We start from the raw sequence: 121939 nt of genomic DNA, 5'->3' as shown, positions 1-121939 counted from the left end.
CTGTGGTGCGGAGCGGGTGTAGTGTAGTCGCGCGAATGCAGCTTCTAAACTGAAGGACTGACAGGCTCCGGTGCGGTGGGATGGTTCTTTCAACGGAGCCTGTCACCCCTCCTGATAGGGACTGTGTGTATGGGGGTACTATGTGACTTTGTGGCGGGGGGGGACGCTTACAGATCCCCTGCTGTGTGGCTCTGTGATCCTGCCTAAGGACCGCCGCTTCAGATCTCTAACTGCCCTCCCGTGCCACAAAGTCACAGAGCAACCCACTTCCCACCACATAACATGAAAAGAACCTCCCAGACTAACCAGGGTAAGTAGTCACTGCATCACTGCACTATGTATGTGCCCTGCTGCTGTGCCTGCCCCCGACTATGTACCCTGCCAAAGGTGACTGTCCTGTCCAATTACCAACCCCCTTTCCCCCCCTCCTCCAAAAGAACATGATGGAAACAGTAGTTAACAGAAACATATTTTTTATTAACAACTACACAGGGGACTGGGAAGTGAAACTTGGACGGGGGCTTGTGTCAGGCGGGAAGGAAAGAACTTGTCAAACTTTGGGGACTGAGAGCCTTCTGCTGCTCGAGCTCTCTGCAGGGGTGCAGTGAGAGTTAGCAGGGACTCTGCCGCCTCTCCTTCTGTGCACTTTGGGTGAAGGGAGTATGGGACTTGGTGGCGGGGGAGGGCGGTTAGAGATGGACTGCAGCGGGGCTCTGTCCTCCTGCCTCCGTTCCTGCAGAACATCCACAAGGCGCCGGAGCGTGTCCGTTTGCTCCCTCAGTAGTCCAAGCAGGGTTTGAGTCGCCTGCTGGTCTTCCTGACGCCACCTCTCCTCCCGATCCATGTTGGCTTGGTGCATTTGGGACAAGTTCTCCCGCCACTGGGTCTGCTGTGCTGCCTGTGCTCTGGAGCAGGCTATAAGCTCGGAGAACATGTCCTCCCGTGTCCTCTTCTTCTTATGCCTAATCCTCCCTAGCCTCTGGGAGTGTGATGACAGGCTAGGTTGTGAGACAGTCGCAGATGGGGCTGTGGGAATGGGAAAAAGGGAGTGAATTCCTCAGAAACATAAATGTAGTTGTGAACAAAGAACATAGTCTTTCTCTGTGAACAGGACCATGCACAGCACCTATCACATGCGCACTCAGCACAAGGTCGAATTCTCGGCCTTCGCATTCACTGTCTGTGGTTTTGCAGAGCACTTTTGAGAACCCTGTCAGGACAACGGAATTTCTGTTGCAGGCAGACATGGTAAGCCGTAGATTCGTGGCAGCTTAAAACTTTAATATTAGCAATGGCCTCATTTCACATTGAAATCAATGTCGGTCCCTGCTGCCAGCAATCCGGCAAGCAGGAAGTTTGCTCCTGTCCCACACCCTCGCGGCTGTCCCCGGGAACGATCCCTTTCGGCTGACCCTTTCCCGCCTCCACCGCGTGGCTGCAAACCAGCCAACACTAATAACATTCCCCTACCTCATTCAAAGCAGGTCTTCATGAGCGACATCACCCTCATGAGGATCTCTGAGAGCGACAGACAGAGAATGCTCCGGGAAAGCCTCCAAAGACCAGGGCCGTATGCCGCCATGCTGTGCCAAGCAATGATTCCGGAGTACTTGCTAGTCTCGTGGCGCGGCAACGTGTCCTACTACGGAGGACCCAATAAGGCCGCTCTCCCCAAGAACCTAATGCAGCGGATTTCAAATTACCTGCAGGAGAGCTTCCTTGAGATGTCCCAGGAGGATTTCTGCTCCATCCCCGGACATATAGACCGCATCTTACTGTAGCTGCAGTAGCAGGGACTACACAGTAGAGCGGCTTGGGCAGGACAATCATGCAAAACCGGACATTGCTAGATTTTTTTGAAATACTTGCACTGCCCATGACTGAACCGTTAAGTTATTCAAAGTAATCATGAGAAACCCATTTTTTACATTGTTAATAATCATGTTCTGTTACAAATAAATGTTTAGATGTTTACAACACTTACTGGATGATCCTTCACCAGATTCTGTGTCCGGGGTAACGGCTGGGGAGGGTTGGTAGGGGATCTCTGTAAGGGTGATGAAGAGATCCTGGCTGTCGGGGAAATCAGCGTTGTGAGCGCTGTCGACTGCCTCGTCCTCCTCATCTCCTTCCTCATCTTCCCCGTCCGCTAACATGTCCGAGGATCCGGCCGTGGACACTATCCCATCCTCAGAGTCCACAGTCAGTGGTGGGGTAGTGGTGGCGGCCGCACCGAGGATGGAATGCAGTGCCTCGTAGAAACGGGATGTCTGGGGATGGGATCCGGAGCGTCCGTTTGCCTCTTTGGTCTTCTGGTAGCCTTGCCTCAGCTCCTTGATTTTCACGCGGCACTGCGTTACATCCCGGCTGTATCCTCTCTCTGCCATGTCTTTAGAGATCTTCTCATAGATCTTTGCATTCCGTCTTTTGGATCGCAGCTCGGAAAGCACGGACTCATCGCCCCACACAGCGATGAGATCCAAGACTTCCCGATCAGTCCATGCTGGGGCCCTCTTTCTATTCTGAGCTTGCACTGCCATCAGTGCTGGAGAGCTCTGCATCGTTGCCAGTGCTGCTGAGCTCGCCACGATGTCCAGACAGGAAATGAGATTCAAACTGGCCAGACAGGAAAAGGAATTCAAATTCAAATTTTCCCGGGGCTTTTCCTGTGTGGCTGGTCAGAGCATCCGAGCTCGTACTGCTGTCCAGAGCGTCAACAGAGTGGTGCACTGTGGGATAGCTCCCGGAGCTATTAACGTCGATTTCCATCCACACCTAGCCTAATTCGACATGGCCATGTCGAATTTAGCGCTACTCCCCTCGTCGGGGAGGAGTACAGAAGTCGAATTAAAGAGACCTCTATGTCGAACTAAATACCTTCGCGGTGTGGACGGGTGCAGGGTTAATTCGATGTAACGGCGCTAACTTCGACATAAACGCCTAGTGTAGACCAGGCCTCAGGAAACGGAGGCGTGACCCTGCTGTAGTTGGCCCACCTGCCACCAGAGGGCGCTACGACTGTGGAGTCTCTCTCATATTTTAGGGAGCAACGCTGCTACGTGGAGACACTAGACGGTCTACTACAGGGGTCAGCAACCTTTCAAAGAAGAACAGCCCTTTTTTGTTTTTGTCTTTGACCAAAATACTTCGAGAGTCACATCACACACAAAGCTACTTATAGAGTCAGAATTTATCAACTAATAATATTTGAACATATTAGAGTTATTACTGCTCAACAATACTTTTAATGCGACTTCTGCTGTTTGAATTTGAATATAAACAGGAAGAGGCTCTGGGCTGGGGATTGGGGTGCAGGAGGGGGTGCGGGGTCTGGGAGGGAGTTTGGGTGCAGGAGGGGGTTCTGACCTGGGGCAGAGGGTTGGGGTTCAGGAGGGGGTAAGAGGTGCAGGCTTGGGCCGGGAGGTGCTTACCACAGGCGGCTCCTGGCCAGCGGCGCAGCAGGGCTCAGGTAGGCTGCTTGCTTGCCTTGGCCCCACACCGCTACCGGAAGTGGCTGGCTGCTGGCATGTCTCTATGCGCCTCTGGTGAGGGGAGGTGGCTCTGTGCACTGCCCCCGCCCCCAGCACCTCCTCACAGCTCCCATTGCCCATGAACCGGCCAATGGGAGCTGTAGGGATGATGCAGGCGCAGGCAGCGCACAGAGACCTGCTGCCCCCCTCCCTCCAAGAGGCACGCAGAGATGTGCCAACAGCCAGCCGCTTCCAGGATCAGCGTGAGGCCAGAGCCCTGCTGAGCCGCTGGCCGGGAGCCTCCTGTGATAAGTGCCTCCCAACCAGAGCCTGCACCTCGCCCCCCCTCAAAAAACCAGGGAACAGCCAAAGAGCCGCAGGTTGCCGACCCCTGGCGTACTAGGTCATACATCTGTCTGTGATGGATATGGGGTAAACAAGCCAGTAAAGCCAACACAAAATAGTAAAGAGTCAAATTCAAGCCCTCACATTGTTAGAAGCACAGAGCAATCAGAAGTCAGAGACAGGAGATTTTTTTTTAAGAAAATGGGACTGTGCACGGAGGAATAGGGTCCTTCTAAAACAGCGGTTCTCAACCCGTGGCCCAATTAGCCCAGCTCAGCTGTGTGCTAAAGGTCGGCCTGCATGCTGGAGTCCACCAGGTTCCTGGGCTGCCTCGCCACCCAGTGCAGTGGAGTCAGGGAGCCAGGGTCACCAGCCTGGCCCCGGGGGGTGGGAGGGGCTGCCATGACAGGCGGTCAGGACAGCTGCAGTGGCCCAGGTAACACATTGTGGGCCGCATACATAGTAAGTTGAGAACCACTGTTCTAAAGGAAGAGAGCCAAGCTGACACTTTGCAATAGAGTGGAGCTGAAAATGCAATCTTCTTTCCTAGTCACAAAAAAGATCCAGAATACTCAACATGCCATGCCATGCCCAGCATTTCCACTTGTCCTCTTCATTCAGCATGAGAAGTTGAACAAGCATCAGTCCTTAGGGATAAAGTGACTTCTGTGAACAATACACAAATCAATAATTTTGACTATAACTGTGAGCCTCATCAATAGAGCATCTGGAAGGCCCATTGTCCCACATGGGGACAGATCCCCCCCCCCCACACACACACACACCCATTTCTACATTACTAATTACCACTTTCTATCTTTGCAAACCATTGTCTGCAGCCAGGACATCAGCCTGCAGCCATTTTTACCAATGCTAAAGAAATTCAATAGCCATTAGCCACTAAATCCAGACTTGCAGGAGCCAATTGCAAGGGGTACAGCAAGAGCTGTTTTCCCAGCAGTGAATAGCACAGGCAACCCAAGGGATTTAAAGAGAGGGTCACTTCAGGTATTCTATAGCATAGACTCGATGGTGTCTTCAGAGACCGTGGATTCGCAGTTTAGGAGGCTCTCAAAGTGCTCCTTCCAGCGTTGTTTAATGGTTAGAGGAATAATTTTGCCAGTCACAGAATGCAGTTCTTTTCTGTTGAATTAATGCTAGGATTTCCTCCTTAATTTTGTCAAATCAGTCTTGGTGCCGATGAGTGGAATATCCCATAGTTTCAGCACTTGCACTGTGAATGGGGGTATTTTTAAGTTGATCCCAGTGCTCTTGAACGTCCATGATGTTATCAGGCAAGTTAGAGAGTTTTCCAGCAATCCCTGTCTGAGACATCTGGCAGCTGGCTGAGAATCATAGAATATCAGGGTTGGAAGGGACCTCAGGAGATCATCTAGTCCAACCCCCTGCTCAAAGCAGGACCAATCCTCAACTAAATCAACCTTGGTCCTGAAGTGCTTTGACATTGTACTGCTTTCGCTTAGTCTTTGGGTGTTTGCGGTGTGGTGGAGCGAGCTGCAGAGACATGACTGATCTTACTAATCGATGGTCTGTCCAACAGTGATCTGTACCTCTCATGGCTCATGTTATACGGACATCGGCGTAATCTCCAACTCTGACTATAACTGTCAAGGAGGTGCCAGTGTTTGGACCGAGGATGTTTCCAGGTTTTACTCTGCCTGAAGATGGTATTTGTGATGAGCAGGTCATGCTCCACACATTTGCTGAAGAGGAGAACATCATTGGGGTTTACCTTTCCCACCCCTTCTTTGCCTATTGTGCAGCTCCAGAGTTGGGAGTCCCGTCCGACTCTGGAATTGAAATCTCCCAGGAGGATCTGTCTGTCTTAGGTGAGGACTGCATCAAAAGCGCTATAGAACTGCTTATTGTCTTCCTCATCATCAAGCGTTGGGGCGTATGCACTGATGACTGTGGCATATTGGTTGTTGCGGAGCTTGAGCCGAAGAGTCACGAGGTGCTCGTTGGTCCCCACAGGAACCTCCAAAAGCTGACTGGCGATCTTATTTTTCATGGCAAAGCCAATCCCATGAATGCGTCTCTCCTCAGGTGGCTTTCCTTTCCAAAAGAAGGTGCAGCCACCTCCCTCCTCTTTTAATTGGCCCTCATCGGCCTGGTGGGTCTCACTAAGAGCTGTGATGTCAATGTTGAGTCTTGCCAGTTCTCTGGCAATTATGGCAGTTCTTCTTTCTGGGCATTCACTGTGCTGAGAGTCCATAGGGTGCGGACATTCCAGATGGCGAAATTCATGGTCTTACAGTTCTTGTTTCGGCCGCGGAGTTGAGCGATCCCACTGGATATGACCATCCAGTAGGAAGAGTGTGAGACAGCCTGTGTTTGGGGCACCTTTTCTAGCCCCCTCCTGATTTGGGGTGAGCAGAGGGGATCCTGAAAAGACCTGCTCAGTCACAGCCGCCGAAATGTACTTCTGTCTCATCCAAGCACAAGACGACCATCCCACGGCTTCCACCTGTGTGCAGAGTTGTAAGTAAAGACTCCGAGAGATCACTGCTCCTGTCTTCCCTGCCACTTGTCTGTCGCCGCAGGGCTTTGCGTGGGTGTGAACCCTTTGGCAGAGGCCTGCATGTGAAAGCTTTTAACGTGGGGAAACCAGTGTGCAGGCGGTGACCACACGAGACTCGGCAGGAGGAAAACCCTGACCCAGTGGCAAGGAGATCCAAGACAACCAGGGGCCTCCCTCCTGCTGCAGCCCTCATCCGCCTTCACAGCTGCCAAGTATTAAAAGGGAATAAATCTGCAATAAGCTATTACAATAAAATACTGTTTACTAAACTGTAAGTGATTGGACACCCATCTAACACTTTGCTAGCAAATCACCTTCTTGGTTTATCGCTTTGCATAAATGTTTAACAAAGCAACGTCGTTTATGTTCAACTTCTAACAGGCTGCAAATATATCCTTCACTCAAGTCAGACTTTAAAAGGGTTCAGGGCAGAATGGGTTAGGGGAGGAAGAATGTGGCGTTTGTTACCCCAAACGGCTGAAGATACCTTATTGGAACATTAGCTCCAATAGTACATTCTGTTACACTGAAACAGACATTATCAAGGTTTACTGTAAAGTATTCTATAGGGATCCCTGATCCTGTGCCACGTGGGAAGTGATTTATAGCTCAGTGAAGAACCTTCCAAGCTAAGTCATTAGGTACTTGGTGAGAGGTTTTGTGGACAGGGCTGGCAGGTTTCTATAATGTACCTTCCTGTATCCATCAGAGCTCCCTTCTCTCAGTAAAGAGCAGCAGCTGTTTGCACCAGGATTCAGAAGAAGTCATCTTTACCTGCTGTGGTTCTTTTTTTTGCATTTAATTCTGTCTTGTTTTAAGAGAGTTTCTCTAGTATTTTTTAGTGATGTGATTATTGTGGGCTTTAATACTAGTCTTATTTGGGTGTAGCTCACACAATCGTTTAGGCTGTACTTACAATCACCCCATTGGATGATTCAAGGGGAGCCACTCACATGGCCTTCCAGCACCAGTGTATCCAGGACCAACATCAATGCAAGGGTCACAACTGAGAAAGCACAGAGGTTTGACCTTTAGTCCATAAATTGACACACCTGGCTCAGACATTGGAGGGTAAGAGCAAGGGGTTCTAGAGACTGAATAGAAGCCTAATGTCTCTAAAATGACTTCGGATTACAGCTGGGCAGCATTTCTCAATATTGGGAAATAAGTAACTTGTTTTCTAACCAGCTCCTACTTTGGACAGTTACACTGTGGGTGGCATAGAGGAGGAAAAGCGAGTTCCTCCTTTTTCCCAAGGACAGCCACAATGCCAAAGACATGCAATCATTTCCAGAACTGATGGGCCAAGAAAAAACAAAATTCTTTGACTATTACATGCTGAAGGTATGGAGTCTATAACCACAAGCAACTTTCCTTCAGAGAAGGGAGCAACCTAGACAAAGGAGCGAGCGTGTCGTCTACCACCTCCGTTTTGGCGACCTGTTTCCATTAATCACAACATTTCCTATTATGCAACACTATTTTGTAGCCAGGAAGATGAACATCTTCCCCACTAAGGATTTTGCCTGTTGGATCTATAAGCCAGGACTGTATCATAAGATAGTTATTCTCTAGAGCCTGAAGCAAAACAGATGGCTTAGAGAACAGAAGTTCTTAACTCACTTTTAAAACATGTGTTTCCTAAATAGTAGAAACGGATTATAAGAACAGCCATACTGGGTCAGACCAAAGGTCCATCTAGCCCGGTATCCTGTCTTCTGACAGTGGCCAATGCCAGGTGCCCCAGAGGGAATGAACAGAACAGGTAATCATCAAGTGATCCATCCCCTGTTGCCTATTCCCAACTTCTGGCAAACAAAGGCTAGGGACACCATCCCTGCCTATCCTGGCTAATAGCCATGGATGGACCATGAACTTATCTAGATCTTTTTTGAACCCGTTATAGTCTTGGCCTTCACAACATCCCCTGGCAAGGAGTTCCACAGGTTGACTGTGCGTTGTGTGGAAAAAATACTTCCTTCTGTTTCTTTTAAACCTGCTGCCTATTAACTTCATTTGGTGACCCCTAGTTCTTGTGTTATGAGAAGGAGTAAATAACACTTCCTTATTTACTTTCAATTATTCTTGATTCTGGCCGCTAAAAGATGAGCATACTGTTAAGGGCATCCACAGAAAGGCCTAGCTAATTTGTTCCCAGCTCCTTACTCAGCTGGCTCTGATGTTGCTCAATGTGATGGTGAAAACTTTTGTTAAAATTTATAATCTTAAAAAAAAAAAACACCAAACAAACAAACAAAAAAAATACTTTACAGACACAGTGAATACTTTTCTTTCCAGTAGCGACTGTGGGGTTTACCTGGTCAGAATGTGTTCAGTGTATGAAAATAAAAATCTCCCCTCTCCTTAATATCATACAATACAAAGTGGTCTAGTAATGCACTGGTTATGACTTGCAATGTAAAAGAGAGATCTGAGGAAAATACTTGAGCATTTCATCCTTGGATGACAGGACATGAAAAACAAGCGTAATGTGGCACCTGTAGCCCTTCATTACTCCACTCCTCCTGGCAACTTTATCGAGTACCTCTACCTTAGCAGTTGATACACTATGTAGAAAAATCCAGGACGTGAAGAGTAAGAATGTTTTTAAAAAATACTATGGTATTTTAGTGAGATGGCAGCATTATCCCATGAGGCATTTACCGCAACACTTAAGTGACCTGCAAAATCAGCTATGTAGGAGCTGGATGGTCTTTAAGAGGTCAAACAAAACTGTTTTGGAAATTTAAGGGGTATTTTTAAAGGAAGTCAGTTAAGAAAGGAATCCTCCCTACTGGAGATGCTCCTTAGTGCTGGCTTCACTGTATTACCTAGCACAAGAGAAACTGCCGAGTCAAACAAATTTTCCCGTTGATTACACTGTAAGGGAAAAAACTGACATGCGACGGCAGGAAAATATGCATTACAAAGTGGCTATCTTGATCCACAACACACACACTTCCCATCGAAAATTAAAGGCACAGTATGATAGAGCCCAAAATCTCTTTAGGAAAATGTGACAAAGCATTTTAAAAGGCCATTTTTATTTTCAAGATTTACTTATTGGCAGCTTTTTTCATGTTAATACAAAAGGCCAGTCAACATCTTCAGCAAATAATACATGATATCGAGCTGATTAATGCTAAGTTACAATGTATCACAGCCACAAAGTTACCAAGAGTTTTAGCCTCATTCAGGTCAATAAAACGGATACCAAACGTTTAAGAATGATTTGCTATGTATGCGTCCAACCTCTTTTCCAATTTTGCTTTAACATCAATGTGTAAAGTCCAATGTATTATTAGAACATGGCACTAGAGGTGTAATATAACAAATACCATAGTGCTTCCACATTAGAGGTTTTATATAAAGAACTTGCCTAGGCAAATAATTATACATACATTGGAATCGGAGACTTAAGAGTACAAAGTAACAAGAAAATTAAATGAATCTATGGTCATGGATCCAAAAGCTACTATAATACAGAGTCGATGCCAAACTGGTACCGTGAATTGCTTCTCCAAGGTACAGTTTCATAAGATGATCACTGGATGAGTAAGACACAAAATGATTAACACCACCACTTGCTGCCATTTTCACTTAAGCTTAAAAAAACCATACAAAATTGTATGCTTGCTTCTCAAGCAAGACCTGTAACTACAAGCTTTCATTACTCAAACACACTGGACTGCCATCTAAACTGTGCTCTGCCTTTGAACCCTTATACATGATCAGTGCACACACAATATTTTGGTCAGATCTGATCTGTTTACAACTCCATCAGTCAGTATTCTCAAAACTAGTTCATTACATTAGGAAATTACTGTTTACGGAGCTTTTTTGACTCAAGAAAAGTCTTTTCACCCCCACAATTGACATCAAAGAAGCACAGTCCTTACCCACTATGTTCAGGCTGAGAAAAAGAGGTAATGATATTTTATGGACAGTACTTATTAGCATACTTTCACTACTTACTCTAAGTTACACATTCAGAGGACAGTCATGTAATAAAACTAGGTTTGGTCTATGAAATATTCAGCTGAAGTACTAGCACCAAACGGAGTGACTAAGCCAGTATCCATATCTTTTTCCAAATTGTTGTTTGTTTGGAAATGTTGATATATATGTTTTTAATTCCAAGTTCATGAAAGTGCCTGCGGATGAAAGATATAACACTAATTCAAAACATACAATTGAGTCCTGCATCAGGATGCTGTGGGCATATACACATCCTAAGCATTCATTTGGCTGGCAGCCTGGAAGAATGCCAGTACTGTATAGTCCAAGACTTAAAGTTCATCTTTTTTTAAAAAGACCAAACGCGTGCTGCAAAAGAGATCCTGCATTCTTCCGTATCATCCAGGGAGGCTGTTCTAATCTCCAACAGAAAGTGACGTAGCAGCCCATGCTCTGGATTTGAATGAGCGCCTTGTGCAAACTATTTTTCCTAACCAACTCCAGAGACTGCAAAAAAGATTAAACCGTATTATATTCTGCTATGTTGACTTGCAGGTGGAGCGGCCAGCCTGCCATGCTTTAAGATCAGGAACCTGACTTAGGTGTGAGTCAGATGGGTCAAAGTGGCAGGAATTGCCTTCACTGAGATAAATCTCAGCAAAAAACCTCTTGGCCCTTTTGGGGTGGATCTTGGGCCTGCCCTTAATTGAAATTGCAGCAAGTCAAATAGCTGATACTTTTCCCCTCTCCTGGTAACGGGGATGCCACATTGTTCACAAGCGTATTCTGTCTTGCCTCACTGATCAGCCGGCAAGCTAAGTCCAGAAAGAGTTTTTCCACGTTATCCGATTCTTTAGCAGAAGTTTCCAGATAGTACATGTTTTGGGCCTCTGAAAATTCTTCAGCTCTTTGTTTGGAGACTTCTCTTTTCTCAGCTAAATCAATCTTATTACCTGCATCAATACAATATTTTAAGAAAGGGAATTAATTTGACTTGTAAGACAAAACCAACAGATATTGATCTGGAAGAAAGGAACCATTTGTCACCATGTGTCTCGTGTTAGATTCTTTATTTTAAACGAACTATTCATCTTTTAAAGCTACAAAAATAAATGCTCACTCTCCTGTCCCCCAAAAAAGTGGATTCTCTGACAGACAACCAAGCCTTTTTAATATTAGCTCGTTTCATGGAACTTTCCCCAGGAACACGCAAGCCGTTTAGCATTAATTTAGTGCTAATGCACCTGTTTAATATCAATTGGCATTAAAGGATTTCCCTTTTAATGTCTATTGAACAATCACTGGTTCTTGCTCCAAGGAGCACTTAAAATGTCAATTATTGCATGTGGGGGCGCCAAATGCAGTATTTTTTTCATATAATTATGAGCTTTAAAAAGAGACCTGCTCTCCAGTTTTAATTACATATTTTTGTTCATTAAATGGTTACTGAACCTGGGGAATGAATGGGTGCTGGAAAGCTGTTAGAACTAGGTGAGGTGAGGAACCCTTTCCCTCAGGGAGATTTCATTTTTAGCTTATGGCGGAACAGATCAACATTCGTGTAGGGAATAAACCAACTAATGATTAATCTGATATTACCTGCAGTTGGTTTGGGAAGAGGTGGGAGTTGAGGAAAGGATCCCTTTCCACTGCCATCATTTCCATCCAACAACCTCTCCTTTACAATGTAATGGTTCATGGACATACTTTATATGAAGTTACATTTATAGAGAGTTAATAAGTGATTACTAGAATATATAAGCATCTTACCAAGTTATAAGCACGGCAGTAGAAGGTGCTACAGATGGTTATAAGCAACCTACTGGATTCTAGCAATTTATTAGCACATTATTGTTTATTAACCTTTTATAAACTATTTATACAATATACTGTACCTTTAATCTACAGTGTGAATGGTTTCTTGTCACGGAACCTCCATGTATTTTAGATTGCATTGTTAGTGTGCATTAGGGCACCTGGAGTCTGGGATAAGGGTCTTTTTAATTATTTTTAAATCCAAATAAAGACTAAATACACAAGATTATTCTGTAGAATTGTACTATTTACTCTTTAAACGTTAAGCTATTTAAAAGAGGAGAGGTCTTGCTGTTGAATAACCAGTCAACCCACCAGCTGACTAACCCTTTCCCCAAATTATTTGTCCATCATTCTTCGACTATGCTGAGACCTAGTCCCTGGACGAAGTCCCTGAAAAGTGGTGTTTTGACTACCGGATTTGGAAAACAAAGTGCAGCATTGCAAAAATGTTAATGGGCCTCATCACTGTGTATACCTTGGTGCACATTTGTGGTAGCAAACTGGTGTCTGATGGCTGGATTTGCTTCATCTCAAGCAAAGGCACGTTATCGTGGCATTTTGTTCATTTATATATTTTTTAATTCTCTGAAAATCCATGTGAAATTCTGATTTAGTACCAGTGAAAGGTGTAGCCTCATGGCCCTGGAGACAGAAGCCTTCTGTTTATTCAGAGGACAAGGATGGTACAGACAGCGGCACATGCTCTTCTCCACTGCCGGCACTGTGCCTCAGTAATGAGGGAGAGGAGGAAGACACTCCAGGCTCCATATGCCCACTGAGTCTTTGACCTCTCTGCTGAGAATGCCAATTGGAATGGTAGTTTTTGTGATGTCGACACCTGTCACTGCAACAGGACTGGGGCCTTCAAAGCATAACAACTTTCAGCCACTACCAACCTGATCTAGATATGAACTGGGAACCTAGAGGTGTAAAGCTCCATTTACTCTTTGTAAACTGCGGCTGCACAGTCAAAGCCATGGGGCTAAATAACCAAACACAGTGCAAGGGAAAGTGAAACAATCGTTAAATGGTTCCTGGTTTGTTTGGGCTTTCGACCTAAATACACCCCTCCCTTCATGCTGAACAACCTTATATGGCTTAAGATGGCCAACACTTGGAGAAGCAGCAGTGGCTATTCTGAGTTATGTTCTTAGTGCATTGGAGGAGTCATTCAGATACAGAAGTTGTCCTGGCAATTTCACTCAGGTGAATGGCTTTCCAGTAAGATGCTATAGAGATATAGGTACAGAACCTACTGGCATCAAGGGGTGTCCAGTCCAGCATATTTGGAGGAGATCCTGGCACTATGAGATAAAATAAATGCAGTATTTTTCACTGCTAATACCTCTATCTGCCAATGACCCCAGTGAAACTCCAGATGGACATGGCTGATTATTCTCTCCTGGCGAAATGAGCACTTAGGAAAGCACAGTCCTCACTTACCCACTAGCACAGTTATGACCTTATTGCTGGCATACTGTTCTATTTCTCTCAGCCATTCGGGAAGGCATCGGAAGGATTCTTCACAGGTTATGTCATAGGTCAATATTAATGCATTAGCGCTGCGATAATAACTCTGCGTAATGGACCGGAATCTCTCCTGCCCCGCCGTGTCCCAGATCTGCAGCTTTTGGCACAACAGGAAGGGGAGAAAGGGGAGGAGAAAGTATATATTTTTTAAAAAACCATTAAACCATCCTTTACTTAGCAACTGGGCAGCACCTAAATGCTTTCAGGGGAAACCCACTGATAGGAAATCAGGTCACTTCCAATCCCTTTGGCTCCCTCTTCCACCCCACCCCCCATTTTTGTTTCTGTTCCTGCATCTAAAGATTTAAATTCAAGGCACTAAGTCAGCTGGCATTCCAGCTGATTTCCCTTGGAAGCAGCAGGTCTGGAAGCTTTCATGTGACTGTGAGCATTTCAGTAAGCAGTGGAAGTAGTAAGCCATGCTGGCTTGGAATTCTAATGCTGGCATTACAGGGAGAAAACAAATGCCCCCTGCATTGAGGACAATGACAACAGCTGAAAAACAAAGACAAAACATCTCCCCCAGCTGCAAACGAAGTTATCCCATTTCAAATGAAGAGTGTGAGGGAGGAGGGGGTGAGGAGAGAAACCATAAGAAAGAATAAACAGCGTGGGCTTGTGTATGAACTTTCAGCCAAGCATCTCAAGGTTTGTGCTCTGCATAGCCTTGCCCAGGTCACCTCACTGCTGTCTGTCCCCAGTCGGGAACTGTAAGGAAGGTATATAACCACTTACCTACATCAAAGGGGTTGTTAAAGCTCTTTGACATCTTGAAAGGCAACACAGAGTAGAAGCACAAACTACTATCATTTACACCATCATCTCAAGGGTAGGGGAGGAGAAAGGGCTTTTAAAATAACATTGGCCCTGATCCTGTAGGGAGCTCTGTGTCTGACCATGGGTCTGCCTACACGGAGATCACTGCAGGATTGGGTCCCTAAAGTCATGTTCGCTGGTCAATGGCATTTCAGATTAGTTGCAAGATAACACGTGACCTCAATCCACACTAAAACAGAGAAGTGCTTAATTGGAACATGACCAAAAAGGACCCACACTGCAGCCCATGTTTACACTGGGAAAACTAACCAACAATTTCAAAATGGTTCTAACGTGGTTCAGCTAATCTGGTTTTAAACTGGAGAAAAGGTATGTAAACATGGCTCAGATGACAGAACCATTTTCAGAGAGGTTTAGTAAATCTGCTGAAACGCCAGTCTAATCAAAATGATACCAATCACTATAGCCTACAGCTGAACCAGTGTTCAAACCAGTCTGAAGTTTGGGTTAAGTTACCTCTCCACTCTATGCAAAGCTTTTAAGATTCTGAATTCTTAAGTGAAGCTCTGTAGCAAGATGCCAAGAGCTCAAAAAAAACAAACAAGTACATGTGGAACGGTAGATGCAGCCAGAACTACAAGGAATTTCCTACGGCTTAGCAGAAATTTAGGAAGGTTTTATTAGCAAAGCTACGTTGTTACTGAAAGAAGAGACGTTGTAGGCCCTGTAGAAATCATGATTATAGTATATTCTACTGAGAAAAGACCTAAAAAACTGGAAGTCCTGTCTGCTCTACACAAACAAGGATGACCTCCTGCCACTTTTCATAAAAGTAATGCCAGAATGCTAATGGCCATATTTCCTTTCTGCCACTGGTGTGCAGGGTGCCGTGCATTGGTTGCTTGCCACCACTAGCACACAGTGGGCTGTTTTCTGCTGCATATATTGAGATTACAAAATATCCTTTGGATGGATTTGGCCATCAACATCTGCCTTTGCAGCACATTTGCCTACGCCTGCAATACATTTCTTGACTAAATTCTAGTAAGTAAATCTAGAGATATCAGTTGACCTTAAAATTTCTCCAAATCATTGGTCTCATGCCTAAACACAACTGCCTCATGAAACAAAAACGTATAATTTTTATCAGTTGTTAAATTGATGAACTTTTGGTGATCTAGAATAAAAGCCAATTTTGATTAAATGTGGTCAATGATTCATAATGAAGGAATGTCTTAAATTTCAATATTTTAACTCAATGGGGCACTTCTCTATTTCAGACTTTGATTTTTGAAGTGCCTATCACCATATCTGAACATCTGAATGGTTGAAATCTGATCAGAAAGACCAACATTTTGGCTACCTTTGGTGGAAAAGTTAAAAGTCAATGGGAATTTTTCCCGTACTCAGCAGACCATGACAGAGTGAACAAAACTTAAAAGATTCTAGCTCAAGGGGAACATGGAAGTTAAATTGTGTCAATCACAGCATTACAGGTAATCTATATTATATTAGCTTCTGAGAGATGAGAGCCCCACTTAGCCCATTATCTGATTCCAGGCCTTAGGGTCTGACTTTGAAAAGCCGCCTTTGATTATATGGAGAGAAAATTAATTGTGGTACCAATTCCCAGCACTCAGGCATCACACTGCCTGGTCTGTTGGCACATGGTGTTTAGATGGCTAAGTATTCAGATCGGCAGTAAAGTGGGATGCAAAATTGTAAGCACAATTCTTTGCGGGTGCAAGTCAGGTGTCAGGTTGGATCTGCTTTAAAAATCAGGGTCTTTGTAATTTGTTTTTGTTTCTGTGGGTTTGATGTTTCGGTTACTTTAATAATGGTTTACTGATGTGGATACACTTTGTATTTCTGCAGGATATTCTAGGATGATCTCTCTGAACTGAAAATGGCTTTTTGATGAGGATGTTCTATCACACAACATGATGAACTTTGAAATTGGAAGAAACTGCTTTGGGGAACAACAGGACAGAAGCTCCTGTGATTGGATTTAGCTGTCATTCAACCCACTTGCTGGATATTTAAGTTAGAAGAAAAGCCCTAGAATTTGTGTTCGGGGATAAAAATCTGCTTTCAGCCAAAATGTGTGTGTCTGTTTTTATCACTGTTCAGCTTATCTCTGCCAAAGTAAGTGAATTTACCATCTATATTTTTCCATTTTATGGTCTTCCTAGGGAAGTCAAAGGATGTTGCCTGACTTACAAATGAGAACACAAAGTTATCTGGATGTTATTTCTTGGGGAAACATCCTACAGGCTCTAGGCACCAACTCTGTGGGTGCTCTGGGGCTGGAGCACCTACAGGAAAAAAAATAGTGGGTGCTCAGCACCCACCAGTAGCCCCGTGGATTAGCTCCTCCCTCCCCCCAAACTCTCCCAACTGCTGGCAGGCCTCACCGATCAGCTCCTCCTCCTCCTCCCTCCCAGCACCTCCTGCCTGCTGCAATCAGCTGTTCAGCAGCAAGCAGGAGGTGCTTGGGGAGGAGCAGTGTTAGGAAAAGGCGGGGGAGGGGACAGAAGGTGCGGGAAGGGGCAGAGGCAGGGCGGGGATGACAGCTTGGGGGAAGGGGTGGAGCAGGAGTCGAGCACCCCCTGGAACTGGGGAAGTCAGTGCCTCTGCTACAGGCCTCAATCTCCAAACACTCACATACACCTCTAACTTCATACACAGGAATAATTCCGTTGAGTTCAATGAGACCACCCCGTGTGTAAAGTTAAGCACATCCTTAAATGACTGCAGGATTGGGGTTATGTCTGATTACCCCTTTAGCTGCTATCCACTTAGCTTGAATTTATTTTTGTAACTTTTTAGGTATTAATCAGAGCTACATAGAGTAGGTGTGGCTTGAGTGTTTTTTTATTTTGATTTTGTCAGAAAAGATCAGGAAGACCAAAAAACTAGCCTTGGATCACACAGAGCGTTTCATACGCTGTATCACATAAAAGAATATGAAGCGATTCAGAACGTCCTTGTCTTGATTTTTACACTGAGGTCTCTCCCTGAGCTTTCTTTGCTATTCTTCAAAACTGAGATGATTTGTAAAGAAGTCTCACATTAGCAAGTCTGTCTGCACAGATTTTGGAATGCAGTCCTAAAAGCTCTAAAGACATTTTCCCAAGCAGTCTTGAATACCAAGAACTGCTCTATAAATAGTGCTGCTCTCTCATCTTAGCTCTTAACAGTGGTGCAGGAGGTGGGTGGAGTCACAACATGGGAGCTTTGCAATGAGCTTATAGTCAGAGAAGTCCCTAGTTTGAGTGACATGTCATGTTTATATCTCTACTTTGAGGGCCTGAGTCACACCTGCTTTTCTTGCTAATATGCAAGTATTTACTCCCGTTAGCACTGTTGAGCAAATACAGCTGTGGGAGAGTAAGGTGGATTCTATTCTGCCTCACACATCAAGAAAAATCAATTAAGTTCTGATTGCAGAATCTCTTACTACCCATGCTGATGCAAGAGGCAGAAAGAACCCAGCTTGACTTTCAGACCCCAAGTAGTGATTGAAAGTTAAATCTGCAGGGCCAGTTTTCCCTTTCACTTACACAAGTTTCACACTGGTTTAGCTCCACTGACTGACTTAAACATAGTTGTTCTTGATTTACACCAGTGTGAGAGAAAAATCTGGCTCAGCATCTTTGGATCAGGACCATATAGGGAATGAACATGAGAATGCTTCACTCCTAAATGTCACCTGTCCATAGCACTGCTAAACATAATACAACCCTATCTAATTGTAGGCTGCTTGAAATAAAGGTTGACTGTGTATGAGAGAGAGAGATCTAGCTGGCTATCTAATCACACACACACACACACACACACACACACACACACACACTAATTCAAATGTTTCAGGTGACCCTATCTGGATAGACTGGGCTCTGTCTGCTTTGCACAGATTCTTGGCCTATAAGTCTTCTCCACTGTACAATGGTGGCATACTACTACTTAGGGCTGGTCTACATTAAGGATTTTTGCACCACTGTGCCAAACTGGTATAAAGCAAGGATTGTGTCAGTGTCACTTAACCCAGGGTGCAAAAATCCCTAATGCAGGCAAGACCTTAGTACATAATGCTTTCTCTCCTGCTGCTCCCTCCCTAGCTTCAAAACACTGTGCACAACATCGAGTTAATCCTGGTGGTAACACAATTGTTATGGCAAGTAAGTATTATCCCCATTTACAGATAGAAAAATGGAGACAAAAAGCGATAGTCATTTGATCAAGGCCACAAAATGGGGGCATCGCCAGAGCCAGCATTAGCACCCTGGTGATTACTTGTTCTCAAGCCTGAGCTCAGATCATATTTTGCTACCATCAGCTGCTTAGTATTTACTAAAGAACCTCCACAAGATACAGGTTTGCACCAGCACCTCACTGACAACCTTCAGGGTGACTTTCCAGTATAAAAAGAATTTGGAAGAGAGAAACAGGAAACTCCCAAATTTGAGAAGAATGGGCCCAAGATTTTCAAAAACTGTTGCCTAAAACTAGGCTCCTACATCAGGGGTGGGCAAACTACGGCCCGCGGGCCGGATCCGGCCCCTTAGGGCTTTGGATCCGGCTCACAGGATTGCCCCCTGGGATGCCGTGGGCTCCGTGCCACTCTCAGAAGCGGCCAGCACCATGTCCCTGCGGCCCCCGGGCGGGGGGGCAGAGGGCTCTGTGCATTGCCCTTGCCTCCAGGCACCATCCCCCGCAGCTCCCATTGGCCGGGAACGGGGAACCGCAGCCAATGGGAGCTTCAGGAGAGGTACCTGGAGGCACGGCAAGGGCAGAACACGCGGAGCCCTCCGCACCCCCCTCCCCCCGGGCCACAGTGCTTCCTGGAGCGGCGCGGGGCTGGGGACAGGGCAGGCATGCAGGGAGCCTGCCCTGGTGCGCGCCGCTGCCACCCTGGAGCCGCTTTAGGAGCCCGAACGCCGGAGCCCAAATCCCTCCTGCACCCTCCTTCCCATATGTTATCTTGCCATAAAGGTTATGTCCCTTCTAATGCAGCCAAGGTCAGTGAGTGCTGGACTTATTGACACAGAAGTACAGGCTACATGAGTAAGAGCTGCCTGGTGCCCCTTCTCCAAGTATATCAATTCATTTTTCTGACCAACACGCCTGTGGATTTTCATTTTTTCCTTCACCTTATATGAGCAAAGAGTCTATCAGCCCCACTCATGACTTCCATCTCCAAGAGGATGAATGTACATTTATACAGCACCCCTATAAAAAACCCAAATCACAAATTATACACATAGACCACCACTGGCCTGCAGCCACCCATAGTTTGAGGGTAGGAATGAACACACCTCTGCATGACAGGCAGGTAGGAGGTATGTGGGAAAATGCCCTTCTTTCTAAAAAGTGCCATGAGAACTGTAATCCCTCTATAGAGCAGAAGGGACATCAAGGCAAAAACTTTTCAAACTAAGGAAGGAAGGATGGTCTGAGATCTGGGCTCAAATCTCAGCTCTGCCACAGACTGACTGTGTGACCTTGGGAAAAGTCATTTAGTCTTTTTGCGATTCCTTTTCCAGTTTATAAAATTGAGATGAAGGGTGAAAGAAAGGAAGTAGTATTTTCTGTAGAGATTGTAAGCTCCTACGGCAGAGACTTGTACAAGCCCTAGTACAATGGAGCTGGGGACTCCAGACACTCCTATAATTAAAAAAAGTCGATTAGGTGCCTAAATCCCTATTTAAGTAAACTATAGCCTGATTTTCTCAGACAAGCTGAGGACTCCATGGGAGCTGCAGGTTCTCAGAATATTGGATAAAAATCAGGCCACTTTTCATCATCTAAATAGACTTAGGTACCTGACTTCAGGCACCTACATTTGAAAACGTTGCCTTGTGTGTTTAATCCAGACAGCCAGTAATTTGCATCACCTTGGCTCTCTCATCTGAGTACCCACTGGAATACCAGAAGGGAGAGAAGAGAAACCAACTATTTTTTCATTTCTGTCTGTGAGCTTGTACAAATGTAGCAGGGAATTGAACTCTAGGAAGACTTCAGGGGTCACCTGAAACCTTCATAACATTGGAGGCATGGATCATCATGCTTCCCACCTACCTTGTCACACTAGTCACCCAGTTTCTCCCAGGCTGGCCAGCTCAACCAAAATTGGAGGCATTTCTAGGGCCCTTCAGTCCTGCAGAACTCCACAAGCCTGCAGGTCCACACCTGTCAACCTCAGGAACTCTGCAGGGGCAGCACTGCAATGACTACAGCTGGCGGGGGACAGCATACCACACTGAATTAACAGGAGTTCAGTAAATGGAGGTTGAACTGAAATAGTTCTTTGCACGTCCATAAACCCTAATACTCAAGCGCTGTGCAAATATGGATTGAATTTGCATCACCCTTCTTCAAAGGTGCACTACTATTATCCTCACAGATGAACAGAGGCACAGCACTGAAATGATATGCCCAAGGTCTCAACAAGTCAGAGCCAGGAATAGGACTCAAGGGTCCAGACTGTTCCAGGGAATAAGGCTACAAACACCCTCTCTCTCCTATATGTCATCACATCTTCAAACACCCGACAATTGCTTCCACCACAGATTACAAAAAGAGAAATGAATACTGCATGGTTCACCTAAATCCAGACAGTAACACAACCAGTGGCGGATTTAGAGTTAGCGGGGCCCTGTGCGCAGCTTCATTTTTGGGGGGCCCCCCCTTCAGGACCCAGCCAAGAAAAAGAACATTCTCTCTTATCTCCCACCCCTTTTTCATTCTTTTTTTCCTTCATCCTCCTTCTATAAGTAATAGGAAGTAAATGAAAATAAAGTGAGGTACTTTGATTGGGGCAGGGGGTTAGGGTGCAGGAAGGGGTGCGGCAGTCAGGCTCTGGGAGGAGGTGAGGAGTGCAGGCTCTGAGCTGGGGCAGGGGGTTGGGGTGTGAGAGGGGGTGGGGGGTGAGGGGTGCGGGCTCTGGGTTGGGGCAGGAGGTCTGGGTGTGGGCTCTGAGCTGGGGCAGGGGGTTGGGGTGTAGGGGGGGTAGAGGGGCCATGCTTACTTCAGGCAGTGCAGTTCCCAAAGCAACCGGCATATGCACCCCTCTGGCAGCAGCTCCTAGGCAGGAGGGCCAGGGGTCTCTGCGCACCACTGCCCACAGGCGCTGCCCTCACAGTTCCCATTGGCTGCAGTTCCTGGACAATGGGTGCTGTGGAGTCGGGGCTCGGGGCGGGAGCAGCATACGGAGATACACATCCCACAGGCCGCGGGGACATGCCGGCCGCTTCCTCTGTGCCGTGCCGCTCCCGCGAGGGAGGGAGAGAGGGCAGGAAGCCACCTTAGCCCTGCTGCTGGCACATCTCTGTGCGCCCCTTAGGGGGACGGGGGCAGCAGGTCTCCGTGCGCTGCTTGGGGTGGGAGCAGCGCGCGGAGCCGCCTCCCCACCACCAGGGGCGCACAGAGATGTGCCAGCAGCCGGATGCTTCTGAGAGCGGTGTGGGGCCACCGTCCATGGCATGCAGGCAGCCTGCCTGCCTGAGCCCTGCTGCGCTGCCGGGGCCGGGACTAGGGGGACAGGTTGTCAGATGATATTTGTCCTGCATTTTGGGGGCCCGCCTGCCTGTCTGTCGTTGGGGGCCCTGTGCCACAGCACGGTTTGTTTCATGGTAAATGCTGAACACAACGAAGCAAGTTGGTAGTTTCCTACCTTCACTTTTTCACCTTTTATCTCCACAGTCTTAATCATAAAGTCAACTCCGATAGTGGCTCCTTGACCTGGTGGGAAAAGCCCCTACAAAGAAAGCAGTTTGGTTAAAGCAGATTCTGCAATAAGATAAGAAAGAAGATGTCACCTGCTGATGAATCCCCACCAGGTTTTTGTCCCATCCTTCTTCCTCTTTAATTCTATTCCCCTCTCCCCCAAACAGTTCTTTTCCATCAGAGAGAAGTATCAATAGATGGGGAAACAACTCAGAGTGATTTGATCACAGTCCATAAGTACCTACATGGGGGATAAATATTTAATAATGGACACTTCAGTCTAGCAGAGAAAGGACTAACACAATCCAACGGCTGGAAGTTGAAGCTAGACAAATTCAAACTGAAAATATTGTGCAACTTTTTAACAATGAGGGTAATTACCACTGGAACAATATAATCAAGGGTTGTTGTGGATTCTCCATCATTGGCAGTTTTTAAATTATGACTGGATGGGTTTTTTTTAAAGATACGCTGAAGGAATTATTTTGGGGAAGCTCTATGGCCCATGCTATACAGGAGGTCAGACAGGCCTGAGAATCTATGATCTAGGAATTCAGAGAGACCTCTGTACCATAGGAGATGCAATCAGTTGTTCTGCCACCCTAGCTAATGGAGGACTGGACTCTCCCCTCCCTCCATACACAAATCTCCAATTGATTGCACTGGGAATCCAATGCATGGAGTGGCAGCAAAATCAACTCTTACGTTACCTGGGACAAAAGAATAACTGATCATGTCTCTTGCTGTACAAAGGTCTCTCCAGTTGTTTTCCATAGAGTAAGGAATGTGACAACTTGACTTGTGAGGCAGGGAGGGGGAGGGCAAAACAGAGGAAAAGGGGAACGAGAAAGAGGAGGAAGAAAAGAAAAAAGAACTATAGATGTTTACACCCTTCTCTGAAGCATCTAGTATTGACTGACGTCAGAGACAGGGCACTGGATTAGATTGGCCGTTTAGCTGATTCACCATGTCAATTTCTCAGTTCCTAGGAATGAGTGGTGGCAAAAGAGAACATTTTGTTATCACAGCTTTCCATTTCCCCAACACTATCTTGCAACTCTGTGAAAGCCACTTTCCAAGCGATACTCTCACATTCTTGTACAAAGGTTTGTGTGAGTGAACGAACAGTCAGCTGCTGTCTTGACAGTAGCAACGTCAAGAGGCTTCAACTTATGTTTCGTGGTACTATTATATAAATAATAAATAAAAGAATAGCAGCTTTTCAATTAATGGTTTCTAGGCCTGTAGATCTACACAAAGCCACATTGATTTCTAGCCATATCTGCCTCTGCTACCACCAGCAGCAAACCAAAGTTTGGAAAGCAGCAGAATTGGCCGCAGATTTTACAGTTTAGCCCCTTGGGTTTAGCTTTAGTGCTGTCAGCTATTTGCTTGCAGCTGGAGAGGGAGGAAGAGAGCGAGTTTAAGATTTCCAGAGACTTCTTTTTAAAACCAATCACAGGGAAAAAGTGCTGAGACTTCAAAGTGAAACTAGCCCAGAAACCATAACTTGTGTTACATACTGTATCATGCAAACTTCCCCTTTACCTCGGTTACAGAAATCCTGCCCCTCCTTTTCCCCAGAAAAGGAAATCAGCCTGAACACTTGTGATTTTTTAAGTTTCTGCAAGGCAAGCAGGGACTTGCACAACCCCCATTTCTATTTTAAGGATTTAGCTGTATGGGTCACAGAAGACAACAAAAGCAGGGGGTTGAGAGGTTTGCTGAGCAACATATGGTCTCATCTCCCCTCCCCCCCTTTTTAAGTCATCATTAAATGGCCTTTACAACGCTTGCAAAGCCTAATTTTTAAAGGGAGTGTGATGGAAGGTGCTGCACTGACAACCCCAGACACTGAATTTCTCTATCCAGACAGCAGTTTCAAGCAGCTCTGAAAGCTTCCCAGCCCTCTGCCAGGTTCAGGGTAGAAGAGCAATGGGATGCAGCACGAGGGTACTTCAGTCTCTGTGACCCATTCGGGCCTGATCCAGAGCCCATCAAAATCATGCCCATCTATAATCTCCTCCTTTTTCTCTCAGCTAGATCTGCCAACCAGGGGGGTAGTTTTGTAGGACGTAACCCCTTGCAGGTACACTTACAGCACTAGGACTTGTGCTGGGGACGTTGGTATCACAACAAAGTGCCTTAGCTGATCTGCGTTGCGGGCGTGCACCTCAGTTCATAGCCACAGATTCCAAGTTATTTTAGAGACAGCTACTCGTTCAAATGGATTTACGCACACAAACCAAAAACTGCCCCAATACGCATAGAAGCATTTTTCCCATTAAGAGAAGAAACATCCTACCTGAGTGAAGCGTCGGACTAAGCAGGTTTTCCCCACGCCAGCGTTGCCAATTAAAACAATTTTGAACAGAAAATCATAATCTTCCATACTCATTTACACAGCTGCAAGGGAAAGAGAAATATAAATAAGCCAAAGGGGAAGCATCAGTTGAGGTTCATCCAGCTGGTAAGAGTGCTAGCTCTGCATTGTCGCTTTACTCTCAGGAGCCGGCATGTGATATTCCTGCAGGGCACCACTAACAAATCAATGCGGTTTTCAGATTCCCTTGCAACAGTAAGCGCCTTTGCAATCAGTTTACTTACTGGTGAACTTTACTCCTCCAAATACTCAGGACAAAGGTCGTTACAGAGTTTGCACCACTGATAAGATAAGGGAATTGCACTTATAACGGGGAGAGGGCTCCTACCTTCCTGACACGGAGGCATTTCCCGTGCCCACAAACCTGACCACAAGCCGGCAGAGCCAATTCAACCTTTGCCATCCTGCCTGGCAAAAAAAAAATCTGTTGTAAAAAGATGACTGAGTGTGGACTTTAACTCCATTCAATGGAGTCCTCAGTGTTCAGGCTGCCAACTGTACTGAATTACTGATGGGTTATGAGCCTGCCTTGCTCAGTTTCCGTAAGGAACCCTGCACGCGCTACTACGTAAGCCTTGGAGAGACAGGTCCTAGGTTTCATTAAACATTTTGCTCCCAATGCATCTGGTTTGGACTAAGCCACTAGTTTTCGCTTTCTAAAGAGAACATGTTAGTGTTCATATTCTGATAACTGGGCCCCATTGTGCTAGGCACTGTGCAGACCAATGGCACAGGAGACATCCCGGCCCCAGGGAGTGCACAGTCTGCATCTGGCAGGATGTAACAAGTGGATGAAATGGAAAAAAATTGGGGGAATGCGGTGGGGGGGGGAGGAGAAGGGGTTAGTAAATAGGAAAATGAGCTAACAATAAAATGAACAGTTTGGCATAAAGCCAAAATCGTAGCTCACCACCTGCCTAAGTAATGCCAGGAGGTAGCAACTCAGTGGCACTATGGCTGAGTAAAGATTTTAAAAGAGGGTTTTAAAAACAGGATAAGGTGGAAGGCTTATTATTTTTGTCAGGGAGTTTCCCCAGGCACAGGGGACAGCATGGGAATCAACAGAGAAGCTGACAATCAAGCCTGCCCTCATTGGCATGGGGAAGGCAAGGCTGACAGCCTAATAAGATAGTAGAGCAGAGACAGCATTGGCTAAATGGGGAAAGGCCTTATAAGCGTCCTTAAACTGTATTTGGTGGGGTAGGAGGAGGAACCAGCGGAGGGATGCAAAGAGGAGGGTGATGTGGTCAGAGTAATGAGACAGGAAGATGATCCTTGCACCTACTTTTTCAGTAGACAATAAGGTTGGCATCAAGGCCAGCAGAGGAGGAGATTACCGCAGTCAAGGCATGAGATGAAGGTTTGAACAAGAATCTTGGGAATCTGGACAGGTGGAACAGCTTGACTGTTAGAAACATTATGCAGGTAGAAATAGCAAAGCTTGGATATGGCCTGGATGGGTGGCCCCAGGGGATGGGCTGAGTCAAAAAACAAATGCAGTATGAGCAACACAAGCCTCTCCCCATCAGCCTGCCACTATGCCTCCACCCCACCGGGAGGGAACAGTCCTGAGATTATCATTTGTGTTGCAGCAGCACCTGGGAGTCCCCCAACCACTGCTCAGGGCCCCACTGTGCAAGATGTTGAACAAACAGAACGAAAAAGACTTCCCAGCCACAAAGACTTTACAACCCAAATAGAAGACAAGAGATAACAGGCAGATACAACAGACAAGGGCAGAACAAGTTAACAATGAGACAGCACTGATCTGCATGATAGGCACTGGTCACAGCACAAGGGCTGCCCAACCACTGTGGAGTTTTTGATAGGCATGATGGCAAAGGAGGTGAGAGGCCGCTCAGCTGCTGCATCTAGTTAATCCTTGGCCTTTCCACCAAGCCTACAAACCAACAGGCGTCAACAGTTAGCGACCAATGGGATGGTGATTTGCGTGACATACACAAGTGGTCAAGATGAACTGGATTGATTCATTTAACAACTCATTTTGCCAGGGCCAAACAGCATCAGTTGCCAATAACTCATTAATAGATCTGCTGTGACTATGCTCAGGTCTGGTGGATGGTCCCTTGAGTCTACCCTGCACAAGGGCCAAGAAGAGTGTAACAAGCTCCATGATGTCCTTCCAGCCCCATCTTCAGAGTGAGAACTTGGAACAGCAGAGAATCTTGTCCCTTTAAGCCTTTTTTTTTTTTTAATGTTAAAGTTTTGTGGAACTATGCAAATGTTACACACCTGGTAACAAACAACAGTGTGGCGGTCTACACTGCCCCCTCGTCACACAAACAGGAGGTAGAGGGCGGAAGCGCACCGCCTATGAGTCCACTCCCAGGCTTTCCAGATGACCGGGTCAGGTTCTAAAGTCCAAAACACAAGTGATGACCCCTAGGATCAGGGCAGTGCATTCTACTGGCCGGAGTTCAATAGAGCCAACCTTGGAATTCAGGGCAGCATGGCCTAGTGGCCAGAGTTCGGGGGGGGGGGGGCATCAAGGGGTGTGGCTGCCCCGGTAGGGGGGGCCAGGCCCACCAGACTCCACCATGCCCTGACCCAGGGCCCTAACAGTGGTGGAGCAATTTGCCACTGACTCAGTGGGGGGGTCCCACCAAAACACACTGAGGTTTCCCGGGTGGAAGGTACCACTCCGTCACCCTCCCTGGGTCACTTCCTACCAGTATCCGCGTTGAGATCTCCCATAAGGCTTCGGATGCTCCGTGGTCTGTTGTGCCGGTCGCCTCCTGTGGCTCCTCCGGTCGCAGGGGTCCAAGCGGGCCCAGGGAGGCTCTGGTTCCCAGAGCAGTCAGGGGCTGTGGCTGGTCCTCGGCAGGAACTTCCCAGACAGGTCCTTCCCCTGCAGCCTCCAGCCCAGAATGAGCTGGGCTCCCTCCCTTTATACTGCTAGAGCATTTGGAGCATGCCCAGTCCCGCCTGGGAGGCAGGACTTCTGCTGTCAATAATATGGGCTGAACCCTGTCTGGGCTAGTGCGGGTAAGCAGACCCTGTGACACACCCTCCTCTTTAAGGAAGAGCCTCCGAGGGTGGTCCGTCTCCTCTTCCTCCCCTCCCTGTCTAGAAAAAAAATCCGGATTAACATGGGTCTTACCCAGATGATGAAACACACAGAAATCGTAGGGTTGGAGTGAGAGGTACCAGCGCATAATCCGGGGGTTCGTGTCCTTCATGCTGTGTATCCACCTGAGGAGGGCATGGTCTGTGATTAATTTAAAGGTGTTCCCCAGCAGGTAACCGTGTAAGGCATCAATAGCCCATTTCACGGCCAGGGCCTTTTTTTCTGTTGTTGAGTAGTGTTGTTCCCGAGGAAATAATTTGCGACTCAGGTACAGTACTGGAGATTCTTACCCCTCCAGCTCTTGGGAGAGTACGGCCCCTAAGCCCACCTCTGAGGTGCCTGTTTGGAGTATGAACTCCAGGACAGGTTCCTGTGTCAGTCGCTCTTTCAGAGTCTTGAAGGCCTCATCGCACTGGTCAGACCATCGCACCTGTCATGACTGAGAGTTCTTTGTCAGGTCCGAAATGGGGGCGGCTATGGTTGCGAAGTCTGGTACGAAACGGCGATAGTACCCGGCCAGTCCCAAAAATTGGCGTACATTTCTTCGTCTTGGGCATGGGTGTATCCATAAGGGCTTGTACATTATTAATTGGGGGGTGCAATTTTCCGCCCTCTACTATGTACCCGAGGTATGTTACCTCTTCCTGCCCGAGATGGCACTTCACCGGGTTGGCCGGCTCTCTAAGAGCCTGGAACACCCCACCAAGGTATTGTAGATTGTTCTCCCAGTTACTACTGTAGACTACACTGATCGTGAGGCAGCAAGATCTTATTCATCAGCCGCTGAAGAGTAGCTGCAGCCCCATGTAGCCTGAATGTGGAAGAGTGGAAGAGGCCGAATGGTGTCAGAAAGGCCGTTTTCCCCCCGAGAGTTTGGTGTTAGGAGGATGTGCCAGTACCCTTTGTTTAAATCTAGGGTAGACAAATACTTCATTCCCCCGAGTTGTTCTATGATTTCTTCTATATGGGGCATTGGGTACGCATCAAACCAGGAGATAGCGTTGACCTTCCGGAAATCGATACAGAATCGAGTGGTCCCATCTGATTTTGTGACCAGAACGATTGGGCTTCGCCATTCACTGACCACCCCCATCTCAAGCACTGTATCCAGTTCCTGTCGTAGTGCAGCCCACATCTTCCAGGGCAGCAGTCTGTGGTCGTCCCTCACTCTCTGACCGGATGTTGTCGCAATGTGATGGCTCATAAGGTTAGTTCATCCCAGGCGGGTTGATAGAACATCAGGGAAGTCCCTTATGAGCGGCTGTATTTGCTCCTGCTGTGCAGGGGCAAGGCCTTCCCTGAGCGTAGCCGGCCTTGGATCCGAGGGTTCCCCCATTAGGAGTCCAAGTTCTGGGCCTGGGGCAATGAACAAGGCCTCCCTGGCCCTCAAAAGATTCACGCAGTATGTACAGGTCTCCCTCTGTCACCCTGGCAGCCAGACTTCATAATCTACTGGTCCAACCCGCTTGGTTCCTCTGTTATAGAGCCATTCTTGTGTCTTTGGGGCCCACATCGGGTTCTCTTGGGTGAAAGCACCTAGGGCCCGGAGCCACTCTCAGAGGCGTAGCACATACTGGGTAGTCCTGAGTACCCATGTCTCTTGTGCCTCCCAGTCTTCTCTCAGGAGGTCAAGGATCTCTCTGGGTTGCCTGCCATACAAGAGTTATAGCGAACAGCAGGGCTGGCAATAGTGCATTCCAATGATTGGGGATCTCCTCCATGAATTTCCGCAATATGGACTTCAGGGTACTGTTAAAGCGCTCTGCTAGACCGTCTGTTTGTAGGTGATAGACTGACATCTGGAGTGTCCATATATTCAAGAGGTGGCACAGCTCTACTATCAATTTAGAGGATACGTTAGTGCCCTGGTCAGTCAGGATCTTCGGGGGTATCCTGACCCTAGCAAAGACCTTCATGAGTTCGGCGGCAAACACAGGCGCCGTGGCTGGTCGAAAGGGGACAGCTTCGGGATAACGTGTCGCATAATCCACGATCACTAGAATAAATTGATTCCCTGTCTTGCTTCTTTCTGGAGGGCCAACCAGGTTCATCTTGATGACCACTGGCAGGGGGCATCGGGGTGCCCGGGGTACACCTGGGCCAGTCCGCTGGCATTCCGGGCAAGATGCGCAATAGTTTTGGACCTCTTGGTGAATGCTGGGCCAAAAAAAAAAAAAAAAAATGGCGGGCCACCCTCTGGAGAGTCTTTTCCCACCCCAGGTGTCCTGCCCAGGGGTTTGCATGGGCTAACTGTAGGAGGCTTCGTCACAACCTCCAGGGGACCAACAGCCAACGGAGCGGCTCAGGTGTTTGCAGTTTCTGTACCACCCGATATAGGCAATCCCGCCAGATCTCAAATCGGGGCCCCGTGGAAGACTCGAAGGTGCGTTCCCCCCGAGCCTGGGGTGGTGGCCTGCTCCCAGGCCCTACTGAGGGTCGGGTCCTCTCTCTGCTACTGTACGAAATCTATATCTCATTCGAGCTCTACCTGTGCATCTTCCACGGATGGGTACATCACAGTGCGGGGGTTGATGGGCGCCTTCTTAGCTGCAGATGTTCCTTCCCCGGGGTCTGCCTCCGTTGCGTGTCCCAGTAGCCCCTTCCCTGGAGACCTAGCCCCGTCTGCTTGCGAGGTGGGCGGTTCATACTTCCAGAGGATCTCCCTAAATTCCAGGCAAGATTGCCCCAGCACAATGGGGTAGGCCAATCTGGGGACCACGCCCACGTGGAGGACTTCCTCCCGTTGGCAAATCTCAATCCTCACCCAGGCTGTGGGATAAGGATGGATATCCCCATGGACACATTGTAAGTGCATCTGTTCACCAGAGAGTTTAAGGTTGGGGACCAGCCCCTCCCATATGAGGATCTGGCTATATCCCAAGTCCACAAGGGCCTTTGTGGGGGTCTCTTCGACCTGTACGGGGACCAAGAACTTTCCCAGGCCTCTTTTCCGAGCTCTTTGGCCGATGACCCAGACTTGCCCATAGTTGAAGTCCATGAACGGACATTCCCGTCGAAAATGCCCCTCTTGGCCACACTCCCAGCAGCGATCTCAGCCTTCTGTGAGCCCAGGGCCTTCTTTTGGCGGGCTCGGTCCCTTTTGTGGGTGCCGATCACTTCGAATCAGAGTTCAGGCGACCCAGTGTCTGGGTTCGGGGCTGGGGGGCTTAGTGAGTGTGGGGCAGGCGATGGACGGGGGTTCCCGAGCCTCGCTCCCCGTGGAAATCCAAAAAGAACAGGAGTACTTGTGGCACCTTAGAGACTAACAAATTTATTTGAGCATAAGCTTTCGTGGGCTTCCCTTGCCTGGCCCATCCCTTCTGCTCACGTTTCCAGATCCCCGGGTTGGTGCCTCAGCCCCCTCGGAAGCCAGATAGTCCTCCATCAGGCTCACGGCTGCTGACAGGGTCACCGGGCAGTGGCGTTGCACCCATGCTCTTCCTCCTGCCAGGAGGATCTGGGTGAATTGATCTAGTGCCACCATCTCTGCCACCTAGGGCCCAGTCAAGCCTTCCAGGTCCAACCATCTCCAACAGTGGTCCCGTACCTGTTGGGCCATGGCCTGTGGTCGAGCCCCACCAAAGTCTCTCTGGATCCTGCTCCTGTGGGTGCGGGGGCTGGGGCTCCCGGCGGGCATAATAGAGTTACAGAGAGTCCTATGGCACCTTTAAGACTAACAGATGTATTGGAGCATACATCTGACGAAGTGGGTATTCACCCATGAAAGCTTATGCTCCAATACATCTGTTAGTCTATAAGGTGCCATAAGACTCTCTGTTGCTTTTTACAGATCCAGTTTAACACGGCTACCCCTCTGATACTTGACATAATAGAGTTGCCACCTGCTGGATCAGGCGTTCTTGTTGTACTTGTTGCTGTGCAGCCAACTCACGAAGGAGTTGCTGCTGTTGTTCCTGATGCTGGGTCATCTGCAGCTGCTGCTGCTGGCCATCTGCTACATCATCTGAGCCTGTTGCTGCCGCTGTTGGGCCGCCTGCTCTTGCTGACTCTCCAGCATCCACTTTAGAAGCTTCTCAGTATCCATCTTGGATGGCAGTAGGGCTCCCATCACCTGGATTCCTTCCCCTGGTCCTTTCAGCAGGTCCTGGTCAATGCCCACATTCTCCACCATGTCTGATGGTCTACGCCCCCCTCCCGTCACACAAACAAAGGGTAGAGAGTGAAAGCGCACCACCTACAAGTCCACTCCCAGGCTTTCCAGATGACCGGGTCAGGGTCTGAAGTCCAAAACACAGGTGATGGGCCTAGGATCGGGGCAGCACGGGCTAGCAGCCGGAGTTCAATAGAACCACCCTTGGGTGCAGGGCAGCATGGCCTAGTGGTCAGAGTTCAATGGGGGAGAGGGGATGCCCACCAAGGGGTGTGGCGGCCCTGGTAGGGGGTTCCGGGCCCACTTGACTCCACAGGGCCCCGACCCAGGGCCCTAACAGTGGCGTAGCAATTTGCCACTGACTAAGCAGGGGGAAAACACACTGAGGTTTCCCGGGTGGAAGGTACCACTCCGTCACCCTCCCTGGGTCACTTTCTACCAGTATCCACGTTGAGATCTCCCACGAGGCTTCGGATGCTCCGTGGTCTGTTGTGCCGGTCGCCTCCTGTGGCTCCTCCGGTTGCAAGGGTCCAAGCGGGCCCAGGGAGGCTCTGGTTCCCAGAGCAGTCAGGGGCTGTGGCTGGTCCTCGGCAGGAATTTCCCAGACAGGTCCTTCCCCTGCAGCATCCAGCCCAGAATGAGCTGGGCTCCCTCCCTTTATACCGCTAGAACATTTGGAGCATGCCCAGTCCCGCCTGGGAAGCGGGACTTCCACTGTCAATAATATGGGCTGAACCCTGTCTGGGCTAGTGCGGGGTGAGCAGACCCCGTCACAAACAGCAACAATACCAAGAAAAACTGACATCCCTCTTAAAATTAAATGAGTGACACCACTGTTAAAATGTTTCACGCTTCATGACTTGCCAAAGCTAGAAAACTTTGGTAAATCAACGCAAGTTCTTTCCGGACAAGTAAAAACTTCCTTAGCACTGGTTCTGGACCAGAGATCCCTATGGTCCTTCAAGACCTGGGATATATTTCACCCGGTCACATCTGACTCCCATTGCCAGTTCCCTGAAGCCATCCAACATTCACACTTATCTTCTCAGGAAACTTAAAGATAAACTTGTTTGTAGCTTTCTCATATTTACATTTATGAATGCTAAACAGCTCAGACATACCCTAGAGTTATGTCTGATCCTCTTTGTTAGACTCCAAGACTAATCGTTTGAGATAATGACCCAAAACTGAAACAAGACAAGCCAGTTGCCAAAGCCATAAACAAACAAAACGAAGAGATTAAATACCAGAACTAAAACTAAACAAAGGATGTGAATAAGCAAGGATGGAACGAGCAAGAAATACAGAAAAAATAACATGGGTTGAGCAAGACATGAGGAGTTAAAAATCTCTGCCTTCTCCCAGTTTTATCAAACCATTTCTCTCTTCATTCATTTCCCACTTATAAAAATCAGAAGGGCACCTCTAGACTTCCCAGTGTGTCCTGATCTCAACGTGGCTAACTTTTAGGCCCTAGGTGGAATTTTCTGAAGTGCCTCAATGAGTTAGGAGCACAAGAAAACAAGTCAACGGGATTTGTACTCCTAACTCACTTAGGTCAGGTCTATACACAGTTTTGTACCATATAAATATGTTGGTACAGGAATGATTTACCAGAATAGTTATACAACCCCTAGCGTGAACACAGTTATACTGAGGTAAAAGACTGGTATAGCTTAATCCCGTTCCCTTACAGGTGTAAGCAATACCAGTCTAAGCACCTTTATAGCAGTATAGCTGCAGCCACGCTAGGGAAGTTGGCCCATTTTAACAATACTGATCTAGTATCAGAGGGGTAGCCGTGTTAGTCTGGATCTGTAAAAAGCAACAGAGAGTCCTGTGGCACCTTATAGACTAACAGACGTATTGGAGCATGAGCTTTCATGGGTGAATACTGATCTAGTTAAAGTCGTACAGCAGCTTTTGTGCCTAGGAAAGGCCTTAAGTAATCCCAACCCCCACAACCTGCAATGAGCTCTGAATGCAGACCTCTGCATGAAATCTCACTGCATTCAGTGGGGTCCCCATGGTGTGGGGTTTCACCTGCACAGAGCTCCTTGCAGGACTGGGGCCTTCGATTATGAACTCTTGGCATTATATCTAAACATAGTGCACAGATCCTAAAACTGTCAGCACTGGACTAATCAAAAAGTTACCTTACTCTTATAAAGTTTTCTTGCTTCTGCAACTTTTAGCCAAGGGACTTTTTCTGAGGACTCAGTTGCATATTAATAAATTTTTCTTTCCTCTTTCTCTCTTAACCGAGCAAGTGTATTTTAACCACCATAATTGTTGTTCTCATTGGCCAGGGACTAGTGGATCTCAAAGGAACTTTGACATGGCACTTAGTATTTTTTAGTTACTGATTCAGAGTAAAACAACTCATTATTCAGTTGTGATCTGCTAAGCATTATTACTTAAAATTAATAAGTAGGAGTTGCATCACACTCACCCATAGTGAAATCCAGAAGAGGCACAAAGGGAAGAAAAACGCTCCACAAATCACTGTCAGAGGGCGAGATTTTATTTCTTCCCAGAAGCATATTATGGACCGTAAGGTTATCTACAGATAGCCAGGGCCATGAAGCCGGGAGCGGAGGTACCACTTGGGCCATGATCCAACCACTTTTGGACCTAGCCAGACATAAGTGGCACTGCGACCCCATGCACCAAGTCACAACGCCACTCACTGAAATTTGGAGAGGGTGTGCGTAGGGGCCCTGTCGCCCTGACATCTCATCTCGGGAGGTATGCTGCCTGCCGGGGGCCCGTATCCGAGACGTTACGGAGGCATTGTCGAGGATTATCCAGCCCTCTGACTACTACCCCATGCTACTCATCCATGTGGGCACAAATGATACTGCGCGGTGTGACACTGAGCGGATCAAGAGTGACTACAGGGCTCTGGGAGTACGGGTGAAGGAGTTTGGAGCGCAGGTGGTATTCTCTTCAATTCTTCCTGTCAAAGGTAGGGGCCCGGGCAGAGACAGATGCATCATGGAGGTGAATGCCTGGCTGCGAAGATGGTGTCGCCAGGAGGGCTTTGGCTTCCTAGACCACGGGATGCTATTCGAGGAAGGACTGCTAGGCAGAGATGGCGTTCACCTTTCGAGGAGAGGAAAGACCCTATTCGGACACAGACTGGCTAACCTAGTGAGGAGGGCTTTAAACTAGGTTCGACGGGGACAGGTGAGCAAAGCCCACAGGTAAGTGGGGAACATGGAGACCGGGGAGATGGGTCGGAAACGAGAGGGAGTGTGGGCTATATTGGCAGAGAGAAAGGAGAGTCAGGACAAAACCGGGAGGAAAGATCAAACCAGTATCTTAGATGCGTATATACAAATGCGAGAAGTATGGGGAATAAGCAGGAAGAACTGGAAGTGCTAATAAATAAATACAACTATGACATTGTTGGCATCACTGAAACTTGGTGGGATAATACACATGATTGGAATGTTGGTGTGGATGGGTACAGCTTGCTCAGGAAGGATAGACAGGGGAAAAAGGGAGGAGGTGTTGCCTTATATATTAAAAATGTACACACTTGGACTGAGGTAGAGATGGACATAGGAGACGGAAGTGTTGAGAGTCTCTGGGTTAGGCTTAAAGGGGCAAAAAACAAGGGAGATGTCCTGCTAGGAGTCTACTACAGGCCACCTAACCAGGTGGAAGAAGTGGATGAGGCTTTTTTCAAGCAACTAACAAAATCATCCAAAGCCCAAGATTTGGTGGTGATGGGGGACTTCAACTATCCGGATATATGTTGGGAGAATAACACAGCGGGGAACAGACTATCCAACAAATTCTTGGACTGCATTGGGGACAACTTTTTATTTCAGAAGGTTGAAAAAGCTACTAGGGGGGAAGCTGTTCTAGACTTGATTTTAACAAATAGGGAGGAACTCGTTGAGAATGTGAAAGTAGAAGGCAGCCTGGGTGAAAGTGATCATGAAATCATAGAGTTTGCAATTCTAAGGAAGGGTAGAAGGGAGAACAGCAAAATAGAAACAATGGATTTCAGGAAGGCAGATTTTGGGAAGCTCAGAGAGCTGATGGGTAAAGTCCCATGGGAATCAAGACTGAGGGGAAAAACAACTGAGGAGAGTTGGCAGTTTTTCAAAGGGACACTATTAAGGGCCCAAAAGCAAGCTATTCCGCTGGTTAGGAAAGATAGAAAATGTGGCAAAAGACCACCTTGGCTTAACCACGAGATCTTGCACGATCTAAAAAATAAAAAGGAGTCATATAAAAAATGGAAACTAGGACAGATTACAAAGGATGAATATAGGCAAACAACACAGGAATGCAGGGGCAAGATTAGAAAGGCAAAGGCACAAAATGAGCTCAAACTAGCTACGGGAATAAAAGGAAACAAGAAGACTTTTTATCAATACATTAGAAGCAAGAGGAAGACCAAAGACAGGGTAGGTCCACTGCTTAGTGAAGAGGGAGAAACAGTAACAGGAAACTTGGAAATGGCAGAGATGCTTAATGACTTCTTTGTTTCGGTCTTCACCGAGAAGTCTGAAGGAATGCCTAACATAGTGAATGCTAATGGGAAGGGGGTAGGTTTAGCGGATAAAATAAAAAAAGAACAAGTTAAAAATCACTTAGAAAAGTTAGATGCCTGCAAGTCACCCGGGCCTGATGAAATGCATCCTAGAATACTCAAGGAGCTAATAGAGGAGGTATCTGAGCCTCTAGCTATTATCTTTGGAAAGTCATGGGAGACGGGAGAGATTCCAGAAGACTGGAAAAGGGCAAATATAGTGCCCATCTATAAAAAGGGAAATAAAAACAACCCAGGTAACTACAGACCAGTTAGTTTAACTTCTGTGCCAGGGAAGATAATGGAGCAAGTAATTAAGGAAATCATCTGCAAACACTTGGAAGGTGGTAAGGTGATAGGGAACAGCCAGCATGGATTTGTGAAGAACAAATCATGTCAAACCAATCTGATAGCTTTCTTTGATAGGATAACAAGCCTTGTGGATAAGGGTGAAGCGGTGGATGTGGTATACCTAGACTTTAGTAAGGCATTTGATACGGTCTCGCATGATATTCTTATCGATAAACTAGGCAAATACAAATTAGATGGGGCTACTATAAGGTGGGTGCATAACTGGCTGGATAACCGTACTCAGAGGTTGTTATTAATGGTTCCCAATCCTGCTGGAAAGGCGTAACGAGTGGGGTTCCGCAGGGGTCTGTTTTGGGACCGGCTCTGTTCAATATCTTCATCAACGACTTAGATATTGGCATAGAAAGTACGCTTATTAAGTTTGCGGATGATACCAAACTGGGAGGGATTGCAACTACTTTGGAGGACAGGGTCATAATTCAAAATGATCTGGACAAATTGGAGAAATGGGCTGAGGTAAACAGGATGAAGTTTAACAAAGACAAATGCAAAGTGCTCCACTTAGGAAGGAAAAATCAATTTCACACATACAGAATGGGAAAAGACTGTCTAGGAAGGAGTACGGCAGAAAGGGATCTAGGGGTTATAGTGGACCACAAGCTAAATATGAGTCAACAGTGTGATGCTGTTGCAAAAAAAAAGCAAACATGATTCTGGGATGCATTAACAGGTGTGTTGTGAGCAAGACACGAGAAGTCATTCTTCCGCTCTACTCTGCTCTGGTTAGGCCTCAGCTGGAGTATTGTGTCCAGTTCTGGGCGCCGCATTTTAAAAAAAGATGTCGAGAAACTGGAAAGGGTCCAAAGAAGAGCAACAAGAATGATTAAAGGTCTTGAGAACATGACCTATGAAGGAAGGCTGAAAGAACTGGGTTTGTTTAGTTTGGAAAAGAGAAGACTGAGAGGGGACATGATAGCAGTTTTCAGATATCTAAAAGGGTGTCATAAGGAGGAGGGAGAGAACTTGTTCACCTTAGCCTCTAAGGATAGAACCAGAAACAATGGGTTTAAACTGCAGCAAGGGAGGTCTAGGTTGGACATTAGGAAAAAGTTCCTAACTGTCAGGGTGGTTAAACACTGGAACAAATTGCCTAGGAAGGTTGTGGAATCTCCGTCTCTGGGGATATTTAAGAGTAGGTTAGATAAATGTCTATCAGGGATGGTCTAGACAGTATTTGGTCCTGCCATGCGGGCAGGGGACTGGACTCGATGACCTCTCGAGGTCCCTTCCAGTCCTATAATCTGTGAATCTATGAATCTATGACCAAGGGGATCAGGCTGCTGGTTGGGGGTAGGGGAACGCCTGAGGGGGAAAAAGAGGGCAGGGGAAATCTATGGGCCTCCTCACTTTAAGTCCCAGTGCATACATCTCTTTCCAACACCTTCTCCAAACCAGATCCTCCACTTCCCAAAGAAATATCTTAAAGGGGGCACCCCAGCACAATGGGGCCACAGGCAGCTCTATCCTCTCTGAAATATATTAGTGGGATAGCATGGTGTGCTTGCCCCCCCCAGACTACTCCCTTCTGACAAAGACCTACTGCCCACCCCACCCAGCTCCTGTGGGAAGTTCTGTGCTTGATCTTGTTGCCAGGACCCTCACAGGGACCTACTCGTGGGAGTAAAGTCAGCAGAATCCTACCTTTTTTTTTTTTTTTTGAGCCTGACTTTTTTCCCCCCAATCGTCTGCATGAGGCACAGCCGAGTTTGTAGATGATTAAGATATTTTTCTGGGTTAGTATTTTGTTCAGCATGTGCCATGGGCAAGGAATTTATCTGCAGTATATAAGTGCCCTGGGATTTATTCCCCAGGGAATTTAATTTCCAGTTTTATTTAGTTTCTTTCCAAGTGAGTTTTATTTTCCCTGCATTTGGCTCACTTCACATATTAGTTCTCCCAAGCCGAGCCTGCTTTCCCGCTCTAGTATTTTTCCATTGTGCTTCCTGCAGGCTGGATAATTTCATTTATCTGCTCTTTGCACTGCTCTTCCATGTGTCTGTTTGGATGGGGACAGAAGATTCCTCCTTATCTTTGACATCCTGACGACTGAACATACAATGCACAGTCACTCAGGGTAACAGAATAAGCAGGCTAAGTTCAGGGTAATAATTCAAAAGCCAGCGGGGAAATGTTAATTGCTTAGAGGCAATTGAGTTCTCATTTTAAAAGGAGTGACGTTGCAAGCCTGACATGCCCTCACACTCATGTATTTGCCCCATGGGTTTTTCACATGATCTTCCTATCCTAGAGTTTTAGGCTAACACCAACCTTCAATCTTGGTAGTACCTGAGCACCTCCCACGCAAAATAGATGGGCAAGTGTAGTGTCCTTAATAAACTTCATGGAGCCTCTGGCTCTTCTCCCTCTCTGAGGTATAGCAACTCTGCTTGGGGCAGGGTTTACATTTGAGGCCAAATTCAGACCTGGTGTAAGCATGTACAATGGCAGCGATTTCCACCCACTACTCTTCCCAAGGAAACCTCAAGTGAATACCGAGGTTCAAAAAGGCCAGGCCTTTCTCAGATCAGCCAGAAGATGAGTTACCCTAAGCTACTCTTTTACACACTCTGGAGATCTTTTCCCCAAGAATCAAGACAAAAAGTGTCCTCAATAACAATGAACTGTGTTCTCAGAGCTTTAAAATAAAACCAATAAAACAGGTCTCTGTCCTAAAGAACTTCAATAGCAAAATTCCCATGGACCTCAATCGAAAAAGTGTAGTATTTCAACTGCTAGAGATTCGGGTCCCAAAAACTAAGCCCTGATCCTGCAGAGGGATCTTCCCACATAGAGAACAATTAAAATTAATAGGATTCAACCTAGACTTAAGAATTAACCGCTATGGATCACGGTGCCATAGACAATAACATAATAACAAGGACAGCAGATCCATCTCCAGGATGGGTAAAGGGATTGCAGGAGAGAGTGCGCAAATTCACTGGAAAACAAAAGGAAGGGAATACTGAGCTTTTGACACGTTATTGATATGAACTGTGACCATATAGATCATTGTTGCAAACAAAGTCCTATAGTTGCATCAAATCTTGTACTAAGGAGATCAAGTGAGGGGTCTATGAAAAGGCTGTAATTTGCTGGTTATGATTATGCTGTCTGTATGTGTGTATCATTTTTGGATGTGAAGTTATAAATATTGGCTATGTACCTGTATCTCAATGTTTTGATTCTAAGTAGCATTAATGAAGCATTTTGAGAAAGGATCTTTCAGCTTCTTGAGAAAGGATTTTTCTGATTAAGTGCCCAATCAAGAAACACTTAACTGACAATGGACCTTGGGAGACTCCAATCCACATCTGAGGAGCCTTCCTGGGAACATTCAAGGTAGCATGTGAGCAATGGCTGCTCTACCTGCAAACTGAGTCATGCATGGACATGTGATTTGCCCATGTGACTCCAAACTCCATCTTGCTCCTGTGACTTTGCCCAGAAAGAACAATGGGGATCTTTCACATGGGAGAAACTATATAAGGCCCCTGGGAGACGTCTCCATTTTGTCTTCAATCCTGCTTCTGACCTCTGGAAGACCTGTGCTTGAAACTGAAGCTCTGAACAAAGGACTGAATGACCCATCCAAGCTGGGATGTTTATACTCCATAGACTTGGTTGGTTTAAAATCAGCAGTAATCCCATCAGCCTGAAACAAGCCTGAACTAAGAACTTTGCAAATGTTGTATGTATTTGATTCCATTTAACCAATTTTAACTCTTATCTATATTTCTTTCTTTTTATGAATAAACCTTTAGATTTTAGATTCTAAAGGATTGGCAACAGCGTGATTTGTGGGTAAGATCTGACTTGTATATTGACCTGGATCTGGGGCTTGGTCCTTTGGGATCAGGAGAACCCTTTTTCTTTTACTGAGGTATTGGTTTTCATAACCATTCATCCCCATAAGGAGTGGTGCTGGTGGTGGTGCTGGGAAACTGGAGCGTCTGAGGGAATTGCTTGTATGACTTCTGACTAGCCAGTGGGGTGAAACCGAAGTCCTCTCTGTTTGGCTGGTTTGGTGTGCCTTGGTAGTGAAAGACCTTAATCTGTGACTGCCCTGCTCTAAGCAATTTGTCCTGAATTGATACTCTCAGCAGTATCCTGCCAAAGGCCGCTTTGTTACAGCTTTGAGGGGGGCTGTTCCTTATGGGCCCAGCCAATCATACTAGCTGTTTTATTTTATTTAGTACCTTTTCGTAACATTGGCTTTTAGATGATTAGGTGCTGGATTAGAGTAGATGGCATGGCTGTAGCACAGAGATAGTGAATTATGCAGGGAGATCTGAAAGAGGGTGGTGTTGGTGCACAGTCCACAAGAGGAGGGAGGCACTGCCAGGCAAAGGGCAGGAAAAAGATAAATATCACTCTTCAGGGGAGTCCGTTAAATAGTATGAAGATGTCCTATTGACAGAAGTGTCATGGGTAAGTAATTTTGTTTATTAAACATCCCCCACTACTGACAAAGAGATGAACAATAGAGCACAGATAAATAGACAATATAAACTAAAAGGTTATTGACGCACATTTACATTATATCTGTCCAATATTAGAATAATAGAATCATAGAACCATAGGGTCAAAAGGGACTGCAAGGGTTATAATGGTACACTGTAGACCGGGGTGGGCAAACTTTTTGGCCTGAGGGCCACATCGGGGTTCCAAAACTGTATGGAGGGCCGGGTATGGAAGGCTGTGTCTCCCCAAACAGCCTCTATCCGCCCCCTGACTGCCCCCCTCAGAAGCCCTGACCCATCCACCCCCCACCCCCGCTTCTTGTCCCCTCCCAGGACCCCCATCCCTAACCCCCGGGACCCCACCCCCATCCAACCACCCCTCCTTCCTGTCCCCTGACCCCTATCCACACCCCGCCCCTTGACAGGCCCCCCGGGACTCCAACGCCTATCCAACCACCCCCTGCTCCCTGGGACCGCCTGCCCCTTATCCAAGCCCCCCCCCTTACCATGCCGCTCAGAGCACTAGAGCAGGCCGGCAGCTCATGCAGCTGTGCTGCCCGGCAGGAGCTCGCAGCCCCGCCGCCCAGAGCGCTGGTGGCATGGTGAGCTGAGACTGCGGGGGAGGGGAGACAGCAGGGGAGGGGCCGGGGGCTAGCCCCCCAAGCCGGGAGCTCAAGGGCTGGGCAGGACAGTCCCACGGGTCAGATGTGGCCTGTGGGCTGCAATTTGCCCACCTCTGCTGTAGACTACATGCATTGACTACAGAAAACCTCACTAGTTGGGAGGACAAAATTTGGCCTTGTAGTTGGAACACAATTACAAACTAGTTACAGAATGTTGAAGTATCTATATTTAAAAAAAAACTGTGATTACTCCTACATGGAACCCAGCTTCAACAGGACTACACATGTGAGCAAAGTTAAGTGCGTGCTGAAATGTTTGCCATATCAGCACCCATTTCTCTGCATGTCAATGCACACCCTCCTCTTGATATATACACGCACACACACTTTTCTTCTATTATAGCAGCCAAATGCTGTGTTGGCAGTTCAATTAGAACCCCCACTACATTTAGGAAGATGTAATTCAAACACTAGTTCCAGGCTGCAATTGGTGTCTCAAATCTCAGCTCTGGAGCACAGCTGTTTTGCTTTACAACATATTAAACCAAACATGTTTAGACATTTTTAAGGAGAACTGCCAATGTTTTCAAAACCCTACATATAAAAAAAAATAATAAAAGCAATAGTCAGGAGTGGAAGGAAAGAATCTAACTTCTACCTGAATATTTTTCCCCATTATAATAACAAATAAAACCTAACATCATGATTAAAAAGATTAGAACAAACATTTTCTTGTTTCCCTGCCCCAGTTTTTTTAAATGTATGTATCTGATAGCACTTGTATATAGTAAGTTTCACTGTCTTCCCTGTAGAGTCAGTCAGGTTTCCCTGCTTGATGACAGACTTCAATGGGATCAAAAAATTATTAACAGGAGGACTTAAGGGGCAGGGATGGTACCTGAAAACTACTTTAAACTCATTTATTAATTATTTAAATTTCAAATGGAAAAGTATCCCTTTAATTTAAGGGAGACAGTACTTTGGGTTATCCTGATCAGATCAATATCACCCTGCAGTGTTCTGAACCCAAGAGGCAAATAGTGACTCTTCACAACATTTAAGAGTCAAAACTCGGTTGAGGGTGTCTAACCTTCTTGCTACTGCAAGACTGTTCCTTGGGTCTTTTTGTCCAGTCTAGAATTTGATAACTCAAGTGACAGAGCTTCTATCATTTCCCAAGGAGATTATAGTATATAATAGAACTAAAGTGTGAAACTGACAGAGAGAAAAAGTAAAACTTGACCAGCCTAAGAGCGAAATAAAAAAAAAAGTAAATGAAGAATAAATTAGACTTTTTAAATTATATATTAGATCAGCTATGGTGCATCTGTTAACTATCCTTGTTATATATAAAGAGCAAATACTATTAGATAATACAGAGGGAATAAAATTCAGCAAAACAAGGCATGTGAAGTTTTTAGCACTTAGGGCTGTCTCAGGTGACTTCATATTGTTCTTTACTGTAGGAGTGGGGAAAAACAAAAAAAGAAAAAACGTTAGATGCTATTTGCATTCTTCTAAATCCAAAACGGGTGTGTTTGTGAAAAAGGTGAATTTTCCAGAATTCTAGTCTGCAACATGGAACACTTCAATAGAGTGCAACATTTGTATCGTAAAGGGATTTTACAAAGAAGAATGTAGAACATGCCCCCTAACTTCACCTTACTCCCCCACCCTACCCCCAAATAAAGAACATCTAAGAATCTTGAGCACAGAATCACCACAGCCTACACTATGACTGCTTCACCACAACAGGTCAGCATTTTTCCTGCAGACATCAATGTCTATTCAGACCAAAATTCTATTAACCAAGGTTAGATTGTAAACTCTTTGAGGCAGAGATAGTCTTTTCATTATGTGCCTACATTTATATTGTGATTTATTTTTATATTTTACAAATATATAAAATAAAATGCATCTATTTATACTTTATATTTATGGGAGACAATGTGGTGTCTGTAGGGGACAGAGTACTGGAGAAGGACTCGGGAGACCTAGCTTCCATTCCTAGCTCTGCCACTGACCTGCTGAGTGACCATGGGTAAGTCACTTCCTCTCTCTATGCCTCAGTTAACCCCATTTTACAGAGGGGGGTGATATTAACCTCCCGCGTAAAGCATTTTGACATCTACTGAGGAAAATCACTATGTCGGAGCTAGGTGGTATTATTACTATTATTGTTACGCACAGTGCCTTGTGCAATGGTCCCCTGATGCATGACAGGAGCCTCTAGGTTCTAGCCTCTATATAACAAGATTCCAGGACTGTCACCTTCTGTGTGTCACTCTGAAGCCTAAAATATCTATTGAGTCAGTGTGAAGCAATCAAAACACTTACCAGCATGGTTCAGAGCTCTTTTTGTTTAGAATATCACCAGGTTCAATCATCACTGGGATTTGCAGTCTGTTACCATCCAATTTTTATGTTCTCAGCCATTTTGACTTTACAAATTACACCTGTGCAACATTACTGGCTTTCAGCTAGAGTACGGCATGTATTTATGCCATGCCAAATGTCCTAGCCCATTGTGATATCAGAGGTCACTTGACCAATTACCACCCTTAGGCCACAGCTAATTCACATGCAACAATGTCATTGGTTATATGGGGGAGACTGCACAGATGGTGGGTTACTTGGCCCCATTGCTACACCTGTCTCACAACATGAGCTTTCAGCTACTCGTAATACAAATAAATTACTATTGTTCAGTGTGGCAGAATACAATGGTTACAGAAGTGGTCAGGAGCCAGCACTTTCAGAAGTCTTGAACCAGCAATAACTCATTTATGTGACCCAAACCTACACAGTGTAACTCTGTCCCCCTCTAGTGGCTAAACCATATAAAAGGTCATGAGTCTGTAAGGCCTTTGAGTTATCAGAGCTGGGTTTTAGCTCAGGGAGAATAGGCTCATGCTTTTGGATCCAGGGTTCAGTCCCCACTACTGATATGATGCCCCTGGGGAGGTTGTCACAAATGTGGGAATTCTAGTGAGATTTTTCAGAATACCCACCACAGGTGAAAAGTCCTGTTTCTATTTTACAGACATGAAACAGGTACAGAGTTAAAATGACTTGCCTAAGGTCACAGTGTATCCATGGTAAAGCTACAAACCCAGACATTCAGTGCACAGTGCTGTCCACCTAATCCACCTTAGCGCCTCTAGAATTCAAAAGGCCTGTTGTGTCAATCTATGCACTAGATCGAGAGGCTACTTCTACCAGCTAGCTCTTTAACTAATAGGCCACAGGGGGACTCAAAAGATTCCCTAAGAAAATGAATTTACATAATTTCTATTGCTATAGGGAGATTTTCCATTACATCTTTTTGTTTTAAATCTGCCATAAATAAAGGAAATTAACCCAAACAAAGTTCAAACAGCAGTAGTTATGTATACAGATAATATTACAGTTAATACAAATTCAAAGCTAAGGCTAAATACTTCAGCCATACAATTATCCCCTGCAGGCCTATGTATTGCAAAGAGCTCAGGTCCAGACATGCAGTTGCATTACATAATATATAAATGGAATATCTTTCATTTGCAAAGGGCTGTGGGATCCAAATGTAAGCCCAGATCATGCCCCCACGTGGATAAACTGCATGGAGTTTCCCCGCAATGTTTTCTTTTGCCAAAGTTCAATTCCCTCATCACCTTCATGGAAAAGTCAAAGGGATTTTTCCCACTAGAGGATATAAAGGAGACCTGGACCCTCCACACTGCTTCTCAGCTGCTGTGTCAGATGGGAGATGTACTAATAAGGGATGAGGGTGAAGAGTTTCCACAACACACAGGAGCTCCATGCTGAAATTTGTAAAATACTTTAGGTTGCACAAATAGAAGCTCCTTTAAGAGCAAAATATCATGTATAGGGAAAAAAAAAATCAGAGCACCATCAAATACAACTCAGGCTTGCACTTGTTCATCTGGGACACCATTTCCTCATATCTGAGGGGGGGGTGTTACAACAGCTTCTATGTTACTGAGAGACTATTAGAGAGAGACCAATTTGCAAGTTGACATGGAGAAGATTAATTTTTCATGTGGGATCAGAAGTAGAGCTGAAGTGAATGTACGTAATGGTGACTAAGCAAATAATGCATATGCAAATGTGTCCTGGGAATTCTTTGGTACGTGCTTCTTCTTGTATGGTTTTTGAAAAATAAAGTATATTTTGATAGAAAGTGGAAAAATAAGAAAGACATGTTTATGCTTAAAAACAACCACCCACTTTTGTTTACCTCCATCTGATAGGGTCTGGGTTCTGACTCCTGAACTTCAAACTAATTGGAATCGTCGAACACAACTTTTGTAGACTTCCAAGGCATGTCTAGACATGGAAACCAACTCATGTACCGTACACAATCAAAACTAGAGTCACAAGGCTGTACTTAGTACAGCAATTCTACAGGAATAGCAAGCAAAGGGTTAAGAAACGTCTGTCAGACGGACAGACCTTAAAATTGTGGAAAAACTGTTGCCAAACGCCAGCCAAAAATGGCTTTTAAGCTACTCAAAAGCTGTTCCCTCCTCCCCAAAGGAAAAAAATATGAGAAGGTTTCAAAAACTACAGCCAAAAACACTAACTGGAATGTGTCTTGTGTGGAAAGCCAGCAGAATTTCATGTGGGCAGCTCTTCAACAAGAAGTAAAACTTCCCTTAAAAAGCTGTAGGTTTCTGAATACGGGCTATCATGCTGCCACAGGTAAATGAGCCAGAGAAACTGCCATTGTTTACTACTGTTATCTCCTCAGTCTCTCAATTCCTTTCCCCTATTGGTGTTTGGGAACTATATCACAGTAGCTACTCAAAGTCCACTGCCTCCAAGATACGCTGGACTGAGACACCCCTTTGTGCTATAGTTCTACTAGGCATGGCACAAAGGGGATGGAAAAAGATACGGGCATGCCCAGAGACTGACACAAATCTCCTTCTGCATGAAGAACAGGAGTACTTGTGGCACTTTAGAGACTAACAAATTTATTAGAGCATAAGCTTTCGTGGACTACAGCCCACTTCTTCGGATGCATATAGGTTCTTGCATCTGGTCTCTTCCAAGTCCTTTTCTGACTACAATTCTCCTTTCAACTCCAATAGCTGCTGGGGTCTTGCTGGCTATTTGAGGCAGCGTTCACACATTTAAAAAACACTGCAGACACTCTTTCAAGTGAAAGTTGTTTGTTCCTGCATCGATGAGGACCATCTTAGCTGACCATAGCAGACTCTCTTTGGGAGGTGTCAATCAGATAATGCACCCAGCTCAGTACAACGGAGTTTTCCGAAGATCAGCAACAGAACCTAGTAACAGGCACTAATCACAAACTTTGGCATAAAGCCAAATTCACCACGCAAAAGCAGGAGCTTATGTCAGTGGAGTTTATGCCCTTGAGAAATTTGGCCTGGAAGGCATTGGTCTTCCAGAGACATAACATCAGATTCCTAAAGTCAGACAGATAGCATGACCACCATCTTGGTCATGACAACAGGCACCGAACCAGGCACTTCCAGAATGAACAGCCTCACCCTCTGCAGCTGGAGCTAAAGGACTATGTTCTGTAGCAGGTATCTGTGGATTGGGCACAGAGCGGGACATATACTGAACAGTGAGTTACACAAACACCAGCCTTGGAGCAGTAGGACGGCCATGATCTTTGCAGTTAGCTTCACTGACTTTTGATAATTCGGGGGAGATTTCACAGCTGGAACTCTGACAGCAGTTAAAATGCGGTACCACTGTGAGCTTTTAGTCACAGACTAAAAATTCAGCGCCAGCAAACGGATGGCCAGGTGGAGACCAGCAATCAATCTGTCCTTTTTATATGGACCGAGAGGTTAAAATCACAGCTGCTATATTAAGCTGAAATCCCATTTGTTCAAAATGAGCAACAGGAGCCGTGGCAGAAAAAAAAAAAAAAACAGGTCCTGGCTGACTGCTCAGCAGTTTGCCCTCAGGCCTGCCAAACCGAAGAGGTTACTTTTCACAGGCTGTAGGGGGGAGCCTGCCTGACAAACATTACTGGCTAGTTTCAGCAATAACAGCAAGGAGGTGAGCGAACAGGCAAGGTGAAAGTAGGCATCCCTGCCTTCAACACCTTTCTGGACATTGTAACTGATTCTTCCAAACATCTTCTTATCTCCTTATTTGATCTCGCTCATAACAAGAGTGTCTGGACAGCTGCACCTCCTGAAGAGTAGCCACAATACCTCTTATTCATTGACACCAAATGCAGCCTGATTTCCTGCATCTTTAGTTCTCCAAAGAGAAATAGACATTTCCTTTAATAGCGTTCCTAGGTTGCCCTATTAGAGGATTACATGCATTTGTGTTAGTTCTCTTCCGGTAACAAAAATCAAAGTCGAAACTGCAAAAGCCAAGATGCTACAGCTGTAAGAACCCTAGGTGCATTGTACAATAAAAAAGCCATTTTATTTTGAAATGTTCAGTCTGATTATGTGATTGGCTTCAATGAGAGCAGAACTGGACCCCTTAATTAGCAGCACTCACGTGTATTTTATAATATAGCCTGAAGTGCAGCAATGACTCCTTCCCAAAACAAGCCCGCTGGGAAATTCTCTCTCTGGATCAGCACAGCGTTCTATTAGCACAGGTGTCAATGCAAGTGCATGACACAGGGAACACGGAGAATCACTGGCTCTTGCATTTGCATGTACAGAGGAAACATCTGGTGGGTACAACAAGAACTGGAAATAAGGACACAAGTCCTGCCACTGACTCACTACATAACCTTGGGCAAGTCCTTTAACTGCTCAGCACTTTGGTTATCCATCTATGAAAGGGGGGGATAACAATGGTTTTACAGCTTGGTCTCTCACAGGGGAATGATAAGGATGTTTGTAGAATTCTCTGAGATTCCAAAAGGGCAGACACTATGGAGATGCAAAGTATTTAATATTTCATCTGCAAGGTGGGATGGTCCCAGGTTACTACAGTGGACAGAGAACAACAGTGACTAGTTCAAGATGTACTTCATTTTTTAAAAATCGGTCATACTTGTTTCTATCTTTTGTTTGCATCTGCTCTTACAATTTGCACAAGAAGGAAAAAGCAAGATTCATGTATGCTATTACCAGTTAAATACTATAATTCATGTGTGCGTACAACATGCCTTGTCGAGGCAGTAACGGTGGGAAAAATCAAAAAATGCTCGTGTGAGGAAACAGAGATACAAGAGCCTCCCTCAATGCAACTACAGGAAATTAGCCAACCATAATTATAGGCCATCTCCTTGCAATTGGGATAGGAGGGATGGCAATTCATAGCACATAATTCATTTATCCTGTAAAAAGGAAGTTCAACCTCTGTTCTCTATTTATGTATTTTTCATAGCTAGGTTCCTCTCTCAGGGATGGGAGCTCTCCTACATCACTCTGGGTTCAGAGAAGAATACAACTGACAATGTTTGTAAAGTGCTTCCAAGATGAGAAAAGCTATTGAAGTTCTAATTCAGCCTCATACCCCCCTGTAAGGGAGGGAGGCATTCAAATGCCTGCATTTAGAAGTTGAAGTAGAGGCAAATGGAGTAACTGAATGATACTTGGTTGAATGATAACTTGCTCACTTTTTAACTTATCCTCTCCTTTCTGCGGCCCTATGTGTGTCTGTATCATTCACCTATTGCGTTTTTTTTAAACCTAGTCTACAAGCTCCTTTGGAGCAAGGACTGTCCTTGTACTGAGTATCTGCATAGTATCTAGCACAACAGGACTCTGATCCTTCATTAGTGCCCAGCCCCCACTTAGTGAAATACAAAGAAAAGAAATGATAGGTACTTGCATCCACAACCCAGATCATCATCAGAGGCAAGGAGATTAACTGAACTGGCCAAGGTCACAGAGCATCGTTGTAACAGAGGGGGTTTGAACTCAAGTTCCAAGAACAGAGTGTTGTGTTCAGACTCACATTCTGTTGACCAGATGCGAGGCTGCATCATGGGCATCCATCAAGCACTGAACTCCTTTTACATAACATATCACTACAGTCCTCTGGAAGCGGAGCAGCATATCCATCCCCTGTCCACCTTTGCAGCACCTGGGCCATGTCTACCCTGGGGGAAAGTGGCATGCTAGCAAACAGGTTAACTAAACATATTTAACTAGTGTGATGTTAAACACAATTTTGCCCTTTGGGTAGATAGGGACAGTTGTGTTTAAAAACATTAGCAGGCCATGGTTAACCTTGATGATTTTAAAGACAAATCATTGTGTTTAAATGTCCCTGCCTACACGAAGAGTAAAATTGTGTTTAACATCACACTAGTTAAATATGTTTAGTTAAGTCTGCTAGCACAATATTTTTCAAGAGATGAGAGGAATTTACAGCTGGGACTTGCAGACCACACTGCGTACTGGAATCTGTTGTCAGTGATGAGGAGGAGAGCAGCCTCGTGCTGTGTCATAGAACGGCCTATTGGCCTCTCTTCAACTATTCTTGACAAACACACTAAATGGTCAGATTAGTTCTCGGAATTTAGAGAGAGAGGGAGAGAGAGAGAGGAAAATAATACATTTAATGAACTGGTTGCTGCACGGGCACCATTCTCCTCTACTGGTTGCAATATGAACTTTTGGGTATCCTCAGCCTTTTACTGCTAATAGCAACGGGCATTCTCCATTAACTCAAGTGGGAAGGGCCTGCGTTTTTAGAGCAGGAGGATCTGAGTTCTGTCTGTGCTGTCACCATGGTGTTCCAACTAGCTATTTTGTGGAGCACAGCAAGAACCATGAAGTCTTCAGTAACCATTAAAATGTCTTTTTTTTCCTTTTCTCTCTCTCTCCCCATATCCATATACACACACACTATAGTTATAGTGAGTCATTATATGGCACTGTTACAGTTTCCAAGATCTTTTTCTTAGTCTTTTAGCACAGTTCAGCCTTTGGGAAAAAAGTATGCATGGTTAGTTTTGTGATTCACTTTTTTGAGGGGTAGAGCTGTTGCAAGCAGCAAGAGTTTGCTCACTGCCTTATTCTCTCTAACTAGTTACTCCTCGGAAACCAGGCACTGGTATTTGGCTGAAATCCTTGAAAGAGGGGGTTACCGGGGTACTGTTTGTGATCACCTCTGTTCAAGGACTGATATAACTCGTATTTACACACCAAGATAAATTAAAAATTAAATTAATGGAGATATCCCATCTCCTAGAACTGGAAGGGACCTTGAAAGGTCATCAAGTCCAGCCCCCTGCCTTCACTAGCAGGACCAAGTACTGATTTTGCCCCAGATCCCTAAGTGGCCCCCTCAAGGATTGAACTCACAACCCTGGGTTTAGCAGGCCAATGCTCAAACCACTGAGCTATCCCTCCAGACTCCTCACTATTGATTTCTCCTTCAACAAGAAGCAAATTTTCAAGGCCCTAAAATCTGCTACTAGCAGAGAGGAGACTGTATTTTATATCTAAAGGTCTTATTTGAAAGGAAATCCTGTATTGGCAATAGGCCAGCATTTCTCACAGAAATTGAGTTGCTAGTGAATATTTGAGTAGCCACTTTTTTCAAAGATGTATCTAAGCACATAGTTAGCCAGAGAATTACAACGGTCAATATCTCTCAAATAAGCACATGCTGTATAGTCCTCCAAAAAAAAAAAATAAATAAAAAATAAAAAATAAAATGAGAAAGAAATGAACCAATAGACTGGATGCAATGCAAACTGAAGAACTAGGAAATTAAACGCTGAAGCAGAGTCTTGATCCATAAATCATACTGTATCCATATTTGTTAATTTTACAAACAATGTAAATTACGGAGGTTGAGAGAAGATTCTGCTCTCAGTTATACCAGTGTAAATCCAGAGTGACTTCACTGTCTTCAATGGAAGTAAATCCAGAGCAGGATTTGAGCCAGAGCCAACCCTGACTTCGAGTTTTCTAATCTACACTACTGTGTCCCAGAATTTTATAGCTAATACTTCTATTATAGTTATTACATATCACAATTACTGTTGGATGAGATATGTAACTGTGCTCATTATAAAAGATGCTAGGGCTCTTTTCACAACAGCAAAAGGACGTTAACCCAACCTCCTCATGTTCTAGTCAAATTTCAGCTCAGGTAATTATATTTGTGTTATTTTAAACCCCCCCCTTACAATTTCACTTTGCTATGGTACTTCTTCACTTTGTCCTAACCCACTGTACAAGTGCAGTTACTCATGTAGTGCTGCTGTGTGCTGTGAAACGCTGTCACATTTCAGCTCAGAGATGGCTGCATTTCAGTGTAAATTATGGGTCAAGGTCTGGTTGCCTTTGTGCACATCAGAAAATCGGAGGGCAAAGAGGAAGCACAGGGTGGAAGCTCTCCACTCTGGGTCCAACCCGCTGCAGAAATCTTACTCTGTAGACTCTCCATAAGAGGAGTAGAGGAAAGATGTTCCAGGGCAGGGCCTGTGGACAGCCATTATTTTTATTATTTAGGACGTGTGCTGCAGTAGCACCACAGGCCCCAATCAGGGATTGAGGCCCCACTGCATGAGGTACTGTATGTGAGCACACACACACACACACACACACACACCCATAAGGATCATCTCTATCCCAGAGACTGTACAATCTAAGTAAGTCACATCTTCATGTTTGTGCATGTATACTCTTAGCTCAGCTATTATGCATTTCCATACACAGAGATTATTTACATTCCTGGTAGGATTAATTTATACATGGAAGGCTACAGATGGGTGTTGCTGGCAGGAACACGGGAACAATAACTCTGCTTTCATGGCACTGAAATTCACCCATGTTGGTGTGGTCCTCGCAATGTGCCAATATTTGGCCTTATGAACTACAACTGAGACTTTCTAAGCCATGGGATTTGGAAGCCCAATTCTCATTAGATAGGAGAGGGAACTGGGTGTCTAAATACCCATTATGCATATTGAGGTTTTAGGGATTTTCCTGGATGAAGAGCATTACATAAATATAACATCACAGCCTCATTTATATAGACTTTTCCCTTTACTAATTCTGCATTCTTAGAGTAGCCTACACGAGATTGGGAAACGTTTGTAAGCATTTATAGAGCTGCCTGACTAAAATTAAATGATTTCATCTTGTTTACTTAAAGTAAATATTACCCAATTAATTTCTCTCCCTGAGCACTGATGTCAGCATGAGTGTGCACAACTCTAGGAACGGTTACAGTTCAGCTACGGTGCTATAGAGGGCGCTCACACACAGCTTTACAGGTGGAAGTTGGGGTGTTAGCACCATACTGGTGACCATTTATTTTTATGCCTTAATAACAAAGCAGAGTTTGATTTTGTTTTTTGTTTTAAGCTTACAGCAATTTTTAAGAGGCAGGATTAATACTGGTGCTATATACAGGCAGACAGTATCAATGCTTCTTCTTGCCTTTCAGCTAAGATTGAAGGTCTGAGCCGTCTCTCACGGAAGTCAATGGGAGCTCTACCACTGATTTCAATGGGAGCAGGCCCTGCCAAGAGTCCTATCTGTTAATTGTCAGATACATCTTCTGTCTTTGCTAGATCCTGCCCTGGCATGGGAATAGGCTCTATGACCCAACAGATCTTTCCATCTCTTGGCCACTATGATTCTATATAAACACCAGCCTCTATAACAGTGATATTCAGACCTCAGTAGTCCAGGAGCCAAATCAACGATTAATATTACCCAAAAGAGCCACAGTAGTGTGAATTCATTGTTCCATTTACTATTTATATATTCTCACAGCAAAATGACTGTGCAAGTACACCGCTACCTCGATATAACGCGACCCGATATAACATGAATTGGGATATAACGTGGTAAAGCAGTGCTCGGGGGGGCGGGGCTACGTGCTCCGGTGGATCAAAGCAAGTTCAATATAACGCGGTTTCACCTATAACACGGTAAGATTTTTTGGCTCCTGAGGACAGCGTTATATCGGGGTAGAGGTGTCTTCTACAACTGGTTAATAATATAGTAAAAGCATCCTGATTGGTTAATAATTAAATGACATGGGGTTTTAATATCTGCTACAAAGAGCTGCAGGAGACTCATTAAAGAGTCACTTGCAGCTCCCGAGTCTGAGTCTGAGTAGCACTGCTGTACAGAGGGAAAAAACCCATGAACTAAAAGACTATTACCTCCACGCTAGAGTCACTATCACTCTGGTTGTTAAACAATATTAATGCGATTCATTGTTATTGCGATCTATTATTTGTATTGGGCCAGAACCCCATTGTGCTAGGCTCTGCACTAAGATTGTTATTTCAGTGTGATAACCATAGAACAAAAAAAAAAGTATTAGCCAAAATCACTTTCTTAAAAGGGATCATGAAAATATTAGCACTACCAAGTTGTCTCTGGCTCCCTACAAAATACTATGTAGGTAAGACAGGGATATAATTCATGAGAGAGGGGTGAAAAAACCACTGAGGTTTCCTAACTCAATTAGCAATATGAATTTTTAAAATAAAAATAAATCATATGAAGGACAAAGCAACCACATGGTTCTGCAGTTTCTTTGGTTGTCATGGTAAATGAAAATCCCTCGCTCTCAAATGTGTATGTTCTGGGGGGAGAGGGAGAGAGAGAGAGAAAAAATACCTCTTTTCATGGACTAGAGAGGAACATTTCCTAACAACGGCTGGTGAAACCACCAGATAGTCTACAAAAAAAACAACCCAAAAAGCTGTCCCTTCCATATGAAAATGTTCGTATTCTCTGATTGACTTAATAAATGACTGTTTGAAAGTCAGGGAATACAGGCTATTCAGCATGAGCAGATATTCAGGCAGTGGTAATGGGAATCATGTGCAACCTCTTGCCTGCCAAAGAAAGATTGTGCTGAATTAATCAGGAGGATCTATGCTACATTAGGGCTATATCACTGGATGACCAAAGGAGCTGATGAGAAGGTACCACCAAGAGAGATCGTGATGTATAAGTGTTAATTCCCATTCCAATACATTGCATGAATCACTAATACACCCACATGAAGGCAATGTATTAATGCAGTGTTCTCCATCTGTTCTTTGCACCTGTCTAGGGCTTCTGTTTTTTGGGGGCGCGGTTATTAATTTCGTTTTTCAGGGTTTATTTTTAGTAATTTGAGTTTTAGGTAGATTTCCAGAAATTGGGGATTTTCGGGGCTCTCTCCTTGTATATACTGTAATGAGTAAATTAGAATACATACAATACACACTCCTGTAATTAGTAATCTCTTTGTAATGTTCCCTAGTGTGCTTTAACATAGTACTGTTTCAAACAGAACTATATTAAAGAGCAATAGGGAACCTTTAGTGTGCACAACAGGGTCTACATGGACCAGTTAATGTGCAACATATTAGCGGGATTTAGAAATCACATTCCCGTAGTCCACATTACTGCTCCGTGTAGACAAGCTCTTAGACACAAGTAATCAATTCCAATGTTTGTTGGATAAACAGAGATTTCTCTTTCCTATTAAAACACCGCCAAATCAGTATTTATTGCTTAAAAACAAAAGTCAGAAGCCCTACGCATGCCCTGCAATGGAAGCTACTCAGTGTCCTACCTCCAGGCACAGTTACTACCTTCTATTTCAGTGGTGGGCAACCTGTGGCCCGCGGGCCACATGCAACCCATCAGGGTAATCCACTGGTGGCCCACGGGACAGTTTGTTTACATTGACCATCTGCAGGCATGGCCATCTGCCGCTCCCAGTGGCCACGGTTCGATGTTCCCGGCCAATGAGAGCTGCGGGAAGCGGCGGCCAGCATGTCCCTGCGGCCCGCGCTGCTTCCTGCAGCTCCCATTGGCCGGGAACAGCGAACCACAGCCACTGGGAGCTGAGGGCGGTCAATGGAAACAAACTGTCTTGCAGCCTGCCAGCGGATTACCCTGACGAGCTGTGTGTGGCCCGCGGGCCGCAGGTTGCCCACCGCTGCTCTATTTTCTCCTCTCCCTCCCTGTTGTTCTTTCTGGTTTTGTCCTATTTGTGAATTTCTACTTTTAACTGCTTTGCTCCCCAGTCTCCTGGTGGCCTCCTCTACTCCCCATACAGGAGAGACTGGTCCATTGATGGTGCCATGGAGCCAGGACCACGTGATGCTTTTGCAATAGAACGTAAAGCCATGAAAGCGGAGATGAGACAAGAGGCTTTGTTCATCGTTATGCTGCTGCTGCCTGAGCCCACAGCCCTGTCCGCGTGAGCCGTTCCCACTGTTGGCTGCCTTTCCCTTTACTTGCAGCTGCAGGAAGACTTTTCCAGTAGAAGGGTGGGGCAGATCTGGGGACATGCAGCTTTCCCCACTGCCATCTGCCCTGCAAACCTGCTTGCACTAGAACGGCAATAGAAAACAGTGTAAGAACAGTAAATATCTGTACATTTTCCCCAGCACAGACCTTCAAGTTACAGATATTTGAGGTAACTGGGCTATAACTTCATCTGCAGGCCTCTAGAGAGTGGATTATTTCCAATGAAACTGTCTTGCCTTTTGTTCCTTGGCTGCAGATTGAATGCCTGGGAAGTTCAGGATATTCATGAAAGACAGATTTATGCCAGTGATTGCACCACAAGGACTTACTCGGTTGTTTTCATTCTCCGCCCTGCCCCCTCCGCGAACCTTCTCTCCACTACTGGGCTTAAATTCAAGACCTTTTGTCTTGGTGGAACAACAAAGCCCTAAGGAATAATGTTTATTATATGATGTAGTCTCCAATGCTCCTCCTCCTCTGGATGGTTATTTTCTCCTTCAGGCAAAATTTCCCCACCCCCTCTTTATTGCACGTGTGAGACCAGTAGAAGTTTCACAACCACACACACGCAATTAGCTGGAAGGAATCAGTGCTTTAATGAGAAACACAAGCTCCTCCACTTAAAGTGCAGTGACAAGCAACTATGTACAAAACAGCACCATCTTACTTAGCAGATCTGCTCTGTGCATGCATTTAGGTTCCTCTCTGTGGACTTAAATATCCAAGGGTAAGCATTTACTGCTATATATTCCTGCTAGCCCTGCAGAGCCCACGTAACTAGAGAAAGCCAGCTGTTTTCTATTCCTTCTTGAGCATTGTCCACAAAATTGTTTACTAAGTTCCAATCAGGTTGATTTGGTGCTGAAGACAATAGGGTTCCACAGCTAGAACTAAACAGCATAACTGGGCCTGGTGACCCTTTATTACTTTTGATGATATACAAAAAAGGAAAGAGCACTGCTGGCCTCTCAGGGCCCAAGCGGTGTTAGCAGGACTGCTTCTTAGAACCATCGTTTCACTTGTAAAGTGAGCACATTAGATCTCGAGTCACTTAGTGATAAATATGAAGCTCTATGACAAAAAAAATTGTACAATCTTTTTTCAGTGTAAAACCTCATTGAATCCTATTCCAGTCCTTGTACATGACTAGGGCCCTACCAAATTCAGGGTCCATCTTGGTCAATTTCACAGTCATAGGATTAGTAAATTTCATTATTTCAGCAATTTCAATATTAAATTTCAGTGTGTTGTAAATGTAGGGGTTCTGACCCAAAAAGGAGGTTGGGGGGGGAGGGTTGCAAGTTATTGTAGGGAGGTTGTGGTACTGCTACCCTTACTTCTGCGCTGCTGCTGGCAGTGGCACCGCCTTCAGAGTTGGACAGCTGGAAAGCAGCGGCTGCTGGCCTGGAGCCCAGCTCTAAAGGCAGAGCTGCCACCAGCAGCAGCGCAGAAGTAAGGATGGCATAGTATGGTATTGCCACCCTTGCTTCTGCACTGCTGCCTGCAGAGCTGGGCCCTCAGTCAGCAGCCTCCGCTCTCTGGCCACCGAGCTCTGAAGGCAGCGCAGAAGTAAGGGTGGCAATACTGCAACCCTCCTAAAATAACCTTGTGACCCCTCCCCACCCGCAACGCACTTTTGGGTAGGACCCCCAAGATGAGAAATGCTGGTCTCCTCCCTGAAATCTGTACAGTATAGGGTAAAAGCACACAGAAGACCAGATTTCACAGGGGGAGAACAGATTTCAAGGTCCGTGAAGCGCTTTTCATGGCCATGAATTTGGTACGGCCCTATACATGACCCCCTTCACATCCACAACCATTACTGACTTGAGGACGATCTCAGAAGAATTTGGAATCCCTAGTCTTCCTGTGACTATAGCTACAAACCGTGGCTAAGTCAAAACTCAGCCCTTCATCCTAACAGAGATAAAATGAGTAGCATGCAGTTTACCATGAGATCATTTTAAAAAACAAACAAACAAAAAAACCCACACACACACACACACCAAAAATGCACAAGGTCCTACCTGCTCTACATGGACATTCAAAATTCTTTGGGAATTTTGGAGGGAGCAAGTAGGCTTTGAACCTTGTTTCCTTGGCCAAAATTGTACCTATTTACTACATTTCAGTGCTATTCTCTGTATATAGTTCACAAATAAATGTTGGGATCCCTTGGAACAAAAGGCTTTATGTACTTGCATGAAATATCCTGAAACTCCACATCAAACTTTATATGCCCATTTTATTATGCTTTTTTCCTACATAAGATTTCTTTTCTTCCTTATAAATACGGCCTTATAGCATCAGTGTTTTTATATCTACTATAAAGAGGGTGTGGGGGAGGAGAGATACAAATGCAGAGTCCTGCCAGATTACTGCAGGGTTCAGAAAACCAGAGGAGCTACAGCATAAATTCAATTCCAAGCCCATTATGAAAATTTAAAAGCAAAACAAAAAAGAGCCCCACCAGCCAAACCTATTACAAAATGACTTGCATAAGTCCCATGAGTCCGAGCATTCTCACAACAAACAGATTAAGTATTAAATCACATTTTATAACACATTCCACACTTTGAAAACATTAATGAATTAATTTTCACAGCACCAGTGAGATCAAGTATTAATATTATCCCCATTGTACAGATAATGAAAGAAAGGCCCAGAGAGCTTTACTGACTTCTCAGATCACATAGTAACTGAGAAATAAATTAGTAATCTTCAAAAGATGAGAATCCAAAAGAAACAAACAAAAAAGTTAAGGAGTTCAATCACTATAGCTTATTGAAGAGAAGGTTAAGAGGAGACTTGATCATGATCTATAAATCCCTAAGCAAGGAAGATTTCTGATAGTTGAAGAATCTCATATAGCAGACAAATGCATAACAATATAAAATGGCTGGAACACGAAGCCAGAAAAATTCAAACTAACCCACCCCCCCCCCCCCTTTTTTTTTTTAGCAAAGGTAATTAACCACTGGAAGAGTGGATTCTCCATCATTTGAAGTCTTTCGAGTCAAGACTGGATGTCTTTTCTAGAAGACAACCTCTATTTCATCCATAAACTATTTGGCTCATAAATTATTGGATCAAAGTTCTATGGATAGTGTTATAGCAGAAGTCATACTGTTTGCTCACAACGGTCCCTTTCTGGTCTTAAAATCTGTGGAACCAAGGGTAAACGAATGCACGGCTCTCTGCCAGAGTCTGCAGCCAGGACATTTCCAGGGACTCTGCTGCTGTTCAGAATTTTTAACAGATCCTTGCCAGTTTTCACTGCTGCTACTCAAAATCCGTCAGTTTCACACAGCTGTCACTTGGGAAAGCAACAGAGGCAGGCTGTGAAGATTCACTAGGGGGAAGGATCTAAACACAGAGGGAAAGGAAGGCAGCAGACAGAGAGCGAGCGAGAGACAGACAGACAGACACTGAGGTGGGGGGTCAGAGAACAGAGGGGAGAAGCAGAGACTCAGAGAATGGATGCTGGAAGGATAGAAGGGGTTTGACTCAGAGGAGGTTGAGGTGGGGGGCTTCAGACACCTGCTAGTCAAAGGCTACAGAAGACTGAGTCCCCAAGGAGGCTCTAGGGACAGAAGTTGATAGGAATCCCCAAACCGTCCCTTATCAACAGGGGAGTGTGGCTTGACTTCTTCCCTAGGTGTGGCCCCAGGAGAGTACACCATCCTCTTCCACACAGGTCTTTGGCTAGTACTTTTAGTCCTCTGGTGGTGTGGTGCCTGGTGCATTTTACAATTCCTACATGAGTAGATGCATGGTTGGGGGTGAGGAACGGTTAGAGATTCTGGGGATGGACAGGGCAGAATGGAGATGGAGAAAGAGAAATGGCAAGGAAGGAGGAAAATACATCGTGATCTCTGATACAGAGAGAAAGAAAAAAAAAATGAAGCCAGCCTAGGAAGGGGACAAAACCAAAAGAGATGAATGTTGTTACCTCATTAGAACACTCCATTGACAATGCTGCTGTACAGAGTAAACATCACACAACTATTCTATTCCTTTAAATTACTGTTCAGGGGATGTGGCAGAGCAACTATTTTTCACCCTGGCTAGTAGACTTAATCCTCAGGCTAATATGGGTCAGTTATACTCAGACAAACGCTGAAATAGCTTTTAACTGCATCAATCACAAAAATAACATATTAACACAAATTGTAAGTACTGCACCAAGCACAGTAAAGTCGTGGTCCATGACCAAGGCTCCTAGACACTCTGATAATACAAATATAATCATCATCAGCTTCTTAAAACATTCACACACACACACACACTTCTGAAAGACTTTCCCACAACTAGCAGTTTTCCCAAAGAAAAACTTTAGAGTGCAACATCCTTATGCCTTGTCTATTTTAGTACCATTATTTTATGTAAATGAATTCAAAGTAGCAGTATTTATCCAAGAAATGTAGAATGCAGTTTTAAACTGCATTCTAGAATACTATGCACAATAATTACAGCAGAATTTTATATCAAAATTTATCACAAGACATCTTCATGTGATAAAACAAAATACTCCTCAATGGTTCTGTTTTATCATTTATCCATTGTAAATTCAACCACAATTCCCATTATACTAAACTCACACAGAGCAACTCCTGGTATTGTGAGGTAGAATGGAAGTTCTAAGTTGTGTGTTGCAATGTACAGATTGGAGTCTACTCGTAACTGGAATGATTATTATAATGAAGACTCCTATGGAAAAAAAATTTACTTCGTTATCAGATGGTTTCACAAAATATAGCAATGGAACATCCACTATTATAATATAAATGGAAGAACCGGGTGTCGTTTATTTTGCACACATTTACCATTGCACCAGGAAGGATGACTTCATGGTCAAGAACAGGACAGGGACTCAGAAGACCTGGATTCTATTCCTGGCTCTGCCACAGACTTCTTGCATAACCTTGGGTAAGTCACTTAACTGACACAGGAGCTTCCTCCTCTGTACAATAGGTATAGTAATATTTACCCACATCATTGTGATGTTTTAAAGCTAAATCCACTGATGTTTGTAAAGCACTTTGAGCATTATTTTAGGACTAAAATTTAAGGACAAACCCAGTGATTCACCACCATCCCTTTTCTTGAGGGTGGAAAGCTTGGAAGACTTGTGCAAATTACAATATTAGGTCACCTCTGAGGGAACATAAATTAATCCAGCCCTAAACAACCCCTTCAAATGATTCTGTTTTTCCACCAACGTATAGGTCATTTTAACATGTGTTGGTTGGTTGTTCTCCTGGGTTGCAGGTATTTTAAGTTTAAAAACCAAAACATCTAAATGTCTCTAATAAAGAGAGCAACCTCAAAATTTAGCCAAGATTGTGTATCGGATTGTGGTGCGAAGGAAATGGATATGTGTAGAGTGGCAAGAAGAAAAAGAGAACTTGCTGCTGAGATGACGAGTCCAGGAGTGCATGATGAGATATAGGTTGTGAATTGGTGAACTGAGGGGTTTTTGGGGTGTTAACATAGTCTTAATTGGTGATTCCTTCATTTTTATTGGATTGTGTTGAAAGGATAAGCACTTTTAGAGCCTTACCTCAAACTTAAAATTTTTCATATAGGAATTTCCTAGATTTTTTAAAAGAACATGTCAGGCAGTGGGGAGCAATAAAGGATGGGAAGACATAGGGGAGCCAGGAAGGACAAAAGGGGAAGGTTTGGGGTGGTGGTGACCACGGAGGGGATGTTGGGGGCAGCAAGTGATGAGCCAAGGAGGGTATAAACTTTGTGGGGTAGCAAGGGACAGAAGGTAACAATGGGAGAGTGAGCAGAGCTGAAGAACAGAATGCAGGGTAGACTAGTGCAAACTATCTTCTATGGCTATACTTGACTTGGCCTATCTTCAAGTTATTGGAAAGCAAGCAAAGAGTATAAAACTTCAAGGGAGCATTTTTAAAAAGTGTTGTTTCCGCACAAAGTTAGTACATATTTTAAAATTCAGTCATCAGCTGAAGAATTATTATGCTAAAGCCAGGAGACAATTCAATCACTAAAGCATGAATCAGAAGGATTTTAGTACAAATCTCAATGCAACCTTGACAAGGGAGTCACTACCAACGCCTCCATAATATATAAAAATATTTTATCTCACACGCATACTGTGAAACAAAACATCCTTTTATCGGATACACACAGCCTTTGGATTCACCATTGAGTTTAGGAAACATCATAAGACAGTCATGGTGAAGAGAGCATGAGTCATGGAAATATACTGTTTAAATGTCGAGTGTCACAGGTATTTTGCATCCCAGTTGACCTTTATATTCCTCATGTTAGATAGAACATTGCTTATGTAGTGATAACAGAGGACAGGTTTAAATACAATATTTGCCATAAGCCTACCTAATGAAGCCCAAATGAACTGTCCACATGAAAAAGGCATTTTTGTAATCCTAGGGATGGAAAACCTTGTCTCTACTGAAGAAAAAGTTCTTGCTATCTGTTCATTAGTCTGCTCCTTTGGTTGACTAGTGCTTCTCTGTGGTAGCCTCACATACCGCCTACGGGTGAAGCTTGCAGCTCCCAGATTCTCATTTAAATTGATTTGCATATCTTTTGTTGGCAAGTAATAACTTCCCTGCAGATTCCTGACTGAAACTGGAGCAACCACGGAAAGAGACTACCGAGGTGGAACACCAGATTTGCAGATTTTGAGGAATATACCAAGGGCTGTGTAAGTACTTACACAGTGCAGGCGTAATCAGTGAAGTTACTGTAAGCTCGTAGAGGCACCATCTGTGTCATCTTATGTATCTTATAGCTAGAGTCAGTACCTGCCACATAGAGCGGTTATAATCCAAATAGGCAAAACAGAGAAAGGACAGGGGAAACAGAGGCACAGAGAAGGGAAGGGACTTGCTGAGGTCACAAAGTTGGATGCTGGCAGAGGTGGAAATAGCAACCCACGTCTCCTGTCCCCTACTTCAGGGCTTTTTCCACTACACCACTTCCTTTTCTTCCTGGCTCTGTTTCACTTTTTTCCTGTCTCATAATGTGCACTTTCATGGGTCCGTCTCCATTTCAGCCCCCTCATATCTATTTCCCTCTGTCCTTGTACTGCGTCCTCTACCTCCTCCTCTGTCTTTGGCCTCTTATTCTCCCACCTCTTCCCCACTGCGAGGAAAGGCAAAGGGGACGGGATTCCTTCTCGAGGGCTCTCCCTGGATCCTGTTCAGGGAATCCAGCTTTTGTATTTTGCTTTGTAAGTGCCAGATAAAATTATAGCTGCTGGAATGGAGAAGGAAAGTTTTCTTCCCCACGCCCCCTTCTGATCCTGTCGCCTCCTACTTCCTGGCATGGGAAGTGAAGTATTCACCATTCTCTAGCACTCCCTCTGTTTTCTGGCTGCCTCAAGAGGTAGGCAGTGCGTGTTATGACACAGACAAACCCAGACAGGCATATTCCGCCTGTGTCAGTCCATCATCTCAGTCTTTCACCAAACGGGGTTGTATGTGATTTCTGAGGAAAGGTAAAGTGTAGATGATTGTCATGGTTATTGTGAGATGTTTGTATAGAAAGTCAGTTCTAGAGTTATGTAACACATAGGATACTATGTTCCAAAGCTGTCCGGAGTCAAACCTATCACCTGAGAGGGGGCAGTCTGAGCGCTGACTCAACCAATGTAAGAATAATGAACGTCTGTGGAGACAGACCCCGCTGACTGACTGAGTGAGATGCAGGCTTCAGCATTTGCAAAGACAAAAGAACCCCAATAAAAGTCTCTGAACAGGGTACCCCAGGTCGGGTGATGTGATAGGCTGAACCTTCCTCTGGGGTCACACTCAGGCAGTTTCAGAGTCTCATTCCCTTTCCCCGCTTGGGAACTTTACTCCAGCCTTTCCAGCTTCTTGGGCATGGGGATCTCCCACTTAAGGGAACGTTCAGTCTGAGACTCCTTATAAAGGTCTGGTTTGGCTACAGTGGTCTGGCATGGCTGACCCCGTGAGAGTTGATTTTGACCCCTGCCCCGCAGTGATCAGCTTGTTCATGGTCTGTTAAGCCCTTGTGGGTGGTGGAGGCTTGTCAGCGGTTTCTCTCTCAGTGGTTCTGTAGCAAGAGTCAGCTACTTCTGAGGCACAGCACCTTTCCTCTTGGTCGCCCCTTCCTGTGACAAGCTCTTTTTTAAGTTTGCTTCCTCCAGCTGAAGCAGGCTCTATAGGTGTGTGTATTTAGTACTGGGTGAGCCCAGAGGAGCTGGTTAGTCTTCTGATCGAGATGGGGCATGCATCATCACAGGGAACAATGGGCAGGAATTATATAAGAGAATTCCTCCCCATTACAGGAGCAGGGACTCCAACAGCGTGAGGCTCTCATGAAAATTGAATCCCAGTTTTTGGACCCATTTTGGAAGGAATGACCTTTGGGTGAGAGGTCTCATTAGATAGGAAAGTGATTTGTGAATAAGTATAGGCTATCGATTGCATGTTATATCTTTCTTTTCTCTGTAACCTTCTGTTTCCAAATCCTTATACGTGCTTTTCATTGAATCTTCATCTCAAGCTCTGATAAATAAACTGAAACAGGTTTATAGTAAAACCAGATTGAAGTGCCGGGTGCTAAGGAGAGTGCTGAACAGAGGTGAAACCAGTCATCTTGGGTGCACTGCTTTCTCAGAGGCAGCGGATCTATATGCATTGTGGGCGTCCAGAGGATTAAGGGACTGGGCACTCAAGTTGAACAAAATGGGGTGTGTAAATTCTTAGCCTGCAGAGGGAAAGAGCAGGGCTTGCGGAGCCTGGAATGGAGCTCCTGTGTTACCAGTAGCCAGTAACTGGAGAGTGTTTCCCCTGGTGAGCACAGACAGGACTTCCCCCTGCTGTGAGCAGGTGATAGAAATTAACCCCAGACACCTAGGGTCACCCCAAAAAAGTGTTACACGTTTCCACAGTTCTACTACTACTTCAGGGGCAGTTTGAATCCTCGTTTGCAGAGAATAGCTATAGTGCCATTTCCTTCTTCACAGAGCACCAAAGCGAGACTGTTCTGATTCTTAGCCCCACTGCTGCCCACAGGAGTCTGAACAGAAACAGATGAAGGGAAAGACGCTAGTCAGTTTTTTCTGTACTATCACTTGGGAAAGTTCTGAACAGCAGAGGCAGCACTGGAGCTGTCTGCAGGCTTTGGAAGGCAGTACTGCGTTGGTTTTCACTCTACCTGGAAGGCTTTCACAGCCATAGCCACTAGATGATTTTTTTTAAAAAGCTTGGTTTCTCAAGAAGCTGATGGCAGCTGCCCAGGAAATCTTCCAACTCACCCCACAGGCCACTATGCTCTTCCCTCTGGCAATTGTGTCCTTCGTCAACTTTCATAACTCTATCCTCTCCTAGCTCTCCTCCAACTTCCAATCATTCTCTCAACATTTCATTTACAGGATCTTCTTCGGGGGGGGGGGGGGGTCCTACACTTAGCCCCTTCCTCTGCTCCCTCTACACACACTCTGTGGGTGATCTCATTCACAGATATGCTGAGGACTCGCAGATTTACCTTTCTACTCCTAACCAGTCCCCTGGGCAAACCAAAATCTCAGTCTGTCATTCTGTAAGAACTGAAGAACTTAAAAATGGCCATGCTAGGTCAGACCAAAGCTCCACCAAGCTCAGTATCTGGTCTTCCAACAGTGGCCAATGCCTGATGCCTCAAAGGGAATGAACAGAACAGGGCAATCATCAAGTGATCCATCCTCTGTCATCCAGTCTCAGCATCTGGCAGTCAGATAAGATTTTGAGAGAGATCTGTTAGAAGTGGTAGCAGAAAAAATAGAAAGTAAAATACTCATAGACTCATAGACTTTAAGGTCAGAAGGGACCATTATGATCATCTGGTCTGACCCCCTGCATGCTGCAGGCCATAAAACCGTCCCTACCCCTTCCCTGGACTCTGCTGTTGAAGTCCCCAATCCTGTTTTAGGTGACTTCAATCGGCAGAAACCCTCCTGCTAGAGATCCCTGCCCCATGCTGCGGAGGAAGGCAAAAAACCTCCAGAGGCTCAGCCAATCTGCCCTGGAGGAAAATTCCTTCCCGACCCCAAATATGGCGATCAGTAAGACCCCGAGCATATAGGCAAGAGTCTCCAGCCTGACCCCTGTCAGCCATTATACAATTTACCTACCATTGCTTGGTTTTCCTTGACTACTATGTTTTACCATTAAACCATTCCCTCCATAAATTTATCTAACTTAATCTTAAAACCAGACAGGTCCGTCGCCCCCACCGTTTCCCTCGGAAGGCCGTTCCAATATTTCACCCCTCTGACGGTCAGAAACCTTCATCTAATTTCAAGCCTGAACTTCCCCACGGCCAGTTTATATCCATTCGTTCTCGTATCCACATTAGTACTAAGCTGGAATAATTCTTCTCCCTCCCTCGTATTAATCCCTCTAATATATTTAAAGATAGCAATCATATCCCCCCTCAGCCTTCGCTTTGTCAGACTAAACAACCCAAGCTCCTCTAGTCTCTTTTCATACGACAGGTTTTCCATTCCTCTGATCATCCTAGTGGCCCTTCTCTGCACCCGTTCCAGTTTGAGTTCATCTTTTTTAAACATGGGAGACCAGAACTGCACACAGTACTCCAAATGAGGTCTCACCAGCGCCTTGTACAACGGAAGCAGGACCTCCTTATCCCTACTAGATATACCTCGCCTAATGCATCCCAAGACAGCATTGGCTTTTTTCACCGCCACATCGCACTGTCGACTCATAGTCATCCTGCGGTCTACGAGGACCCCTAGGTCCTTCTCCTCTTCCGTTACTTCTAACCAATGTGTCCCCATCTTGTAACTAAAATTTTTATTAGTCATCCCCAAATGCATCACCTTACACTTTTTACTATTAAATTTCATCCTATTTCTGATACTCCAATTCACAAGCTCATTCAAGTCTCCCTGCAGGATATCCCTATCCTCCTCCGAATTTACAACGCCTCCTACCTTCGTATCATCCGCAAACTTTATCAGCCCACTCCTGCAATCGGTTCCGAGGTCAGTTATAAATAGATTAAATAAAATGGGTCCCAAAACCGAACCTTGAGGCACTCCACTAGTAACCTCCCTCCAACCTGACAGTTCACCCTTTAATACGACCCGCTGCATTCTCCCCATTAACCAATTCCTTATCCACCTCTGGATTTTCATATCGATCCCCATGTTTTTCAGTTTAACCAATAATTCCTCATGGGGTACAGTATCAAACGCTTTACTGAAATCCAGGTATATTAGGTCCACCGCATTTCCCTTATCTAATAAATCCGTTACTTTCTCAAAGAAGGAGATCAGATTCGTTTGGCACGATCTGCCCTTCGTAAAACCATGTTGTAATTTATCGCAATTGCCACTAACCTCCAGGTCCTCAACTAGTTTCTCTTTCAGAATTTTCTCTAACACCTTGCACACTACAGATGTTAAACTAACAGGCCTGTAGTTACCCGGATCACTTTTTTTCCCTTTCTTGAAAATAGGAACCACATTAGCTATTCTCCAGTCTAACGGGACCACCCCTGAGTTTACAGATTCATTAAATATTATCGCTAATGGGCCTGCTATTTCCCGCGCCAATTCCTTCAATATTCTCGGATGAAGATCGTCCGGTCCTCCCGACTTAGCCCCATTAAGGCATTCAAGTTTTGTTTCTACCTCGGATACGGTAATCCCCCATCCTGAATGCCCCTCTGTAGTGGTGCTAGTATCCCTAATACCTTCATTGGCCTCATTAAACACCGATGCAAAATATTCATTGAGATATTGCGCCATGCCTAGATTGTCTTTAATCTCCTCTCCGGCAATAGTCTTCAGCGGTCCCACTTCTTCTTTCTTTGCTTTCTTCCTATTTATGTGGCTGTAAAACCTCTTACTATTGCTTTTAATTCCCCTCGCTAGGTCCAACTCTACACGGCCTTTGGCCTTTCTCACTCTATCTCTACATTCTCTGACTTCGCTAAGGTAAGTTTCTTTACTAATCCCTCCCCTCTTCCACTCTTTGTACGCTTTCTGTTTTTTCCTAATCGCCCCTTTGAGTCGGTCGCTCATCCAGCTGAATCTTAAAATGCTGAGCATAGACTATGAGAAGATCCGGTACTCAACTTTGGTTACTGTACATTGCAAGTTACTCGTACTCCCCGCAAGGCAGGAATCATACCACTTTGATAACCATAGCCAGCTTCAGAATGCAACATTTTCCAAAACAATGTGCTCTTCATCTTCATCATCATCATATGTGTCACAACATATTAGCATTAGATTAAGATATCCTCCCTTTTGAATGTATACACAAATTACATTTCCCTTCTTCCTGGTACAAGCTATATGCTGACTACTAGAATACATTCTTCTTAATTCCCATCCCAAATAACACAGATTGTTTTGTCCATTTGAAATGGGTCTTTGAACTATGATAGGGAAAGAGCATTTTATTGTTGGTGACATGTCACCTTCCAGTAACCAAAATCCTTTGCATATTGGCACATTATTTTCCTCCACCTCTTCATATTACTGAACGAGTCCAGTAACACCTTACTAGGCAAAGCTTCATTAACATGTAAATTGAAAGTTCACACCGATATTTCATTCACTGCACAAATAACAATTCCTACTTGAAAGGATACACAATTAAAGTCATAAGCACAAATAATAAAAGAATTAGAATGGGACTGGTTGGTTGTACATGTCACAGTAATGTTTGAAAAGCAACTTTTTAAGAAATAAATCATAATCTTTCTGGTAGGAATAGATTACAATAATAAATAAGCAAGAGTCAAATGCTGAAAAATATGTGCTGAAAATTCTGCATTAGTTTAGCCATTGGTTGGCAATGTATTTTTAAATGAGAAAAAGCATCAGTTTTTTTTTTTTTAAATACCTGAATTCTCTGTACCTAGAATACCAAAAATTAGAACGGAGTGAATCTTTTATTCACTCTATTCTAGCAAGCCAAAAACATGTACTTACCCAATAAGCTACAACATGGCCTAAAGCACAGTTGTACAAAATACATATTTTGCAAAAAGACAAATTTTATAACTCACAAAGGAATCACCTCTGACTGCAGAGTTCTCAATCAGCCCAATGGTAACGGAACTCCAGACAGGCACATCTGTTTGCAGAACCAAGCCCACAGAACATCAGTCATGAGGCTAAATGAAGAGCATTATCAAAAGGAATATTAACAGGACAAAAAGAAGAAGTCGTTTACATTTTAAGTTTTAATTTAATTTTTAAAATTTTCAGAACAGAGTCTGACATTTAACATGCTGACCTGTAAAAAGCAACAGAGGGTCCTGTGGCACCTTTAAGACTAACAAAAGTATTGGAGCATAAGCTTTCGTGGGTGAATGCCCACTTCATCAGACGCAAGTAATGGAAATTTCCAGAGGCAGGTATAAATCAATATGGAGATAATGAGGTTAGTTCAATCAGGGAGGGTGAGGTGCTCTGCTAGCAGTTGAGGTGTGAACACCAAGGGAGGAGAAACTGCTTCTGTAGTTGGCTAGCCATTCACAGTCTTTGTTTAATCCTGATCTGATGGTGTCAAATTTGCAAATGAACTGGAGCTCAGCAGTTTCTCTTTGGAGTCTGGTCCTGAAGTTTTTTTGCCGTAAGATGGCTACCTTTACATCTGTTATTGTAGGGCCGGGTAGGTTGAAGTGTTCTCCTACAGGTTTTTGTATATTGCCATTCCTGATATCTGACTTGTGTCCATTTATCTTCTTGCGTAATGACTGTCCAATCTGGCCAATGTACATAGCAGAGGGGCATTGCTGGCACACGATGGCATATATAACATTGGTGGACGTGCAGGTGAATGAGACGGTGATGTTGTAGCTGATCTGGTTAGGTCCTGTGATGATGTTGCTGGTGTAGATATGTGGGCAGAGTTGGCTTATGCTCCAATACTTCTGTTAGTCTTAAAGGTGCCACAGGACCCTCCATTGCTTTTACAGATTCAGACTAACACGCTACCCCTCTGATGCTGACCTGATTACTTAATAGCTACTTTCGGAACTGATGTAATAGACTTACTGATATGATGAGCGACAGTCAAAGTAAACAACTATTAATGCTGGTTTTGTTATTTTGCTTCAGAGACCAATTCAGCAGAAATGCAGACCTTAAAGGAGAGACTGTGTTTAATATTTATTTAGACATCATCCTCATTTATCTTAGCCAAAGTGATTATGGATTTTTGGCTGGATTTTTGTTGTTTGTTTTCTGTTGGTTGGCTGTGTTGTAGGAGTCTGTGTTCAATTTATTTTGGATTTAATCATTCCAATTTTGAAACTTGCAACAAGGAGAATAACTAAAACTACTCAATTTTTGAATAAGGTTTATTTTCTTCCATGCTTAAGGTGACATTCTGTTTTTTTATGAGCCAGCACATTACTTCCACTGTCTCTCTTCATAACCGCATATTAGTTCAGAAAGAAGTAGTTTTTAGTTTAAATACCCATCAAAAACACTCACGTACTTAAAGCTCAGCACGTGCTTAAGTGCTTTGCAGAAGTGGGTCCTCAGTCACAATCTGTTTCCCTGACCTGGGGCAGTGTCATTTCCAATTAGGCACAGTAGGCATGTGCCATGGGGCGCCGGCATTCTAGGGGCGCCTAAAAGTTAAAAGTGAGTTAAAAGTTTCATTTTTTATGGAAAACAAAGTCAGCTGTAGGCAGCGGGGGCACTGAAGATGCTGTGCCTAGAGGCGCATAAGATGTAAATGCGGCCCTGGGCGGTGTGGTTAAGTGTTGCCCCAAACTCAGGCTGTATTGCAAGGAGAAAATCCAGCCCTTTGTAATAAAGTGAGGATCTTTAATGGTCCAGTATGCACATGGCTTGAAAACCCTTTTCACAAGGTCAAGCAGAAAGTTTGTCCAGCCCTGGGGAGCAGGCTGAGAAGAGGAACACTGCAAAAAGAGGACAAGGAGATAAAACCAATTCACATCGGAGGCATGAGAAAGGGGCAGAAGTTTAAGTGTAAGTTATTTCTGATGGTAGCACAGTATTTTTTAGTGCAGTTGCTGCTTCTAATGCTATTCATGGAACAAGTTTGTAAATGGTGCATAAGAGTAGCGGATTCTAGGACAGAACAGAGGAAATTGTGGGCATTTGATCCACGATTCCCTGAGAGGCCAGTGGGTATCCGACATTATACAGCAGCTGCCCCATAATACACAGCGGTGATTTCCCACAAAGTAGTGATTCTGGAAGCAGGGCGGAGGACACTAGATTCCTACCCACAGTGCAACAGTTTTGCTGATACATTTTGAGACCGTGTGGGCACAATCCTCCATGCAACTGGCCAACTGCGTAGGTACTTTGCTGAAAGAGTTTTGTGATGGCACTATGACGACAGAATTTTTTACTGGTACAACTTGTTAGCACAGACAATGCCGACGCTAAGAAGTTTTGTCTTTGGCTTTGAAGGTATGGGGGAGTTTTTCAACACCTGAATATGGATCTAGTTGTTTAAGTCTGTACTTAAGTTATTATACTGAAGCAGAGGTCATGTTGGGAGAAGTGGAGTCCTGGGAGTTTCTCCCCCATTCTAATTTTTAAAATACAATAATTTGGGGGTGATTGATTACCCCCCAGACCCATAATGTACCTCACATTGAGAGAGTCAGGGATTAACATGGGAGCAATTATCCTTTAAGAGATGAGCATGGGGCATAAATGTTTTAAACACAAGTCACATATCGCAGCAAATCACATGTCACAAGAAGCAGCTCTGGTCTCAGAGTTCAGATAAAGCAATTTTCATTTTGTTAGGTTTTCACACTTTTCTTTGCAATACAGTTAACAGAAATTTCTACTCATTCTGTTCATTAGTCTGAAAGTTCAATAGTTAATGCAAATTTGTGTATGTACACACTCACACTCTATTCATGCTGAAAGATATTACCATGGTTTGGAAATATGAAAAAATGCTGTGATGAAGAAAATGAGCACAGTTCCCCTTTAAATAACATACATTACTAATTTTTTTAAACAAAATGTATATGCCAACTCTTGAAATCTCAGGCTTCTTGGATGTGCAGCACAGACAGTCTCAATGCGCTAAAGTAATTTTTTGTGTACAGATCCAAAATCCTCCAGGAAATGCCCTAAACCTACATAACGTTCTCAAGCACCAATATTTTCATTGGGGACTTTTACATACCAGATATATATGTAAAAGTTACAGGCACCCAGTTCTCGCCCTATTAGCTACCATGTGAGGAGGCTATAAAGACAGAATTATTCCACCTAAGGGGAGAAATAACTGATGCTGCTGAAATTTGCTTCACTTAAGCTGTTTTCAGTTAGCAGATAAAAATGACTCCTTTTTTTAAGTGAAAGTACTTCCCCTTCTGAAGTTCCACTATCAGAAACATGGGAGGCATGACTGAAGATCTGGAGTCAAGAATTAGCCCATTGTTGCACTATTGAGAAATACAACTTACAAGGTCTTGTCTTCACTGGGAGGGGACGGGGACGTGTTCTTACGAAGAAGTGGTAATTAACATGAGGTAAAATCCTAGTGAAGACAAGGCAGTTTAACATGAGTTAGATCAAAGTAAACTCTAGATACCCTCAGACCCTTTACCTCAACCTGTCAACTTGTGAAAACTACAAACTGCCTTGTCTTCACTAGGATTTTACCTCATTTTAGTTACTCATGTTAGCCAGCACCTTTTTTTCTATGAAGACACCCATGAGCATGCACTTAAAGGGGAGCTGCAAAAAGAAAAAGAAAAGGGAAATGTTATTTCTCCTACCTTTTCTCATGAGGTACCAAAAGTCTGAAATATTCCCCCCTTCCTTCACATATTAAAAACAAAAACCATGATTGATTTTCACCTTGAAGTATCAGCAATGTCAAAGCAGGAATCAACAGCTTCTGCTGGAAGATCTACTGAAGATCTAAAATGTGTAAGGAAAGCTTTTTCAGCCCGACCATTTATTATTAAATGGCTGTTAGCAAAAAAGAAAAACAAAAAACCCACACAAGATACAATTTTAAACCATCTGAAGAAAAAAGTCATTTCACCTGTTGATTATTCAGATTAAAGAGATTTTAGGACACGTGAGATGTCACAATCCTATTAGTTCTCCTGTCATCTACAGTGTTTCAGGGTAGACAAAGCCTGGATTTCTAGTGTGAAAAAATAAATTGAATTTAAACCTCTCTTCACCCAATAGAAAGCAGCAAAAGACGGTAAACCCAATATTTTATTCTTTGCAGGAGGCCTACAAAGGGATTCCATTAGGTCACTATCCCAGAACTCGGGGGGGAGGGACAGCTCAGTGGTTTGAGCATTGGCTTGCTAAACCCAGGATTTTTAGTTCAATCCTTAAGGGACCCATTTAGGGGATCTGGGGCAAAAATCTGTCTGGTGATTGGTCCTGCTTTGAACAGGGGGTTGGACTGTCACTAGATGACCTCCTGAGGTCCCTTCCAACCCTGATATTCTATAATTCTAAGAAAACTTTTATAATAAGACCCACAGAATTTTTGCCTTACTTCTCCACACACACACCCCTTTAAATTTAAGTAGATATTTTAAGTAAATATCTTCACAACCTAGTTATAACACTGCGTACCAGAACCCAAATGCTGAGTACCACTAGAGAGAGCCCTGAGTCTGACCCTGTCCCAAGTTAGGACTGAAACTGGTTTTGTGCTATAAAATAAATTTTGCTTCACATATACACTTTACCATAAAACAAAATATTAAACTAATGATTTGTTTCATTATTCAAGCTCAGAAATGGATAAATTATATAATGTAATGAAGTGTAAATTTTCTTTATTAATTTTCCAATTTTATAATCCAAGGGGTTATTTAGAACCTAGGTTTTAAGAGAATCTGCTTTTAAATAAAATCATGATTTTTAACCTGACAGGGTCTCTATCACTAACTCTTTGAACATGTGTCGATTTGAAGGCAGGAATTCACCTTTAAATTGTAGTTGCTAGTCTACAATTTAAATTGTAGTTGCTAGTCTAACACCTGAATAAGGATCTCCTCCATATTTCTGTAGAGTCCAACAGAGTTCGACAGCAGGAACAGAGTGCCTGCCAAGACATTATGCCTTAATGTCATTACCAATAGGGCAGGGCATAGGTGCACTGGATCTTTGGTCAGACATTATTTCCTTCTTTCCAGCAACCCACCCTATTCCCTATTGGTGTTACTTCTACCTCCAAACTGATGTCTCCATTTATGCTCATCTATTTCCTAACATTACACAGAATCATTTGCACCCGAGTATCTGAGGCCCCAAAGGAGCTTGCTGCATATCACTATATATATATAAAAAAACCAAGGGCACTATAGTAGAATGGAAACAAGAAAGAATCACGAAGGTAAAATTCCACAACAGGGAGGGAGCAGTTTGATACCTCTCAGCTATTATGGGTGATGCTGTTCCAACACTGACTCCTCAGATGTGGCAGCCTACATGACAGTCTGATTACCCCAGGCAGCTGCCTCACTGCACCCCAGATTTGTGCAGCAATATGGTTCAATAGCAGTATTTCCAGGGGGGTGAGGGATTAAAATGGTATATTTTTGTCACAATCCTCATTCCTAACTCAAACATATTCAACCAGAAGTCCCTCTCCATGACCTCTCTCAGGATTCTGTAACATAGCCCTCAGTACATTTTAAATGTACTGGCTACTTGAATTTTAATATTTAAGAGAAAAATAGGAAAGCGCTTCTTTACTGCAAAGCAAGGTAGAGAAACAGAATGGCAGAGCATGTGTCACATCCCCACCCTGTGGCTGGTCAATAAACACCTTGCTATTGCTACCAGTTAATGGAGTTAACTCCTTTAGCTCAAGTGATAAATGTCTGTTCTATGGCTCTGAAGGTCTGAGTTTCAAGCTTCACTGAATGTTCATACAGGAGGTTGTTACACAGTCATCCCTCTCCCATATCAGGTGGGGGTGATAAACACATAAGGCAAGATTTTCTTCAGTGTTCACAAATAAAGTTAAGTCAAGGCCTATTACTATTCCATAGGGTCTTGGGACTCCTTGGTGCTTCCATGCAGGAGAGATGAATTCACATTGAGAAACTCTGCTCCCTTTTTATATATGCACATTGCACTTTGGATTAGTGACATTTTTGCATAGTACATATTCTGCACTAACAAGGACTTTAAAAAGCAAATTTAGTTTTCCTGAAGGGGACTGTGACTGTTATTAAAACATGTTCATCGGTGGGTCCAACTACTAGGGGCCTGCATCAATACTCCATTCTGCTTTTGTGTCTTTAATTAGGACAGAGTTACTGGAGGACTATTTGACTCTTGTACATGTTTGTGTCTAAGATGCTATTTTTTACCTGCAGTGCTCATTCTGTGGGACACAGTCTCTTGAAAAGCCACATGCAAGATCATTTCTTTCCAAGCCAACATAGCCTTCCCCAATCCCCTCAAATTCCAAAAAAAGGGGTCTCAGTACAAGAAACGTATTGTTGCATTTAATAGGACTAAATACAATAAGCTACAGGAAAATATTTCTGCCACAGGCAAAGTACACGAACTGGATGTATGCTACCCCCATCTTTAACAGGACCAAAGCATGACTGAGTAACATGGTTCACTGTTAATCCCACCAGGTGGTCCCACCTACACAGGCAAGACCAAGTCACGTTACAACACAATCCCCACACACTTAGTTTGCACAGGCCCTTCATGTGGGTATGTCTACACTGGAGCTGGAGGTATAATCTCCAGTTGGAGGCAGGGCCAGCTCCAGGCACCACCGCAGCAAGCTGGTGCTTGGGGCGGCCCAAGGAAGGGAGCGGCAATACGGTGGCATTTCGGCGGTGGGTCGGGAGGGAAGGACCTTCCGTTGAATTATGAAGCGGCGCGGTGGGGCTCCCGCCGAAGTGCCGCCGATCACGGCTTTCCCCCCCCACCCCCTCTCTCCTTAGGGCGGCAAAAACCCTGGAGCCAGCCATGGCTGGAGGTATAATCTCCAGCTCAGGTAGACATATCCGTGCTAGCTCTGATTGAGCTCACATGGAAAAGCAGAAGCATAACCATGGCAAAACAAGCAGCAGGATAGGCTAGTTCAGGGGTTCTGAAACTGGGGGTTGGGACCCCTCAGGGGGTCACAAGGTTATTACATGGGGGGGGGGGTCACGAGCTGTCAGCCTCCACCCCAAACCCTGCTTTGCCTCTAGCGTTCATAATGGGGTTAAATATATAAAAAAAGTGTTTAATTGATAAAGAGGGGTCGCACTCAGAGGCTTGCTGTGTGAAAGGGGTCACCAATACAAAAGTTTGAGAACCACTGGGCTAGCTGTTCCGAGTATGAAACCATAGGCACATACTCAGGGCCACCTGCTCATCCTGCTCCCACGGTTGCACTTCTATTTTTAGTATGCCAGCTCGATCACAGCTAGTGTGGATATGTTTATCCCAGCTGGAAATCACATCTTCAGCTCCAGTGTAGACACGCTGTATAGACCGTTTTTAGTAGCCTACATGAGGCGCAGTGAAGAACCAACTGAAGTAATGATACACTTCAGTTTGCTCTCAGTTACATTTGGGCTTGGCAGAATGTGATTTTTTTTAAATAAAATTTGATGGATAATATCAATGTTTATTTTTAAGCATTCATTTATGTTGATTTTTATCAATATAAATGTTCACAATTATGGGAAATTATGGAGGGGTCAGACAATAGAAGGGGTCAGATAATTATTTCATGACAGTAGACACTGAGATTCAAGACGATAACATTAATAACCATGAAAAAACCCAAATTGTCAACATCACATCACAATATACAAAGAAAACAGCCTTAAAATCAAACTCTAAGTTCGCAAGCACTATTTTTCTTATTTTGCCTATTTGTAAATTTTACTTATCAATGGAAATTTTTTTTCCTGTGTGCGTGTGTGTGAAATCTACATCTACCAACATTTACCAATAAAAATCAAATCCTTCCAAGCCTATTATATTTAAATAGTAACATTGGTTTTAATGGGCCAAACTGATCGCTTGTGTAATTGTAATGAATTAAATGGAGTTATATCAGGGATGTATTTGCCTCGATTTGTTCGATTTCACTTAAACTTAAAGCATGGTCCAATTGAAAGGCATCATAGTCCAGGAAATGTTTACATCACAAACATGACAGAACAATTTTTCATACTATAAAACATGCATTAAAACACCAGCACAATTTCTCTCACCAATTATGTCAATAATTGACTAACTTATTTACTGTAGGATGACATAATAGAAATTGGACACTAAAAAGGACCTTTTAGGTCATCTAGTCCATTCCCACCCAATCAATGCAGAATGGTTCCTATAATATACTTTTCACGCTTTCTCCAACTGAGTTAGTGATTTAGTAATGGAGCTGTCACCACTTATGAGAATGGAATAATCTCAAAAAGTAAGTTTCACTCTCAGAGGTTTTGCCTGATATCCAGCCCCAATTTTCCCTGATTTAGATAAAAAGAAGAACAGGAGGACTTGTGGCACCTTAGAGACTAACAAATTTATTAGAGCATAAGCTTTCGTGGACTACAGCCCACTTCTTCGGATGCATATATGTTTTAACCTATCTTGTACCATCCTATGCAATTCCTGTTGTACTATAATCAATACACTTATATTATGATGCATACTTTCTCTAACTTTCACATTGCCACACACATCCGTGTAATCTGGACACACACATAAAAACAAACCACAGCTGTGTGAGCCAGGTAGGTTCAGACACATTTTCTGACTGCCATTTCTGCAACTATTAGCAGCAACGTTTGCTTTCATATTTTAGGACCCATTACTAAAAAAGCAAATCTTCCACTAAAAACAAAAATGATTGTACCCAAATCTCCACTGTGGAATCAGGCCTATTGTAACTGTTCATTTATTTATTTTTCTCATAAAATAAAAGTAAGTGGTCCCCTGGCACACAAACAATACAGCTGCAGATAAATCTGCATAAGACAGACCATAACTTACAGTTACACCAGATGACTGAAGTTCCCAATGACAGATGCCATCTTGACTAAACACACTTAAGACTGAACTGGGGACTTCCAGAACAAAAAACAAGAGTTGCTACAGCTTCAGTTAAAGAGGCAAGACTCCCTCACTCAAGCTGTACATGACTCATTTCATGTGCACTGTTGGGGGGGAGAGGGGGCTGGGGAATGGGGCATGTAATACACACTCACAAGTAGGGTGACCAGATGTCCCGATATTATAGGGACAATCCCGATTTTGGGGCCTTTTTCTTATATAGGCTCCTATTACCCCCACCCCCGTCCCGATTTTTCACATTTGCTGTCTGGTCACCCTACTCACAAGTGAGTTACATTGGTCAAAAAAAAAAAAAAAAATGGAGGAAAAACCTGTTTCATGCGCGGAACAATAGAAAGAGGCACACCAGGTATGCCAGACTCAGCACCCTCTTCATTTTTCTCATCTTCTTCCAAGTGGCCCCTATATGAATAACCACTTACGTCCCAGTGCACCAAGTTCTCTTCATTCAAATCTTTCCTAAAGGCTCATTTCTCCCACAAGTCCCCCCCACCCCCCACACTAGCCTAAGTGAGTCAAATAACTTCTCTCACACAGCACTGTAGCAGAGGAGAAGACAGAAAGAGCAAAACTTGAAACAAATCTATGTCAGCACTTTGCTCGGGTCTCCAAGTCCGCTTTTTCTTATTTGTCTCTGTATTTAGACCCCAATTCCTCATCAGGGTAGGATTCAGAATGTGTGCATGCTAGTAGATCCCAGTTGCAGTTAAGGACCATCTTACTTTGCCTTGCAGTTAAGCACTTGCAGTTAAGGACCATCTTACTTTGCTTCCAATACAGTGTATACCTCATTGCTGATGCTTAGCAAATAAGGCCTTGATCTTGCAGTCATGTGGACTTGTGCATAATTTTGTTCACACAAATAGTCCCATTAAATCTAGTGGGATTATTTGCATGAGTAAATGCACATGCCTAAGTCTTTGTGGGATCGGGACATAAGTAAGTTTCTACAAACCAGCTATTTAGGAGAAATGACCTGATAGTTCTTGACTTTGCTCATTCATGGTTGTATGCAGTGTAGTTGTAATAGTGTCAGTCCCAGGATATTAGAGAGACAAGGTGAGTGAGGTAATGTCTTTTACTAGATCAAGCTCGAAAGCTTGTCTCTCTCGCCAACAGAAGTTGGTCCAATAAAAGATATTACCTCACCCACCTTGTTTCTCATATATGGTGACAGATGACCTCCTGAATGCCCAACTTTCAAGTCTTTTTACATTTCTGCCACTGCAAGGGAAAAACTGCAACACATCCTAGTGAATATTGCATCTGTCTGCATGCTACTTGGTGTCTGAATTTCTGAAGTGCATTTTAACTCTAATTATTGCTATATTATTGTATAGCACCAGAGTGCTAACACTTTGGACAAACTCATTACTATTTAGAAAAATTCATTAATACAGCAACGTGATTAAACAAGCATACATAAAATAAATATACAGGCACGGTATTTAGATAAGGGACTGTAGTACATACACACACACACCAAAATCCCCTGGTATATAGGTTTCGCATAACTTACATATCATTAATTTACAGAATATACTTTCAAACTATCACTGCAGTTCCAGCGCTTGCTCTTCATAGCCTACAAAATCATTGCTGTAAAGGTTCCTCTCTTATAGCCAACAGGAGAAGCCGTATATTAAATTACGCACTCACTCCCTTGACCGAAAAAAGAGGGGGAGAGGGACGCCATTCCAGGCAATAAAAGTCTAAAAAACAAAGGGCAACTGGACTGCATGCACTGCTGTTCCTCTCCTTTAACTTAGCAACAACAAGGAAGGAAGGAAAAAGAAGAGATAAAAAAATACAAGGAGGAGATTTAGCTGAGGAATGTTTACCCCTCAGGAATTTAGTTGCAAGATAAGATCACATAAAATGCTCTCTGCATTACACACTGACTCCACAACCATTGTGTTAGTGTTTACAAACACTTTAATCAAAAGAAACAGGGAGTTTCATTGTCCACATTGCACTCATGTCACACATCCCTTAGCACTGCAATTCCAAGGAAAGTCTGCCAGAGGACAAAACAGTCTCAGTTACACAAGAGTAACGCAGAAGCAAATATGCAGCAGTGGGGGAAAAAATGAGCTCAGCTGCACACACACTTCCTGTGCCCCAAAGAGATTCAGTCCTTGGAGTAGATAAACTTTGAAGGGACCCAGATGGGAGACGCTGCAAATTCTGCAGTGAAACAAAGCTGTGTGTGTGCTGCTAAGCTCGTATTATATAACAGAAAGTAGATTTCTCTGGAGTATACTTGTAATTGCAGTGATGATATAGTTTTAGAAAAGAATAAATAATATTTTGCAGCTTGTTATGGTAGCACTATTCATGCAAACATCTCAAAGCACTTAACAAAAGCAGGCATTATCCCCATTTTACAGATTAGGAAACTGAAGCAAGTGACTTTCCCCACAGAGCTAAGGAGAGAACTGGGAAAAGGACCCACATCCCTCTGCACTGTCTCCAAAGAAAATGAGGACTGCATTGTGAAGCTGTGTTGGATTCCAGAGTTAATTTTAAAAACACCCACATTTCTTCTGTTTATGACAACAGAAAAACCAAGTGGATCACAAAATGATATCTCAATAGTTAAGATTGGGTATATCTGTCTATAGCATTTAGTCCAGCTGTTGGTTTAAAAGTATATGTTCATTCACACTAATCAAAAATAAATCTGAAATAGTTGAAATAGCTAAGAGCCAGTTACACAATTCAAGTCACTTTTTCCCCTGAAAGAGGCAAGGAATGGATCTAACAAAAACCCACAATACACACAATAGCGCTGGCCCCCCCAAAAATTATTTTTTCCCTTTTCCATCACCAGTCCCAGATCTCTCTCACCAGCCAGAAACACTCCTATCTCATAGCACCTTGGCATCATTAAGCAATAGCAAATTAAGGTCAATCACATTTGCTGTTATTTTCATCATTGAGATGGCAAATTGTACCAGGATTCCCTCCAGTTATTTGTTACTGAACACTGTATCCCAGGGAAGTACAATCAAATTACTACTTATTATTTGTTACTGTGTGCTGAAAGTTGCAATGGAGTTTTTAAAAAAGATCTACAGATGTTCACTTTTTCAGACAACTCAGTGACACTCAGAATTAACCATATTTAAAAAAGAGAATATTCTTAATAAAAACAAATCAGACTTAAACATCCTGTGACTGGCTAAAAAGAATACTGACATAGAAATGTGAAATGTGTGTTGTGCATTTATTTTTATTTTTACACACATATTATAACATGATTGAGCCTACTACGGTGGCTATTTCTAATATGCTATCCTGAAGGTATAGGGAAAGGAAAAGAAAGCATTTCATATATGTAGTAAGTCTGCTATTTAAAATATATCATCCATTTGTTCTTTTAAACACAAGGAAAAAAGGCAATAAAGTATTCCAAAACTAAATTAAGTCACTATCTTATTCCCCTATAAATCAGCTCTTTTGAAATGCATCAAGCATTTTTTTTCAAAAGGCACCAAACTAGAATAAATCCACATCTCAGTTGCTTCTTCCCCTCCACACCAGACACACACCCCCTCCAACATCTGTATATGAAGGGGAATCAACACTGTCTGATAATCGTTCTGCAGTCAAGTCTAGCTCTGTAAGGATTTTTCACACGCAACCGCCCCTCCAGCAAATAATAATCAAGCTTATAGACAACTCAGTGCACAGAAAAAAACTGAAGTGTTTGGTTTTTTTTTTTTGCAATGGTACCCATGCCCCCACAAATAGCCCTGCACAGAACCTCCCCCCATCAATTGCACTTTTCTGACTTAAAAATACATATTACAGACAAGTTGATTGCAAGAAATCACAGAACTCACCTGGATTTGGGATTTTCCCCCTTCCCTTGCGAGACCATAAAACAAGACACAACGTGGGATTCAGTCACCTAGACATGGGGTAGGGCTTACAGCTCCCTTGGGATGTCTATATGGTTCCCCCCCTCCCCTTTGCTTGAGATTTAGTCACTGCCCTAGTGCTTCAGCAGCAGGGGGAGGAGGCTGTAGCGTAGCACAATGAATTGCAGTGCAGAAACCTCCCCTGCCTGTTTTGCAATGACATCATCCCTATGGCCTGGGGGGAGGGAGGAGGAGGGAAGCCTCCCATTGGCCCCTTAAGATCGGCGGAGCGGCATTCTGGAATTTGTAGTTCGCTCCCACGTCTAGCAGCAAGCCCCGGGTGCATAGAGAACTACAACTCCTATAAGGTTCCGCGCCGCGCAGCCGCAGAGAAAACCGGGTGTGGGAGGGGGACGGAGAGGGTGCGCTCGGCGGCCATGTTGGTGGTGTGGGTTCGCCGTTAGCTCGGAGGAGCGGCCGGGAAATCGGATTAAAATGTCGGCAAGGGGAGGGCGGGAGCTGAATACTCAGGGGCGAGTAAGGAAAGGGAGGAAACAGGGGGGTCGCGTATCTTCTCCCGCCAAACGGACGGGTGGGCGCGGCGGCCAATAGACCCCGCGGTGCGTTCGGTTATCGCCCCCTCCCCCAGCGTTGACGGTGCGGCGTGCCAAGTCCTCCCTGCGGAGGGCTCAACCTTGGTGAAGGGGGGGGCGGGGGGTTGCTGAGTAGAACCGTGCGCGGAAAGGCCCCGACGGAGCCCTAGCAGCGACCGGCTCCATCTGCCCCACGGACGGCAGCGGCCCGAGGCCTTTGGCCCACCAGAGCGACGCCCGCGGGTGAGCGAGCGGGGGAGACAGCCCGGCGCCTCGCTCCATGGCTGCCCCCGCTGGGCGGGGCGGGGCGGGGCTGGCCGGGCGGGAGGGTGGCGTACGGGGACACCCAGGAGCCCGCCGCGATAGGGGGCGCGGGGGCTGCGGTGCCCGCGTGGCGCAGTGCCGGGGGGGGGGGGGGCCTCCCCGTCTGCAGGCCGACCCGGGGGGGGGGGCCGTAACGGCGGGTTGCGGGGGGGGGGGGGGGGGCGAGGCGCAGGCGCGAGCTTCGCCGCGGGGCGGGCTCCGGCGCGGGACAGGCCCAGGCTTTCGCTTGCTCGCGTGACCGTGCTGCTGGGGCTCTTCCAGCGGGCGCCCGCTTTGGCCACGGGGGGGCAGAAACCTCGAGCTGACAGGGTTGGGCGGGGAGCGGGGGAGGTGCACGGCAAGCGGTGATTCAAAGCTGCTGTGTTCGCTGCTGCGCCGCGCTTCTTCCGGCTGCGGGGCTTCATTGCCCTATAATGAGTTGCACTAATGGAGCTTGGGTTTCACAGATGCGTGGCTAGGCCTCTGTCCTGTAGGAGATGGTGCAATGTTCCTGCCCTTCATCGATGGAAGTAGGTGTTTTTCCCACCGTACCTGTTCAGGCATTTAGTAGCCCCTAAAGACACCCAGGCAATGGACAACGTCGTCATCGGAGGGCAGAGGGTCCCCATGCCGTGCATGGGATCCGTTCCCTGAAGACTTTTTCCCTCTTCTTTCCAGCATTCTCAGGCTTGACTGGATTCAGCTTTAATCAGATGTTCTTCATCCAGGTGGTGATTGCAGTTGAGCATTTTAGGGAGACTTCTTTATTAGCTTGCTTAGGAAAGGGAAGTTAGATATAGGGTAGTAATTTGTGAGACTTCCTGCTTCAAGCACAGGTTCCTTCTAATATTTGTCCCACTGTTGTATGCTTTAGGGTGAACGGTGTTAGTTCCCCTCATCAAAAGCAGTGTTCATAGCATCTGTTAGTGAGGGGTCCTGAGTGGTGTTTGTTTTTACCATGTAGGAAGGAGGCCCTGCCTGCACTTGGACTCCTGTGATTGTCAAATTCCTGGAAGGGACAATAGTTGCTTTGGGTCCTGCTCTCAGCTTCTTGGTGGCTAAAGAGGGCAGCAGGTGATCTCTCTGCTTTCTCACAGCAAGTGGGGGAGGCCGTTGCAGAGCTCCCCTGTAAATCATTCATAATCCCTTATTGGGTTGGCATGCCAAGCCATGTAAAGTGGTGTCTGTGTTTTTTTTTTAAAAAAAAAAAAAGAAAAAAGGAGGGAGGAAAAAAAACTGTGTATTGTATCTACTTCCAAGGTATCTGTTCAAGATAGGCCTTCCTGATAGCAACTGGCAGTTTTATCCTGTCTGTTTGCCATAGGGTGAGCGCTACAGTGGGAGGGACTGGGTATGGTGAGAAGTCTTTGTACAGAACATGGATTTCTTGGGTAACTTTATCAGGCACTTATTAAATTTGTTCTCTTTTAGGATATACTGATGCTGAGGAAATGGAATGCAACTGTCCCTCCCCTGCCTCTTTTTTTTTTTTTTTAAGCTGCAGGTACCCGTGCTCAGAATTTTGAGCCAACACTCTGCCTTCTCCCTCCTCCTACAAAACTACCAGTTGGGATTGATGTAGGGGGTGCACTTCAGGCCTTAATTTTAGCTGGAGTCAAATAAAAATATTGCCATGTTGGTAACTGAAGAAAAGGTAAATGATGTGGTGTATGTTGGATCAAAATGGCAAAAATGTCTTAAACACCTCATGGTTCCTCTTTCAGAGGAATGCAGATGTTACAAAAAGCAGTTTTACCAAGTGCTGCATTCTTTTCCTAGTTTCTTCACTGCCTGAGTCAGTATCTACTGGAATAATTTGTGCTAAGGAGGAGAAATGAGGGTTTTGTTTTTTGAAATGGTTGGGGATATATAATTGCAGAAGAACAGCTGTCTAAACTCTTCAAATTAAATCTGGCCTAGATCTGTGCAGCTGGAACCTCTTCATATTAAGCAAAAGTGGTAAGTATTTTGATGGAGTACTTAAATAATGTTTGATTTTCCTTCTGTGAAAGACTGTTCTTTATGTTATCTGCTAACATGTTGTCAGAGATGAATCAGCCTGCTTTTTCATCTTTACGACAGACTTCCTGACCAGCAAACAGCGAAGTGTGGTGGGCAGATTCTAGAAACAACTTTCTTCAATGGATGATGTGTGGGAAGCCTGCTTTGTACACCTGCACTGCTGTCCCCTATTTTTAGGAATATACAATTTACTTTGATTCCAATGTTTTCTTTGCCTAAAGAAAATAGGTTTCCTCTTCCCACGAAGACATAGAAGGTTGATGCTCGTTACAGCAGTTGCCAGGGAAGGCCAATTTAAACAAAGCAGGGGGCAATTGCATATCAAGTTGCCTTGTAAGTCTGGTGCATGAAAAGTGATACAACAAAATCTATTCTATATTACATAATTCACATTTTCCCCCCACCAGTGTGGAGCTTTCCAATCTTTGTTACTGTCAGTCTGCAGCCATCTGGTGATGTTCATTAATCACAATTTGCCATGGCCTTCAGAAGTTTCACTTATACATGTCACACTGGATCTGTAAAGTGATTTTCTAGAATTTCTATGTTAAATCATTAAGGGTATAGTTCCAAGTTACACAACATGCTCACACTAGTGCTCTGTAGTGTTGCAGGAGATGGTGCTGCAGTAGTGGAAGTGCTGTTACTTTGGATAACATGGTAAAAGTTTAAGTGGTTCTGTAGTTGAAGACTGAGCTTGACACTTCTCAAAATAAGTAGGTGAATCCTCTGTCTATTCTAATACTGCTTTTGTCAGTAAACTCATTCCAGTTCTGTACAACACCTCAGTCCCCATTATGTTTGCCTATACTTGCACTGTTAGTGTAATCTAACCTTTTATGATGGGAAGACACTTTAGACTGTCACAATTGTTAAAGTGACTGTAGTCCAGTGGCTTTCAAGCTTTTTTTTCTGGTGACCCAGTTGAAGAAAATTGATGCCTACGACCCAACGGAGCTGGGGATGAGGTGTTTGGGCATGAGGGACCTTAGGGCTGGGGCAGAGGGTTGGGGTTCAGGAAGGGGGTCAGGGCTGTGGGCTGATGGTGCAGGCTCAGATGGGACTGGGGATCATGGGTACAGAGGGGGTTAGGGCTCTGGCCTGGGGATGAGGGGCTCTAGGTTTGGGATGCGGGCTTACCTCTGGCAGCTCCCACTCAGCGGCACAGCTGGGGTGCAGAGGTAGGCTTCCCACCTGTCCTGGCAATGCAGACCACACTGTACCCTCGAAGTGGCCAGCAAGTCCAGCTTCTAGGCAGAGGCGCACCAGCAGTTCTTCCCAGCTCTCACCTGCAGGCACTTCATGCCTGCCTGCCTGCCTCCCCTCCCCCCCCGCTCTGGGAATCGGCCAATGGGAGTGTGGAGCTGGTGCTCTGGGTGGGGGGAAGCACATGGAGCTCCATGGCCCACCTGCCTATGAGCTGGGCCTGCTGGTTACTTCCAGGGTGCAGCACGGTATCAGAACAGGTAAGGACTACTAGTTTTTACTGGCTGGCCACCAGGGTCCTGAACAAGGTGATCCAGTGCCTTGCATTCCGTGACGTAGTACTGAGTTGCGACCAAACTTTGAAAACCACTGTGGTAGTCCATATCTTTCATCTCATTGTCTGAGCAGCTGAAGAAAGCGTACTTGAGAATAAAACTTCAACTTTCCGGTAAGCATACTCTGTTCTTAATAGACTAAAAAATGGAACAAAATGGTCTGTGTGGAGGTAGAGCCTTTCTGGGAAGGAAACAAAGGCATTTGGACAGGTATAATTGCTTCCTTCCTGGCTTTGCAGTATTTAGGTTAAGATGAAAATGTAAGCAGAAATCTACATAACCAAGTTCATCTGTAAAAATGCAAGTATGAGACTGCAGCTCTTCATGAAAATCTTACTGTCTTTCAGGAAATTCTTGTTTTTGAATTGTAACAATTCACTGCAGGCTCATGTAATGGAAGCAAATCCACACCCAATGTAACTTGGTAGCTCCCAGATGAGACTTTATGTGCACAAAAATAGAAAATTCAGAGATGTGGTTCCTACTTAAATTGTAACTTGGCCATGGTAGATGCAGCTGTTAGGTATATAAAGGTTTAAAAAAAAAAAAACAGGTACAGCTACTTTAAAAAACCCACACCCAATCAGCTCATTTGTGTGCCAAGTCTAAAGTGCAGAGTCTTTTATCCCAGATATCAAAGGAACATAGAATTCGGAGTTAGAGCTGCTCAATTTTTTCCATAACTTTTTTGTTGGAAAATGTCCAAGGGACAATGTGTCAGTTTGTTCAGCAGGAAATTTTGAAACAAAGTTTTAAAATCAACCTGAGCTGGCAGTTCAGTTTTTGAAAGGCAGGGAAGAGGAGAACAAATCCAATGCTACTTTACCAGTTGTAAAACTGAAGTATTCTAACAAACTTCTTTAGCTACTGCCTCTTCCCTGCCCTCTTCTTTTCTAGTGGGGGAGAAGGGAATACTGAATTGACACACCCAAAAAAATGGAACTGACATTAAGTCTAAATGAAAAATGGCATAATTTTGGAAGTAAAACTTCAGAAAAAGCTTTGGTTTCTGACATGCATCTGATGAAGTGGGTATTCACCCATGAAAGCTTATGCTCCAATATGTCTGTTAGTTTATTAGGTGCCACAGGACTGTCACTTTTTACAGATCCAGACTAACATGGCTACCCCTCTGATACTTGACTAGCTATAATTATCTTGCATGGGAAAAACTCGTTTAAAATTTTTCAATATAGTTGTCAGCTGCTAGAATTGAACTAATTATCTTGTTTCTTTCAGCTTAAGGATACCACAGTGCTTTAACTACAGAAGAATCTCTCTTCATGGAGCATGGACGTGTCTTTCTCCTCAGTTCAATACCAGTTGTGACAGAACAGGAAGTAAAATATACTGCAAATCTTAGGATTTCTAGGAACTTAATGGCTATTGCTGCTGCAGCAGACCCTTACTAGGAACTTCCTGGCAGCAGTGGGGATACAACTGAGATCTTCCTGATCTAGAACTCAAGCCCCTCTCATTTTAGCTAGATGAGAACGTTTGTAGTAGAGGGATTATCTTGTATAGTGAAGCTCTTTTCCCTGTAGCAGACAGAACACTTGCAAGTCAGCTCATTACAATGTTTTCCAATAGAAACTTCAGGGAGAGTGATACAGGTGATATGTAACTTTTAAACATCAGTTAACACTTGCCCTCAGGAAAAAATAGCAGCACATGGCCCATGCCTAATCTTTATCTATACTCTACCTCCCTTAATTCCAAGCCAGATGATTTGAAGCAGCGGGAAGAGTGCCAAATGCTGACTTGTCAACATTACTTCGATTTGACTGTGGTCTAGAAAGGTCCCCTAATCAAGTAGTGATCTAGTGTTACTCTTCAGATCTCTTTTAATCTAGTAGGCTGACCACACAAGATGGTATGGATACAGCTTGAGCTAGCACATAGCATATCAAAACCATGGAATAGTTGCAGAGAACTATTTTCAAGTCCAAATTCCTAAGCATAAAGCTATTTTGAAGAAGGTTGAAAATAACCCATGGAACTCCAGTTAACAACTCCCCTCCATTTTTTTTCCCATGCAACTTCAAGAAAGCCCAATTGTTATAGTCTGCAAACAAACTGTTAAGAGATCTAGTCATTTCACTGCTATTGTGCAAGTCTTCCTCTACTGCCCACTGAACTTAACTTAGCTCCTTGAAATTTGCAAAGATATCCATGTAAAGGGGAAAATAGTTGTATACAAAAGGCAAAAGCTAAGTCCTATTCTAGTCAAGGGATTCATTTTCAATATATTCCAACAGTCCCTTATCTACATTAGGAGAGCACAGGCTCTGCCAAAGTTCCCTTAGCTTCCATATTGCTCTGCCTTGTCAGATCCAGTTGTAGGATTAAGGCCACAGGTCTCAACATAATATATTTAAAAAAAAAAATCCACTAAACTGCAGATGCTTCTTGCTATACACTAGCTTTAAACTTGCATGCTCTCCATACTTATATAAAATACCATAAAACAAAACATTACATAACACCTGTCTGCTGTTGCTCAACTCCATCAGCACATTACACTGAGAAAAAACACGTAACTCTGATAAGATTATGTACCTTTACTACACATTTATGGCCTGATTTACAGAGGTCCTGACTGCCCTCAGATCCCACTAATGACCATGGGAGCTGCAGAATCCTAGCACCTGTGAAAATCAGGCCATTAATTTAAAAAAATATATTGAGTGATGTTTTTTAATTGCCCAAAAAACCCCTCCCTAAAGGTAAGACTGTATAAATTAGGTTGGTTTCTGTCAGGCTTTAGTAAATCTGTGCGAGGTGTGTAAGAGTGGAAGCTAGCTAGTGGAAGGAAATGGGGGGGGGGGGAGGGAGGATTTGCACATAATAGCTGGTCCTGTGCGTCCCTTCTGTTTACTGTCTCCTAGTGTTCTGCATTATAGGGGACTAGGAAGACATCACTTCTATGACTCATGTCTTTGTCTCTACTTTTGTGCACCTCTTATTTCCCACCATTCCACTTCTGCTTCCATTCCCTTGTTTGATTCTTTGCACACCCCTGTTTGTGCTTTCTTTATAAAAACCTTGCTTCCAGGAAAGCTTGGAAGCACTGCTGACACTACTGCAGATTCTCTGCCAGCTTCACTTACAGGCTAAGTAGTTCAGGTGGTTTCATTTGGCAGTGTTATACCATGTAATAGCATGTAACCTAGAGGAGTGTGAATAAGAGGCTAATTCCTGGCAACAGTTCACTTCAGTCAGTTTTACAGGTGGTTGTGCTGCTATCACATAACAGGGATCATTATCCAGTGGTTACTCTTACAGTAGTTGATTTCAGTTTGCACTGCCTCCTTATGTAGAGGGCTACTGTTCTGCCTTTGCAAAGATTTGAAAAAACGGGGGGAGAAGTAACCAGTTCGCTTATTTACCCCACCTCTTGGTGTTGGAATTATTTATGCAGGGTATTACCATGACACGAGTTTACCATTTAGCCTTTGGATTTAATAAAGGAGTTCATGGTTATTTATATAATTGCTCTAAATATCCCTAAAAGGCAAAGAATTAATTTATTACCTCTAAACAGTAGCATTTGATCAGGATATTTAAACTAACTAAAGTCATGGCCACTTAAACCTGTTTTGGTCAGCTCCAACTTGATCAGGTCAGTGCTAGCAATGAATTATTTGAGAGTTTACTTTTTTATATCCTTTAAACAGTCAAGTAATTTAATTGCCAGTATCAGGTGTTAGCTAAGATCAGATGGAGTTTATTAGAGTTGTTTATTGCACAGGGTATCCAATTAACTTATTTGTTACTTCAGGCCAAACCTCAAGATAGATAACACTGGAATTCTGGAGGGACACAAGTTTAACACTCTCTTGGTCTTTCTGGTCACATGCTTTGGGCCTACTCATGCCAATAGCCCAACTCCATTTTAAAGCCATAGTTCACCCAGATCTAAGGTGAGCCTATAGTCCCACACTTGAGCAGCAGGACCCAGAATTTTCTGAATCATGCTATTCCTCCAACTCTTTAAGCATTGGGTCCAAAGTGCATTAAAATGAATGGGAGTCTTTGCAATGAGCTTTAAATCAGGCCCAGATGGCAGCCAGGAGCTATATATACACACCTCATTGCAGCAGGGGATTTAGAAATCCTCAATTCTCCTCCCTTGGGAGAGAAGGAGTTGGCTGTGTACACTAGGGAGGCCAATGATGGGGGTTGATTCTCAACTGGTTTGGCTAGGCTTTCATACTGTGGGGTGTCTATTCTCAGTGTTTCGAGGCACAAGAGTCATTTATTTCTGTTCTGCTCTTTAGCAAACATACAATTTTTTAAAAAGAGCAAAGCCTTAAGACACTCTTAAACTGTGTGCAATTTAAAAAAAAAAAAACTTTCAGTAGTGAAAAAAAATATGGCTTAGAGCACTAGCATTTTGATCAACATTAGTGGGGGATTTTTTCACTGTAAGAAATAACCCTAACAGTTTGAGCAGAGAGCTAAATGGCTATTTTTCCATGTGCTTATTCAAGGCTGTATGTAATTCTCACAACCCTATTTTTGTGTGGTATATGGATTTTTGGTTACAGCAAAATCAATGCTGTTTTGTACCCATGACAGCCTCCTTTGCATGAGCAAACACGAACAGCTACTGAAGTCGGCTGCTTTGTAGGGTTATGCTGATGGATATTTACTTAGGGTTTGTCTACACTTAAAATGTGCTGCTGTAGCACTTGAGGAGGTAGATTATCTACACTGAAGAGGTGGGAGCTAGTTTGACAGAAGAGTTTTTCCATCAACGCTGTCTACACGGATTTAGGTCAGCTTAATTATGGATTTTTCACAGTCCAATGGATAGTTAAACCAACCTAATTTTCTAGTTTAGACCAGGCCTTAGAAACCTCTCTGTGGAGAAGGAGTGAAGAAGAGCTTGCCCTACCCTAGGTAACATTCTACCCATCCTTGGGTCTTTTTAATGCTCATCTTGTAAATCTGACTCATGGGCCAGTGGACTGTTCAGTATTTTTCCAGCTGGTGGTCTTCAAGCCTGCAATTATACTTTGAAAAATTGAGTCTCCTAACAGCATTGGAGGCTGTTGGCTACAGCTCTATTCAAGGTAGATCACTAGGTGAAAACTTGTGGGCACTTCATTACCAAATTAAGGTGTCTGAGGCCTGGTCTACACTATACAAGTTGACCTAAGGCAACTTACTTCTACTTAATTAGGTTAGTGTACAATACACCCTTATCCCACGGATGTGAGGCTATGTCCTCACAGGGGGAGGGGTCGATTTAAGATGCACAAAGTCAGCTACGCTATTCGCGTAGCTGAATTCGACGTATCGGAGCAGACTTACCCCGCTGTGAGGACAGCGGCAAATCGACCTCCTTGGCTCCCCCGTCGACGGTGCTTACTCCTACCTCCGCTTGTGGAGTACAAGCGTCAATTCAGGGATCGATTGTCGCGTCCCGCCGAGATGCAATAATTCGATCCCCGAGAGATCAATTTCTACCCGCCAATTCAGACGAGTAGTGTAGACCTGCCCCGAGTGTCTTACTACACAGACATAACTCCACCACCTCCATGAGAGTTGTAGGGCTTATGTCAATGTAATGAGGGGAATGCAGTGTGTAGACACTGCATTACTTAAGGCTTTGTCTACACCAGTGGTTCTCAGACTTTGTACTGGCAGCCCCTTTCACACAGCACACCTCTGTTTATAAATTAAACTTCTTTATATTTAACAGATTTGTTGATACCACTTTTCACAGCAGACTTGCTAACTAGCTGGGTGGCATGTACTCATGACCCACACATAATAACCTTGCAACCCCCTGAGATCCCCAGTTTTAGAACCCTTGGTCTACACTAGCACTTTTTTCAGTAAAACTTGTCAGTTGGGGTGGGGGGGACACCACCACCACCTCCCTGACCAACATAAGTTTCACCAACAAAAACGCTGATGGGGACAGTGCTGTCGGCAGGAGAGGTGAAAGCCAGGGGGCAGATGGGCTCCCAGCGTGGAGCTGAGAGGCCTGGTTCTCAGCCCTCGGCACTGCCCCTCTTCAGTCAGTGGAAGCACTCCTGGTGAGGACGCGCACCACTGACGGACGGAGGGTAGCGTGGACGTCATTTACTGTGGTGGCTCTAAGTCAACCTACCATTGGTCAGCTTAGGGCTGCAGTGTATGTATGCCCAGAGAGCTACAGAATGAGTGTAGGTGTTGTGGTCTCAGAGTAGAGTTATGTATTTTTTCCCCCTCTAGGTTCTGTCCAACTGTAACTTTCCCACCTGATGAGAAAGTGAATTTGCACAAGTGTGGGGGTGGGAGAAGAAATGTCACATGTAAAGAAAGATGGACAAAGGGCTACATCTGTGTGTGAAAGATTCTACCTGTGAACTCACAATGCAAATATTTTGCCTCCCCCAGGTTCTAACATTGGTAGGTTTTGAAGACTGCTCTAATGAGGCTGTCTGGCAAAACAAGTGTGCTAAGAAAATACATCTCTTTGGCTATCTTCAGCTTCAGAATGAAACAAAATTCTTTGGAATTGCTTTTACTAATTTAGAGAGCATCAGTTAGAGTACCTGTGCACCAAAGGTTATGTGGTCACAGCCCTTACTAGGCCTCTCAGGGGAGCAAAATGGCATACGGCCCTTCTCAATCTCTTGTTTAAGCCTGCTCAAATTGTGACTCTCCGGGAAGCGCCCTGGCTACCGGTGTGACAACCTGCTGCAAATAGGTAGCTGGAGAGGAAGCATGGAGTTCGCTCCACCCCCATTCCCCAACCCTTTACTACTCAGGCAGCTCGGGAGGAACCAAGGGCTCTATGAAAAATTGAATTAGCTTACTCCTTCCCCAGAGCAAGGGGGGAGGGGAGAAATCATGAATCATGGTTTGTTTGCAGGTCCGCTCCTGCGGCAGAGCAGCTACACCCTACCATTTATTCCGGACAGATTGTAAAGTTACAGTCTAGCTCCAAATGCAATTTAGGTCTGAACTACTTAGGTTCTGTCTACACTACTAAGCTTGTAATACGTTTGGATTCACATGCAACATGGTGAATACTCCATTACTACCATGGTAGCTACGTGGCATCCCTTTCTCTAGAGTCCTGGGCTAGAACAGGATTATCTTCCTGAAACTAGTTCATAATACTGTTAATTTGCTGTACAGATTGGACCCCCTCATTATTCTTGTGTAACCAGTTTGCCTAGTCCCCTTTCCTCACAACTCTGTGTGCAGCAGGCCTTCCCGGAATCCATTGAACCATATGCTGTTGATGCTGCTTTGAGGGCATGTCCTCCAGGCAGTCTGTACCTTTCTGAGGCATTATGTCTCAGACAACCTGCTGCAACTAGGTAGCTGGAGAGGAAGCATGGAATTGGCTCCACCCCCACCCCAGTGCATTTTTCCTCAATGCATGGATAGAAACATAGTTCGGCAGCAATGTAATTGTGGCCATGTGATGGTTGCCTTCTTGGCTGACATACCAGGCATGGAACCAGGGAGCTTCAGCACTAAGTGCATGAGCTGCTCCAGATAGAGCTAAAGTTCTGTAATTAGGGGCTTTTAATTACTCATATCCTCTGAATTGGGCACAAAGAGGATGTATAACATTCACCCATGGGCTACAAACTCACAAAATTGGTTTGTGCACATGTAATCCACACTATCAGTGTAGCTTTTTGTCCTTCTCTTGTAACTAGGCCACATAGAGAAGTTTGAGTTTGCTACTGGCTCTGTGCTAATGGACCGAATCCTTGAGCTCAGGCAGAGGTGCATGCCTTGCGATCCTAGGCCAGTCCCTGTGCACTACCTGATTAGGTGTGTTACATGACTGTGCTATGGAAAAACCTGCCATGTGTTCAAAATTGTGCCTGTTGTAACTTGGCTCAGATGAGTATGCCATAAACTGGTTGCAAAGACATTAGGGTGGACAGGCCCTAAGAAATATCTTCATGAATTCTTATGCCCCATCTATGCTAAATGGTACTGTATTTAACGATGGCAGTGCTGCTGCCATCTTATAACGTGGATTGCGTTTGTAGATGATGGGACCAAACTGGGCTATAAATGCATACCACTACAGCGTAGTTCCTTAATGCATTTATAACATCGTTTGGACCAAGTTTAGACCTAACTAAGTTACGAACGGATTCATTTGAAGCACACTATTAAAACTTAAGTTTGCAGCATATTGTCATTGTGTTAAATGATGGCATAGGTTATTAACACAGTCGCTTCCCCAAGGAATTTATAAGGTAAAAGCTAGGCACAGAAAGGCCAAGAATGGAAAGGGTTAGTTGACCTGAGTTTGAGAAGTATTATTTCTCTTCACCTGCTTCTCCCCCTTGTCTAGTAAAGTTGTGAACAAAGGGCCACTGTCCACTTTTTACTACTTCTTGTAAAAGAAAAGCTGTGAAAGTCTACTCCAAAAATGCTTGCCACCAGGTCTTGGATAAAAATGTATTGGCCCCTCAGGATCTGATTGCCAGCTGGAGCTCGTGACTCTGATTCAGAATAATGTGTCTCTTAAGAGACTGAAGTGTTGGCAGGTAGTGGAATTAAGGTGTTAGTCGCTTTATGTATTTTGACTACACATCATTTAACATTGTTCTGAAGGTAACAGGGTAATCCAATTTTACTGTGCATTTTACTTCTCTGCTAAATGACTGGGTTGTGAAAAGGCTTCCATTTAGCAACAAATAAATCTTTAAAAAGTTAACAAATGGGTACTGGACAAAGTTGTAGTTCAAGCAGGCTTGTGTTGTGTAAGCTTCCCCACACTCCAATTTATTAAGTCCCAATCCAAAACAGGAAGAGTCTGACAATTGTGCCAAATTGTGGGGTAGTTCTGTGACAGAAAAATGTAGACCGAGGACAAGACCTAGACCAACCAGAAGAGCTTCACTCTTGTCTGAAGTGGGATATGAGCACTAGAGCTAATCTACACTACAAAGGTTTTGCTGGTACAGCTATTCCAGTATAGCCAGACAGCCAAAGCCCTCTAGCGAAGACGCAACATGTACTGGCAAAACAAGTTATTTTGCGGATGTAGTTAAACTACCTCCCCAGTATAACAAACTATGCTGGCACAAGGCTGTGTTTAGGGGGTAATAAGAGCCTATATAAGAAAAAGCCCCAAATATCAGGACTGTCCCTATAAAATCAGGACATCTGGTCACCCTAGCTGTGTTGCTGGTCTAGCTGAATCTAAACAGGGTTTGTTTTGTTTGTTTTTTGCACCAGCATAGACATGTTGGTTAGGGGTATGGTTATTTGTAGGGTAGATCTGCCCTTAGTCTCCAGAGGTTAAAGGACATAGATGCCAATTGTAATTTAAAAGAATTGAGCCTGATTCATCTGGTTTGTTCAGGTGAGTTATCCCTATTTTACATAGATGTAAGGGGTGTAACAATCAGGCCTTTTGCCTTCATGTGTAATTAAATATGAACACAGCACACACTGATTCTTAACTATATGAACTTTAAGACATACAGTGCTAGATAAAATGGGTGTAGTTTTCCTTGTAAGTAGACTTTGTGTTGGGGGAGGGGCATTGTGTAAGACAAATCCAATAAACATTCAGTAGTTCCTTTTACTAACCAATGCTTGACTGGTGGAAGAAAGTCAAATTGCTAGACTCTTGAATAATAGCAACAAGTGACAATAAAATTCCCAAAGTAGTTCCAACCATAGCAAACCTGGGGTGTTTAATTCCTGTGTCATAACAAGACTCTGATTAGATAGCGCTTTGTGAAACTAGACAACAAATAAGCCAGAAATGAGCTTGAATCTCAGTTGGGATTCAAGTGTCCCCAAAGGGATGTTGGTTTTGACTCATGTCCAGACTTTTTTTTAAATGAACATAAATTCCCCAACGTTTAGCTAACTAATTTCCTCCACGGGAATCCTGTAGTCTGTAATAGTTATAAGGGTTATAAATTCTACATGCTCTACAAATATATTATAACCTATAATAGGGTCACACTCACCTCTCACGAGCACCCCCTGACAGAGTGTGTGCTCCTGCCTGCACTGTATGTGATGGGTCTTCGGTGACTCAGATCTCCAGTTGAGCCACACTCTGTATGTGAAATAAAAATTTCTTCCAAGGAAACAGTCTGACCGGGGACCTATCCCAGTACCCCTCAGTTGGCCTTTCTTTCCCTGTAGCCCTCCCCTGGGCTCAGGCCCTTAATTAGTCTGGCAGGTTTTAAAATAGCCTCAGCCCTGGTACTGAGCAATACTCCAGGACTCACTCCCTGGAGCTAATGTTCTCCCCCTCTCTGGCCCTTTCAAGCCCCAGCTGTCCTGCTGGGCCACTAAAAGTTCTGTTCTGTTTCTGGGGTGCATCCAAATTCAGGTCACTTTCCCAGAGGCCGGAGGGACAGGACCTGGGCCCACCCTCTACTCCAGGTCCAAGCCCAGGGTCCCTAAAGATAGCAGCCATCTGCCATGTTAATTTAACCGAGCTGCATTGCTGCTATGATTTCCTGGGCCACTACCCCACAGCCCTAGCATGTTCTTCACCCTTACCTCAGGACCTTGTCCTGGTTGAGTCCCAGCCACCAGCCCAGAGCTCCTTGCTCCCTCCAATCTCTGCCAGCACTGCTCTGTCTGAGGACCTGTGGCTCCCTCAGCCAGTCAGGCATACCATCCACACTCCTTTAGCTCTAGTATGGAACTGATCTCAAACAGCCCCTGCAGCTCCTTTTATAGAGGTCAGCTAGGCCCTTACTGGTTGCTCCTTGCAGCCCCTTTCTGATTGGCTGTGTCCCACAAAGCCTCTCTAGGCAGCTTGGAAGACCCTCTCCACTGCCCTGTTCTGGAGTAGGGTCTGGCAGGGCCTCAAGGCCACCAGCAGGGGCCCTCATGGCCTGGTCCACCCTGCCACATGACTATTTTCATGCAAATGGATTTGTATAATGTTTTCAATTTTTTGAGTAGTTAGGCATTTTCCTTTTATGTTCTATATCACAGCTAAGTGTATCCACATTAGATAGGTGAATAAGGGCTTGTCTACACTTGCAATGCCACTGTAGCGCTTAGTGAAGATGCTACCTATGTCAATGGAAGAGCTCCCATTGGTGTAGGTACTCCACCTCCCCAAGATGATAGCTGTGTCAGTGGGAGAAGCCCTCCCATCAACATAGCACAGTCTACACTTGAGAGTTCGGTTGGTATAACTACGTTGCTCAAGGTTGTGGATTTTCCACATGCCTGAGCTATGTTATACTAACATAAATTTGTAGTATTGACCAGGGCTGATTGGATACTGAATGTTGGCATTACAGGAGCAGTGAAGTGCAAAGCTGAGAGTAATCAGAGCTGGATTCAATTCCCAACTGTCATAGACTAACAATGGGCAAGTCCTTTAAACCTTGCTGGGCCAAATTTTGCTCTTGGTAACACCAATGCAAAGCCAGAGTTACTCTGTTGAACTCAGTTGTTTTATTCCAAGTTTGCACCCGTCTCTTTAGTGGTAGAATTTGGCCTCTGGGTTTCATTAACCCTCTCTGTAAACTGGATCTAGTAATGCTTAAACATCTTTGAAAAAACACTTGGAGATGAAAAGTGCTATGTATGTGCGAAGGACTTGTCTACACTTACAGTGCAGCTCTGCTACTGTAGGGCTTAGTGAAGACGCTACCTACATCGATGGGAAACCTCCCATCAGTGTAGGTATTCCAGCTCTCCAAGAGATGGTAGCTATGTCGATGGGAAAAGCCCTCCCTTTGACATTGTGTGTCTACACTTGGAGTTTGGACAGTATAACTGCGTTGCTCAGGGGTGTGGAAAATCCATGCCTCCTAAGTGACGTAGTTATACCAACATAGGTTTGTAGTGTAGACCAGGACTTGAGTATCTTAAGTCCTTGCATCTTTGGTATTGGTATATCAAAAACATTCCGTAGTGGCATCTCCAGCTCTTTAACTGGAGATACCTGTGTGAGGAGAAGAATCTTGTTTTCTTGACGTTAAATAGAACTCAGGTGCCGTTTGTTTCAAATGCTTCATGTAAAGATAGACAAACACAAAGTAGAACAATCACTCCAGTGTCCAGAGGCATAACACATCCACTATAAATACTTCAGGTATTTATGCAGTAGTGCCCAGTCATTTGGAATCATTCTCCCACTTTTCTAGAAGACAATGTGTCTTGCCTAATGTTCACTTGGCTTCTTTTCTCTGCATAGACCATGAGAATTTTAATTGGCCTTATATTTCAGAGCTAGTTTCACGCTTGATCATCAGTGGCAGTTTATAGAGATTTAGATGTTCTTTTTATACAGCTATGCTGAGGCAACCTTTGATGAATAGGGTCTGGGTGGGGTTTCTTTGACACAATGGGAGTAATTATTTCAACTTTAGTTTTTGGATGCCTGGTTTTCTATCAAAGATGGAGCATGAATATGCCACTAAAACACATGGCAAGATCAAAATTCTATTCTACGCACTCCTGCTCCCCCAACCCCAAAAAGGAAAGAAGATGACATATTACATATCCTTGATTAAAAAGGGTTTGCAAACCTTTGTTTATAATGTCAAGATCCAGTATAACTACCTTTGTTGGGAACTCACCAACCATAGATGTTGCAATGCAGTGCATCAGTTTTCACTAGAGTGTACAAACTCTGCCTTGCTTTCAATAGTTGCTTCTCTTTAATGTGGGCTCAGGCATACAACATTGTGCATACACAACTGCAGTCCTTACAAATGTTTTCAAATAATTTGCCAAAAGAAGGGAATTAAAATAATAGAATGACTGGGTATTATCATAATGCACTAATGAGCGTACATGACTACAGCTTGTCCTTTTATTCGAAGTTTATCATGGAAGCAATTCCATTCCCCCACATAAGAATTGTACTGTATGGACTTTCCTATAATGTCACAGTTTCAATAGCCAGAGATCTATTTTCAGAGGGGGCTTGTGGCACCACTACAGACATAGTGTTTGCTTTTTCAAGCTCTTAAAATTGTTGTATCATCTTTCTCTCAATTGTCAACATCTTCATTAGTCAGCTCAAGTCCTCCCAGAGCCAAATTCACCCCTTGGGTGACTACAGGGAGGTCAATGGACAAACTGCCCTGGGGTGAATTTGATCAATGGTGTTTTTCCTCACCAAAATAAAAAGTTGACCAACAATTGAGACACAGGACACAGCCCATAAAATTCATCTTCTATGGACAATGACTATGGATGTCACTTTGAATATGAGAACAGGCATAGCATAGCTTCACACCATTGTTAAATCCAGGGCCTTAAAAAGATGCAGTCAGATTCACAAAATATACCCTGACATTTTAAAGCTAGGGACGCTGGTGATGCATTTTCAAATAAGATGAAGGTTTGACCTCGTGACCACTAGTTTACAAGGCCAGTGCTCTAAGGCCGGGGCTGTTATTTACTATTCAAATTGTTTTGCTTAAAGAGTGGCAAGGAACCAGCTCCAGCCTCAGAGAGCAAAGAGAACATGGATCATTTTAAGAGTCATAAATCTTCTTTTTAATATCTTCCCATAGAGCTTTACAACTCCCCAGGCTAAAGCACTTCTCAGAGATGTGTCATTAGGTTTTAAAACTGATGGTGCTAGTTTCTTTCCTACATCTGAGTTAGCCTAAGCCAGCCCTGACATTAGAATAGTCTAGTGGTTTCTGTAACTTACACCACTAGAGTATGGTCCCTTTGGGACTTTACACCAGAGGATGATTGTCAGAGCGGAGCTGTAAGGAGGTGTGAAGTTTATGTACATTACCTTAATTTTTTTCCTTTAAAAGATTAAGTATTTCTAAGTGTAACATTCCTAGTGTTTATTTTTTCTAATGTTTATGTTACTTTTGACTTTGCGGTTACAGTGACATTTTAAGCTAAGAATAGAAACTTCTCAAGTTAAACATTTTAGACTTGAAAATTTAAGAAGAGACTGTTGAGAGATCAGTGATATAGTTCATCAGTTACTTTATTGCAGGGCTAACATAACTGCATGATATATGTCCATGCAACAAGGAAATCAATCTTCAGTATTCCAGCTCATAAGGAAATGAAACTTAGATACTAGTACTTTATTATTAAATCATTTATACACACAGCCCTTCTATAATATCAATAATATTGGGTGATTATCTCCATAAACACTTTTTCATTGTTGCTGTAGTCCAAGAGGAAGTACTGTTAAAATCATCTTCTGAGGCCAGATTTATCATGCAGGGGCCCAGTCCTGCATATAGTTACTCATGCACATATTGCTATTATTCACCTTTGAAATCAGTGGGATTCCACAAGTAAGTAACTGCACATGCATGAGTACCTGTTTGCAGGATTCGGCTCCTCATGGCTAGTGACCTGTTAGAAAGTTGGCTTTTCTGTTTTAAAGCATTTTGCATTAGGAAACATTGCTGGAGAATTTATCACATACTATCATAAAGAGTATAATGTATTATGTTCCACTGAGGATTTTTTTCCACAAAATTTAAGTCTTTTAATAAAGTTCAGGCAAAGATTCAAAGATACCTATGCCACATTTCACTTTAGTTACCAGTCACCAGCATGGAAGGGGCAATACATTTGCTAAATTTTCCATACTAGATGCCAACTGTGGTCATTAAAATCCATTATAATTGGGGGCACAAGAAGCTGTAAGATTGGCCATGCTTACCCAAAAAGCTGAGGCCAAGGTGTTCAAAACTTCATACCAGAAGTTAGGCTCCTAAATCCATATTTAGGTATCTAAATAATCAGCCTAATTTTCAAAAGCGCTGAGCATCCAGTGGTTCCCATTGTGGGCAACTAGTACGGACTCAGTTGTAATAATAGCAGAAATTGGCCCTTAACATTAAACTTGCTGTAGCAGATCACATTCATACCGTGTTCATGTCAGGAATAGGTCTGTCAACACAGAGCGTTCAGGCACCATACTGGAGACTACAATGCCCCCTCCACATTGGTTGCACACAGCAGATGTGCTCTGGCTCTGCATTCCACAAAGCATGAGGAGCATCAACTGCTTATACAAGGATGAGATTTCAAAGATAGCAAGCTATGGAGTCACTGATTTCCCTCTTCTGTGGATTTCTACCCCTCTGCACCTAGTTTCCCATTGCTTCTGTGCACTGGCAGCATCTCATTCACAGTAACTGGAAATAATCTCCCACTAGCTCTCCATTTCATTCCACTACCTGCCATCCTGCGCTGTATCTTTTCGGCAGCCCATTTGATCTGCTTGCTTTCTACTGCTGGTACATATGCAAGTTGAAGATCTGTACAGACAGAGCGCACCAGGTAGAAATAGTGCAGGTAAGACCTGCATTCTTCTCAGGGATGTCTTTGTACTAAAGAGAGTGGACACCTGTAAAAGCAGCTGAAGCAAGGAGGAGAAGGCAGCCCCATATGACTACCTAGTTCTCTGCCAACCACCAGTGAATGCTCCACAAGCTGCCAGTGGTTAGTGGACCACAATTTTGGATTGTGGGGTGTGACAGTCCCCAAGGTACAATCCGGACTGTTGAACAGCTGTATCCCCTCAATTCTCCCATCTGGGGTGCCTTTTACACTGCTTCACTGTGAGAGCAACCACTCCTGGTCAGCTCACACACACCCCCAGCATTCAGCATGTAAATCACTCCCAGCTCTATTCTATAGCACGATAGCCAGCCAGCCATGAATTACACTGCCAGACAACACCAGCAAACTCCCAGTCCTAGACTGTCACCCAGAAATGTGCATCTTATAGTGCCTAGCACCCTCCTGGACAATACAAGCTCAGATAATGTCTGTCATTTCATTAATAGAAAATGATATGCACAAATCTTGTTATCCCAAATGAAGTTTCCCAAACACTTCAATCCAAATGCATACTGGTTTAGAGAAAATAATAAAACAAGTTTATTAACTACAGAAAGATAGATTTTAAGTGATTACAAGTAATAAGGCATAGAAGTCAGAATTGGTTACTAGAAAATAAAAGATAAAATGCAATTTATATCTAACTTAACAAGTTAAATGAATTCAAAGAAAAGGTTTATCTCACCACATGCTCTAGCAGTCTTACTGGCTGTACCCCTTTCAGCCAGGATCCCTCCCACAATTCGGTGTTAATTTCCTTGTCCTTCTGATGTTTTTGACGGTGTGAGCACTGAGCAGAGAGAAAGGGAGGAGTGATTTGGGGCATCTGTTCTACATTCGTATATCCTTTCCTCTTTTCTGAGAATCATCTCCAGCTGGGGCTCAAGAGACAGCAAGTTTGTGAGGATGGAAACTGCCAGCTTTTTCTGTGCCAAAATGTAGAGTTCTTACTTAGACTGTTTTTCCTGCCAACAAATGGCCGCTTAACAAGGTGATGATCCATTTGATTTTGTTGACTGGCTGAGGTGTCAATTTGCCTTTTGTCTCTAAGGAAATGGTTTATGGCTGCTTTTCTAAACTAGGAGCATGTCTCAATAATGTTATACAACAGTATTTTATAACTTTACATACAGTGTTGCCACACATATTTTACCAGGACAATAATGATCAGCAAATGATGAGTTTTCACATGATACCTCACAAGGCACACTTTGTACAAAATGTATCATAGTCTTGTAAAAAGGGTGAACATAGGGATACGGATGGTCACATGGGGAGCAGAGGTAAGCTAGAAAATAACTGGCTGATCACTCATTTCTGTTGTAGTAGTGACCCCAATCAGTGGTTAGGGCCTCCTTGTACGAAATAAATTACACAAAGATAGACCCACTCCACAAAGCTCACAATCAAAGATTTAGACAACAAAATACAAAATGTGAATAAATAGACAAATGAGAGGAGCAGGGGACAGGAGATCAAGGTTATAGTAGAGACAAGTGCGTGTGATGGGGTTACACTGGGTATAATTTACATCCAAATTTGCAATGACGCCTCCAGAATTATTTTCCAAAGAGACCTATGGAAAATAAGCAGCAGTATTTCCAGTATTTGTTTAATATTTTAACTGGTTCTGCACTTTGTTTTTGTTCCCTGTTCATAAACTGGAGGATATTCTCTGTGTGCCCTTGCCCGGATGACTTGTTAATATACATCAACTTTCAGGTTATTGACCTGGTCTGTGATTTATAAAATTCCTGCTTTTCATTGGCAATTATGAAGTGAAGTATATGATCAGTTATGAACCCTTTAGTCCTCCCTGTTCAGGTTGTTCCGTATATACGTTAAGACCTATAACATTTGATTCAATGATGTTGGGCCACAAATTTTTCCTTGAATAAGCCACAACATTATGAATTTGGAATGAATTATTGCCTTTTCCCAGGGAAAAATTGTTTGGGTTACACTACTGTTGATTTTAACTATAATAAATTGCTTAGAAACAAGCTGTGTGGTCTGAATTACTAAATTCTTGTGACTAATTACTTGCATTCATTACGAGCTCTGGTCTTTAGTTTTCCAAGCAAAGTTAAATGATACCACTGTTTTATCTTTTCCCCTTTCTTTCAGGAGGCAGACTCTTGTTTACAGATGTTGTTTTAGTTTTGTCATGGAATCATAGATCCCTCTACACAGCCAGATTGAGCGTATGAGGGAATTGTGTTCTAGCACCTCAATCATATTAGCACAGATTGTCTTGGCTAGGTAGACAGGTCCTGTAAAGATTAGGACTAAACTCATTCAAATCAATGGAGTTATATCAAGGATGAACTTGCTGTTAGGATTGAAACCCAACCCTAAAACATGTTTATAACGTGACTTTGTACCATGTGCATAGACAAACTGAATTGTTTTATAATGCAGTGTAAATCTTGATCCTTCTATTCAACATAGACAATTCACCTGTGGAGACCTGCACCCCAGCGAGTAGCACCTGGAAAGATCACTTCAGTCATTTACTTAGATCTCCCGGCAGTGTGCAGGACGTCACACTATCTCATTTCCAGGGACAGTTTATTATGCCCATATTTGAATCCTGTGGAACCCATAACTAATGATTAATTTGGATAAAGGAAAAATGGGATGCAAGTTCCAAATGACTTCAGATCCTTGTATATGGCTTTCATTCCGCTAAGGCCTTGTCTGCACCAGGGAAACATCTGAAAAAATTCCTATAGTTGATAACATTGATAGTTGATATCAGCTGCACCAGTATTAGCGACACGGGAAGTACAGTCATCAGCCACTGACAGTCGTCAGCATCATGTCATCTAATATAAATCAATTTGGAGCAAGCCTAAGGACTTGTCTACATGAGGAAGTTGCAACAATTTAATTAAATAGCTTTAAAAAAGTTTAGTTAAACTTGTGCAAAACCCTATGTAGATTCAGTTATTTCAGTTTATTAGTTTAGTTTAGTTCATATTGGTAAGGGTTTGACTTAAGCTAACTCTATATAAGCCACTGTAAAAACAAAATACTAGTGTCTACCTAGGGTTTTGTACTGGTTTAATTACACATGAACTGGGTGCAAGTTTGCATGTAAACGCTTTTAGGTCATTTTAGCTAAATCCATTTTTTAGCAGATTAAGGCCTTGGGTAATATTTGCAAAAGCACCAAAGTCCCATTTTCAAGAAGCACTTAGGAGCCAAACTTTCATTCAAAATCAGTGATAAGCGCCTAAGTGACTTCTGAAATGGGATTTAAGCTCCTAAATCACTCTTATCCTCTTTTGAAAATTGTATCCTTTCTCTTCAAACACATTTACACTGGTTTAACAAAACAGGTGCAAACCCTGTGTGGATACTCATCTGTGTTCAAGAATGGCCTATTTCAGCTTACCTTAAACACTGCAAAAATCATGCTTTCTGTAGTGCCCTGGTTCTAGGGCTGCATTTAGAGTGTGAACACAGGCAGCAAGGTTGATTCGCAAACTGACGCAATCATTGGAGACCCAATGCCAGACATGTGGTTGTTAATTTCTTGCTGTCATGGGACGACCTTCTGATTCATCTCTTGAATGATACTATGATTAAACCAGTTGTCTTACTGATCATTGGAGTGTATGTAGCTGATACTATACGAATTCAAGAATAATCCAGATGCCAGTTATGAGATGTAGCCTCCATAAAGGCTCCAGGAGCCGGTCCCACAGGAAAAATGAAAGACGATGGAATGGGGAAAGTGTGACATCACTGGAAGGGAAGAGCCAGCAATTTTCCATGCAGCTCGAGATTTTCACTAAGCTGAATGGGTTGCATTAGAGATGCTGACAATTCACAATAGTTTTATTGAAATGTGGAAGTTTTCAGCATTGTTGACAAGGGGAAATAGGCATATGATATGCTGCTTTTTCCTTTTAAAAGCCACATTCAACTTTCACAGCAGGACCTTACTTGATTGGAGGAACTTGCTGTCAAAGTCAGTGAGGAAGGAGTCATAAAAGTGAGCTTTAGCAATAGAGGACTTATGACATAGTAGAATAGAATTTTGGAGGGGCTAGTTCTGCTTAGAAAATGAATTTGTTATCCACGTTAACCCCAAAACAAGTTTTATCCTTCTCTCACGCTCTCTGCTAATGCCTTTTTCTCAAAATTAAGATGTTTCTCTTTTTCTTGGCCTTTCACATGAGGATTTACCAAACCAGAAATGTCTTATGGGTGTACATTTTATAATCCAATAATTTTATATTGCAGGGCTAAAACATCCAATAGAACAAACCAGGATTCTAATGTTTGCAGTGTTGTTTTAGCCATGTTGGTTCCATGGTATTAGAGAGACAAGGTGGGTAAGATGATAACTTTTATTGGACCAACTTTTTTTGGTGTAAGAGACAAGCTTTCAGGTTAACACAGATCACCTGACAAAGAGCTCTGTGTAGCTAGAAAGCTTATCTCTTTCAACAACAGAAGTTGGTCCAATAACAGATATTACTTCATCCACCTTGTCTCTCAGTATTCTAGTGATCACTTGTTATTAACTGATTTTCATTTACTCTTCTACAATAGATCTTTTCAGCTGTTATAGACTTTGGGCAAAACAACCAATACACATATGAAAGTTGCTAAAATAAAGGAGAGAAAAAACACATAGTGACATGACAAACACATCTAAAATATAGTTTCCCATATAATGAACATTAGCAGATGTGAGGGGCCTTGCAGATTGGCTTCCAAGTGGAGGAGAAATCAGTCACATGGAGTTTGGATATGCTCTAAGTGTAATTTGTTTTATTTACACACATATACAAGTCCTGGAACAGTGGTGATCTTATACAGACGCAGAACGATCTCATCTTTCAGGATTCTCAGCCCAATGCCAGTGCCCGGTTCCTGTGGAGCAACTCTTCCCCAACAACTGAGAGTTCTCAGTGGGCAAAATTTAGCATTCCGTGACCGCGGTAGAACTGAAAAATTATATACTCCAGGTAATGGAAACTTTTTCAAATTTGTTGAATACTTAGCTTTGTTTGATCCAGTCATGAAAGAGCATCTATGTAAAATAAGTGAGGATGAAACACAGGTTAATTACTTAGGAAAAAATATGCAGAATGAACTGATTCAAATCCTAGCAAATGCCGTTAAAAAGAAAATTGTAGAAGCTGCCCATTCTGCAAAATACTTTTCAATAATACTGGACTGTACACCAGATGTGAGTCATGTTGAACAAATAACGATCATTCGTTTTGTGGATATGGAAAAGTCTGCAGATGAAGATAATGTTGAAGTGCTCATGAAGGAACATTTTTGGGGTTTTGTACCACTGAAGGAGCCGACTGGAGCATTTATGACAGAAACTATTCTACAAGAGCTTGAAACAATGTCATTATCTGTTGAAAACATACGTGGCCAACGCTATGATAATGGGAGTAATATGAAGGGTAAACACAATGGTGTGCAAAGGAGAATGATGGAAATCAATCCTAGGGTCTTTTTCATTCCTTGCAGTGCACATTCTCTGAATTTGGTTGTCAATGATGCTGCTAGATGCTGTTTGGAGGTAAGCAGTTTCTTTGACCTGGTGCAACATGTTTATGTGTTTTTCTCAGGCTCAACACGCCGTTGGGAGATTCTGACTCGCCATGTGAATTCTCTAACTGTAAAACCACTTAGTCAGACAAGATGGGAGAGTTGCATTGATGCTTTGAAGCCTCTTCGCTATGAACTTGCAAACATTTATGATGCCCTAATTGAAATTTCTGATGATACTACCTTTACTGGATCATCTGGCAATACGGCACGTTCAGATGCAGAAGCTCTGCAAATGGCCTTTCCAAGTCCAAATTTGTGACTTCACTCATTTAGTGGTATAATATCCTATTTGAGATTAACCTCACCAGTAAGCAGCTTCAGGAAAAGAACTTGAACATACATTCTGCTATTCAAAAACTTCAGCAAACTAAAAATATTCTGGAGGAATTCAGAAGTGATGAAGGGGAGGGATAGCTCAGTGGTTTGAGCATTAGCCTGCTAAACCCAGGGTTGTGAGTTCAATCCTTGAGAGGGCCACTTAGGGATCTGGGGCAAAATCAGTACTTGGTCCTGCTAGTAAAGGCAGGGGGCTGGACTCAATGACCTTTCAGGGTCCCTTCCAGCTCTATGAGATAGGATATCTCCATTGGAGAAAAGGGGGGAAAAAAAGGAGGGGGGGTTCAAAAGAACACTAGTACATTCTCTCGAGCTTGCTGAAGAAATAGACTTTCTGACAGAAGTTGAGCCAGTTTGCATTCAGCAAAAGAAACATTAGTTTTCGTATGAAGGATGAGAGACACCCATTCAGAACCCAAAACAAAGGTTCAGAGTGAATTTCTACTTCACAGTCCTTGGTACTGCTATTCACTCAGTTGACAAAAGATTTCAACAGATGCAGCAGCTAGAGTCAGTATTTAGCTCTCTATATGATATCCACAGCTTGCAAAAGAAAACAGCAAAACAGATAAGAGAATTTTGTATAAAACTGGAGTCAGTGTTGACTCATGAAAATTCAAAAGACATTGATGTTACAGATTTGTGAAGTGAGCTTCAGGCTTTTTCAAGACGACTTAGGAAACATTCCACTCCTGAAGAATTGCTGAAGTTTATTTGTGAAAATAAACACAGTTTTCCAAACATTTTTATAGCTCTACGCATTCTTTTAACTTTGCCAGTTTCCGTAGCTAGTGGGCAACGTAGCTTCTCAAAGTTAAAATTGATAAAAACATCTGCGTTCAACAATGGTGCAAGGGAGACTTGTTGGACTTGCCACAATGTCAATAGAGCATGAAATAGCTGGAAAACTAAAAAGATCTAAAAGAACTAGTGACTGAATTTTCAAAACTTAAAGCAAGAAAAGTCATGTTTTAAGAGCACAGAGTGTTTTTTATTCAGAGTGTTTTGTAAATACAGGTTAAAGTTCATTGAAGAGTTTTCTTATTTCTTTCTATATTGGATGTGGTGGTAATGGCAGTTAAAGCAGGATAGCATAATGGATGATTTTGGATTTATAATAATAAAAATTAAAAATTTTAATGCATTTTTATTTGAATCGGACTGAAATATCATCTAGCTGTCGTGTACAAATCTATTCTGAAAATTTTGTGTCTCTATTTTATCTGATCTCAGAAACATTGGTTGGACAGATGGACCGACGCACAAACCAAATAATTAAGCCTCTGTTTAAAAAAAATGCTTAAAAAACATTAAAGGAAAAAAGGGGCAAAATATTTCCAGTTTACCAAAAACCTCAGCCTAGATCTGCCCTTGGAGTTTGGGGTTGAGGGGGTGCCGATTGCATGGTTCGCCTAGGGCACCAGTTGCTGGCAGCTAGTCTAGAGCCGCCCCTGGTATTTACTAATGTATTTGTACCTCACTTTTGCCTGTTCCACATAGTGTGGGTGGACCATATATCTACACTTGCTTACCTCTGTCTGGCAGCATCAAAATAGAAACAGGTAAAAATAAAAAGTGTAAAAAGGAGAATCAAGAGTTTCTGTAAACCAAAAGGAAGAGCCAGCTATAGACAACATGAAGGGATTACATTTTAACAATATAGTAATGTGACTGCTTTGCTGATGAGTTCCACTGCAGTTCCTGTTCTGCAACACAAGAAAGCACCATTTTTTAAAGCACCAAAAATCCTCCAAAAGCTCTTCAGTAGCAATGTGCATGTGGTATCAATGGGGGGTAGATTTTGCTCGATGGACTGCTCCTAGCAAGTTCCACAGCACTGAAGTGGTTCATTAGAGACCAGATGGAATTCCCATTTCATCCTTCACTCAAGTACATTAAAAGTTATCCCAAACTACCTAAATAAAATATGGTCAAGTATAAACCCTACCTACTCAAAGTAACAAATAGTCAGGATCCGGCTAGGAATGTATCCAGATCCCATCTCATTTAGAATGTATCCATACTATGATTATAATAATATATTCAGATTTATCCAATGAGCCTCATATAATTAAAGCAATTCTATAATTCATCATACTAGGGATTATTAACAGGCAGGTGCATACTTCATAGCTTCTGCAGGCTGCTGAATTTACTGAACACACCCAGGGCTGCTTGCATTCCTCCATTCCACCCCACCAGCTCCCTGTGTACAATGTTCCCATTGCCCTCTATTTCAGAGGCTCCCTGGAACTCTCCTCAATCTCCACTCCCTACCAGGGGTTCTGTATGCCCCCAATCTCCACTTCCAGGGTCCCCAGTTTCCACCACCACCAGAGGTGCCTCACATGCCCCTCTTTCCCCATCCCCTATACTAGGGCCCCTCAACTCACACTGCCAGTTTTGGATGCCCTTCTCCCTGCATGTCAGGGTCCTATTTTCTACTCATCATACCAAGGGCTCTGTTCCTCACACTTCCCTCCTCTCTTCACAGCAGGGTCCCCCATTCTCCATGTCATGCCAGAGGCTTTGTTCCTCTCACATTTCTCTTCTCCACACACTAGTGTCCCCAGTTCCTCACGGCATGCCAAAGGTGGTGTACATTCCTCCTCCACCCTCCACCAAAGCACTTTTTTTCTCCCCTGATTGGAAAGGATGGGTGGCTGGTGCACTCTCTTCCCCAGCTAGAGCAGGCTTTAAGAAAACAGGATGTTAGGAAAGAAGAAGGAATACATTAAGCTTCTCTCTCCTCTCCCTCTGGCTGCTCCTGCTAGTGAGTAATTGCCCCAAGGATCCCATTAGGGAGAGCAATTATTTTTCTTGGATCATTCAGAGTATCAACCTGTTACATTCTATTGGGAGGATGAGCGGGGGTATTGTTATGCTGCAAGGTGTGAATGGGCGCCATCAACAGATGATAGGTTTCAGAGTAACAGCCGTGTTAGTCTGTATCCGCAAAAAGAAGAACAGGAGTACTTGTGGCACCTTAGAGACTAACAAATTTATTAGAACATAAGCTTTTGTGGACTACAGCCCACTTCTTCGGATGCATATAGAATGGAACATATATTGAGGAGATATATATACACACATACAGAGAGCATAAACAGGTGGGAGTTGTCTTACCAACTCTGAGAGGCCAATTAATTAAGAGAAAAAAAACAACAGATGATAGTGGCTCCAGGTGTCCCCCATTTTACCTTTGTCAATGATCCAATTGTCCCCCAAAATCAATAGGGTTCTGGCCATTGGTGCCTAGAACATTCCCTGAAATTTTGGAACTGATCAGTGCAGCAAGGAAAAGTTATTTCATTACACACAGACAGACAGACAGACAGAGAAATGCCATTGAGTTGAGGGTAAGCCCTTGTAAGCTTGGCCAGTTATCATTACTTGATGTTTCTACTTTCTGTGATTCTATGAAGACTAAGTTATATGCCGCAAGCCTATTACTAAGAAGGTCACAGATTATTTCACCATTTCAGATAAAGTCCAGCTCCTTTCTCTTTGACTTTTTAAATCTTCTTAAAAGATCCAAAATATACTTGAGTCAAAAATGTTTTTTAGTATAGTGATTTTTTTGTAACATGGCCGCTTGTCGACTAGGACCTGGAATAAGACCATTGGTTCCATGGAAGCCATTGAGTCTGATCCTGTTTCATCTGGAAAAAGTATGTCTCTGCATCCATGATAGCCGATTGCAATCATAGCAATAGGAAGAGTCAGACTGTGCTTAAATCCTCCAGCATGGGCAGTGACGTGTAACAGGAAAATCTTGTTTTGAAGAATGAGTAAGTAAGTATCCCATCCTGGAAAACAAGGGGAGGGACAGCACAGAGAAATTCTGCCTTCAGTTACACCTGTACCTTAAGTAGGGTGACCCACGTGTAAATAATAGCAGAATTTGAATCATCATGAGTCTTGGCAGAGAAGTAGGCCCAATAAGGGATCAGGTTTCTTAGAAGCTCTCACACTACTGAGATAATAAACAGTTTGCTTAATTCCTAGACAGACACAGGCTTCTACAAAAATAACCATGTTTCAACAGTGTCATAACCCATGGTTATGGCCCAAGCATGGGTTTTTCCTGTCAGTGTGGACAGGAAAGAAAGTGTGCTATAACCATGTGAGGTAAATGAGGGTTAAAATACAGTCCTCTACCATGCTTACAACAGATTCTGTTCTAACAGGGTTAAAAGTTCTTAGAATACCGCACACTCACAAACATGTTTCACCATCTCATATAGATATGGTTATTTCAGTAGTGTAGACGGGACCCTGAAATTAGCTCTCCCAGGAGTACATGCACTGACAGGAAGAATGTCTAACCAAGAGCCATAGTGTACCTTCCCACAGAAATGTCCATGCGAGAATATCAGGTTCTCCTCATAGTTTCATTCTAAACTAATTGAAAGACAGTAAATTTAGGAGGTGTGGCTTGCCAATGCTACAGAATACTGGAGGTCTGTGGGAAAGGCCTGCATTGGCTCCTCTCCTCCCGTTGGCCATAACCTTACCTCTTTCCCATTGGCCACCCACACCAGGCCTGTATAAAACTCTATTCTCCGAAAGGGCAGGGTGTAGACACATAGACTAAGGTCATGGCTACACTGGAAACTTCAAAGCGCTGTCGTGCGAACGCTCCCCTGGCAGCGCTTTGAAGTGAGTGTGGTCGCACGTGAAAGAGCTCTCCCAGCGCTCCTGGTAATCCACCTCCACGAGGGGATTAGCGCTGAGCGCTGGCAGCGCGGCTCCCAGTGCTCGGAGCCTGTTTACACTAGCGCTTTAAAGCGCTCAGACTTTCTGCACTCAGGGGGGTGATTTTTCACCCCCCCTGAGCCAGCAAGTTAGAGCGCTATAAAATGTAAGTGTAGACAAGCCCTAAGTTAAAGTTGCTCCTAGGAGCATTAACATTAGGCATAGATGTCTGCTTGGATATCCAAAGGTTCTGAAAGGGAGCATGACATGGAAAGTAGTTGCTTGTCAGCTATACATCATGAAATTATACAGAGCCCTGATTCCACAAAGCTCTGACTAGAGAGAGGTAAATAGCTGGGTCCCCCAAAGATCTCTACTTGGACCTGTGCTGTTCAGCATATTCATAAATGATCTGGAAAAGAGGGCAAACAGTAAAGTTGCAAAATTTGCAGACTACAAAAATACACAAAATAGTGAAGTCCAAAGCTGACTGCAAAGAATTACAAATGATCTCACAAAACTGGGTGACTGGGCCACAAAATATCAGCATTGATATTCATCTGCCAAGTGCAAAGTAATGCACGTTGGAAAAAATAATCCCAACTACACATACAAAATAATGGGGTCTAAATTAGCTGTTACCATTCAAGAAGGAGATCTGGTAGATATCATGGATAGGTTTCTGAAAACATCCACTCAATGTGCAGTGACAATCAAAAAAGCTAACAGACTTTTAGGAACCATTCAGAAAGGGATAGATAATAAAACAGAAAATATCATAATGCCACTATATAAATCCATAGTATGCCCATGCCTGGAATACTAGATGTAGTTCTGGTTGCCACATCTCAAAAAGATACATTAGAATTGGAAAAGGTATGGAGAAGGGCAACAGAAATTATATGGGGTAGGGAACAGCTTCCATATGAGGAGAAATTAAAAAGAACGGGACTGTTCAGTTTAGAAAAGAGATGACTAAGGGGTTATATGATAGAGGTCTATACAATCATGAATATTATGGAGAAAGTAAAGTGAATAGGGAAGTGTGATTTACCCTTTCACATAACCAGAGATCACCTGATTAAATTAATAGGCATGCCTTAAAGGGCTACCCTTATGATAGACAGAAATAAGAAAAAGGTAATGACTAGAGATGATCAGAAAATGGAATTTCTGTTCCATGGGAAAGTTGAAATGTCAAATTTTCTAATTAAAGATTTTGTTTCAGTGTCAAATCTTTACATTTCAATATTAATGAAACAAAACATTTTTACATTATTGTAAAAATGTTTTGTTTCATTAATATTGAAATGTTACAATGTAAAATATTACATATAATGTATTATATAAAATAAGCATAATGTATTAATATATTTTAATATGGTATAAAACTAGAAATGAAAATGATCTAAAGAATTAAGCTGAAACAACATTTTTTTACCTTATCAACACTAAATGTTTCAACATTATAAAAATGAGTGGGAAAATGGAACCTTTTGACTATTTCCTTGCAAAAGTTTTTACAAACTTAATACCTTTCAATTTTGACTCAGTAGCATACTCAACATTCAAAGGTCCCCCAAAGCACAAATTCAAAATGGGGTTCCATCTATGTAACTTTGAGATGCTTCCAATGTGGCCCTTTTTTCAATCCACCCAAAATATCTATTCATTCCCAATCTAACACCCTCTCCACTCCTGATGGCCCTTCCTCACATCTTGGAGGACAACTCTTTCCCTTGCAACAGCAATAGCTCATTCAAGGCCCCCTGGATTCCTGTGCCCCAAAGCACTGTTTTGAAGTTTGCAGTCTCATAATTAGAAACTGAACTAAAAGCATCATCTATAAATACAGGATAGACTACTGTGGTGCCTATCTGTTCTGTCCTGTGCCCATCTAACCACTGGTGTTTTCCTCTAAGCCTTTAACCTCAATGTGAAGAGAAGAGCTGCCCAGGGAAAATGTGAATTATTTATGCCTTCTTGCTGAAAGTATGACTGGTGTTAGTAGAGCCTCATTTGATCGAATGGATTTGTACTGACAGTTTCTGTAGCAACACAGATCCTTGCCCAGCAAAACGTCATCTGACTGGTTATAGGTAATGCAGAAAAGCCAAAAATATTTACATGCACAGCTGGGAGTTCCATAGAAGTCCCAAGGGGAAAAGTATGTTGGCTTGACCCCCTCCCCATCCTCTCAAGAGCCAAAAAAAAGTTATCAAAGATGAATGATGGGCTGCTTTGGATTCAAGAAAGAAGATGTACAGTGAGGTATTACAGAGATCACTTTCAGACCATATTTTATTAAATATTTCTATTAACAATCTGGATGACACTGCAAATAGCACAGTAATTAAACAAACAGATGGTGCTAAATTGAGAGATATAACTCATAGCAGTGAAGACAGAAATAATAAGAAGGGATGTTAAGTGTTCTGAGATTGGAGTAGAGACTATACTGACAATTCTGGACTGACAAGAGCATGGACAAGTGAATCCAACAGGTCTTTTCCCATCTGGGATTTTGTTAGCCTTCAACCTTGGGTCATGGCAATCTGTCTGCCTCTTCTTGTAAAGACGAATCATTCATAATCAGAAATCAGCAATTTCTTTGCAATCTGAAGATTTAGTTTTTGGTATCTCTAATGTTTCCTACAGAATGTTAGTTTTCTTTTTAAAAATAAATGTCTAATACATCTGCTTGCAAAGCTGAACCTCAGACTATGAAGGAACCAATGCAGTGCTCTCACAGAACTAGTCAGCACACCGATTTTGGATCAGTTTGCTACTCCCTAGTGTTGACACACTTGCTTGTCTACACTACATAGGACAGTCAGGAAAATTAATACAAACTAATTTTTAAATTGGATTAGTTAAACTACATTAAACTTCTATGTGGATGCTGTTATTCAGGGCCCTTTAGGCCTTAATTTGATTTAACAGTGAATTAAGATAAATCAAATTAAGGTCACTTTAATTCTGAATAATAACATCCACGCAGGGGTTTAATGAGGTTTAATTAATCCACTTTAAATTCACCACCCCCTCCTCCATGTGCCTTTGAGTACTAAAGGTTCCTAGGCAATGGCTACACTGGAGTGTTTACAACACCACAGCTGCACCGATGCAAACTCTCCAGTGTAGCCGCTCTAAGCTGATGGGAGAGAGCTCTCCCATTGACTTAATTAATCCACCCCCAATGAGCGGCGGTGGCTATGTCGGCGGAAGAAGCTGACATAGCGCTGTACACACCAGTGCTTAGGTCAGTGTAACTTATGTCGTTCAGAGGATGGCTTATTTATACCTCTGAGCAACATAAGTTATACAGACATAAGTGGTAGAATAGACGTAGCCTCAGTGAACTTTAATGTAATACTGGCCTGTTCAACACTAGAAAATTAGGTTGGTTTAACTATGTTGGCCGGGTGAAAAATCCACAGAAAAATCCACACCCCTGAGCGCTATAGTTAAAATAACCTAAGTTCCCACGTAGAATTCTTCCAATGACCTAGCTACCACCTCCTGGGGAGGTGGATTACCTATGCCAATGAGAGAAACCCTCCCCTCAGCGTCAGTGGCGTAGCCAGGTTCTAAGTGCAGGGGGAGCAAACATAAAAAAGGCGACCCCCTTGGCTCCTCCTCTGGCCACGCCCCCCTTGGCTTCTACCTCCGGCTGCTCCATGCCCCCCCCCACATTGGCTGGCTCCTCCAGCCGCGCCGCACCCCCCTCTCCCCCCGGCTCCTCCGTACACGCTGCGGCCATGCTGCGCCCCCCCTCGGAGGGGCTCGGTCCGGGGGGAGGGGGCCGGGCATGGCGTGGCCCAGCCCGGCCGAGGAAGTTTTTAGGGTGCAGTCGGAGAAGCGGGGGGAGAAGAGGCGAGAAAGTTTCCACCTCAGACTTGGAGGAAGCCATGACACTGCGCCGGGTGGCCGCCGCAGGAGGGGGAGGGGAGAGGCTCGCGGGAAGCTCCAGGCGGTGCGGGCTGCCCCCTGCCCTGAGGCCAGGCTGGAGGCTGCCGGTACGGGGAAGGGGTGGTGGGCGGGTGCTGCTCATTTCTCCCGGGGGTTGGGGGCAGCGGAGCAGTGGGGAGGGCAGCAACTGGTGGGCGGGCAAATCCCCCCCTCTCTCTGGCAGCGTCCTGCTTCTCTTGGCCTGGGCTTGACCTACAGCGTGGCGGGGCTGGTGGCCGCGAGCCGCTGCCGGGAGATGCTGCTGCTGCCGCATCCAGGGACCAGGAGTGCTTGGCCACCGAGCCCTGAGCCTCCGCAGGAGGCAGCTGCGGCGATGTTGGGGCCTTACTGAGCGTGGGGCGCGATGGCCGAGGAGCTGGCCCCTTCGCTCCTCCGGCCACGCCCATGGCTCCTCCGGGCGTGCTGCCCTCCCTTGCCTGCAGGAGCCCAGCGCCGGCCCAGCAGGCGCCACTTTTGAAAAATGTGCTGAGGGGAAGGGGCTACTTCCCCTGTACCCCTCTAGCTACGCTACTGCTCAGCGTAGGTAGTGTCTATACTTAAGTACTACAGCCAAGGGCGGCAGAGCCTGCCCAAAAGTGTTGGGGGGGAGCAGGGCCCGTCATCCCTCCTCTTCTGGCCAAGGCCCCGCCCCCTGGCCAAGCTAGAAGCCGGAGCGGGCTGGGAGCCACGGACCCTCCACCTGCTTGGGGTGGGGGGGTCAAGAGCAGCCCCTGGCCCATCTCCCCGCCCCGCAGGCCCCCTGCTCAGGGCAGGTGGTGGGTCTACGACTCCCCATAGCTGCCTGCATGGCTTACTATGGCCGGGCTGCGGCCCCCTAATTGGAGCCCGGTCCAGGTAAGAGCCATGTGTGGCGCATGGGCAGCTGGGGGAGCTGCAGACTCTCCTGCCCTGGGTGTGGGGTGGGGGAGGGCCCTGGGCTGGGAGCTGCTCTTGACCCCTGAACTCCAGGCAAGTGGAGGGTCCGCGGCGCGGTGCCTCACAGCTGCCCGGACTCCACAGCCAGGCTCCAGCTGCCGGCCTGGCTGGGGGAAATGGGGTCTCGGGGGAAAGAGGAAGGGCGGGGGTGTGGCCTCTGCTGAAAATTGGATGGGCCAGGTTTGTTCACTCTATTCCAGTGCCACTGACTACAGCAGCACAGCTGCAGTGGCACTGCTGTAGTGATTTAAGTGTAGACAAGCCCATTGTTTTCAAATAGCACAGCAGCACGGTCTACTACAAGGACAAATTAATGTACAACACATTAGTGTACTTTCGAAAACACTCCCCCTTAGAACACGTTACCCCACCGTGTAGACAAGCCCTTTCATTAATTCAGATTAATTTTTCTGAGTGTCCCCAGGTACTTGTTTATAATTAGGGGTTGGGGAGGGATAGCTCATTAATTTGAGCTTTGGCCTACTAAACCCAGGGTTATGAGTTCAATCTTTGAGAGAACCACTTAGGGATTGGGGGCAAAAATCAGTACTTGGTCCTGCTAGTGAAGGCCAGGGGCTGGATTTAATGACTTTTCAAGGTCCCTTCTAGGAGATAGGATATCTCCATTTATTTATATATTGGTTTAGCTTCTACTGATTTATCAAAATTAGTAGGGGTTTGCACTGATGTAATTAAATTGATTTAAAACAGCTCTGGAGACAAGTCCTTACTAACTTTGCAGACAATCAGAGGGTGTGAACTAACTTATTCATCTCAATGAACATCCTATTCATTATGTCAATTTAAATGTCTTTTATATAAAAGCAGAAACATTCAGCTAATGGATGGTCTATTCACAGTCACTTGAATAAGGCTGCAAATTACAAAAGGTTGTAGACCTGTCATAGAGCTGGGGTCAGTGTTTATGGGATCCTCCAGCTACCAAAACCCGCAGTCAGGTCTCAGGAGAAGCCCACAAATCAAACTCTGCTCAAAATGCTGAAACACTACTATTCACCCACAAATTCACCAGCACTTCTCCCAAAAAGCTCCTCTATTCCCCAGAACAAGCCTCCCATCCACACTAATCTTGCCTCCAGAGTTACATTTCCTCAGCAGCCCTAGAAAACTGGATGGGATTCCCCTCATCTCTGCTTTTTGCTTGGCTACAAGTTACATCAAAGGACCATGAGATACTTTCCCCCCAAAACCGATTAGACTGCCTCACAGTGCTCCTAGGTCCTGCTGACCTGATGGAGTCACAGACCAGGTCAAGAGGCAAAACCCATGTTTCTTGCATAGCAGTGCAGGGCACTAACCATAGTGCAGTGCATCGTACCGTTAGTCAGGCTTTTGAGTATTGAAATAACTGACACTGTCAACCCCAAATACAAACAGCTGTGATTATGAAAACAGTATTTACTCATTGCATACTCATTGTATGAATTTCATTCAAATTAAATCAGGTGATTAGATCTAAAAGTGAGATAATTTAGTTATGTGAGTTTGTTGCTTGAATTTAATGTAATCAGTTTCAAACATATAGGGCCAGGTCAAGGGTCATCAGAGGCACAAAAGCTAAAAGGGAATAAATGTGAAGGAAGCTGCAAAGTGGCCCGGCTGGCAGGGGATATAGTCAGGCCACTAAGGAATGTGAGGCTTCAATAAAGTCTTGATATGAGTTTAAAGCTTTCCCCCCTGTTGGTAGGAACTCCAAGAGAAAGCAGTGGGGGAAACACTATCTGCCTCCCTTAGGGAGAATTCCACTCCAGAGCACGGGGCTTAACTGGCATAGGGAGAGAGGTAATGAGCACCTCTCTGAACCAGTTTTTTTTAAATCTAGTTCATGCAGTAAAGTTTGTTACTTCTACATCACACTTCTTCAAATATGTCAAACACATTATTTATCTTCAATGATGTTTTAACACTTAACCAGTTAAGAGTTACCTGACTGAAAAACAAGAACAGGATTATTTCTGAATGCATACGGATCACCATTTATTCACTTGCCTATGTGCAAAACAGACCAAAATAATTTTACTAAACTTCCCAAGAAAATTAAACTCAGGCATAAAAGGTGAGAAATTTCAACCACAGTATGTAAACATTTCAGAAGCATCTAACGGCAGGTCTACACTACAGCCAGGATCAACGCTCTGAGATTGATCCACCAGCGGTTGATGTAGCGGGTCTAGTGAAGACCCACCACTGGAGATACTGGATCTCCTGTACCTGTGGGGAGAAGAAGCTATGCAGGCTCAATGCCACTTGGGTAGGTGGTAGCTTATGTCAACCTAACTTTATAGTGTACTCTAGACCTGGGATACCTACCCATGGTGTACTGCACTTTGCATCAACACAAGTACTCCTGGTGAGTACATGTAGCACCAACGCAAGCAACCAAGTATGCACGCACACAAACAATATATTAACTGGTGGCTGAATACTGATGTAACTTGTGTCAATCAAAGTTTGTAGTGTAGATATGTCTTAGGTCTTATATCAACATAGCTATGAGTCAGTAAAACAATCACACTCCTAGCTGAAAAGTTATACCGCTCTAAGTTTTAAGGGTAGATCAGGCCTTAGTGTAGACGCAGCTCTGTATCGACAAAAGAATGCTTTTGCCAATATAGTTTTTACTAGTTCCATAAATGAAATAGGCTATATTGGCAAAAGCAGTTTTTGCTAATATAACTGCATCTACACTAGAGCTTTTGTTGATATAAAATATTATAAAAAATCCATATAATTTATATAGGTGTAACGATATAACTAAAAAGTTACACCCCTAACCAACATTACTATATCGACAAAAGTATTAAACGGCCTTTGGCCATGTCTACCCTACAGATTTCTGTGGGAATAGCTGTGTCGCGACGGGGTGTGAAGAAGTGTGATCCCTGACCAACATAGTGTCCCATCCGAAGTCCCTAGTGTAGGTGCAGTTATATTGGCAAAAGCATAGCTTGTTTCACTCAGGGTGGTGGAATAAGCTACACCAGTAAAAGTGCAATTTTGCCAGTATAAGCTGCATCCACACTAGGAGTGTTTTGTTGGTATAGTATTATTGCCCCTTTTGACCTGAGTGGCTAGTCAAAGTTTGGGGCCATAGAAATGTTCCAGTTGGAAGCAGAAATTGATGAAGTCTGGTATTTCCTTATGCACAATCTTGTTTATTTACAAGGAATGTAAAAAGTTTTGTGTCTCTGAAGGCGGGGAGCCAAGAATAAAAAGGAAGTTTCTCAGCTTTTCCAGTCCCCCCCAGCCCCCAAGCCTCTTTAACCAGCACCAGACCCAAAAGCTCTCTCAGGCCTGGTCTACATTAAAAAGTTAGGTTGACCCAGCTACATTGCTCAGGAGTGTGAAAAATCCACACCCACTGACTGCCGTAATTAAGTCAACCTAATCCCCAGTATACACAGTGGTAAATCGATAGAAGAATTTTTTCAAAATCTAGTTACCGCCTTCTGGGGTGGATTACCTACGTCGATGGGAGAACCCCCTCCCGTCAGCAAAGGTAGTGTCTACATTGAAGCGCTACAGCGCAGATGTGCCACTGTAGCATTTCAAGTGTACACAAGCCCTCAGTCTCTGGCTTTTTCCAGGGTCACACCATGCTCACATGCTAGTGCTTGGCTTTCTTGCCTTTTTAACTCTCCCAGACAGTCTTGTGTGTTCCCAGTTTCTTTTTTGTGTGTTCTCTCACATACCCACACCCTCCTGGTCACAATACACAATTGAACCCTGAGTCTGCTCCTATGATGCTAGTTTCTGAGCCGTCTCTATTAGGCTTTGTTTAGGTCCATGAGTGATGCAACCCCATGCTCTGGGTGTCCCTAGCCTCTGACTGCCAGAAGCTCGGAGTGGACGACAGGGGATTGATCACATAATAATTGACCTGTTCTGTTCATTCCCTTTGAAGCATCTGGCATTGGCCACTGCGGAAGACAGGATACTGGGCTAGCTGGACTATTCGTCTGACCCAGTATGGTCATTCTTATGTTTGTAACTGTCTCTTACAATTATCTTAATGGAGGATTCGTTCACACATCTGCCTGACCCTGAAGAAGGTTTAACTCAATCCATAACATGGTTTCACCCACCTCATTACAGTATAGTGCTCGCGTAGACACAGTGCAAGATATAGCTGTATGACTTTACTACTGTAGATCAAAACTATGTTCAAAATGAGAGGGGCAAGAGTTGAATGAAAATTGATTCCCTTATGGGCTGTTCTCGCAGTTTCTTTACAATCATTTACAGTGCTGTTATTACAGTAAAAGGCGATCTGGAAAAGAGAGATTGTTCAACTGAAACAGGGACAACTGCAGGGCGTGTGCAGCACCTCTGGCCAGCCTGCGGGGCTGTTGGGAAGGTAGGAATGAGGATGGAAGAAGGAGTTGTGATTAGTGCCACATGGAAGCAGTGTAGGCGGCATCCCAACCTGCTTGAGCTATGAAAGAACAATAGGGCAGAGCAGGCTGTATAGTCTGTGTCTCCCTCATTACTGGCGACTGACACCACGCAGGATGTTGTTAGGCTAACAGCGCGTCTAGCACACACTTGGCTGTCTTTATTGGTGTTATTTGCATGCCACCAGGCTTGAGGGTGGTTAAGTAGGCCTCAGACCAGCCCGAGTTGCTATGCCAACAGCTGAGCGAATGGACAAGCCAATAGGAAACTAGGTCTCGGATCGTACACAGCGCTTGACGAGGCAGTTGAAGGAAACTAGGGGTATAGGCGGTGCAGTTACGTGGAAGGAG

General features: G+C 44.0%; 1 protein-coding gene across 4 annotated transcripts; it reads right to left on the bottom strand.

The window, feature by feature from the left end:
- Positions 1 to 9384: 9384 nt before the first annotated feature.
- Positions 9385 to 82120, bottom strand: RAB30 (RAB30, member RAS oncogene family). 4 transcript variants are annotated; one of them, XM_034759074.1, is made up of 5 exons: positions 81872 to 82120; positions 24473 to 24573; positions 22115 to 22198; positions 13576 to 13759; positions 9385 to 11267 (listed from the first exon to the last, which is right to left on the bottom strand). In XM_034759074.1, the coding sequence occupies exons 2-5, from the start codon at positions 24563 to 24565 to the stop codon at positions 11017 to 11019; spliced, it is 612 nt and encodes a 203-aa protein (XP_034614965.1). In that variant the 5' UTR covers positions 24566 to 24573; positions 81872 to 82120; the 3' UTR covers positions 9385 to 11016. The 4 variants fall into 4 exon arrangements, with proteins under 4 accessions (XP_034614965.1, XP_034614966.1, XP_034614963.1 ...); XM_034759075.1 differs by lacking the exon at positions 81872 to 82120 and adding an exon at positions 69007 to 69025; XM_034759072.1 differs by lacking the exon at positions 81872 to 82120 and having other exon boundaries at positions 24473 to 25491.
- Positions 82121 to 121939: the final 39819 nt, after the last annotated feature.

The sequence above is a fragment of the Trachemys scripta genome, chromosome 1 (genome assembly GCF_013100865.1).
Source record: "Trachemys scripta elegans isolate TJP31775 chromosome 1, CAS_Tse_1.0, whole genome shotgun sequence".
Taxonomy (NCBI): Eukaryota; Metazoa; Chordata; order Testudines; family Emydidae; genus Trachemys; species Trachemys scripta.
The sequence above is the reverse complement of the archived record's forward strand: the minus strand, read 5'-3'. Positions and strand labels throughout refer to the sequence as shown.

What these genes read in the sequence shown, in the direction of transcription:
- RAB30 (XM_034759074.1), bottom strand. Translation starts at nt 24,565, where the DNA reads ATGAGTATGGAAGATTATGATTTTCTGTTCAAAATTGTTTTAATTGGC. An exon ending in TAGTCCGACGCTTCACTCAG is followed by an intron (nt 22,199 to 24,472) that starts GTAGGATGTTTC and finishes CTTTCTTTGTAG; the next exon opens with GGGCTTTTCCCACCAGGTCA. An exon ending in GGTCATAACTGTGCTAGTGG is followed by an intron (nt 11,268 to 13,575) that starts GTAAGTGAGGAC and finishes GTATTGATGCAG; the next exon opens with GTAATAAGATTGATTTAGCT.